Raw genomic sequence first — 144,179 nt, forward strand, 5'->3', positions numbered from 1 at the left:
ACCCCCCCCCCCCCCTTCTTGGTGCGTGTCCGTGAAGCTCTCCACATCAAATCAATCACGCCAATCTATCTTTTACAATTACCCCCCTCCGTGTGGGGGGTACCTAATGGTTTAGTCTTTTGGCCACTACCATATAAGAGGAAGGTTATACTGTTTCTTGTACTCACCCGAATCATGCGTGCCATTGCGACAAGAAGCATAATAGTTAAAACTCAATACCAAGGTGATGTTGCCCTGCTACACATATAACAGAATTAGGAAATGTTGGCTTTTTGTAGTCTTTGATGAGTAGCCTCGTCGTTTCCAAAATGCACTAAAACGAAAGACTCTAATGTATTGAGCTGAAACTAAGGATATATAAAGGCTCCCAAAATGCATCCTAACCCTAGCATGTTGTAGGTGTACAATATGCTCTCTATGGAAGAAACTACTCCTCTCTTGAGAATATCCTAGGGTTAAGGATGAAATACATGCTCAGTAGAGCTGAGAAAGGGGTTTGGCAACACCACTCCTCTCATTGTGATGTGTATATGTTATGAATCTATGCTATCCGTGAGAGAGTCCAATGTCGACACCATGGGACAAGCAAGCATAGTCTCCATCATGCCCGAGCCTCCATTGCTCCTCTCAAGGTGAAACCTCGGGTAGGCCTCAGTTTCAATGGTCGTGGCTCCTCTGTCTAACGCAACAGCTCCTCCGTGGTAGCAAAAAGGTTATTATGGCATCGAATACAAGTCAATGAAACTAGCCTATGAGTCAAAAACATCAACAAATGTCTATCATTTCTCTCAATAATGGCATGGATGCAACAAGGGAAATATATCAATGGCATGTTCAATAAGGGGGACGAGGGCATCAAGATCTCCTAATCTTTGTAGCTCTATGCAAGAGAGTCCCATAAACCATGGTCCTACGAACAGCTTTTGTTCAAGAAGAAAACTGCCACTTGCCTCTAAATGGGTCCTTTGACAGAGCGTGTCAAACTTTATAACAAAGCCTATATTTGCATGTGTAACTTTGATCAATGTAATCTATATACCTCAATAGAGGCACAAAGCCCTCTCTGAAAAGAATATAAAATAGTCAACGTATCTCATAATTATTGGACACCGATATATTCGAGCAGTAATAAAGGTAGAAATATGTTCCTAGCAAAGCCATGCAACTATAACCGTGTGGACATTTGTGATTTTAAACATCTAGAAGCCCCCCCAATTGGGCCAACCTAGCATAAACAACCATAGCTTATTGCAAAGCTGGTGAAATTGTACAAACGAGCACATCCACTGCAACCTTTCGAGGGTTGCATATCCTCGGGTAAGTTACGAAGATGTTGCCTAGAAAGAGGGCCCCTTTGGTAACTTGTCGGTAATGAGAACATTGTCATCCACATAAAGCGAGAGAGAGAGAGAGAGAGAGAGAGAGAGAGAGAGAGAGAGAGAGAAAATGAAATGATATATTAACATCTTCAAAAGGCCAAAATGACCTATGAGACCATCAGATACAAAGTGGTGAATCTAATACAATGTCTGAAGTACAAGTACAAAAAGTACTGAAAGTAAAAATGAAAACTGAAATGAAGTGTGAAATGTGAAATGTGAAAATGTAGAATAGGCCCTCAATGACAATCTGGGTGTCGTGCTAGAATGCCTCTGATCCTCTGCTGGAGTCTCCGTCGATGTAGTGTGCTCCTGTGTCTCGGTCGTGGTCGTCTCGATCTCCCGAGCTCAATCGCCCTATCCATGAGGGTGCCTCTTCTGAAGAGAGAGAGAGAGAGAGAGAGAGAGAGAGAGAGAGAGAGAGAGAGAGAGAGAGAAAATGAAATGAAATGAAATGTTATATTAACGTCTTCAAAAGGCCAGAATGACCTATGAGACCAAACTGATACAAAGTGGTGAATCTGTTACAATGTCTGGGTACCTTAGTACTAAAGTACTAGGTGTGAACAGTGTGAAAGTGAATGTGAAAAACTAAATACAAAGTATTAAATAAACTTCTTAGGAGCATTCTGGGTGTCTGGCTAGAATGCTTTTAATCCTTTGTTGTAGTCTCCTCCGATGAAGTGTGCTTCTGCCTCGTGGTCTTGGTCGTCTCGATTTCCTAAGCTCAATCGCTCTGTCAATTAGGGTGCCTTTGGTATGAATGTGGGTACTCCTTTGTGTTGATTGCTGGCCTCCTGCTTCCCCTTCCACTCATACTTCACTCGATCTGAAGAAATCTGTGATCTGCCTCTGAGGCTGTAGTGCTCTTTGTCTTCTCATTAGATTATCCCTGTGCCGATGTAGTTCCAATAGGTACAAGCCTAAGCATCTTTGATCTTGGTATTGCATGATTCTATCTAGAGGTCCAAAGCCTTCTTTAAAGAGGCAGTGAAAACATCCACGTATCTTTTAGTATACTGTGCAGTGGCATATGTAGTGTAATTCTGTCTCCGGCTCCATTCCGCATAACTTGCAAATTCTACTTTCAGGTGGGATTCCCCTAAATCTGCCAAATTCAATTTCCAACTGGTGTGAGGATGTACGAATCTGACCAATAGCACATCTCAAACCATGAGACAGGTGGGTATCCATGTAACTCGGGCGAATCACAAATCCATCTTCAGATAGTTGTAGGAAGTTTTTTTTGTAGTCGGTCATCTTCGTCCCCAGTTCTTGTGTAGGGTCTACCCATGTCCTCTTAGTATCCAACAGTATAAGATCCTGTCGGATGATTTTATTAATCTCCGTTCGTGTAATTGCCAGTGATGGAGCCTCAAGTGAGTATTGGAAGGGGGGTAATCTTTCCATACTGAACCCATGTCTCTGAAACCACGATGACAGTTGCGCATACCAGCATGATGTATCCCCTTTCATTGCCAATTGTCGAGAGGATTCGAGGGCCAATCTAGTATATCGGCAGTTATTTGTATCCCACAAACCATGCATAAAGGACACTGATCTGATAAGAGCTTCAATTTCTATCGGAGGGGCCGCTAGTTCCGCTCGGGTAATCGCGTGTGGTACGGAGGGAGATGAAATGAAATGTTATATTAACATCTTCTGAAGCCCCAAAATGACCGAAGAGTTACATCATGGTAAATCTGATACAAGATCTGAATAAAAAAAGAGAGGGTGAGGGAAGGGGGGGGAGGGGGATTTTGGGGCGGCCTCATCAACATCATCTTTTCTAAGCACAGAGGAAAAGGACACACTTAAGACTCACAGTTTTGAGGTCAAAATTTCAGAAAGCGCCTGTTTTTACACTAAAAACATGTAGCTTTCGTCAAGGCAAGCTCGGAATCTAGCTGGAATATTGTAATTTTAGCCTCTGAAAAATACACAAAGGCAGGTGTGTTTGTATTCAATAAGAATATGATTTATTTCTCTAACACTACAAAAAAATGCAACTGAGGTACACTATACAAAAACTGTCATGTGGGTAAGCGTTGACATGTGCGTTAGCTGGAAGCTACTATGGAGGCAGATTGTTGAAACTTGAGTATTCTCCAAGCTTCTACTGGAATTTGTGTGTTGACAGTATGTATACAAGTGGCTATTTATCAATATGTATCACTAGCTATATTAAGTGTTGACACACTGCAGAGTGACAATGGTCAGTGCCATTAATAGCCTCCAGAAAGCCATTCCATCCAAGCTCTCCCACCATAGGGCAGAAAGTAATCTTGCAGTGTTCTTGAGATGGTCCAGACAGGAATTTTAGTGGGTTCATCAATGGCTTTGAATTTCTGTAGTTCCTCGATTACCGCATCTGCAAGGTCATTTATAAAAGAGTTTTCACATCCTAGTGCAGGCACACGGCCCCATTCTTCGATTCCAGACGCATATGCAAGCTCCCGATACTCCATATCAATCTCCTCCAATGTCTCAATGTGCTCGCTAACAAAGCTGCAAAAGCCAAAAAAGCAAGAGTTTGTGTAACAGCTATCATTCTGCAATGTACTTAATTCAGTAGTTTTAAAGCTGCGTCTTTTGGTGATATTATTCAAGTCATACCAAGTCCCTGCTCAAAATCTCTCCCTATGAAACTGTTTGAAAGTTTCTTTACTTTTGGCCACCTTAAAACAAGGTCATTGTAATTAACCAAAAAAGGCTTCATTTTTTGCAAGAAACCAACCTGATGGGAACTGTCAAAAGTCTCTTGACCCCCATTTTGCCCAACTCCTTGATGGTGTCATCTGTGTAAGGCTTAAGCCACTCTACAGGTCCAACCCTGCTCTGAAAAACAGAGAACGAAGAAAATACGTTAAAACTTGCCCAATCCACAAATATGGGCCTTACAGATATAGATTGTGCCCACAATTACTACTTTTGGTGACACAGAAAATGTCCCAGATACTTATGTAATAGGAGACAACCCTAGATTGGTTTTAAAGTATTATGGGCTTCGAGGCACACACACACAAATATGACCCAATGAATCATCAGTCCTTACAGAGCAACACGAAGGAGGGACTCGATTCCTGCATCTTGAGCAGCAACCTGTTTTTAAATAGGGAATACCTTGGTGCCACTCAGAATTCAACCCAAGTATTCACACATTGCTAAGCTATGACTCCACTGACAGCAGTCTTGTCGAAAACAGTTAACAATTCAACGATGATGAGTAGTTCGTCTACGTCAAGCCAGCCAAATCCTAACCCTGTCCGTCCAAGCACCATATTTAAAGCATAAACTATCTTAACTCTTTGAAGCGGCAAGTTAAGTAGAAAACAGTGCTGCACCTCTCAGCTACAGCAGGCAGTTGACCCAGCTGGACAGGTGGACCAATGTGATAGAAGGTTGGCACCAGAAGAACTTGACATCGTGTACAGCTTGGGAAAGTTGAAAGGTGAATAAGGCATAAACTCAAACTTTGACAAAGATCCCAAATGTGTGTACGTGCCGTGCCCTATTACACATAATTACACTTACCAAGAAAACTATATGGCTGAAGCATCATCTCCTTAGGGGAAAAAAACGACACGTAACAGAAATGAAAATGTACTCTGAGCATAAACTGATCAGTTTGCAATCAAGGGGTGCTGAAACACAAGTTCTGATAACTAGACAACCTACGAGTCCTTATCAATATAGATGAATTATTGATTAACTAAGCATAGATCGCTCTCAAAATGAAGCTATCAATAAGTTTTGATACCCAACAATAAAATCTTTAGAAAGTGATTAGTGAAGATAAACTTTAACTTCAACCCATGAAAACATCTGCTACAACTTTTTGTTTAGCATGAAACTGGTTAAACACAAAGTTTTATACCTGGTACGCAAGCGCATAGTTATTGCTAATTCCTCTTTTTTTCAGCTCAGCCATCACCAGCCTTACACACTCCTCCATCTCCTCTTTATAAGGATCACCAGCCTCCTCAACATATGTGCGAGGAACCCCATGTGCACTAAAGAAAATAACAACCTGCAAAAATTAAGCAACAGCAATTATCCTTTCAAGTTTTTCACTTTGCATAACGCTAGGAATCTAAATACCTTGCTTCAAGTTTCAACAGCACTATAGATATGCAGAATGTAGTCTATGTAACACCACCCAAAAAAATGTAGATGACAACGAAAAACACCTATTTTGCATCATCCATCATAAATTCTAGTCTGCCACAAACTTGCATCTTTACTCTAGCATCATCTCCATCATTGACTTCATCATGGAATTTGGTGCAATCCGTGGTGTAGATGGGGATGGAGGAGGATCCGGAAACAGTCTGGTGTGTGTGTGTGTGTGTGTGTGTGTGTGTGTGTGTGTGTGTGTGTGTGTGTGGAAGAGAGAAGAAGAGGAGACCTGTGTTTGCAGGGGCAACAACTTGTAGCAGGGCTACAATGTCACTGGCACAGGACAGGCAATTAGATGCACGGGCAGCAACTTGTAGCAGGGCTACAGTGTCACTCGCACAGGACAGGCAGTTAGTTGCAATCGGGCTTGAGTTCACACTAGACGGACTCTCGTCTCGGCAGTGACATGTGGCAAGTGTTACGGAAAGTGGTCTAGTGGACACCGTGGCAGATCACCACCACCTCAGGTTGGAGATAGGCTTAGCTCGATTGAGATATCTACTAACTGTTGGTGGCTCTTGGAGATACAAATGTGTGGTTGGTTCCAATGGTAGGGATACGACTATCTACTTTGTATGGTTTAGCGTTTAGTCTCGAGTCCCGAGTTTAGAATTTTGCACGCCACTGGCACTCTCCCTGCACATTGGAGCCTCGAGACCCCCATTGTACCTTGAGACTTGAGCTTGGAGCTATGTGCGTTGCCAGCCAGAGTTGTACGGTGCTTTGAGCTTGTCAAGTTCCATTGAGTTGAGTCTGCAGTTGTGTTTTGAGTCGTATTGTCACGAGGACGTGGCAGCTATTAACTATGTCACGAGGATGTGGCAACTGCTAACCTTAGTTGTTGGTTTCTTTCCAATGAATTTTGTTTTATTTTTGAGACCCTCTTTTTGAAGTAGCAAACGGTCGGACATTGTATGGCCAATGTGAACGGTAGTTTCACCCGCAGACGGGAAGTGGTCGGCACTGGAATTCGTATAGTAAGAGGATGTCTAGGCTCAGAGCAAGATCATGTAGGTCCCCCCGTCGCACTTAGCAAGTTGGTGGATACTAGGAAGTGAACTCAATAAAGGCATAAAGTCAAGGTGGGACTACCAACAGAAAGTATATGACAGTTGGGCCACATTGCACTTTTGGATGCGGTCCCGACTCCCAATGAGGATAGATGGTCAGATGACCAGTGAGAGCCCAACGGAAGCATTTTCTAAAAATTAGGGAACTGCTATTTTGGGCCATGAAATGTGTTCGCGTCATTACCTTCGGTATGAGACAAGGGAACATTTAACAACTCTGCCGCGAAGTCAACCAAGCAACCATGCGGGAGATTTTTAGGCGGCAACCCCGAAACGGGCAAAAGCTTGTAATTGTGCCAAGTGGCAGATTTTCATGCACTTGCCCCATTCAGAAAAATGGGCGCTGAATTTTAAGCTGGGAAGAGGCCTCATTTGGTTTTTGGTCACAGGTTAAGAGCTATGGAGTGCTTTCTTTCCCTCTCATGTACAGTGTGGTGCTAGGAGTGATGCCCTGCACGCTACACACTGCTCTCTCTCTCCCCTACGTGCAGTTATGTGATGCCCCACAAGAGGGCTCTTCATTTGACTGATGTACAGCTGTGTGGTTTCATGCTTTTGTGCTGAGGCAAGAGCCTCCTTGAGCAGGAACAGGGATAGCTAGCTGCTACTCCAAAGCAGGCATTGGTGAAGGTCATAACCTCACCGTACAGGTGTGAATTCAGCGCTGTCTATGTGCTGTAAATTGACTGTTTTTCAGCCATATGGACGCCAAAACCCTTGGGAATCGTGCCCCACTGGTAGAGGACAGCTAGGGGACTGTTTGGGACTGAAAACAGGGCAAAAACCAGTGAATACAGCGTGCTGAATTTACTGTTTTTGGGCAGGGGAATCAAAGGGTATACGCCAATGGAAGTGAGTTCTAGCACGGGAATTGGTTTCGCGCAAGTTTTGGGGCTGTTATGCTGCCGAAATTTGGCCAAATCAGGTAGTATCTAGCGGGATACAGGTAAAGGATTCCCAGGACTCTACTTTGTAATTTACCCTCTCAAAGAATAAAGAAATACCGAAAGGGACACCAATTTCGGGGCCTATAGGTTGTCGTCGTCTGCTCGGGGCATTCTAGATTCCGAGCCGTGTGTGTACTTAAGTGTTAATTCCCGTCGTCACAGGTTTCCTTTCCACGTTCTCTATGTGTGTGTCTAAAGTAAAGACAAAGCCTACCGCCCCACGGGCCGATTTCAAGGTTCTGTTGCCGGGACATCAATCACTTTTTCCTCAAGAAGTGAGCCTCGGTTGTTTTGGGTGAAGACAGAGTATACGAACGCAGGATTACACTATGGCTGACAAAGGGAAGGGCATTATGGTAGAGGGTTCCTCTTCAAAGGACAAACAGGAAATCCCTATATTGGCGAGAGCTCACAGCCACGTCAGTCTGTACCTCCTGTTAATGTGAATGTCCCTCCAGTAGTACAGGGCTTTATGACTGGGCAACTTGAGGATGATGCGTTCAGGACTCGGTTAGTTGCCGCGGTGAATGTCTTTTCGCAACTAGTGCAGAATCCAAGGTTTATGGAGTTCTTGCAAGCGCCACAAGTGCAACAGCAAAATAGGCAACCGACACCGCGTACGGAGCTTGTTGAGGCTCAAGCCCAAGTACTTAATGCGACTCAACAGGATAGGGAACACTCGCATGTTGCAGAGTCAGGGGCTCAAAAACAGGTTCCTCCCATGCTTGAACAGGCGGCTAGAACGCCTATTCCACAGCTTATGCCAGTTCAGCCCGCCACCTTTCAGAGCCGCATGCTGTCTTGAATGGACAGGGAACTGGATACTAGGCTATGCACCCAGTTTTTCCACCACCCACGGTACATCCTGGGTATTTCGGGGGTGGATCAGTGTTGCAAAGTATGGCTGGTTATGTACCTGGAAGCCAATCGTACATGCCAGGAACAGTGTTTGGGGGTATGCAAGGCATGATGCCAAACCTCATGTATGGTAGTACCGGCATGCAGCAAGGTTTCCAATGCAACCAGGGCCAGTTTGGGGTGCCACAGGGTCATTTTGGCATGGCTGGTTTTTCTGGACAACAGCCAGATATGGCACCTCTGACACAAAATGTTAATAGCCAAAATGTGCCGATCATGCCTACTACAGTGCCCATGTTGCAGACCATTCCTTATAACAACTTGGGGACACTGGAGAAGCCGAAAGCTTACAAAGAAGGTGGTGCAGCTGTAAAGTTCAACACTTTCAGTGGCTTCGAGGATAAAGCAAAGGCTCTCACTTTCCTCCAGCAGTTTGATACAGCTTATGCAGGAGGGAATTTTACCGAGGCCTCTAAGGTCAGGAAAGCTGCCACTTTCTTAAAGAACAATGCGCTTACATGGTGGACGACATTAAGCCGACGTCATGATAGATTGGCACCAACTTACTTCAGCTTCATGCAAGAGCTTGCTGGAGTATAATCGGAGGTTTTGTAAAGCGTTACTCTCGGTGACCTCCTACAGATTTGTGCCATTGACAGAGCAGATAGAGAAGTATTGTTGTGGATTGCCTAAAGGGCTTCGTGATTATTGTACCAAGAAAAGAGTGGCTACCCTCACTCAGCTTATGGAAGTTGCTAACACTGGTCTTGCCTTGTTGAAAGGAGAGGGCATTGGGTTTCCAAGCAATGAGAAACGAGGACAACATAAGAAAAATTCAGCGAAGAAGCCCTTTGTGAAAACGGCTCCTGAAGCGTCACAAGGGTCAGAAAAGGCCACCAAAGACGAGGATTTAGCCGGTCCTAATGGTTGAAAACAAATGCTTTATATGCGAGCAGCCTGGTCACTTTGCTACCCATTGTCCACAAAGAAAAAGACCAGCTGACTTAGATGATAAACAAGACCAGAAAGGCAAGAAGCATAAACCCATGGCAGGTTTGGTGCCAGACATGGTGGGTGATAGGCCCAGTACAGATGCCAATGAGTTATGCAGGGCATGGGGTAAAGTTAGAGATCAAACTGCACTCATCTTCTTTGATCTAGGTACCAAAGCCAACTTTATCTCACCAAAGTTAGCTATGAAGCTGGGCATCAGAGCTGAAGAGATGGGGTACACAACAGAGGCAAGGTTGGCATGTCCTGTCCACTCAAAGTGTGTTACTCCCATTATTGGAAAGCTACGTCTGCATATTCAGTCATACGTGGACACAAAAGAATTTCATATCATGCCATTGGAAGGGTGCAATGCGCTACTTGGAATTCCCTGGATGTTCATAGTACATGGCGTGCTGGATGTCTTCGGCAAGACGATCACCCTTCAGCATAGGGGAAAAACTCATGTTTTGGATGTAAAGCTAAAAGGAGAGTCAGTCCCTATTATATCTGCCTTTGCTATCACTTCTGTAATAAAGAATCATCTTTCTGTGTACTTGATTTTTGCACGTGATGTCTCAGATAATGATCAGTCAAATTTATCTATGTTAGATAAAGAAAGGTTAGCATTTTTGCAAAAGTTTAGTGACTGTTTTTCTTATTCATTGCCGTCGGAATTGCCGCCAGACAGACCTGAGGACCATTAGATAGATTTGGTGCCAAGGTGTAGCCCACCAAAAAGACCTCCCTACAGGGTTAGCGCGGCGCAACAAAAAGAGATTATGGGCCAGGTTGAGGAGTTATTAGAGAAGGGGCTGATTCAGCCCAGTTCTTCACCCTTTTGCTCCCCAGTGCTCCTAGTGCAGAAGAAGGATGGCTCATGACACATGTGTATTGATTACCGTGTGTTGAATAAGAATACCATCAAGGATAGGTTTCCTATTCCTCGACTTGATGATATTCTCGATCGTTTAGAGGGTGCTGCAATTTTCAACAGGATAGACCTTAAGAGTGGGTAACATCAGATTCGTATAAGGCCAAGGGATGTGCACAAGCCTGCGTTTAGAACGACATTTGGTCTTTATGAGTTTCTAGTGACGCCGTTTGGGCTAACAAATGCTCCTGCCACGTTCAACAGAATGATTGACCGGATTTTCCGCTCGCATCACAGTTTGTAGGGACGTTCTTCGATGACATGATAGTCTATTCGAAGAATGAAGAGGAGCATAGGAGTCACTTGACCATTGTGTTCGAAGAGCTGCGCAGTCACAGGTTACTTGTCAATCCTAAGAAAAGTGAATTCTTCCTCGAAGAGATCCACTTTCTTGGCCACATAGTCTCAAAGGATGGTGTTAGAATGGATCCCGCAAAGGTCGAATCTATCAAGACATGGCCAGACTTGAAGACTGTCCACGATGTCAGAAGCTTCTTGGGATTGTGTTCCTACTATAAAAGGTTTATCAGAAATTTTGCAGAGATAGCATCGCCTCTTCACGCTTTGCAAAAGAAAGAGGTCACTTTCAGATGGACCCAAAAAGAGATTTCAGCCTTTAGTCTCTTAAAGGAAAAGTTGACTTCAAATCCAGTTATTGTTTTGCTAGATCTCAGGAAGTCCTTTGTGGTCCAGTTGGACGCGTGTGGCAGTAGCATCGGACCAGTGCTAATGCAAGATGGACGGGTAGTAGCTTATGAAAGCCAAATTTTGCAAGGGCCAGAGAGGACTATGCAAGTCTATGAGAAAGAGCTCTTGGCCGTGATTCATGCGCTTTCTAGCTGGAAGCACTACCTCTTAGGTGCTGATTTTGTTGTCCAAACAAATCATCAGACCTTGCGATACTTCTTGACACAGTCAAAGTTATCCGAAAAGCATATGCGATGGGCAATCATTCTTTCCATGTTCCACTTCCAGATTATGCATGTGGAAGGCAAGAAGAATGTTGTGGCTGATGCGTTATCAAGAAAGCCACAAATTTCAGCTGTTAATTCCTTATCAGCATCAGCTAGATGACATGATACTGCTGATCAAGATTTTGCAAGGATCTTTGAACTGTTGCAAGAGGAGCAACATCATGAGCACTAACTCCTCAGAGATGGTTTTATGATGATGCATGGCAGACTTTGTGTCACTAGGCCATTGCGACATAAGGTCATGAAAGAGAGTCATGTCCCACCATATGCAGGGCATCGTGGTATTGATGCGACAGATAAAGCGGTAGACATTCTTCTATTGGCCTACCTTGAGGAGAGATGTGGATGCCTTTGTGAGAGCATGCATGATTTGCCAAAAGGTCAAGTTTGACAGGCAAAAGGCACCAGGGTTGTTACAACCACTGCCAATTCTGAATAAGCCATGGGAAAGCATAGATATGGACTTTATCTTTGATCTTCCAAGAACGCCAACAGGGAATGATGGTATATGGACCATTATCTGCAGGTTCAGCAAGCAGGCCCATTTTATCCCTGTCAGGAAGAAGATAAAATCTGATCAGATGGCACGCTTGTTCATGTACAATGTGTTTAAGTACCATGGTATGCCACAATCGATTATCAGTGATCGTGATCCTCGCATGACCAATTTGTTTTGCAGAGGATTGTTTGAGAACATGGGCACTACGCTCAAGTTCTCAGTCTTCGTTTCATCCACAAACTGATGGACAGTCAGAAGAGGCTAATTCTACTGTCATAGATCTACTGAAATGCTATGTGTCAGATAATAAGGGCAAGTGGGAACAATATTTGCCTATGCTTGAGTATGCGTACAATAATACGGTGCTTTCATCTACTGGCAAAGCACCTTTTGAGATTGTTGAAGGCGGCAAAAAGGTTCCTCCCATTCTGCATACAAAGAACAAGATCTTTGAGGCAGATCGATATGTTGAGAACATGGATGAGATGTATAAGAAGATTAAAGTTGCCTTGGAGAAGACTCCGGCAAAGATGAAAAAGGCTACTGATCGTCACCGTCGTGAATTGTTGTTATCACCTTGTGATTGGATTCTGTTAAGGTTCGAAAAGGCAAGGTTAGAGAAGATGAAGGGCAAGGAACGGCTGTTTCCTAAGCTCAGCATGTGTTACTATGGGCCTTTTCAAGTGCTTGACAAGATCAACGATGTGGCTTACAGGCTGAAATTGCCTGATGCGTGGAAGATTCATAAGGCGTTTCACGTGAGTCTTCTAAGACCCTTCGTGGGTGATGTGCAAGAAGATATGCCAGATGAGGATCAGCCAGAAGCTGAGGAACTTGATGAGATCCTGGTACCTGAGCAAGTTTTGGCACATAAGGACAAAAAAGTTAAAGGACAAGTTGCAAGACGTTATTTGGTGAAGTTCAAGAAATATCCGCCTATGGATGCAAAGTGGATGGAAAAGCATGAATTGTCAGAGTCACCAAATGTATTGCAACTTTACCTTGAAGCCTTTGGGTTACAACCTACTTATGCCCCAACCCAACATGTGCAAAGGAGGGGTAATGATAGAGCTAGCACATCAAATGTACATATGAATTTAATGTAATGGATGGAAATGACAAAAGTATGAAGGTCTCATTAAGTCATTTGTATCTATGTGTTACGACCTTTCTTGCGGATACATGCAATGATAAAAGAGTGCTAACAACAGAAAATCATCATTGGCGTGTATTTATGGTATGCAATCGAGGACGTTTGGGATTTCAAGAGGGGGTATGGCACGAGGACGTGGCAGCTATTAACTATGTCACGAGGACGTGGCAACTGCTAACCTTAGTTGTTGGTTTCTTTCCAATGATTTTTGTTTTATTTTTGAGACCCTCTTTTTGAAGTAGCAAACGGTCGAACATTGTATGGCCAATGTGAACGATAGTTTCACCCGTAGACGAGAAGTGGTCAGCATTGGAATTCGTATAGTAAGAGGATGTCTAGGCTCAGAGCAAGATCATGTAGGTCCCCCCGTCGCACTTAGCAAGTTGGTGGATACCAGGAAGTGAACTCAATAAAGGCATAAAGTCAAGCTGGGACTACCAACAGAAAGTATCTGACAGTTGGGCCACATTGCACTTTTGGATGCGGTCCCAATGAGGATAGATGGTCAGATGACCAGTGGGAGCCCAACGGAAGCATTTCCTAAAATTTAGGAAACTGCTATTTTGGGCCATGAAATGTGTAAGGTGCAGTGGAATGAATGTTGAACTTTGCTCAAGATGAGTGCTCCAAACTGTGCTCAAGGGTTCCTTTTACTTACGGAAGGGAGAGCCTTCCGTTCTTTAATGAGAGAGTGCAATGGACACAAACAAAGTGAACAGACACTGTGCGTGAAGGTGCTGAGACTGAGAGATAGAGACAGAAGAATACAACACTAGAATGTTGTCAAAACCCTCCTCCAAAGGCCCCATTCTCTATGGCGAGAGCGGTATACTTATGATTGCACAAATCTCTACAATGCTTGGACTTGCCGACGATGTCGACGACGATGAGGACGACGACAAGACGGGCTGAAATCTGAAAACGCTAATGGCTGAAATCTGCAAATCTTTATCTACTGAATTTTGACTCTATGTCAGTGACGATGTCGATGGCGACGATGTGACGACGACGCGCTGAAAACGCAGATGCTGAAATCTGCGTTTTCCAAACTGAAACTGCAAACTTTGCGGGATCTGACAGTGCGGCATAGGAACTGCTGCGGGAAGGTGAGATCTGCGAGGTTCGGGGGTTCTACTGTGGAGTCTGATTGCTGAAAACTGAAAACGCTGATGCTTGTGGGGATTCCGTCGCGAAGATCTGCAAAAACGCAGAAGTGCCTTGCAGATGCAAAAACGCTAGGGCTGAAAATGGTCTTGCTGTGGAGAATCTGCTAACGCTGGGGAGTCTGCTTGGTCTGCTATCGCCAGAAATCCGCAAGAGCAAAAACGTTGGCTAATCTAGTCCAAAAACGCCAGCCTTCTGCAGTGATGCAAAAACGCTAGGCCTCTAGGGGTCCTGCTGAGAAGTTGCCTGTTGAGCGAGTGCTCCTGCTGCCTCTAAAGTGCTAACTCTAGGTTTTCTTATATACAAACTTAGCAAAATTGCCCTACCTACTTTCCAACAAAAGTCACTTAAAAATAATAAGTGAAATATGTCAAAAATAGGAAAAATAGGTCTATGCACTGTAAAAATGCTCCTGATGGGTTCTGATAGAAATCTGATGATCATGTTGTGTGCAACCAGAGGATATGCATCTACTCTAGCCCTACCCGCCCTACTCCCTTCACAGTTACATTAGCCGACCAGAGGACAGTCTACCCAGTGGGCATAGTGGACAAGGTGCCTCTACAGATACAAGACTTCACCTTTAACTTGGATTTTGTTGTGGTTCATCTTCCCCAGGTTGAGGGCGGATTTCCTTTGCTCATCGGTAGACCATGGCTGCGCCAAACTAAAGTGCTTCATGATTGGGGAAACGATGCCATGTGGATACATACTCCTGGCTCCTCAATGCAACCCATTCGCCTAGGAGGAGGCATGGATCCCATAGTGTAGCAAAGTTCTTTGTCAATGGAAACCAACCCTGAACAAGAACAGCCTACTCCACTTGACGGGTCAGATGAAGATCTGCTAGAGTGGTTGGATGCTACCAAGTCTATGCCTTGTTATGGGGTCTCTATTCAATCTATGCCTAAAGATACATTCTCCTCCAATGTTTCTACTGTCATTGAACCCAAAAAGCCCCCTGAGCCAGTAGCATGTGTGCCAACCGAGCTAGTAGCCTGTGTGGCAGTCATCGAGGCAATGCAAGCCTTCACCTCAGCCTCCTCGGTGTTTGACTCTCCCACCAAACCAAAGCTCTCCTGTGCATATGATGAGCTTCCCTTCAAAAAAGCTTCCAAAAGGACGGTTACATGAAGAATATGTTGCCCTTATCTCTACTGCCACTCTAATAATTCTCTTTAGCCTACTACGCTTTAACTGTGAGAAGGCAGCGTTCTTCTTTTCCCTTGTATCCTTGTCTGATTTTTCTTTATTGGTGGCATTGGCATTATCAACATCTTCAAGCATGATGATAGCATCCTTCGAGCATTCAATCCCTATTGGATAGTCAGATATTTTCAAAGAAAAGGGCAGCAAGGATGGATCTCACTAGCATATATTGGTCAAGGGGCTTATCTTCTACTTCTACAATGTCCAGCTAGCGAGCCTTTCTACAAGCCCATTCTAGGACTTATATTCTGGCCAATGTTGGTTGTAGTTGTCGGGTCTACCATTACGACAAATCAAGCCGTGGTATCTGCTATGATCTCCATTGTTGTTGCTCTTGCTCTTGCTCTTACTGTTTGCTAACCACCCTAGCTCATCCTTGCCTCCCCTCACTCTCACTCACCTCACCTACTCACCCCACCACCTACCCTCCCATTCACCCCTACCCAACCCCTCCTTGCCCCTACCCACCCCCCCTCACCCACTCGCCCCTACCCTCCCCCTCACCCTCACTCGCCCCTACCCACCCCCTCTCGCCCCTACCCTCCCCCTACTCGCCCCTACCCAAACCACCTCGCTCCTACCCTCCCCCTCACTCTCACGCGTCCCTACCCACCCCCTCTCGCCCCTACCCACCCCCTCTCCTCTCACCCCTCACCACCCTCCCTCACCCACTCGCCCTTACCCTACCCCTCCTCACCCCTACCCTCCCCCTCACTCTCACTCGCCCCTACCCAACCCACCTCGCCCCTACCCACCTCCTACCTCTCTTCTCGCCCCTACCCACACCCCCTACCCAATCCCTACCCACCAATGTTCCCAAGCATTTGCTTTACTGAAGTTTATCACGAAAAAAAGAAACTGGTAATTCCACGCAAGTTGGAGGGTCGCCACAACGAAATCCAGCTAAATTTGGAAGATTTTTTCAACGCCAGTTTTCAACTGAAACGACTTTCTAGCTTTTGGTGACATTTCAAATACCCTCTCCGTTTGGGCTTTTGCTGCAGACTCTGGCCTTCTTAAGTTTCTACTTTCTATGTAGCCTATCTCACTATGGCAGGTTGCCGTACTTCTTCATCATATTCTGCAAATACGGACATTTCATCATGTCTTCTCCACAGTCGTCAGTCGGGTTGACTGCAGATTTCCTGCCACTTTCAATATTTTATGTTAGTTTCAATACTCTCTACCAGTTTCAGTTTTCTCTCTCACCAAGACGATGAGTGGTCTTGTGGCGGGCAACCTGTAGCAAGGCTACGGTGTCACTGGCACATGACAGGCAATTAGTTGCAATTGGGCTTGAGTTCACACAAGACAGACTCTCGCCTGGGCAGTGACACGTGGCAAGTGTTACAGATAGTGGTCTGGTGGACACCGTGGCAGATCACCACCACCTCACGTTGGAGATAGACTTAGCTAGATTGGGATATCTGCTAGCCATTGGTCTTTTGGAGATACAAATGTGTGGTTGGTTCTAGTCGTTGGGATACGATTATTCACTTTGTATGGTTTCGCGTTTAGTCTCGAGTCTCGAGTTTAGAGTTCTGCACGCCATTGGCACTCTCCCTGCACATTGGAGCCTCAACACCACCATTGTACCTTGAGTCTTCAGCTTGAAGCTGTGAGTGCTGCCAGCCAGAGTTGTACGATTCTTTGAGCTTTCGAGTTCCATTGAGTTGAGTCTGCAGTTGTGTTTTGAGTCGTATCGTGTCCCGAGTCATAATCCACTTTTGTGTTTAAGTCATGTTCATGTGTGATATTTTTTTTGTTGGAGTGCGGTTTCATGCATATTGCATTGAGGAGCAACCACTCTAGAGAGCACAACACCTTTTCCTCGCTACACAACTCAGTATGAATATGTGAGCCCTCTTGCTCTATTATGTACATAAAAAGTGTAGTGGGCGGGCACCTAACCTAACCGACCACATGGGGCTTTACCCCAACAACCTCCCTCGTAAAGGCCAATGTGGCCGTGAGGGAGAAAACAAAAGGAAACCATACAAAACCTGGACAAGGTCATCATCAAGTATGACCTCAGCCAACACCCACTCCCATTGGCGCACTTTATTTGTGTGCATCCGGCTCAAACTAAAGAGGAAGTATAGAGGGATCAACATCATACACATCCTGCAGGTATCTCACCATATGCTGCAAAGTGCCCCTATGCTCAAAGCCAGTATCAACCATTGCACGGATGACTACTCCCACTACAAATGCACCTACCGCAAATGCGATCTCGGGTCTCGAGATCAATATCTCATACATGAGACTCCCGAATGGTGATGCAATCCTAGCAATCTTTGCCAATCTGACCATCTTAGTCAAATCTTGCTCAGAACTCCACTCATGGCAATCATCCCGACACCCAAACTCCGATCCCCAAAATCCATCCTTGTGTCCATCGCATATCACATGCATACCAAAAGCATTTGTTTGTCCTGAACCCTGTGTCTCAAGAGCAAGTCCACCTCCAACTCACACACATCAACCGCTAGCCTAAGTATATCCACAAATGACTGAATCATGACTAAATCCTTAGTACTCAAGCCATTCATATCCGTCATCGTATCCATGAATGACAGGCCCTGCTGCACAACTGTCTGCACAACTGGCTCAACATGCTCACCAATTGGAGCATCATGCAAACAATCCGCAAAGGACACGTGCCTTGTCTCTCTGCATGGCTGTGTACTCATGAAGACTGTGCCGTCTCGAACGTGAAATACTTGCATCGCTTGAATCGTGCCAACACTAGCACCTCTTGCTATGACTAGATGTCCGCGATGCAATCTGAAGCTGTGCTTGTCCAGCACTATCTGGCATCCAGTGTCGTAACTGACTCACAGAGATCAAGCTCTGTGTCAAACTTGGCACATGGCATACATCTCGCAACACGTATGATGTACCACTCGGCAATGATAGTCTGACATCTCCTGCACCAACTATATCATGCATTGAACCATCAGCTAGACGCACATGTCCAAGCATACCACTAGCATATGTGTTGAACCACTCACGACGCGACGTGACGTGAAATCTAGCACTCGCATCTAGTATCCAATGCGAAGGTAATGTGTCATCAAAAACCGACATAAGAAAGTTAGGAGTAAACATGGAAGCAAAATCGACATCTCCGTCATGTGTAGCCTCATACGCTACATCTGCTCCCACATTAGTCAAAGTGATAGCATCTCTCCTTTGATGTCTCCTGAGCTGTCTCATCCGCCGAAAACAACACCTACGTACATGCCTTGTATGACCACAATGGCAACACACAACATCTCTGTGTCTACAAGATTGCCCTCTGACTGCAGGCATCTCTACAGATTCATCTGTGTCAAAAGCATTGCACAATCTCTGCCATAAATCTTTAGTTGTAAATGCATCCAAACCGATGCGATAGACAAACTCACCAAGGTGTAACATGATCGTCGAATGTGCAAGCTCGTCCAAGTCCTCCTACCCATCGTCAGTCATAGACTCTTGCCTAGCATCCATACCCTGTAGTGGCAACACCTGGCCCAACTGAGTCAATGCATCATTCATACCTACTTTCCAATGCTCGAAGTTTGAACCATCAAACGTCGTATGGAAAAGCATGAACTTTGATGTACTTGCATACACCAAGCACTGTCAAAATACAGCATTCATTTATGCATAAGCTGTCCAAGAGAACCGTCACAAAATATGGCGATCAATGTAATGAGACAAGTGAGAAAAGCCACTCAAATGATGCCAAAAACCCACTCTAATCCAAGAGCACTATGCGGTAACCGATGGATGTACTTGCCAAATCCATGGCGAACCTGTGAACAAGATCAAGCACAAATCGATCAACGAACAATAGCCAAATCCTGGCTAACTCATATACCTCAAAACACAGCATACATTTATACATAAGCTGTCCAAGAGAACCGTCACAAAATATGGCGATCAATGTAATGAGACAATTGAGCAAAGCCGCTCAAATGATGCCAAAAAACCGCTCTAATCCAAGAGCACTATGCGGTAACCGATGAACTATCATCAACAATCTCCCTCCTGAAGAGATTACCGCATATCAAATGACATAATCTGGCGAGCAAACACTCACAATGCACAACCACTAAGTGCCAAAATGCAATCAAACGCGACTGCAAACCATGTGCATAAACACACAAAATTGCGAAAAAATCCAGCAAAGTTTCCGTAGTATTCTGGCTATCTAACCATAATAACCATACATCCCATAAACATGCTCAAAACCATGAGCAAATCATGCGCAAAATCTACACTCGGGCATACATGAGCTACCCCAAAGTCTCAACTCTCTGAACCTGGAAAACAATCCTATAATCCGAAACACAAAGTGCATCAACCACACTCTGCAAGCGAGGCAATTACCAACAAGAACCTGGATGCAAACAAGCCAAAGTATGGCACAAATTGATACTCAAAAATAGCTGAAAATCAGCCACATATGCCCAAAACAGAGAATATTGTTGTCAAAAATCACACATCATGTGCATCCACATGCAATACAAACGAGCATCAAAGCATGCACCAAACGTGCAACATCCGAATCAGCTAAAAAATCAGCTCACAATCATGCCAAAAATGCATGCAAAACTCTCTGCAAATCCATGCATCACTCTCTCCAAAATCGGCTCATCACATGAGTCAACACGCATAACCTGTGATGAATCCACTCTCAAATCCTAAGAGTTCACAAGAGTGCATACATCCACCAAACATTCTCAACTTATGCACATAAATTTGCTGAAATTTTCAGCCCACACTCTTTACTGAGAGCAAACCATATATGCACAAAACAAGAGAACGACCAAGCTCAATCCGAGCTCTCCGGATGTAGAAAATCAGCTACAAAAGCACTGTAAATCACCACAATGTGCACACATGCTCTGCATATCAATCTGCAAGTGTATGTCTCTGTATGCATGCGAAAAAGCTCCTGCAATGCAAAGGACCGGTATGCAGAAGAGCCTGCAAAAGTAGACCACCCTACTGTCTGAAGTAGATAACTCCCAAACCGTGCGGAATTTGCAAAAAGTTCATTCTGCAAAGTTGTAGAGCACGCGACAACGAACGAGATAATCGGGAATTGACATGAAATGTTGATTCTAACCAGGAGAATCTGATCTGCAAAACTCTGTAGCCTGTCCTACATGACCTGCATGCAGTTTGAGTGAAGTAACTCAAAATCGGTGAGGATTCCAAGAAAACTTTCTTCTGCAAAATTGAAGAGCACAAAAAATCGGTCAGGAGGGAAGGGACTCGGCCTAAACGGACACCATTTGACAGATAGAAACACATATGCAAAAACGTATTGAAGTTCTTATTATATTTTCTATTTCCCGCCTGCTTCTCTACCAAGCTCCAATGGTGCACTTCAATCCTCGAGCTCTGATACCAGTTGAAGTGCACGAGCTACAACGTGTGGGTGTGTGCAGCAATGGAGAAGAGAGAAGAAGAGGAAACCTGTGTTTAATCAAAAACTCACTATGAATATCTGAGCCCTCTTATTCTATTATGTGCATAAAAGAATAAGTGTAGTGAGCGGACGCCTAGCCTAACCGGACACATGGGGCTTTACCCCAACACAATCCTCCTGGTGTAGGGAATTCTTCTCCACCTTCAGTCTCATCACCTTCACGCAAAGTATCCATTCCGCTTCTGGTGATGACCATGCATTGAGTACGAGGGCACCAGGGGTATGCCCTAACCCTAAAATCGAAAACCCTAATTTTGCCCTAACCCTAACCCTGATTTGCTGACGTGGCGGGCTGACACGTGCCAGAGCTGTACGGATCCCCGCATTTCACGGAAAAAAGCAGCTAGGCTTTTTGCTTTATTCTACGCTGGGAAAAGCACAGAGAGAGAGAGAGAGAGAGAGAGAGAGAGAGAGAGAGAGAGAGAGAGAGAGAGAGAGAGAGAGAGAGAGAGAGAGAGAGCTTTATTTTAATATAGAAAGCCTCTTTGCTTTATTGGATTAAACAAGAGAGCTTTTCTGCTTTATGTGAAAAAGGGATAGCTTTTTGGGACTTGCTTTATTTTTACAAGCAAGAGAGAGAAAGAGCCTTTGCTTTATTTTTAGGCTTTTGATTTTCAGCTTTTGGGCTCAGCTTTTAGCACCCCTTGTAATCTATAAATAAGTGGGGAGGCCTCTTACAACTCAGAGCATCTAGACGCAGAGTTTGAGTGTGAGCGCCAACCCGCACTGTTGTACTTTGAACTCAGATTAATACAAAAAGAAATACCGAAAACGCCTGTCTTTGGGGCCAATAACTCTAGGCACGGAACTCCACCGGGCCTGTGTCAAATAAAATTGTGAGTTGTGAACTGTTTTGAAGTGGTTATGTGGTGTTATCGTGGTAGATTCTTGACTTGGAGTGTCCAAGTCTGTTACAATGGTATCAGAGCACGGCGAATTTCTCTTCTACGGGAAATCCGATCCCAATTTTTTTTTCCACGGCACCTATGGCTTCACGCAAGGATCAGTCGACTCCCTCTGCATCCAGAGATGCGGGAAGGGATCACAACGAAGATTCCGGCAAGAAGTATGGCCCGTATCGGCCTACTCAGGCGGAGCGTCGAGAGATGGAGCGTCGTCAAATGATCGGCGATGCAACAAAGATGATGCTCAATTTTGCGAAGGACCCAAAATTTGCAAAATATATGAGCGAGACTTCTTTTCAGGAAGTGCATGCGCAGTGGCAGAAAACCACAACACCACCCCCAAAACCCGCTCTCAAGAAACCTTCTGGTCACAAGAAATATTCAAAGAAGGAATTAGAAGAGGTGGTTGATGCACGGATTGCTCAGCTTTGTGACACGCAAAACAAAGCTAAAAAGCATGGCAAAAAGCAGAAGAAAGGCGCTGACTTCCCGGGCTATTTGGGCCGTCACACGACTTTTGAAAAAGCAAAGAAACAGAAGAAGTGTGTTCGATTTGAAGGAGTACCCAATTCTTATTCTTCTTCTTCTGACAGTTCTTCTAGCTCATCTGACTCGAGCAAAGAAGACCGAAAAGGCAAAAAGCGAAGCAAGAAACAACACTTCAAAAAGGGAAAGAAAAAGCCAAAGAAGTCTAAATTCGCACAGTGAGTGACAGTTCTACAAAGGACTCGTCTACAAACAGTCTAGACTCTGATGAGAGCAACTTTTATGCAAAGAAGAAGAATTTTTACAAAGCCAACCAGTATGACTTTCTAGAAGACAAGCAAGAAAGTCCGAGAATTAAATTTGACACTTTTTCTGGTTATAGAGATGCTTCGAAGGCTTTGTCTTTTGTACAGCAGTTTGACATCGCTTTCGCGGGAGGGCGTTACTCAGAGCACTCTAAGATTCGGAGAGCTGCCTCTTACTTTAAGGGCAATGCTCAATCTTGGTGGTCCACGCTTCTATTAAGCAAGACTGCGCCAGTTAAATGGCTGAAATTCAAGAGGCTTTTTATTTCTTCTTGGTTGACTCGAGAGTATGAACATGATATTCGAACTACTTGGAACCATCTTCGGATGACCAAGAAGGACACAGTGGACGCTTATTGCGAGAGATTCTAGAGCTCTTTTCTACCCGGCTCTTCATTTAAAAAGATCTCGTTCAAGGAACAGATCGAGCGGTTTAACTTGGGTCTACCTATAGAGATCCGAGATCATTGCTTGGAACAGAAGTCAGCTTCTATTCAGGAGTTGACGAGTCATGCGAAACGGGGTTTTGCCATTCACTCTGGCAGTCTGACTTACCCAACCGATGAGATCGTGACACAAGGAGCTAAACAGACTTCGACAGATGAAAGTAGAAAAAGAAAGAGCAACCCAGAACAGAAAGTAAAGGATGCACGATGTAACAGACTTGGACACTTCAAGTGAAGAATCAATCACAACACCACTGAATAACCACTTCAAAACAGTTCACAGTTCACAACAAATTTGCACTAGCCCGGCGGAGTTCCGTGCCTAGAGATATTGGCCCCAAAGACTGGCGCCCCTTTCGATATTTCTTTAGGTATTAAATCATCGTCAAAGTACAAAGAGCGGTTAGGGTTTCACTCCCAGACTCTGCGTCCAGATGCTCTGCACAGTGAGCCCCTCACCGCGTATTTAAAGATTACAAGGGATGCCCAAAAGCAGAGCCCCAAAAGCTTCCAGTTCAAAAGCAAAACTTCTCCCTCTCTCTCAAGTGAGTAAAAATAAAGCAAGTATTTCTTTGCTCTCTCTCTATCTCCAAAGCGTAGCCCAAAAAGCCTTCAAAATTGCGTCGCTAGGGAGAAGAGCAACCTCCGTGATTTCCGAAAATCCGTACACTACTGCCACGTGGCCTTTACCGCCTGCTTTTAGGGTTTCCAGCCACTTTAGGGTTACAGCCAGCATTTAGGGTTAGGGTTTCCAAAAATTAGGGTTTCTGCAAATTAGGGTTTCTGGCAGAAACTAGGGTTTGCAGGAATTTTAGGGTTTCTGGCAGAAATTAGGGTTTCTGTTGTCAGTAGCCACGTCATCACTTTGTGATATACCCCCCTCTTGAAAGCATTGTAATCAACCGCGATTACGCTTGCAAAACCGACAAAAGCCATAAACCGTCTTAGCAGACACTGACTGTTAGTACCTGAGTACTAGGAACACACATCTAGCACATCACACGACATCACAGAACATTCAACATTCATTCGGATCTTAGACCATGATTTATCGGCAATGTAGCTAGCAATCGCATCTAGATCCAATCGGGACCTCATTGATGTCCGATTGACTAACCCCTATTGCAACCATGTCTATTCGAGATCAATCAGACCAAAATGTTGCAGTCATTTCGTCTATCAGTTCCTACACATAACAGAAGTCAAGAACAAATCAGTATCATAATCAGGAATTCCATTTCATAAAGTCATCCAGCAGAATACTGTCAGTTCTCATTATCTATGAAGCTCAAAGAGACATCAGTGACTTTAGTATCTAAATCAAGGCATCTGTTGACAAAGGAGCGGAGTGACTCCCCTCTTGTGCATCCCATTGCACCAGATCTCCGGCCAAGCTGAATTCTGGGTTCCGTTTGGAGTAGACTATGCTAAATCAAAAGCATCGAGATAAAGTTTCACAATCTGAGAAGTATCTGCTAGGTCCTCCTCCTCCATCCACTTCGCATCCAATGCAGGATAGTTCTTGCACTTAACCAAGAACCGCCTTCCGACTTTACCTTTATTCTTCGTATCCTTATGTGCCAAAATCTGTTCAGGAACAAGGATCTCCTCCTTTTCTTCCACTTCAGGTTGCTCATCAAGCTCCCCATCATCAGGCGCATCACCCTTACAAGGTTTCAAGAGACTCACATGGAAGGCATTGTGAATCCTCCAAGTATCTGGCAGTTTCAATCGGAAGGAGACATCATTTATCTTTTCAGTGATCTGGAAAGATCCGTAGTATCCCATACTAAGCTTTGGAAAAAGCCTCTCCTTTTCCTTTTTCTTTCTCAAGCGTGCCTTCTCAAAACGTAACAGCACCCAATCATCCTCCTTCGATTCAAGTCGCGATGATGGCGATCGGCCGCCTTTTTCTATCGTTCTTGAGACTTCTGCAAGGTCTCGCGAACCTTGGCAAAATCCGTATCCAAATCTCGCGAATATTCGTCCGCTTCAAAAATCTTATCTTTCGTACTTAGGAAGGGTGGAACCTTCGCAGCACCTTCAACAATCTCAAATGGCGCCTTCCTGGTCGAAGAGTGTATCGTGTTATTATAGGCAAATTCCACCAAAGGTAAGTACTTTTCCCATTGAGTCCTCTAATCCGAGATACAAGACTTCAATAAATCTAAAACCACTGAATCGGCAACCTCAGATTGCCCGTCAATCTGCAAGTGGAACGATGACGAGAACTGCAACCGTGTGCCCATGTTCTCCCAAATTGCCTTTCAAAACAAACTCATAAATATGGGGTCTCTGTCGGAGACAATTGTTTCAGACATGCCATGTAATCGGAAAATCATCGTGATCATTCAGTGTTCTCGAGAGATCAAAAATGAAATCCATTGCAATACTTTCCCAAGGGCAGGTGGGTATGGGTAAAGGCTGAAACAATCCATTGCAATACTTTCCCAGGGGCGGGTGGGTATGGGTAAAGGCTGAAACAATCCATGTACCTTATGCCTGTCAAACTTGACCTTCTGGCATACTAAGCAACTGCGCACAAACTCTTCCACATCCTTTTTGAGTCTCGGCCAATAGAAGTATCTCTCTACCCCCTTCATGGTGGTAGCAATGCCGCGGTGACCCGTAAAAGGTGGACAATGGCATTCAGTCATATAACCTTTTTCCTCAACGGCTGTGTAACGCACCACATGGTTTTTCTCATCAAGTAGCCTTCCCGAATGGAGTATCCTGCTACTGTCTCCCCATCCCGTATCCGTGTGAAAATATCCGCAAAATCTGTATCTGTGGCATACTGGTCCACCATATCCTCGAAGCTCCTATGATGTATCGCGGAAATAGCTAGAACCAACGGCTTCAGAGACAAAGCATCTACCACCACATTCTTCTGTCCCTGCACATGGACAATCTGGAAGTGAAACTGTGACAAGATGTTCGCCCACCGCATCTGCTTTTCCGAAAGTTGCCTCTATGACAAGAAGTAGCGCAAACTCTGATGGTTTGTAAAGACAATAAAATCCGCTCCGAGTAGGTCATGCCGCCACTGAGTAAGAGCATGGATAACCGCCAAAAGCTCTTTCTCATAAATTTGTCCTGTCATCTCCAGCCTAGAGAACAATCGGCTCTCGTAAGCAATGATATGGCCTTCTTGCATCAAGACCGCACCCAGACTACAACCACAAGCATCACAATATACTTCAAATGACTTTTGCAAGTCCGGCAAAGTCTAAACTGGTCCCGTAGTCAATTTCTGAAAGGCAGTCACCTCTGCAGGTCCCCACGAGAAAGGGACTCTTTTCTGTGTCAAGATATGCAAAGGGGAAGCAACCTTGCAAACTTTCGAATGAACCGCCTGTAGTACGAACACACTCCCAAGAAGCTTCCAACTTCATGGACATTCTTCAAATCGGGCCAATCACGGATAATGTCTATCTTGGCCGGATCCATTTGCACTCCTGCTGTTGAGACAATGTTCCCAAAAAATATATCTCTGAAGTAGATGATCTCTGTGTTCTGCCTCATTCTTGGAGAAAACAATGATATCATCAAAGAAAGTGCCAACAAAAAGCCTGTACTCTCGAAAAATCCTGTCGGTTAAATGTCGCAGGAGCATTGGTTAAGCCAAAAGGCATCACCAAAAAAACTCAAATAACCCAAAAGTAGTCAGAAAGGCTGTCTTGTAGATGTCTCACGGCGCGATCCGGATCTGATGATATCCACTCTTCAAATCAATCCTGCTAAAGCACGACGATCCCTGTAACCTGTCGAGTATATCATCGATCCTAGGAATCGGAAATCTGTTCTTGATGGTGATTTTGTTGAGAGCTCTATAATCGATGCACATTCTCCAAGATCCGTCTTTCTTCAAAACGAACAACATTGGAGAACAATACGGTGAAGTACTAGGCTGGACAAGACCCTTTTCCAAGAGGTCTTCCACTTGGTTCATACTTTTTTCATTCTATACTCGGCTCACACGGTAAGGTGGCCGGTTCGGTGACGTGCTTCCAGGTATCAGATCACTAGTCTGATCTTCAGGTCCTCTAAAAAGCAATCGGCATGAGTGTGGAGAAAAATCTTGGCGTTCTTTTGTTCAGGTGAAAACATATTCAACCATTATCCATCGTTCAGTTCTCTCTCAAAAGAATGAGTAGAGAAACTGAAGTTCATCAAGTACAATCTCTGAGCCCTTCATTTGTCAAAGTCGCTTTCTCGGCCCGGTAGTCAACCACGGCGTAGTTCTTGTGGTACCAAGGGATTCCGAGTAGAACGTCACTCGCGTGCCCTGAACACCCCTGTCATTGCAAACGAAGATTGCCAATCCTCCATGTAATGACAACATCCCGTCCGGGTGCCACTCAAACTACCTCCGCCTGTGGCCTCAGCCTGTCGAGCGTAGTTCCAAATTGAGCCGCCAATTCTTAGTGAAAAGAAGTCGGCCTTGGCTCCTTCAAAAGAGCTTCCTGATCCTTCACTTTGCACCAAAAGCGGTAAAGTTTGTACTTTCATTCATTTGATTCGGTTCAGGTCCCACGCCATGTGGTACCAATTATGCTTTCTATTTGCCTTTTCTGCCACGTTCATCAGCAGCTCTTGAACTCTCAGGCCTGTAGTCGTCCTTATCATTTTGTTCTTTCGGTGCCTTGTCAGGGCACTTCGCGGAGATATGTCCATGTTCTCCGCATCCGAAGCACTTCCCCTCTCTGATGAAGCGAGCTCTCTCCTCAGGAGTAAGCTTGGGTCGTGCATCCTTTTTCTCTGGGTTTCTCTTTTTCTTTCTACTTTCATTCCCAGAAGTCTGTTCGGCTCGTTGTGTCATGGCCTCATCTGTGGGGTAGGTTAGACTGCCAGAGTGAATGGCAAAGCCCCGCTTCGCATGACTCATCAACTCCTAAATAGAAGCTGACTTCTGTTCCAAGCAGTGATCTCGGACTCTGTAGGTAGACCCAAGGTAAACCGCTCAATCTGTTCTCTGAACGAGATCTTCTTGAATGAAGAGGCGGGTAGAAAAGAGCTCCAGAATCTCTCATAGTAAGCATTGATTGTATCTTTCTTGGTCATCTGAAGAGCAGCTCGTATATCTCGGTCATACTCTTGTGTCAACCAAGAAGAAATAAAAAGCTTCTTAAATTTCAGCCATTTAACTGGCGCAGTCTTGTTTAGAAGAAGCGTGGACCACCAAGTGCAAGCATTCCCCTTAAAGTAAGATGCAGCTCTCCGAATCTTGGAGTGCTCTGAGTACCGTCCTCCCGCGAAAGCGATGTCAAACTGTTGTATAAACGACAAAGCCTTCGACGCATCTGAGTATCCTGAAAAAGTGTCAAATTTGATCAAGTGGCCACCTTCCTTAAACTCTCAGACTTTCTTGCTTTTATCTTCGAGAAAGTCATGCAGGTTGGCTTTATAAAAATTCTTCTTGTTCGCATAAAAGTTTCCGTCATCGGAATCTGAGCTGTCTGTAGACGAGTCCTCAGTAGAATTGTCAGTCTCTGGGCGAGATTTAGCCTTCTTTGCCTTTTTCTTGCCCTTTCCGAAGCGTTGTTTCTTGCTTCGCTTTCTGCTTTTTCTGTCTTCTTCCCTCGAATCTGAAGAGCTAAAAGAACTGTCAGAAGAAGAAGAAGAAGAAGAAGGATTGGGTACTCCTTCAAAGTGAACACGCTTCTTCTGTTTCTTTGCTTTGTCAAATGTCGATTGACGACCCAAATAACCCAGGAAGTCAGTGCCTTTCTTCAGCTTTTTGCCGTGCTTTTTAGCTTTGTTCTGCGTGTCAAAAAGCTGAGCAATCCGTGCATCAACCACCTCTTCTAGTTCCTTCTCTGAATATTTCTTGTGAGCAAAAGGTTTCTTGAGAGCGGGTTTCAGGAGTGGTGTAGTGGTTTTCTGCCACTGCTCATGCACTTCCTGAAAAGAAGTCTCGCTCATATACTTTGCAAATTTTGGGTCCTTCGCAAAATTGAGCATCATCTTCGTTGCATCACCGATCAACTGACGACGCTCCATCTCTCGTCACTCCGCCTGAGTAGGCCGAGGCGGGCCATACTCTCTGTTGGAATCTTTGTTGTGATCCCTGTCCGCATCTCCAGATGCAGAGGGAGTCGATTGATCCTTGCGTGAAGCCATAAGCGCCGCGGAAAAAATTTTGGGGATCGGATTTCCCGTAGAAGAGAAATCGGTCGTGCTCTGATACCACTGTAACAGACTTGGACACTCCAAGTCAAGAATCAAGCACAACAGCACCGAATAACCACTTCAAAACAATTCACAGTTCACAACAGATTTGCATTGGCCCGGCGGAGTTCCGTGCCTAGAGATATTGACCCCAAAGACTCGCGTCCCTTTCGATATTTCTTTAGGTATTAAATCAATGTCAAAGTACAAAGAGCGGTTAGGGTTTCACTCTCAGACTCTGCGTCCAGATGCTCTGCACAGTGAGCCCCTCACCGCATGTTTAAAGATTACAAGGGATGCCCAAAAGCAGAGCCCCAAAAGCTTCCAGCTCAAAAGCAAAACTTCTCCTTCTCTCTCAAGAGAGAAAAAATAAAGCAGGTATTCCCTTGCTCTCTCTCTATCTCCAAAGCGTAGCCCAAAAAGCCTTCAAAATTGCGTTGCTAGGGAGAAAAGCAACCTCCGTGATTTTCGATAATCCGTACACTGCTGCCACGTGGCCTTTGCCACCTACTTTTAGGGTCTCCAACCACTTTAGGGTTACAGCCAGCAGTTAGGGTTAGGGTTTCCAAAAATTAGGGTTTCTGCAAATTAGGGTTTCTGGCAGAAATTAGGGTTTGCAGGAATTATAGGGTTTCTGGCAGAAATTAGGGTTTTTGCTATCGGTAGCCACGTCATCACTTGTGACACACGACCCAAGCTTACTCCTCAAGAGAGGGCTCTCTACATAAAGGATGGGAAGTGTTTTGGATGCGAGGAAACTAGACATATCTTCGCGAAGTGCCCTAAAAAGGCACCGAATGAACAGGATGAAGAAAGGCCAAAAAGTTCTAAAGCAACTGAGGGACGTGGCAGAAAAGGCAGATAAAAAGCAAAACTGGTACCACATTGCGTGGGGCCTGAACCGAATCAAATGAATGAAAGTACAAACTTTGCCGGGAAAAGGGAAAGATCGGGAAGCTCTTTTGAAGGAGCCAAGGCCAACTTCTTGAATTGGCGGCTCGATTTGGAATTACACCCAACAGGCTAAGACCAGAGGCGGAGGTAGTTCGAGTGGCACCCGGATGGGATGTTGCCATTACACCGTACATTGGCAAACTTCGTTTGCAATGACAGGGGTGTTTAGGGCACGCGGAGTTTTACGTAATTGCCTTGGAAGGTTGTGACGTTCTACTCAAAATCCCTTGGTACCACAAGAACAACGGCGTGGTTGACTACCAGGCCAAGAATGCGACTTTGACAAATGAAGGGCTCAGAGATTGTACTTGATGAAACTTCAGTTTCTTTACTCACTTTTTTTTGGGAAAGAACTGAACCATGGATGAAGGTCGAATATGTTTTGACCTGAACAAAAGAACACCAAGATTTTCTCCACACTCATGCCGACTGCTTTTTAGAGGGCCTGTCAAGCGAGTTACCACCCACTCGTCCTGGGGATCATACCATTGATCTGATACCTGGAAGCACGCCACCGAACCGGCCACCTTACCGTGTGAGCCGAGCCCAGAACGAAGAGATTATGAACCAAGTGAAAGACCTCTTGGAAAATGGTCTTGTCCAGCCTAGTACTTTACCGTATTGCTCTCCAGTGTTGTTGGTTTTGAAAAAACAAAAAAAAAAAGATGGATCTTCGAGAATGTGCATCGATTATAGAGCTCTCAACAAAATCACCACCAACTACAAATTTCCGATTCCTAGGATCGATGATATACTCGACAGATTATCCTTGTGTTTTAGCACGATTGATTTGAAAAGTGGATATCATCAGGCTGCCTTTCAGACTTTGAAAGAGAAATTGACTATGGGACCAGTTTTGACTTTGCCGGACTTGCAAAAGTCGTTTGGGGACCCACAGAGGTGACTGCCTTTCAGACTTTGAAAGAGAAATTGACTATGGGACTAGTTTTGACTTTGCCGGACTTGCAAAAGTCGTTTGAAGTATATTGTGATACTTCTGGTCATAGTCTGGATGAGGTCTTAATGCAACAAGGCCAATGTCATGCCTATGAGAGCCGATTGTTTTCAAGGCCGGAATTGACAATACAGATATGTGAGAAAGAGCTTTTGGCCGCTATCCATGCTCTTATTCAGTGGCAACATTACCTACTCGGAGCCGATTTTACGGTTTTTCACAGATGATGGGAGTTTGTGCTACTTCTTGTCATGGAAGCAGCTATTGGAAAAGCAGATGCGATGGGCAAACATCTTGTCACACTTTACTTCTGGATTGTCCATGTGCACGGACAGAAGAAATTGGTGGCAAATACTTTGTCCCGAAAGCCGTTGGTTCTGGCTATTTCCGCGATACATCATAGGAACTTCGAGGATATGATCGGTCAATGCGCCACAGAACAGATTTTGCAGATGTATTCAGTTGAATACAAAAGGGGGAGATAGTAGCGGACTATTCCATTCAGGATGGCTACTAGATGAGGAAAACCATGTTGTGCGTTACGCAACCATTGAGGGAAAAGGTTCTACCCGAATGCCATTGTCCGCCTTTTACGGGTCACCGCGGCATTGCTACCACCTTGAAAGAGGTAGAGAGATACGTCTTTTGACCGAGACTCGAGAAGAATGTGGACGCGTTTGTGCGCAGTTGCTTGGTATGCTAGAAGGTCAAGTTTGACAGGCATAAAGCACAGGGATTGTTACAACCTTTTTACCCATACCCACCCGCCCTGGGAAAGTATTGAAATGGATTTCATCTCCCGAGAACACAGTGTGGGCACGACTGTTTATTGCCCAGGTCTTTAGATTACATGGCATGTCTGAGACGATTGTCTCAGACAGGGACCCCAGGTTCACGAGTTTGTTTTTGGACGGCTATTTGGGGAGAACATAGGCACGCGGTTGCAATTCTCGTCATCGTTCCACCCGCAGACTGACGGGCAATCAGAGATTGCTAATTCAATGGTACTGGCTCTATTGAAGTCTTCTTGGTTGGATCAAAAGACTGTCACGTGACACATCCAACCCTATGTGTCCGTGGACAAGTTACAGCACGACAAGGGTTCAGTTAGTACCGTCAGTCTAGATTTAGAAGTGTTTTGGCACTTTTGTGAGTCTGTTTGCAGACCGTGCATGCCCAGGTACTTAGTGTAGATGCATATCCTCTGGTTGCACACGACATGATCATAAGAATTCCCATCAGAATCCTTCAGGGGAATTTTCCAGTGCATTTAGCCTATTTTCCCTATTTTTGACATTTTTCACTTATTATTTTTAAGTGACTTTTGTTGGAAAGTAGGTAGGGAAAATTGAGTAAGTTTGTATATAAGCAAACCTAGACTAGGACTAATTGGCAGAAGAGGCAGCAGGAGCACACGCTCAACAGGCAACTTCTCAGTAGAACCCCAAGCCCTAGCGTTTTTCCTCCACAGCAACCACCTAGCGTTTTTGGACCAGATCAGCCAGCGTTTTTGCTCTTGCAGATCGCTCGCAACAGAAGACTCAACAAGAGACCTAGCGTTTTGCAATTGCAGGCCATTCGGCGACAGCAAAACCATTTTCAGCCCTAGCGTTTTTTATTTGCAAATCAGCCCCAGCGTTTTGCAAATTCACCACGACGGAACATCAAGAACCGTCAGCGTTTTCAGTTTTCAGCCTTTAGACACCGCAGATCAAGTCCCGAACCTCGCAGATCTCACTTTCCCACAGCAAATCCTCGCCGCACGGTCAGCCAACGAAGTTTACACTCTCAACGCGTCGTCGTCGCATCGTCGTCGTCGACATCATCACCGACATAGAGTTAGAATTCAGCAGATAAAGATTTGCAGATTTCAGCCCCCTAGCTTTTTCAGATTCAGCCCGTCTCGATGTCGTTTTTATCGTCGTCGACATCGTCGGCAAGTCCAAGCATTGTAGAAATTGTGCACTCATAAGTAAACCGCTCTCGCCATAGAGAGTGGGGCCTTCAAAGGGGGGTTTTACAACATCTCTAGTGTCGTATTCTCTTCTCTCTCTATCTCTCAATCTCATACACTTTCACGCACAGTGTCTATTCACTTTGTTTGTGTCCATTGCACTCTCTCACTAAAGGAACCTTGAGCACAGTTCGGAGCATTCATCTTGAGCAAAGTTCAAACATTCATTCCACTGCACCTAACAAGACTTACTTGAGAAAGGTTTTTACCTTTGGTGGAATATGCCTACAGAAACACGTTTGACTCTTTGATGGGAAAGATGCCATTGGAGATTTTTGAATTTGCTACAAAGGTTTTACCCTTCCTTAGCGCGAAAGATAAGATTTTTCTTTGAAGCCGACCAGTTCATGAGGGACTTGGTCCGGAAGGCTTTGCAGAAATTTCAAGAAAGACAAAAAAAGGCAGCAGATCGCCATTGTCGCGATTTGAAATTGAAGGAGAAGGATTAAGTGCTCTTACAATATGGGAAGGCACGCCCGAGAAAGAAAAAAAAAAGAAAGGAGCGGCTTCTTTGAAAGCTTAACATGAAATGGTATGGACCTTTCCAGATTTTCTGAAAAGATGAACGATTATCTCCTTTGGACTGAAGCTGCCAGAATACTTGGAGGATTCACAATGTTTTTCAGGTGAGTCTCTTGAAGCCTTTTGAAGGCGATGTGCCTCATGATGAACAACTCGAATTGGACGAAAACGAGCAGATACTCCTTCCAAAACAAAAATTGCCACAAAAAGAAAGAAAGAAGGTAAAGCGAACTTACGGTTCTTGGTTAAATTCAAGACCTACTTCGCATTGGATGCGAAGCGAATGGAGGAGGAAGACCTAGCAGATATTCCTCGGAATGTGAATCTTTACCTTGAAGCTTTTGGTTTAGCATAGTCTACTCCAAATGGAACCCAGAATTCAACTTGGCCGAAGAACTGGTGCAGTAGGTTTGCACAAGAGGGGAGTTACTCCGCTCCTTTGTCAACAGATGCCTCGATTTCTGAATACTAGAGTCACTGATGTCTCTTTGAGCTTCAGGGATACTGAGAGCTAACAGTTTTCTGTTGGATGACTGTATGAAATGGAATTCCTGAATATGAAACTGATTTGTTCTTGACTTGTTTTAAGTGCAGGAATTGATAGACGAAATGACTGCAGCATTTTGGTCTAATTGATCTCGAATAGACATGGTTGCAATAGGGGTTAGTCAATCGGGCATCGATGAGGTCCCGACTGGATCTAGATGCGATTGCTAGCTACGACTGGATCTAGATGCGATTGCTAGCTACATTGCCGATAAATCATGGTCTAAGATCCGAATGAATGTTGAATGTCATGTGATGTCCTGTGATGTCGAGTGATGTCGTGTGATGTGACTATCAATTGGTACATGTGCTAGATGGGTGTTCCTAGTATGTAGGTACTAACAGTCAGTGTCTGCTAAGACGGTTTATGGCCTCTGTCTGTTTTGCAGGCGTAATCGAGGGCAACTACAATGCTTTCAAGAGGGGGGTATGTCACAAAGTGATGACGTGGCTGCCCGCTCTGCAGGAAACCCTAACCCTAAAATCCGAAACCATTCTGTTGAAACCACCCTATTTCTACTGAAACCCTAACCCTAATATCAAAAACCCTAATTCTGCTGAAACCCTAACCCTAATATCAAAAACCCTAATTTTGCCCTAACCCTGATTTGCTGACGTGACGCACTGAAACGTGGCAGAGCTATACGGATCGCCGCGTTTCACGAAAAAAAGCAACTAGGCTTTTTACCTCCTCACATGCTTTAAGATTCCTGACAGGTAGACATAAGGGTATAACAAGAGATGATTGCATTTGTGATATATGTCATCAGGAGGTGAAATCAGAGGAGTACTAAGGATGCTGCTATAATGTTTATTATAAGATCCTTGGAGGCACCACTGACTTTTTCGTGAAGGCTTTGGACCACTATGTCAAATCATGTGCTTTAAAGATCAGCCATGTCTTAGGCTCTTTGCATAGGCGCTTAGGCATCACAAAAGTGATTCTCTTCAAGTGGTGGATCCGATGATGCATACACAGAGAGCCATCACACATTTTTTCAGTGACAATATTGCAGTTCCAGGCACCTCTACTCCCTCATCCACATACCCTGTTAGGGTTGCCTCTCTAGAGGAGTATCATTGGACAGAGCCATTACCATCTGTAGAGTGAGATGTCCGCAACCATAAAGACCTTCCTCACAGCTTCTCACCATCAGCAAAATCGACTTGCCGGTTGTAGCATACAGAGTTTTTTCATTTCTAGTCTAGATAGGGATTTAGTTAGGATTAGATTTCATTGCTTGTTACATTTTACAGGGATTTGGTGAGCAAAGATCGCTCCTATAACTTGCCGGTTGTACAGAGCTTTTTCATTTCAAGTCTAGCTAGGGATTTAGTTAGGATCAGGCTTGTTACATTTTACAGTGAGAGTCTAGAGATATCATCATCAGTTGCACTTGTTCTAACCTTGCGGGCCATTTTGGCCTTTAAGAGACGTTTCATTCGAGAAAAAACGACATTTTAATAAATAGAAAATCCGATTAAGGACACGAGTAAATGTAAGCAAACTTTAAGTACCTCATTTGTCTCCTTGAAAGTCTCAAGTTCCTTGCCTACTAGATCTGCCATTGCTTGCACATATCCTTGCCTTTGATACCACGAGGGAATCACCATATGCTGCAAATTTGCAAGGTATTGATCTTTCCTGCAAGTTAATGGGAGTTATTATCTCCTTTATGTGTGTACTACAATTAAAAGTTTTGGGAAAAGAAAAACCTGAAAATTTCTTCCAAAAGACGAAGGCTTGAACCACTTGTTGAGATAGAAAACTGAGGATAAAGAGGTAATATGACAAGCCTTGTGATTTGATCTCTTTTTAACTGCAAAAGAAAATCTTACTTTAGGTCAAAAAAACAGCACCAATACAGTTTAAACAAAGCACATCTCCCATATGGCTTTAGGGGGGGAGTGATGAAGTGTAATTGTGGAACTAAAATTCCATGGCATAACAGCGCAAAACTGCTAGCAAAGTCCAGGAACTAGAAAATGATGAAAAGGCATACCTGCTCAAGTGCCTCTTCTGTAAAAGGATGCCAGTACCTCATTCCAATGTATACTTTTGCCGAAACGTTCTTTTCTAGTAAAGCCTCCATCAGAGCATTTGCCTACATCTTAAAATAACAAGATTTATTGAGTGCATCCAAAGTACAAAGTACAAATGACTTCTGAACAGAATCCAAACTCCCAACAATTCTTTGTAAGCCCATTTGAAACGTAGAGCTGCAAAAACATATATTAGCATAAAAATCCATAGATAACACATTTTCTCTTGAAACATGAACTGTTATATTTATTTGTCCCGTAGACCTTTGAAAATCAGGCCACTGATTATTTAAACACATTATAAAGCTCACTATCTGCACCAGATAAAAAATATGCACTCATGTTTTCCCAACTAAAGTAGCCCTAATTACAGAAACAACAGGTTTAAGAGGCATTTATGCCCTGTGTACAATAAAAGGGCTGCCCTATGAGTCCTTGAATTATCATGGAATGCAATTTTCCTCATCACAGAAGTCATGTTGGTGGTCACCCACACAAAAGTCACATGTGTGATAACCTTGAATTTTCTAACTTGTGTCTATCACAAATACATGCAATGGCGAGAGAAGGGATATCTGAATCGACTATTTAGAAGAAGCAATAGAGGAAGAAAAATTACTTTAACTCGAAGATTTTAAAAAAACAAACATGAAGCAAATTTTCAAACAATATTGAAAAAATACAAATGCATAAACAAATTTCCTTGACTAGTGAAAGTACGACTAAAATTGTGCATGCAGCGTGCATGTGCACGCACAAGCACATATAATGCATGCATGCGTCCATGAATGGAAAAAAAAACATCCTCACATGCATACATACATACATCTGCATTATTCATATAACCCATCATGTGATATTGACAAAGAAAACTCTTCAATCAACACTAAAGGAACAAGCAAAGTCACACTACCTCAAAACTTAAACTCCTTGCTAACAAGCATTAGCTGAACATAGCCAAAGAAAAAGCTTGAAAACATATGGCACGTTACGCTTTCCAACTTCACCTATAAAAGATGAGACGGTAAGCTGCCAAAGCTAAAAGATGACACGTTCAATTTAACAAATAGAACCATTAGAAGACTTAGAAAGCTCCAAGTAACAATTGCTAAAGGTGTTGCATCATCCACACTTAAGAAGTTGAGATCAACAAGTCACAGCAAGTATTTGTACCTGATCCTCAGTTATTCTTCGCAAAGGTGATCCTCCACCAATGGCAGCATATCCCTCTTTGCTTTTAGGCGCTCGTACAAGTGATATGAATCTTGCAAGAGGTTGTTGAAAAACTTTTAACAGCCTTGGAAGCCGAATGATGTCCTAATACAGAGCAATAGAACATTCATAAAAGCTGCACTGAAAAACTAACAAAATGTAATCTGACTGCTCACACAGAGAATAGGCTGGAATTATTCACTCAGGATACAGCCGCACAGTAAGATTGGGAGCCCATGTTTGCACGTATATATTCATACCTTCTTACGATACATGGTTGCACCATGATATATGTGCCAAACATCCCACTTCTGAATGTGCATATAAATAACCCATGAAAGCTCTCTGAACTATATCAATCTAGGGTACCAGACAAAAACAGTCACAAATGAAGAATGGCTTGAAGCTTACTGGATCTGCAAAAAGATTGTATAAAAATGGCTGCACGTCATCTAGGGTTTCTGGGCCACCCAGATTCAAAAGTAAAACTCCCACACGTTCCGTGCCTTCTAGGTTAAGCCCATTTGAATGTTTCCCTTGTACATTTGCCTTGGGCGACAAAAACTGAGAGCTATCTTTCTCTTTCGATGCATCGTCTAAGGAAAGTGAGGCAGTTAAACAAGTTTCGCTTCTCCCTTCTTTCCCTTTGCAAGACATAGTCCTCCTTCCTCTACTTGTATCATGTGATCTGTGCGTCAAATTCAAATGATCAAGCACTGTTAAATTTCTGAAAACAGTTAGAAAACAATAAAGCACCCCATGAGAGAATTACCGACTGAGAAAAAGAACTTGAGAAGAATCACTTTTTCGATAACAAGCCAAGGTTTTCAAATCTGCATATCTTATTCCAGCCTTTAGCTGGAGCTTGCAAACTGTTACATAAACCAGTGTGGTTATGAAGATTAATCTTACCAAAAAGATCAAATACTTCAACAGCACAATAATGCCTAGGGACTAGTAATCAGACTAAACATCCATTGCTACTAAGATCTGTGGCTTGCGAGAGAGTACATCTGTCACTACATTCTTCTTTCCCTTCAGATATACATTTGGAAGTGAAATTGCGACAGAATGCTTGTCACGAAGTGATGACGTGGCATGCCCAAACTTAAAGAAGTTGGGCCTAGAGGACACTTGGGGGTTAGGGATTAAAAAACCTAACCCAAACAACTTGCAGATTCTGGCGAGGACCCTCAGCCATTGTACTCTCGCAAAATAATAATAAAGAAATAAAAGAAAGGGCCCCAATCTTTGGGGCCAGTACATCTTGACTCCAAACTCCGCCGTGCCATATCAACTCTCTTCTTCTCTTTCTCCCTCTATTCAAGTTTATTCAGTTGTTTGCAGTTTTCTCACATGTGTTGTTGTAGATCTTTGGCTTGCAGTGTCCAAATCTATTACAGTGGTATCAAAGCCCAGACGATTCTTTTTCTACGAAGGATCCGATCCCTTTTTCCACACTACACATGGATTCAAATAGTGAAACCATGTGTACTAAAAATCTTTGGCTTGGAGTATCCAAGTCTATTACAACGGTATCAAAGCCCAGACAATTCTTCTTCTATGAAGGATCTGATCCCTTTGTCCACAGCACACATGGACTCAGGTAAAGAATCCGGCAAGGAGGAAACTATTCCACTTACTCGCATGAGTGAAGAAACCAGCTGAGGTTCTACCTGAAATCCGCCTCTTTCCAACGAATCGTGCTAATCAAATGCTCGAGTACTATAAGAATCCACAATATGCAAAGTTTTTGAAGAATCACCCACTTGATGAGATCCATTCACGATGGCAGGCTGCCATCCACTCACCTCTCAAGTCGGCCATGAAATGGCAATGTTGTTGAGGAGCAGCTCAATTAGTTGATGAAGACTACGGAGAGCTCTCGGAAGACGAGTCGATCAGCAAACTATCCCAGCTATTTGGGTCCGCGATCTACTTTCGCGGCAGCTAGCAAAGCCAAGAAGCCCGTTCGCTTAAAAATGATCCCAGTTCATCATCACCTTCTCAAAGCTCGGAGAGTTCCTCTTCCTCCGACTCCAATGAGGAGGACGAGAAGCCACAAAAGCGGAGAAAGACTCAGAAGAACGAGAAAATTGAGAAGAGCAGATCCCACAAGAAATCTCAGAAGCATCAGAAACATTCTGACAGTTCCGAGGAGGACACCTCGTCCTCTGATAGTTCTAACTCAGATGAGTCAATGTTTGGAAAGAAGAGAAGGCACAGTACGCTTTGAACCATTATGACCATCTCGAGAAGGGCAGGAAGACCAAGGAATTTAAGGAGGGTGGGCAAGCACTCAAGCTTGATACTTCAGGCTATAAGGATACCCATCGAGCTCTTGCATTCATACAGTAGTTCGACATCGTCTTTTCAGCATGTTTTTCAAAACACTCCAAAGTAGAGCATCCTCTTATTTGAAAGGGAATGCCCAAACATGGTGGTCTACCCTACTGTTGCGCAGGGAAGCACCAACAAAGTGGTTTGAATTCAAACGCGTCTTCACTTCTGTCACAAAGTGATGAAGTGGCATGACCACCAGACAGAAGGAGAGCCAACTCCTGAACAAAAGGCAGATAAAGATAACCATTTTAAAGAAGCCTATACGAAAGGCCTATTTTTTAAGATTTTCAAGATTGCAAGTTGTACCAACTTATGGTACCCTTGCCGAGGGGGCCCAAGAGGACACAAAGATGATTAATGGGCTGATGACGTGGCATTGTACGGACGGTTGCGAATCGCGCTGACAGCTATACGGACGGCCATAAAACGTTGATGACATGGCATTGTACGGACAGTCGCGAATCCCGCTAACAGCTATACGGATGGCCATAAAACGCACTGACATGCTAACGCGGCAGGCTGTACGGATTTTCGCAATTTGTGATGGCTGCTTTTGGCAGTTTCTAGCGCTAGCTTTTGAGGGCATGTGCTTTTGGGGTTAATGCTTTTGAGTTTACCTGCTTTGGAGCTCTGCTTTTGGCATCCCTTGTAAGTTTATAAGGAGCCCTTGGGGCCTCACTTCTCAGAGCATCTGGATGCAGAGTCTGAAAGTTGAGGACCAGCGTGAGTTGTACTTTGCTCAAAAATTAATACAAAAAGAAATACTGAAAGGGGCGCCAGTCTTTGGCGGCAATCTCTCTTGGCATGGAACTACGTCGGGCCATGTCGACTCAATATTTTGTGAAGTGTTTTATGTGAATCTCTCTTGTGTCGCGAGGGAACCTAGACTTGGGGTGTCCAAGTTTGTTACAGTGGTATCAGAGCACGGTAGATTTCTCTTCTACCGGGAAATCCGATCCTTCTTCTCGCGGCACCTATGAATTCCAAAGAGAATTGGTCGACAAGCAAATTAGTAGAGAATGAGTACGGGCCACCTCGACCCTCACAGTATGAACTCATGGAGATGCAACGCCAACAGCGAGTTGACGAGTGTGCAAAGCATATGCTTCAGTTTGCCAAGGATCCCCAGTATGCAAAATTTTTGACCCAGTACTTGATCGATAGTGTGCATACCTAGTAGCAGAAAGCCATTGAGACACCAATCAAACCGACAATCAAGAAACCTCCTACTCCAAGGATGTTCACTAAAGAAGAACTTCATGATGTTGTTGAGACCCGAATCAATCAGCTTCTAGGCACGAAGAAGCCATCGAGAAGCAATTGAAGAAGCGCAACACGGGGACTGACTACCCCGGTTACTTGGGCCGTCAATCTTCTTTTGCAACTGCACGAAATCAGAAGAAGTATGTGTGTTTCGAAGGACTACCCAGTTCTTCTTCCGACAATTCTTCTAGCTCTTCCTCTTTCGACTCGAGCGAGGAGGACCGAAAGGGCAAGAAGAGAAGCAAGAAACAAAGTTTTGGAAAGAACAAGAAAAAGACAAAGAAGATCAGATTTCGACTAGTTTCTTACAGTTCTACGGAGGAGTCATCCTCTGACAGTTCAGACTCCGACAATTACATGTTTTATGCAAAGAAGAAACACTTTTACAGAGCCAACCAGTATGATTTCCTCCAAGACAAGAACAAAAGGACAAAGGAATTTAAAGAGGGTGGACAGTCGGTGAAATTTGAATCCTTTTCCGGATTCCGAGATGCTCCGAAGGCTTTCACTCAACAGCTTGACATGGCCTTCTCTGGAGGACATTACTCAGAGCACTCCAAGATCAGGAGGGCAGCATCCTTTTTGAAGGGAAATGTACGAACATGGTGGTCCACTCTTCTTTTGAGAAAGAAACCCCAACCAAGTGGTTGAAGTTCAAACAGCTCTTTATTTCTTCTTGGTTGACCCAAGAAAACGAACGAGATGTGAGAACCACTTGGAACCATCTTCGAATGACCAAGGGTGACACTTTGGATGCATATTGTGAAAGGTTTTGGGATTCTTTTCTACCGACCCCTTCGTTTAAGACGGTCACTTTCAGAGAACAGATTCAACGGTTTTGCTACGGACTCTCTATAGAGATCCGAGATTACTGACTTGAACAAAAGTCTGAGTCCATACAACAACTGATGGGACATGCTAAGGTGGAGATTCTCGATACATTCGGGTAGCTTGACCTATCCCACTGATGAAGTTTTGACTCAAAGGACCAAACAAACCTCGACTTCAGAGTCCATCCCTTTTGTATAGACTTTGGCCATTCAAAATTAATGAAATCCAATCTTTTTGTTTACTCGATGTATTTGAAAGAATTGAATGATGAACAACGAACGAACATGTCTGAATTCACAAAGAACGACAAGAATTTCTGCACACACATGCTGACTGTTTCTCAGAAGGCCTACCATGCGAGTTACCTCCATCTCGTCCTGAGGACCACACTATTGATATAATCCTTGGAACCACACAACAGAACCGGCCACCTTACCGTCTTCTCCGGTTTTACTAGTACTAAAGAAAGACGGATGTTGGAGAATGTGCATTGACTATAGAGCTCTCAATAAAATCACCATCAAGAACAGATTCCGATTCCAAGGATCGATGATATTCTTGAGAGACTTCAGGGATCCTCTTGTTTCGGCAGGATTGATTTGAAAGCGGATATCATCATATCAGAATCGCTCCGGGAGATGTCTACAAGACAGCCTTTCAGACAAGCTTTCGTTTATACGAATTTTTGGTGATGCCTTTTGGACTTACAAATGCTCCAACAACTTTCAACCGAATGATGGATAGGATTTTCCGAGAGTATCGATCTTTTGTGGGCACTTTCTTTGATGATATTATAGTTTTTTCCAAGAATGATGAAGCAGAGCACCGACACGATCTGCTACACGTCTTTCAGGTATTGCACGATCATAGATTGGTTATTAATGCCAAAAAGAGCGAGTTTGTCTTGCAGGAGATATATTTTTTGGGACAGATCGTCCGCAACAGGAGTATATGTCACAAAGGCGGGCACCACGTGCCAATAGAAAAGAACAGACTAAACAACTTTAAGCACTTCAAATAACAACTGAACTGAAATGGAGAGAGAGACGACACGCGACACGGAGTGGCGGAATTCCATCCCAGAGAGTATTGGCCCCAAACCTTGGCGCCCCTTTCGGTATTTCTTTATATTGCATCAACACAGTACAAGCCGGTACTCCAAACTCTGCACCTTCTCCAGGAAGCATGCCAGAGAATGAGCCCTAGCCTCATATTTAAAGGCCCTTGGCCTAAAAAGCAGTTTACATGAAAAGCTTTGAAACTCAAAAGCTTCTCGTCCAAAAAGCACTTTACATGAAAAACTTTCAAACTCAAAAGCTTATGGTCCAAAAAGCAATGCCAAAAGCTACCAACGTAAATCACGGAAATCCGTACAGCCTGCCACGTCATCATGTCAACGCAATTTTCGGAATTTGTTTGCTGCCTTAGGGTTAGGGCTTTTGGCAGAAATTAGGGTTTGCAGGTTTTAGGGTTAGGGTTTCCAGAATTGAGGTTTCAGCAGTTAGGGTTTTCAGAATTAGGGTTTCTGGCAGAAATTAGGGTTTGCAGGAATTAGGGTTTCAGCAATTAGGGTTTCTGGCAGAAATTAGGGTTAGGGTTTTCTGCACTCGAGCAACCACGTCATCATTCAGTGACGTTTAGGCCCCTCGGCCTAAACGTTTAGGGTTTAGGCCCCTCGGCCGGCGTCTGTAAGTTGGCTCCATTCTTTAGGCTGACACGTCAGCAGTTTGTTACATCTCCCCTTCTGGAAAGAGAGTAATCGTCCGCGATTACAGCATATCTGCAAAACAACTCAAGTTAGTTCAAAAATTTCCGAGGGTCATTCCGAGGGACAATCAATTTGCTCTTTTTATTAAGGAGTTAGCTTCTCCTTTCTGCTCTTTTGATCAAGGAGTTAGCTGCTCCTATCGGCTGTTTTGATCAAGGAGTTAGCTTCTCCTTTCGTCCAGATCGGAACTCTTGATATTCCGGCGTAGTAAAATTAGCCATCGCACCCAGACCGTACTGATCTTCCTCGAGTGTCTTGATGCACTAAAATTACATACCCAAGCAATCTCATCCAATTAGGAATATTCAGTGGTTGGCACATCACAATGCAACACAAATGCTCACATATGCATGTTACAGGACATAAAAACATAAAGCCGCCGATGAACACTCCTCCCGCATAACCTAACAAGGTCCGGGCCGGGAGATATTCAACGACTCCCTCATCACTCCTCCCGCATAACCTAGAAAGGTCCGGGCCGGGAGATATAGAGGCCTTTTACAACCAAACGCCCCCCAGACCGCAGCTTGCGTCGTTTGGAGGTGCTGAGAGTAACCACTGCTCAGACTTCTTAATACTCCTCCTGCATAACCATCCAGGTCCAGGCCGGGAGTCACAACAACAATTATTTTACAAGCATACAACCAAACGCTCCCCAGGCATCGGCCTGCGTCGTTCGGAAGTTTTCAAACATACAACGAAACGCTCCCCAGGCATCGGCCTGCGTCGTTCCGAGGTTCAAACAATACCAAAACAGTATTTCTCACTTCTCCACCTGGGAGTAAAATCACCAATCATTGAAACCAGTATCAAACCTGAGTCAAACAATTCAAATCGGCACCAAAACAGGTTCAAAACAGATATCATCCATTTCAAACAAATTCCAAACAGGATCACCAAACAAGATCAAACAGAACTTAAACTTAAAAAGCAATCTCGACATCAATCGAGCTCGAAAAGTCGACTGACTTTCCATCTTGAAACCTGCACAAAAAATTAGGGTTAGGTTCCTTCCATGAGGTCATAGCCAAGCACAACATGGTCCATCAGCTCTTGGACAGACAGTGTTTCTTTGGCGGCGATGGTAGTCCCAAGAGATAGCAATCACACTGAACCTCCAAGGTCATCTGCTTGTGAAGAGACATCTACTGAGAGATGTCGAGAAATTTCAATTTATAATCTGCTAGGATTTCCATGGCAAGCATTTCAGGATACCCCACTCTGCTAGAAGTTGCACTCCGAAGGAAGATGTCAGAAACCATACAACTTCGGGCAAAAAATTTCTTGAAAGCTTGCCAAGTACTTGGAGTATGCTGCTTGGTAGCTGTAGACGTCAACATCTGCATGGCACTACTTCTAAAAAAAACAGTGACTTGAAACAAATCTGGATCCTTCTCTTGCAAGTGATCTTAATTGGCTTATGCCCTGTAAGACACTGCGGTGAAGACGGGAGCGCGCCCGATGCGCGATGAAGTAAGGGTGGGAGTGGCTAATACGTCCGGGTTGGAGGGCGAAGATACCTCGAATCAAATTCCAATAGCTCTGTCTGCTCTTTTGTAGGAGCGGTATGCTTTTAGAAAAGCACACGCCTGATGCTCTGATACCACTGTCACAAAGGCGGGCACCACGTGCCAATAGAAAAGAACAGACTGAACAACTTTCAGCACTTCAAATAACAACTGAACTGAAATGGAGAGAGAGACGACATGCGACACGGAGTGGCGGAATTCCACCCCAAAGAGTATTGGCCCCAAACCTTGGCGCCCCTTTCAGTATTTCTTTATATTGCATCAACACAGTACAAGCCGGTACTCCAAACTCTGCACCTTCTCCAGGAAGCATGCCAGAGAATGAGCCCTAGCCTCATATTTAAAGGCCCTTGGCCTAAAAAGCAGTTTACATGAAAAGCTTTGAAACTCAAAAGCTTCTCGTCCAAAAAGCAGTTTACATGAAAAACTTTCAAACTCAAAAGCTTATGGTCCAAAAAGCAATGCCAAAAGCTGCCAACGTAATCACGGAAATCCGTACAGCCTGCCACGTCATCATGTCAGCGCAATTTTCCGAATTTCTCTGCAGCCTTAGGGTTAGGGCTTTTGGCAGAAATTAGGGTTTGCAGGTTTTAGGGTTAGGGTTTCCAGAATGGTTTCAGCAGTTAGGGTTTTCAGAATTAGGGTTTTTGGCAGAAATTAGGGTTTGCAGGAATTAGGGTTTCAGCAATTAAGGTTTCTGGTAAAAATTAGGGTTAGGGTTTTCTGCACTCGGGCAACCACGTCATCACTCTGTGACACTTCCTCTGTTGCTTGTTCTTCTTAGGGTTTAGGCCCCTCGGCCGGCATCTGTAAGTTGGCTCCATTCTTTAGGCTTTGACACGTCAGCAGTTTGTTACAGTATAGATGGACTCGGCCAAAATTGAGACTATTCGCGATTGGCCTGACTTGAAGAATGTTCATGAAGTTCGAAGCTTTTTGGGCTTGCGCTCTTACTACCGGTGGTTCATTCGAATGTTTACAGAGATAGCTTCGCCTTTTTTTTTCCGAGAAAAGGATTAGTTAATGAATCTGCCCATAGAGCTACAACCACCTCTACTAGAGAGGACTACAACAATCATAAGGGGAGACTGTCCCAATGAAAAACAGCATATGTACAAAGAGGCTAAATTAGGAAATAAGAGGAGGGAAAAACAACACAGGTGGACGGTAATGCCATCTGAGCATACCCTAGACCATGGTGAAGAAGGGCCCAGGGCACCAGAGTCAAAGGAACGCCTCTCTGCGCTTCCGCATGCGGTCGGAGTTGCCTTGAAGTCTCTCAAACTGTCCCCTGAGAGTATGGACCAGCTCCAGCCAAAAATCTCGAGCAATTTCCACTGGTGGCACTAGGCGAGCCTCAAAGACGTGCCCGCCAAATGAACCAGAGTGTCAAGCCACAGAGTGTCAGGCCACAGAAGAGCTCCCAAGACACCTCTCTCACTGCACCACTCCTGTGGAGTAAGCTCTATAGAAGGCTGGAGTGTAGGTCGACCACCTTGTATCACAATCATCCTGTTGGTGTAGGATAGCTCAAGCTGTAATCCAGGGCCCGAGAGAGTGGACCAAGCAGCTACCTTCCAAGTGTACTACCGTGCTGTGGAAAGAGCTGGCATCAGCCGAAGGACCCAAAGCCAAACCTGTTGTGCCATAGGGCACTCCCAAAGATAGTGACGCTGACTCTCCAAAGAATGGTCACAAGCTACACATGCTGTCGAGAGGCCACTATGTACAAGCGAGCTCCCCATTGATGTAGCTCTATGTGCAACCAACCACCGGAACAACGTTACTCACCGCGGTTGTCAGGCGTCCCACAACCTTGCCCAAAAAGCAGACAAGAACTTACCTGCGACACCCTCCTCTTGCCAATGAGGTGCTGTAGCAAGAGGAGCCTCTCTCCGTGTTGCCAATATGTGACGTCCCAACTGAACAGTGTACTGAAAGAAAAGGACACCTGTCACGTGACACATCCAACCCTATCTGTCCATGGACAAGCTACAGCATGATCAAGGTTCAGTCAGTCCAGTCAGTCTAGATTAGAAGTGATCTGGCACTTTTGTGAGTCTATTCGTAGACCGTGCATGCCCAGTCACTTAATGTAGATGCATATCCTCTGGTTGCACCCAGCATGATCATAATCATTCCCATCAGAATCCTTCTGGGGAATTTTCCAGTGCATTTAGCCTATTTTACCTATTTTTGGCATTTTCCACTTATTAATTTAAGTGACTTTCCAACAAAAGTAGGTAGGGCAATTTGGGTAAAAAAATATATAAGCAAACCAAAGTTATCACTAAATGGCAGAAGAGACAACAGGAGCTAAGCTCAACAGGCAACTTCTCAACAAGAACTTGGTGGTCTCCCCTCCAAGCAAGGACCTTCCCCTAGCGTTTTCTTCAACAGCATTCACTAGCGTTTTCAGCATCTGCAACATCGCCATCACCTTCCACAGCCTGGCGTTTTTGCATCAGGGCACCATCGCCAAGGAACCCTTGTAGCTAGCGTTTTTGCATCCCTAGCATTTTTGAAACACAACAGTCCAGCCTTTTTGGTCCCATCTTCAGCCCTTGCAGATCCAGCATATGCAACGATTTGCAGCCCTAAAAGACCATCAAGATCAGCCCTAAAAGGAGTACCAGATTCAGCCCGGAAATACCATCCGTTTTCAGCCTAAAGACACCTCAGTTTTCAGCCCTAAACCTGCAGAATTTCAGCGACAAAGACCACCAGAAAAAGCCCCAAAAATCAGCGTTTTTGGACCCGTAGCAGATTTCAGCCCATAGCGTTTTTGGACAGCGGATCAAAGATTGCAGATTTCAGCCCTTAGGTCGACTTCGTCATCCCCGTCGTCGTCGTCGTCGACATAGCCTAGACTTGCATCAGTCCCTTGCATTCAGTTTGTACCAGATTGTGCAATCATAAGTAGACCACTCTCGCCGACGAGAGTGGGACCTTCAGAGGAGGGTTTTACAACATCTCTGGTGTCGTATCTCTCTTCTCTCTCTATCTCTTAGTCTCATACACTTGCACGCACAGTGTCCATTCACTTTGTTTGTGATCATAGCATTCTCTCATTACGAACGGAAGGCTCTCCCTTCCATAAGAACAAAAGGAACCTTGAGCACAGTTCGGAGCACTCATCTTGAGCAAAGCGCAAACATTCATTCCGCTGCACCTAACAACACCTGGGTGGTCGGCTGAGGAGAAAGGGTCTCTCTAAAACCACTCTCCAGGATCCCATTGCACTCATGCCAGTGGACAGCTTAGGATCTATGACACAAGTTCTCCCACAGATGCCCACAACTCGAATCCTTTGAAAACAACACTCTGCAACCTACGGGGCCTCTACTGAAACTCTGTGTAATCGACCCTCGCCCTGTAGCTCGAAAAGCATGGAGGGTACAGTTCTGAGCAAGCTCGAACTGCGATGAGGCCCTCCAGTCGCGTGAAGACCCCCATCCATCTGGGCGCTGCTAACTCGAGAGGTGTAAGCCACTCAGTTGGCACTACCTCTATGATGTCCTGACACATACTCTGCACCCCTCTCATGCCCTCTAGCTTGATGCTCTGAAGCTCCTCTGACAAACCTGAGAACTGTAACCAGTCACCTAAAGTCCATGTTGGACCCTCTGCCATGGGACCCCAAGAAACATGAGCCCTACTACCAACCAAGTGGCCTCTCTGAGTGCTGACCATGGAGATTCCAAACAAGGGGTTGTCTCAAGCACTCCTCCATGCAAGTAGGCTAGTGCTGCCCCAAACCTTTCCGCAACTGCTCCCAAGAGCGAAGCGGGCTCACAGTAAAACTGTCCTTCAGTCTCCTGCTTAGTCCAACTCTACGCATCTCTGTGAAAATCCATCTAATGGAAGGGCTCCAAGGGCGTCTAGCCTGAGGCACTCTAGCTCTAAGTCGTTGAAGCAAAAACTCCTTCTAGGGCTCCTCTCCTGGAAGCAGTCCTCTGACAACAAACTTCCTAAGAAGGGCTCTTCTCTACTATGATGGGTCTATGATCCCCAGCCCCCCCTGAGAAAAATATAAGAGTGATGACCTGCCACAGGCCACTTTGTCCTAGTCTATCTAACTGTCGCGCCCTAACCAAAGGAAGTTCCTCATCAGCCTCTCTATCTGGCTGATGCACGAGCTCGAAAAGATCGAGCAAGATGTAATGTACCACATAGTAGCCAACAACATCTTGTTAGCCACTACAACTCTGCCTGCCAACGAAAGGCGTGTCGAGCTCCAATGTAACAGCCTCCTCTTGATGGACAGGAGGAGGGGAGCAGCTCATCTACTGCTCAAGAGACCAATCCAAGCAAACCTGACAGCCCAAATATCGAACTGCAGTCCCTGGGGGGATCCATCTGAAACCCTCACCTCAGCCAATCAGGCGTAGGAGCACTGCCAACACAGAAAGCCATTGTCTTCCTCCAGTTGATCAATGCGCCTGATGCACAACAAAAAGTCTCAAGAGCCTGCTCACACGTGTGTAGGTTGGTTTCCTGGCCCTCCAAGTACAAAGGTGAGTCGTCTGCAAACTCAGCATCCAGTAGCTCATCGCCCAGAATAGGGAGCGCTAAGCCACATAGACCAACCTGCTGTGAAACCAAAATTTTGCTCATTGCCTCAGTATCGAACAGAAAAAGGAAGGGGGCAAGAGGGCAGCCCGTCTGACCGAACGTGTGAGAATGAAGAGGTATCCTCTACCTCCTGCCAAAAGCACCTGACTGTGTGCACGTTTGTAGAGAGCTGACACACCTCTGATCCAAGCATCTGAGAAGCCCATCCTGCGTAGCGTGCCCTCCAAAAAGTCCCAGTCAACTCTATCGTAGGCCTTCTCAAAATCGAGAAGAAGAATCATCAAATCCTCACCACAGAGGCCCGCGAGGGCAGATGCCTCCCAAAAAGTAAAGATGATGTTGAGGATATTGCGCTCTTGACAAAACTTGTCTGAGTCCCACGTATAATGCTCTCTAGAAGTGGCTGAATCCTCAAACTCAAAGCCTTGGCAAGAATTTTGTAGGCTGAGTTGAGGATGGTGATGGGCCGCCACTGCCGAATCTCATCCAAGGAGCCACCCCTTTTTGGGAATGAGGTAGATCAAGCCCTCACTCATGCTGTCAAGAATCTCTCTTGTGTGCAAGATGTACTGAAAAGCGTTGCAGAGGTCTGAGCCAAGCAAGTCCCAAGAAAAAACTGGGAGTCAAACCATCCTCACCGGGACAACTGCCACGGGGAAGTGCTCTGAGGGCCTTGTGGAGCTCCTCAAGCTGAAGAGGTAGCTGAAGCCTCTGGCGCATCTCCTCAGTCACAAGACAAGGCATCTGTGGCCAAACCTGCTCTCTGCATGCATCCTGACGCTATGATTGAGGCACTGCAAACAACGTCACGACGCCCAGTACGACTATTTACAGAGGCAAACATTGACCAAGCTCTTCAACAACGGATGCAATACTTTCTCGGACAACGCCAAATGCCGGGCATCCTCGGCATAGTTACCAGGAACGGGAAACCGGAACGGGAATGGGGAACGGGAACGCGGAACAAAATGCCATTCCCTGATACGGGTACTCATGTTTGAAACACGGAACGGGGATTCGGAACGGGGATTCGGAATGGGAACGGGGAACGGAGACCTGAAAACGGCCATTCCCTGTTACTATGATCCTCGGGCATGGATGATGATGATGATGATGATGATGATGATGATTTTCAGCGTGATGATTTTAGTCTTTAGTTTTAGTCTTTCACTTTACTTCATTTTATTTTTGTACCCAGACATTGGATTAGATCCACAAGGATTGTATCAGTTTGGTCTCATAGGTCATTTTGGCCTTTTAAAGACGTTTAATATAACATTTCATTTTATTTTTGACCAAACCCCTTCAATCTGAGCTCAAAACAGCAAATTTCAGACTGCTGTTTTGACGTGTTTTCCGACCTGTAATCAGTGCAAATCGATTCCTGTCATGTTCCCTATGTCTTGAACTATGTCCCCCTTGATTTTGGCACTTTTCCAAGTGCAAAACAGTCCAAAAACAGCACTGAATTGGGGCTGAAATCAGCACCTGTTTAGAGAGGTTATCACCCTCTCTTGTTCCTGCTTTGGAGTAGCAATTAGCTACTCCTGTTCCTAGACAAAGAGGCTCTTGCCTCGGCGTTTAGCATATAACCCACACAATTGTACATGATTTCATAAGATCAGCCCACTAGAGGGGCATTACCACTACTCAATAGAGGGTAGGGTGACCTTGAGGGAGCAAGCTCAACCTCCAGTGCATAGAAGACAGGGCAAGGCAAGCAACAATAGCTTTGGTACTTGTTGCAATCCACCATGTCACCAGCGTGTGACTACTATCTATCCTTTTTGTTGATTTCTTTCTTATTATCTATTTACTTTCACTTTTTGGAAACACCCCTCGGGAAATCTAACTGCCCTGCATTGCATAGCTAGTGTGGAACTGTCCAGAGGGAGTCCAGGCCTGAGGGCAAGAGAGCACTAAGGTTAGACAAGGACTATGGTTAGCCAAAGTGGGGTCATTGACTAGCCAAAGCGAATCCTTTGCTACAGAGGCTACATTTCAGTTCTGGATGTGGCCACAGTGTACAAAGAGGGTCGGATGACCTAGAAAGATACAATGGCAGCATCTCCTAAAATTTAGGGAACTGCTATTTTGGGACCTGAAAATGTGTTTGTATCATTACCTCCGGAATGACAAGGAGAACATTTTCTTACTCTGCCGTGAAGTCAACTGGGCAACCGGTTGGGAGATTGTTAGGCGGCAACCCCGAAACGGGAAAATGCTTATAAATGTGCCAAGTGGCACCTTCTGGTGCACTTTCCTCATGCAAGAGAAGGGGGCGCTGATTTTAGAGGGGAGAAAGGCTCATTTGCAGATTTTTGTCACCGGTTAAGAGCTATGGAGTGCTTGCTTTCCCTCTTATGCACAGCGCGGTGCCAAGAGTGATGCCCTGCATGCTACGCACTGCCCTCTCTCTCCTCTATGGCAGTATGTTATGCCCCACTAGTGGGCTCTTCATTTGACCAATGTACAGTTGTGTGGGTTCATGCACGATTGCCGAGGCAAGAGCCTCTTGCACAGGTACTGGATTAGCTAGCGGCTAATCCCCCGCAGGTACAGGTGAGTTCGGAGAGGTTTCACGCCAGAAATCTCGTCCGATTCAAAGGGCAAGTAGCCCTACAGGTGCGGGAGCTCGAGGACTTGCTACGGATGCGACCGGCACGCGAAACGGAGCCCGAAACAGTAAATTACAGCCTGCTGTGTATTTTTGCAGGTTTAGGGTTTTGGCCCTAAACGGACCCTAATACCCCCAGGAGGTTCGGGGACGCAAGGGGACCGCTGTACAGGCGATCTGGCGCATTTTCAGGGCTGAAAACAGAGAATTCAGCGTGCTGCAGATTCTCGCCAGGTTTTGCAAAGTGCCCGTATGCGTCGGGAAAGTCATTTAATGCGTGGGAATACTGACCGTGAAGGGTTCTAGTATAGTTATGCTGCCGAAATCAAGCCAGAACAGTCAAAATTCAGCCAAGGTTGTGCGGGGCAGCTTGGAAAGAACCGCAGCATTTATTCCCTCTTTTAAACAATAAAGAAATACCGAAAGGGGCGCCTAAGTTAGGGGCCAATCTGGTGTCAGACTTCTCATACAGATGCATTCTAGCATCTGTATCCCATTCCCCTCTCTTGTGTCATTATAGCACAGGTAGAATAGACGACTAATAATGGGTGAAAGCTAAATCAAGGTTTGAAGTAAAGTCTACCGCCCTTTTTGGATTGAACAGGCCGGTTTCATGGTTCCATCGACGGGATTAAATCACTTTTTCCCATAGAAGTGAGCCTTGGTCAATTTGGGCTTGAAGACACAGGGGATCATAGACCAGACACGGGAAATAGCAATTATGGCTGACAGACCAGACGATGACTTAAGAGGTTTCCTCTTCATAGGGTCAACAGACACATGAAGTGGGTGAGTCCTCAAGACCACCACAGACAGATGATGATATATTCAGGACCCAGTTGGCTACTGTTGTAGCTATGTTCACACAAGTAATGCAGAATCCGAGGTTTTTAGCCTTTCTGCAACCTCCTGTTCCGTCTCAGCAAGTTGGGTCACTGGATCATATTCAAAAGCCTGTTAAGATTCATACTGCACAGTCAATGGAAACACCTGTACACTTGACGGAGAACATGCAGTCTTCACAACCTGTGCCTAAGGTGCAAGAATGGGTGGCTGAGATGCCAGTCTTTCAAGCTGTACCAGTTCAGCCCGCCACCTTTCAACAGCCTATAGCTGGTTCTAATGGGCAGGGAAGCAACCTACAGGCTAGGTAACAGGTCTTCCCACCACCTTCAGTACACCCTGGCTATTTTGGAGGTGGATCGGTATTCCAGAGCATGGCTGGTCATGCACCTGGAAATCAGTTTTACACGCCAGGAATAGTGTTCGGGAGTGCTCAAACGATGATGCCTAACCCCATGTATGGTGTCACGGGCATGCTACCAAGGTTTCAAAGCACTCAGGGCCAATTTGGGATGCCACAAGCAAATTTTGGTATGGCTGGAATTACAAATCAGCAGCCAAATATGGCATTTCCAGGTCAACTTAATTGCGGTTAGGGAACACAAATGAACCCTAACAGTGTTCCCATGTTTCAGTCACTTCCATATGACAATTTAACGCCGCTGGAGAGGCCAACTCCGTACAAAGAAGGTGGCAAAGGTGTGACTTTCACGACCTTTACAGGGTTTGATGACAGGAAGAAGGCTCTCTCATTCCTCCGGCAGTTTGATAAGGCCTACGTAGGGGGAAACTTTACAGAGGCTTCAAAGGTCCGCAAGACAGCCACTTTCTTGACAGGGAATGCGGGACAATGGTGGACAACTTTATTGCTTCAAGGGTGAGCTCCGTCCACATGGATTTACTTCAAGCAGATTTTTGCAGCAGCATGGTTATCTGATGATTTCGAAGCAGATGTCATGACAGAATGGCACCAGCTTAATGCTGCTACTTGCAAGAATCTGGATGACTACAATCGGAAGTTTTGGAAAGCTCTACTTCCAGTAACTTCCTATAGGTTTGTGCCATTGACAAAACAGATTGAAAAATATTGTTGTGGCCTACCCAAAGGATTGAGAAAATACTCCACGAAGACCAAAGTCACTACTTTGACGCAGCTCATCGAGGTAGCAAACACTGGCAATGGTTTGCTCAAGGGAGAAGATTGTGAATTCAATACTGGCGTCAAGGAAGGATCAGCCAAGAAAAATTCAGCGAAGAAGTATGTTCCCAAAGAGGCTCCGAAAGTGACTCAGGAGCCAGCCAACGCAGGAAAAGACAAAGCTTCAGCTGAATCAGAAAAGGGACCAGCAAAGAAATGGAAAAGACGTTTTCCTCGCAAGTCTGAAGAGCAAAAGAAGGTCCTGAGGTCAGAGAACAAATGCTTTATTTGTGAGCAGCCTGGGCACATTGCTTACAACTGTCCTACAAAGAAAAGGCCAGCTGATTCTGAAGACAAGGAGGACAGGAAAGGAAAGAAGCCCATGGCTGGTCTAGTGCCAGATATGGTGGACGACAAGCCAAATTCAGATGCAAGTGAGCTTTGCAGAGCATGGGAAAAGGTTAGGGATCAAACAGTGCTTATCTTCTTTGATCCAGGTGCCAAAGCCAACTTCATTTCCCCAGAATTGGCTTCAAAGTTGGGAATCATATCTGAAGAGATGGGGTATACAGCAGAGGCAGGTTGGGCATGTCCTGGCCATACAGAGGCTGTGACGCCCATCATTGGAAAATTGCGCCTACATATCCAGTCCTATGTAGATGCTGAAGAATTTTACATCATGCCACTGGACGGATGTGATGTGTTGTTAGGTATTCCTTGGTTGTTTCGTGTACAGGGAATCATGGATGCCTACAACAAAAAGATCACTGTACAAGGCAGGGGAAAGACTCACATTCTGGATGTAAAGCTTAAAGGGGAGTCTATTCCTACTGTATCAGCTTCTGCTATTACTTCTGTAATGAAAAAGCATCTTTCTGCGTACTTGGTTTTTGCACGTGAAGTGTCAGATTGTGATGAATCAAATTTATCTGTGCTAGATAAAGAAAGGTCAATGTTTTTACAACAATATAGTGAGTGCTTTTCCGATTCATTACCGTCTCAATTACCGCCAGAGAGACCCGAGGACCATGCGATAGATTTGGTGCCAGGCAGTAGCCCACCAAATAAGCCTCCGTACAGGGTTAGTGCGGCTCAGCAGAAAGAGATAATGGGCCAAGTACAGGAGTTGTTAGAAAAGGGGCTGATTCAGCCCAGTTCATCTCCATTCTGTTCTCCAGTGTTGTTGGTGCAGAAAAAGGATGGCTCATGGCGTATGTGCATAGACTTACCATGCACTGAACAAGAATACCATCAAGAATAGGTTCCCTATACCTAGAATTGATGATATTATGGACAAATTAGAAGGAGCAGCTATGTTTAGCAGGATAGATCTAAAGAGTGGGTACCATCAGATCCGCATTAGATCAGAGGATGCGCACAAGACTGCTTTTAGAACGACCTTTGGCCTTTACGAATTTTTAGTGATGCCCTTTGGTCTCACAAATGCTCCTGCTACGTTCAATAGGATGATGGACAGAATTTTCCGTCCACACCAGCGTGACGCCTGCGGTAGTAGCATTGGTGCAGTGCTAATGCAAGATGGCAGGGTAGTAGCCTATGAGAGCAGAATTTTGCAAGGGCCAGAGATGACCATGCAGGTCTATGAGAAAGAGCTACTGGCTGTGATTCATGCGCTCTTAAGTTGGAAACACTACCTGCTAGGTGCAGATTTCGTTGTCCAAACGGACCATCAGACCTTGCGATACTTCTTGACACAAACAAAGTTATCTGAGAAGCATATGCGATGGGCAAATATCTTGTCCATGTTCCATTTTCAGATTGTGCATGTGGAAGGCAAGAAGAACGTTGTGGCTGATGCCTTGTCAAGGAAGCCACAAATTTCAGCTCTGTAAATTCCTTATCATCGTGAACTTGATGATATGAGAGAACAGTATGCAAGTGATGAAGATTTTGCAAGGGTCTTCGAGCAGCTAATGGATGGACAACGTCATGAACACTATCTTCTCAAAGATGGGTTCATGATGATGCATGGAAGATTGTGTGTCACAAAGCCATTGCGACGCAAAGTTATGGAAGAGAGTCATGTCCCACCGTATGCAGGGGATCGTGGTATTGATGCTACAATTAAAGCGGTTGAGACATTCTTCTACTGGCCTACATTGAGAAGAGATGTGGATGCCTTTCTGCGAGAATGCCTAATTTGCCAGAAGGTCAAGTTTGACACGCAAAAGGCACCAGGGTTATTGCAACCACTACCTATTCCAGATAAACCATGGGAAAGTATTGCTATGGATTTTATCTTTGATCTTCCGAGAACGCAGACAGGAAACGATGGTATTTGGACCATTATTTGCAGATTCAGCAAACAGGCTCATTTTATTCCTGTCAGGAAGAAGATAAAGCCAGATCAGATGGCACGCTTGTTTATGAGCAATATTTTCAAGTATCATGGCATGCCACAGTCGATTGTTAGCGACCGTGATCCACGCATGACAAGTTTGTTCTGGAGAGGCTTGTTTGAGAATATGGGCACCACGCTCAAATTCTCTTCGTCATTTCATCCTCAAACAGATGGGCAGTCAGAAGAGGCCAATTCTACTGTCCTAGATCTATTGAAGTGTTATGTGTCAGAGCATAAAGGAAAGTGGGAGCAGTATTTGCCATTGGTGGAGTATGCATACAATAATACAGTGCATTCATCAACTGACAAGGCACCTTTTGAGATAGTTGAAGATGGCAAGAAAGTTCCTCCCATACTGCACACAAAGGACAAGATATTTGAAGCAGATAAGTATGTTCAGGACATGGATGAAATGTACAAGAAGGTCAAAGTGGCCTTAGAGAAGACTCAGGCAAAGCAAAAGAAAGCAGCCGATCGTCACCGTCGTGAAGTGGTATATTCAATTGGTGATTGGGTGCTTTTGCGCTTTGAAAAAGGCAAGGTTAAAGAAGATGAAGGGCAAGGAAAGACTGTTTCCAAAGCTCAGCATGCGTTACTATGGGCCTTTTCAAGTATGCGACATAATCAGTTATGTTGCATATAGGCTGAAATTGCCTGACAGTTGGAAGATTCACAATGCGTTTCATGTGAGTCTTCTCAGACCCTATGTGGGTGATGTGCCAGAAGATATGCCAGTTGAAGATCAGCCGGAAGTCGAGGAACTTGACAAGATCTTGGTCCCTGAACAGATTTTGACACACAAAGAAAGGAAAGTGAAAGGCAAGGTTGCTAGGCGTTACTTGGTAAAGTTCAGAAACTATCCACCAATGGATGCTAAGTGGATGGAAGAAGGTGAACTTGCAGAGTCACCAACTGTGTTATCACTTTACCTTGAAGCCTTCGATTTGCAACCTACCTTGACCCCTTGAGTTTCAAAGCTACATGGATTGTCAGTGTGACAATGGCTTCTGAAACAAATGATGTACATGGTATTTAAAGTGAGCTCAAATGAAATATTTGTTACATGAATGTTAGAGCTGTTCAGATTGTCAATTTGGCAATTGCTCTTATGGGATGTCCAAAAGTTTGGTTAGTGCTATAGAAGTGAGTATTTCTTGTCAGTTTGTCAAGGATACAGTAATTGCTTCTATTAAAGAGTACATGTGTAACTGCATTCTTAAACTGTCGGTTTGGGTATGCTTGAAAGTGTTACGGGATCCAACGTGTACTATAAGACAGTGGCAAAATGTGCAGCTACCATTTTGTCATTGGAAAGTTAGTGACTCAAAGCAATGGCAAAGTGCGAAGCTACCACTATGTCATTGGGACCGGGTTCACACGCAGGCAATACATGAGTCGACGAGGTGTTGAATACACCAGGGTTGACAATGAGCATGTATGTGTCGTACATGTGTCGACAGGTGTTGAATACATCAGTGTTGACTAGGAGCATGAACGACATAGATGCAAACGAGGACATTTGAGATTTCAAGAGGGGGGTATGTCACCAGCGTGTGACTACTATCTATCCTTTTTGTTGATTTCTTTCTTATTATCTATTTACTTTCACTTTTTGGAAACACCCCTCGGGAAATCTAACTGCCCTACATTGCATAGCTAGTGTGGAACTGTCCAGAGGGAGTCCAGGCCTGAGGGCAAGAGAGCACTATGAGGGCAAGAGAGCACTAAGGTTGGACAAGGACTATGGTTAGCCAAAGTGGGGTCATTGACTAGCCAAAGCGAATCCTTTGCTACAGAGGCTACATTTCAGTTCTGGATGTGGCCACAGTTATTGGGGTATAAAGCCCAATGTGGTCGCCCAGGTAAGTGGGCGGGCCGCCAAGTATGTACACATATTCTTTTGTAAAAACCTAATAAGAACTCACTATGCTCTACACATTACAGTAGAGCGAGTTCACCATATCGTCGTGCTCTTCTTCTCGCACTCTCTCTCGCGTCGCACTTCCGCTCGTACTCCTTCAACTTGTATCAGAGCTCAGATCGAGGCTCGGGGCAGCACTGCAGGAGGCTAGAGTCACCAGCTCAGATTGGAGTGAAATTCGACAGGCAAAGACACGGCCCCAAATCCTGTGGGTGAGCCCGAAGGGCATGGTGTTCTCAGAATTTCATTCTGAGGTCATCTCGGCCACCGTTCGGCTTCGACAAAGGTCTACGCAGGCCATTTTCGACTACGTGGTCTTGGCGGGTGCAGATCCGACTCTACAAATTTGGGGTTTTCGGCCTACGACTGCAGGTGCTGAGGATATCGACACTCCCAGAGTGTTGATTTGTGACTGTCTACACATCAAAGGACGGCTCACAGTTCTTGGAGGCGTGTCACATACGACACGGCCGCATCTACACACAGACTGTAGGCGACATCCACTAGTTCATCAGGTAGCTTGTGTTTGCTGCTTGATATTCCAGATTTCATCCTGACATTGCAGGTACTTCCACATGGGATGTATTGTCAAAGATGATGTATGTCTGTTGAGGGTTTGCTGGCTGTGAGTCACGCAGCAAACAACCGCCGTAGCGGTTACAGCATACAGTGGGAAATTTGTGGATGTATGACTTTGTGGAAGTCTATGTACTGTCAGATTTACTGCAGCCTTTGTTGAGGGTCGAGTGAGGTTTTATTGAGCTGGGGGATTCTCGAATGTTGAGATCCTTTCGGTGATACAGGTCTTGGAGCGATCCCTCGAGCACCCTTAGATAGGCAGCTAGGATGTATTGACTGTGAGTTAGACAGTTGGGATTGCATCTTTGCTTTACTGCCGTTGAGGCATTGTCACAGTCTATGCTTACAAGACACTGACAGGACAGTGAGAGACAGTACAGGTGCAGGACAGGTTTACCCGCAGCTTACAGTGTCAGAGAGACAATGTTTTTTGAGCTATTTTTGGTCTGTTTTTTGAGTACACCAGAGCCATTTTACAAAGGAGACTCTGCTGAAATTTATGCAGAATCTAAAGCTTTCTTGGTTCATTTGACAGGTTGATATTGGTTCAGAGGTCAGTTTACAAGGGAAACTCTGCCGAATTTTTCCCAGGAAAGTAAACCACTGTGAAGCGTAGCTATGGCTGGATCACAGGACACTGCTCTTTACAGTATCAAGAAGCTGGATGGAACCAATTTCCCATTGTGGAAGAAGCAGATTTGGCACATGTTGGTACAAAAGAAGCAGATAAAACCTATAAAGCTCAAGGGGATAAAACCAGAAGATGTAGACGAAGATGAATGGAGCAAAATGGATGAATTAGCACTTTCTACCATTATGCTGACTTTGGCAGAAAGCGTTTACTTCAATGTAGCAGACGAGATGTCGGCTTATCAAGCATGGTTAAAGCTGAGTGATCTTTATGAGAAGCAGAGTGCAGCTTCACAGGTATACTGGCTTAAGAAGCTTGTTGACTTGAAGATGAAAGAAGGGACACCTATGTCCAATCATCTGAATGAATTCAACACAATCTATAGTCAATTGTCAGCTCAAGGTGTCAAGTTTGATGAACCTGTTAGAGCTATGTTCCTGTTGATCACATTGCCGGAAAGTTGGGACACTTTTAACACAGCTTTGAGTAATTCTGCACCTCCAGATGGTTTGAACATAGCAGGTGTAGAAGGAAGTCTGCTTACTGAAGAAACCAATAGAAAGACAATGGACAAAGGCAAAGGAACGGCCTTAGTTGTCAGAGGAAGGACCAAAGAAAAGTACAAAGGTGGAAAGAGGAATCAGTCTCGTAGCAAGTCCCGCAGTGCTAAAGGCAAAAGTGACATAGAATGCTACCATTGTGGCAAGAAGGGTCACATGAAAGAGACTACAGAGAATGGAAAGTAGAAAAAGGCAAAGAGAAAGCTGAAGACCATGGTGAGAAGAACAAGTCCTCAGTGAAGATTCAAGAAATAAATGTGACAAACACTGTTGCAGAGGATGACAGTCTAGTGTCAGGAGACATCTACTTCTTGAAGAATACAATGGACTCAGCTCTTCTTACAGCATCTCATGGAAATGCACTGAGTGACTGGATTATAGACTCAGGGGCATCACTTCATGTGTCTCCAAACAAGGAGTGGTTTACCTCTTATATGACCACTAAAGATCATGTTCGGCTAGGCAATGGGCAGACATGTGAGATCTTAGGTGTTGGAAATGTTCAATTGAAGTTTCAGAATGGCTCTTCTTTCACGCTGAAGAATGTGAGACATGTTCCCGCAATTACAAAGAGCTTGATCAGCACAAGTTTACTTGATGATGCTGGCTACGTCACCACTTTTGGACAGAACATGTGGAAGATATCCAAGGGTTCTATGACAGTAGCACATGGAGTAAAGTCTGGAGGACTTTACATGATTTATGTATCAAATGTCTCTAAAAATGTAATCAATGTAACCGAGCAGCCGAACGTTTCTTTGTGGCATAGCCGGTTAGGACATATGTCCAAGAAGGGAATGGAAATCTTGTCTCGTTCTGGTTATTTGCCTGGCTTTTCATTTAATGATTTTGAATTCTGTGAACATTGTGTGTATGGTAAGCAAACACAGCAGCCACATAAGCATAGAAGCAGTAGAAGAGATGCACAGTTGGCACTTGTTCATAGTGATTTGTGTGGACCTATGCCTAACCTATCTCTAGGGGGAGCTTCTTACTTTATGACATTTATAGATGATTACTCGAGGAAAGTATGGGTTTACTTTCTCAAGCACAAGGATGAAGCGTTTAGTGCTTTCAAAACGTTTGTGACACTTGTGGAGAATCAGAGTGGCAAGAAGCTTAAATGCTTACGCACTGACAATGGTGGAGAGTATGTTTCAAAGGCCTTTCAGGACTTTTGTGAGTCAAAAGGTATAAAACGTGAACTTACTGCTCCTTACAATCCTCCTCAAAATGGTGTTGCTGAGAGGATGAATAGGACCATACAAGAGAAGGTCAGAAGTATGTTGTCTAATGCACAGCTGCCTAATGGGTTTTGGGTTGAAGCTGTATCAACAGCTGTTCATCTTGTAAATAGATCTCCTAGCAAGGTTTTGCGGAAGGATTCAGTGCCAGAGATGGTATGGTCAGGCAAAATGCCCTCATACAAGCATCTCAGAGTCTTTGGCTGTGAGGCATATACTCACGTTCCATAGGAATTTAGGAACAAACTTGAGCCAAAGAGTAGAAAGTGCATCTTTCTAGGCTATGGTAATTTTGGTGAGATGGGGTACAAACTTTGGGATCCCGAATCTAGAAAGGTTGTCCGCAGCAATGATGTTCACTTTAATGAATCCAAATATCATTCTAAACCAGAGAGGGTTGAGGAGATTACAAGAGTTGTCTTCCAAGAAGATGGACCTGCACGTGCAAGACAAAATGTCAGAGCTCAAGAGGAGCAAGGACAGGATAGAGTGGAACCACAGGTTGTGGCTGAGCCTGAGCCACCTATTGTGCGTAGATCTGGACGTGTCACGCGACCTCCTGATAGGTTTGTTCCATCTATGAATTATGTCATGTTGACTGATTGCAATGAGCCTTCATGTTACAAGGAAGCAGTGCAAATGAAGGACTCCGGGAATTGGCAATTGGCCATGCAGTCAGAGATGACAGCTCTGCATAAAAACCAGACATGGAAGCTAGTTAAATTACCACGGGGCAAAAAGGCTCTACCCTGTAAATGGGTTTACAGGTATAAGATCACCGCTCATGATAGTCAGCCAAAGTACAAAGCAAGGCTTGTTGCCAAGGGCTTTAAGCAAGAACAAGGCATTGACTTTGATGAAGTCTTCTCTCAGGTGGTCAAGATGACTACATTGAGATGCTTTCTTGCATTGGTTGCCATATTAGATTTGGTGTTGCACCAAATGGATGTCAAGACAGCGTTCTTGCATGGTGATTTAGATGTGGAAATTTACATGCAGCAGCCAGAAGGGTTTGTTGAGAAAGGCAAGGAAGATTGGGTATGCCAATTGTTAAAGAGTCTTTATGGCTTAAAACAATCACCGAGGGCATGGTACCATAAATTCCACAAGTTTATGCTTTCTCAAGGCTACAAACGTACTGAGTTCGATCACTGTCTATATACAAAGAAGGCTAAGGATGGTAGTTGGCTGATCCTTATTTTGTATGTGGATGACATGTTGATTGCTGGCAAGCACTTGGAAGAAATTTCAGCTTTGAAGTCAAAGATGGCAAAATCGTTTGACATGAAAGACATGGGTGAGGCAAGTCATATACTTGGTATGCGCATTGAGAGAGACAGATCAAAGAAGTTGATTTGGTTATCTCAAACAGAGTATATTGACAAGGTTTTGCGACGTTTCAATATGGAGAAGGGAAAGGCACTGAGTGTTCCATTGCCACCATATGTGAAACTTAGCAAACAAGATTGTCCTGTGTCTGAGGAAGAAGAGGCTGAAATGGATAAGATTCCATATGCGTCTGCAGTGGGTAGTTTGATGTATGCAATGATTGCTACTCGCCCAGACATTGCATTTGCAGTGGGAGTAGTAAGTCGATACATGTCAAACCCAGGCAAGAAACATTGGGAGGCAGTGAAAGGAATATTGAGATACCTGAAAGCTACAAAGAGTATGCGTATATGCTATGGGAGTCAGGAGCTAAGCGTAAAGGGTTTTACAGACTCAGATTATGCAGGTGACTTAGACAACCGAAGGTCTACGTCAGGGTATGTCTTTACATTGGCTGGTGGAGCAGTATCATGGCGTTCTAGATTACAAGATTGTGTTACTCAGTCTACTACAGAGGCTGAATATGTTGCAGCATCAGAGGCATGCAAAGAATCAATTTGGCTTAATCGACTAGTAACAGATTTGGGAATCAAACAAGAGATGCCTGTGTTATATTGTGATAGTCAAAGTGCTATACAATTGGCTCGCAATCCAGTTTATCACTCAAAGACAAAGCATGTGGATGTGAAGTATCATTTCATCAGGGAAATGCTCGAGGATAAGCAACTTCAGCTTGTCAAAGTTCACACCACAGAAAATCCTGCTGATCTACTTACAAAAGCACTTCCCTCAGAGAGCTTTGCGCATTTTCGCAAGCAGTTAGGTGTAGGGTAGTACATCACTTCTCTACATCTCTTGTATATTAGCTTGTATAGTAACTTCTCTCACACTTAAAGTACAACATTGGACTTTAAGTGGGAGGTTGTTGGGGTATAAAGCCCAATGTGGTCGCCCAGGTAAGTGGGCGGGCCGCCAGGTATGTACACATATTCTTTTGTAAAAACCTAATAAGAACTCACAATGCTCTACACATTACAGTAGAGCGAGTTCACCATATCGTCGTGCTCTTCTTCTCGCACTCTCTCTCACGTCACACTTCCGCTCGTACTCCTTCAACAGTGTACAAAGAGGGTCGGATGACCTAGAAAGATACAATGGCAACATCTCCTAAAATTTAGGGAACTGCTATTTTGTGACCTGAAAATGTGTTTGCGTCATTACCTCCGGAATGACAAGGAGAACATTTTCTTACTCTGCCGTGAAGTCAACTGGGCAACCGGTTGGGAGATTTTTAGGCGGCAACCCCGAAACGGGAAAATGCTTATAAATGTGCCAAGTGGCACCTTCTGGTGCACTTTCCTCATGCAAGAGAAGGGGGAGCTGATTTTAGAGAGGAGAAAGGCTCATTTGCAGATTTTTGTCACAGGTTAAGAGCTATGGAGTGCTTGCTTTCCCTCTTATGCACAGGGCGGTGCCAGGAGTGATGCCCTGCACGCTACGCACTGCCCTCTCTCTCCTCTATGGCAGTATGTTATGCCCCACTAGTGGGCTCTTCATTTGACCAATGTACAGTTGTGTGGGTTCATGCGCGATTGCCGAGGCAAGAGCCTCTTGCACAGGTACTGGATTAGCTAACGGCTAATCCCCCGCAGGTACAGGTGAATTCGGAGAGGTTTCACGCCAGAAATCTCGTCCGATTCAAAGGGCAAGTAGCCCTACAGGTGCGGGAGCTCGAGGACTTGCTACGGATGCGACCGGCACGCGAAACGGAGCCCGAAACAGTAAATTACAGCCTGCTGTGTATTTTTGCAGGTTTAGGGTTTTGGCCCTAAACGGACCCTAATACCCCCAGGAGGTTCGGGGACGCAAGGGGACCGCTGTACAGGCGATCTGGCGCATTTTCAGGGCTGAAAACAGAGAATTCAGCGTGCTGCAGATTCTCGCCAGGTTTTGCAAAGTGCCCGTATGCGTCAGGAAAGTCATTTAATGCGTGGGAATACTGACCGTGAAGGGTTCTAGTATAGTTATGCTGCCGAAATCAAGCCAAAACAATCAAAATTCAGCCAAGGTTGTGCGGGGCAGCTTGGAAAGAACCGCAGCGTTTATTCCCTCTTTTAAACAATAAAGAAATACCGAAAGGGGCGCCTAAGTTAGGGGCCAATCTGGTGTCGGACATCTCATACAGGTGCATTCTAGGATCTGTATCCCATTCCCCTCTCTTGTGTCATTATAGCACAAGTAGAATAGACGACTAATAATGGGTGAAAGCTAAATCAAGGTTTGAAGTAAAGTCTACCGCCCTTTTTGGATTGAACAGGCCGGTTTCACACCACGCATCGCAAAAAGAGACCTCAGCTAGATTTCAACGCCCTCCCTCTCTCTCAAGCTGGAAAGTTGCCAGAAATGTGCCAAGTGGCACTCATGCATGGTTTTCCCGCTTTGTACCTACCGGTCTAAAATTATCTCAACCGATTGTTCAGTTGACTTAGCGACAGAGTAATAAAATATTCCCCTTGGCTAACTAATGACGCAAACAAATTTCAAGGTCCAAAAATAGTAACTCCCTAGATTTTAGGGATCACTTCCATTGCATTTCCTCGGGTCTTCTGACCATCTTTCAACACTGTGACCCCATCTAAAAATGCAATGTGGCACATATACAATGACTTCAAGACGGATCCACTCATAGGAGTGCACTTTCATGTCCGGTCAAGCATTCTATCCTGCACCTTTTCCAGTGGCAAAGCATACGGTCCTCATCCACTGTCAATCTACTTCTTCAGTGTCAATTCTCATTAGTCCAATGTCCCAATGGCCTTCTTCTCTGGTCATGAAATGGCCCAGGCTTATTCCAAGAGAATTCTGGGGGAAAGCAATAGCAGCAAGAAAAAAAAGGGAAGATATCCATACATATGGATTAGTAGAGAAAGCAAGTGCAGAAAAGATCACCACCTGATGACACAATGACTGTCCAAATACCATCGTGCCCACTTTGAGTCGTGGGGAGCTCAAAGATGAAATCCATAGCAATGCTTTCCCCGGGGCAGGTGGGAATGGGTAAAGGCTATAGAAGTCCTAGTGCCTTATGCCTGTCAAACTTGACCTTTTGGCATACTAAACAACTGCGAACAAAGTCATCCACATCCTTTTTGAGCCTCGGCCAATAGAAGTAACGCTCCACACCTTTCAAGGTGGTATCTATGCCGCGCTGGCCCGTAAAAGGTGGGCAATGGTACTCTGTCATTTACCTTTTCCCTCAAAGACTGTGTAACACACATCGTTTTCCGCATCAAATAGCCGTCCCGTATGGAATAGCCTACAACTGTCTCCCCATTCTGTATCCAGGTAAAAATGTCAGCAAAGTCAGGATCTGTGACATATTGGTCAACCATATCCTCGAAGATTTGGTGGTGAATCGCGGAAATAGCCATAACTAAGGGCTTCTGAGACAATGCATCTGCCACTAAATTCTTATGTCCCTGAACATGGATAATCTCGAAGTGAAACTGTGACAGGATGCTAGCCCATCGCATATGTTTTTCCGAAAGTTGCTTTTGTGACAAGAAGTAGTGTAAACTCTGATGATCCATAAAGACTGTAAAATCAGCTCCGAGTAAATAGTGTCGCAACTGTGTAAGAGCATGGATCACTTCCAATAGCTCTTTCTCATATATCTGTGCTACCAACTCTGGCCGTGAGAACATCCTACTCTCGTAAGCAATGACATGGCCCTCTTGCATTAAAACTGCTTCCAGACTACGACCACAAGCATCACAATAAACTTCGAATGGCTTTTGCAAGTTTGGCAAAGCCAACACTGGTCCCGTAGTTAGTTTCTCTTTGAGCGTCTAAAAAGCGGTCACCTCTGTCGGTCCCCACGTGAAAGGGACTCCTTTTTGAGTTAGTAAATGCAAAGGTGAAGCTATCTTTGCAAACTTGCGAATGAACCCCTGATAATAAGAGCACAAGCCCAAAAACCTTCGAACTTTATAAACATTCTTTAGGTCAGGCCAATCGCAGATAGTCTCAATTTTGGCCAGGTCCATCTGCACTCCTTCTATTGAGACGATGTGCCCCAAGAAATGTATCTCCGGTAAGAAAAAATCACTCTTTTTGGCATTGATAACCAATCTATGCTTCTGCAATGCCCGAAAGATTTGTAGCAGATGATGTCTATGCTCTGCTTCATTCTTGGAGAAAACTATAACGTCATCAAAGAAAGTGCCCACAAAAGATCGATACTCTCAAAAAATCATATCCATCGATAAAATGTTGTTGGAACATTCGTGAGTCCAAAAGGCATCACCAAATATTCATATAAACCAAAAGTTGTCCGAAAAGTTGTCTTGTAGACATCTCCCGGAGCAATTTGGATCTAATGATATCCAATTTTCAAATCAATTCTGCTCAAGCAAGAGGATCCCTATAGTCTGTCGAGATTTGTCAAGAATATCATTGATCCTTGGGATAGGGAATCAGTTCTTGATGGTCATTTTATTGAGAGCTCTATAAAAAATGCACATTCTCCAAGATCCATCTTTCTTTAGTACTAGCAAAACCGGAGAACAGAAAGGTGGCGTGCTAGGTTGTTGGATGAGACCCTTTTCTAGAAGTTCTTTTACTTGGTTCATTATTTCTTCATTCTGGGCTCGACTAACTCGATAAGGTGGCCGGTTCGGTGGTGTACTTCCAGGAATAAAATCAGTCGTATGGTCCTCACAACGAGGTGGAGGTAACTCGTATGGTAGGCCTTCAGAGAAGCAATCAGCCTGTGTGTGGAAAAATTCTTGTCGTTTCTTATCCAATTCAGACATATTGGTTCATTGTTCATCATTCAATTCTTTCAAGTAAATCGAGTAAACAAAAAGACCGGACTTCATAAATTTGGAAATGGCCGAAGACGATATAATAAGGACGGACTCGCCCTTCAATTTTTCATCAAGCACAATTTTCGTGCCCTTCTCATTCATCAAAGTAGCTTTCTTAGCCCCATAATCAACCACGGCCTTGTTCTTGTGGTACCAAGGGATTCCTAGGAGGACGTCACACCCTTCCAAAGTCATGATGTAAAGCCCTTGTGCCCTAAATACCCCTGACAATGCAAACGAAGTTTGCCAATGACAAGTGTAATGGCAACATCCCGTCTGCATGCCGCTAGATGTAACAAACTTGGACACTCCAAGTCAAGAATCAACCGCGACAGCACCAAATAACCACTTCAAGACAATTCACAAATCACAATAGATTTGCACTGGCCCGGCGGAGTTCCGTGCCTAGAGATATTGGCCCCAAAGACTGGCGCCCCTTTCGGTATTTCTTTTTGTATTAATCAATCATCAAAGTACAAGAGAGCGGTTAGGGTTTCACTCTCAGACTCTGCGTCCAGATGCTCTGAGAAGTGAGGCCCTCACCACTAATTTAAAGGTTACAAGGGATGCCCAAAAGCAGAGCCCCAAAAGCTTTTAAAATCAAAAGCATCAGTTCTCTCTCTCTCTTGAGAGTCTTTTCTCTTTTTTTTTTTTTAAAAAGCAAAAGCAAAATTCGCGTCGCTCATCATTTTCCACAAAAAAAAAAAAAAAATTTAATAAACTGCCTCCGCGATTTCCGGAATTTAGGGTTTTTAGCAAAAATTAGGGTTTGCAGGAATTTTAGGATTTCTGGCAGAAATTAGGGTTTCTGATGTCCGCCACGTCATCACTTTGTGACATACCCCCCTCTTGAAAGCATTGTAATCGACCGCGATTACGCCTGCAAAACCGACAAAAGCCATAAACCGTCTTAGCAGACACTGACTGTTAGTACCTACGTACTAGGAACGCACATCTAGCACATGTACAAAATCGACAGTCACATCACACGACATCACAGGACATCAGCAGACATCACAGGACATTCAACATTCATTCGGATCTTAGACCATGATTTATCGGCAATGTAGCTAGCAATCACATCTAGGTCCAATCGGGACCTCAACGATGTCCGATTGACTAACCCCTATTGCAACCATGTCTATTCGAGATCAATCAGACCAAAATGTTGCAGTCATTTCGTCTATCAGTTCCTGCACTCACAAGAAGTCAAGAACAAATCAGTATCATAACCAGGAATTCCATTTCAATATTTTCCCAGGGGCGGGTGGGTATGGGTAAAGGCTGTAACAATCCCTGTGCTTTATGCCTGTCAAACTTGACCTTCTGGCATACCAAGCAACTGCGCACAAACTCTTCCACATCTTTCTTGAGTCTCGGCCAAAAGAAATCTCTCTCTACCCCTTTCATGGTGGTAGCAATGCCGCGGTGACCCGTAAAAGGTGGACAGTGGCATTCAGTCATAACCTTTTCCCTCAACGGCTGTGTAACGCACAACATAGTCTTTTTCATCAAGTAGCCTTCCCGAAGGGAGTATCCCGCTACTGTCTCCCCATCCCGTATCCGTGTAAAAATATCTGCAAAATCTGTATCTGTGGCATACTGATCGACCATATCCTCGAAGCTCCTATGATGTATCGCGGAAATAGCCAGAACCAACGGTTTCCGAGACAAAGCATCTGCCACCACATTCTTCTATCCCTGCACATGGACAATCTGGAAGTGAAACTGTGACAAGATGTTCGCCCACCGCATCTGCTTTTCCGAAAGCTGCTTCTGTGACAAGAAGTAGCGCAAACTCTGATGGTCTGTAAAGACAGTAAAATCCGCTCCGAGTAGGTAATGCCGCCACTGAGTAAGAGCATGGATAACCGCCAAAAGCTCTCTCATAAATCTGTGCTCTCATCTCCGGCCTAGAGAACAAACGACTCTCGTAAGCTATGACATGGCCTTCTTGCATCAAGACCGCACCCAGACTACGACCACAAGCATCACAAAATACTTCAAATGACTTCTGCAAGTCCGGCAAAGTCAAATCTGGTCCCGTAGTCAATTTCTCTTTCAATGTCCGAAAGGCAGTCACCTCTGTGGGTCCCCACGAAAAAGGTACTCCTTTCTGTGTCAAGGTATACAAAAGGGGAAGCAACCTCTGCAAACTTTCGTATGAACCGCCTGTAGTACGAACACAGTCCCAAGAAGCTTCTAACTTCATGGACATTCCTCAAATCGGGCCAATCACGGATAGTCTCTATCTTAGCCAGGTCCATTTGCACTCCTGCTGCTGACACAATGTGTCCCAAAAAGTGTATCTCTGGTAGGAAAAATTCACTTTTCTTTGCATTAATCACTAACGTGTGATCTCGTAATGCCTGAAAGACTTGAAGCAGATGATCGCTGTGTTCTGCCTCATTCTTGGAGAAAACAATGATGTCGTCAAAGAAAGTGCCAACAAATAGCCTGTACTCTCGAAAAATCCTGTTCATCATCCGGTTAAATGTCGCAGGAGCATTGGTTAAGCCAAAAGGCATCACCAAAAACTCAAATAACCCAAAAGTCGCCCGAAAAGCTGTCTTGTAGACATCTCCTGGTGCTATCCTGATCTGATGATATCCACTCTTCAAGTCAATCCTGCTAAAGCACGAGGATCCCTGTAACCTGTCGAGTATATCATCGATCCTAGGAATCGGAAATCTGTTCTTGATGGTGATTTCGTTGAGAGTGCTATAATCGATGCACATTCTCCAAGATCCGTCTTTCTTCAAAACCAACAATACTGGAGAGCAATACGGTGAAGTACTAGGCTGGACAAGACCCTTTTCCAAGAGGTCTTTCACTTGGTTCATAATCTCTTCATTCTGTACTCGGCTCACACGATAAGGTGGCCGATTCGGTGGCGTGCTTCCAGATATCAGATCAATCGTATGATCTTCAGGCCCTCTCAAAAGCAATCGGCATGAGCGTGGAGAAAAAAATCTTGGTGTTCTTTTCTTCAGGTCAAAACATATTCAACCTTTATCCATCGTTCAGTTCTCCCAAAAGAATGAGTAAGAAAATTGAAGTTCATCAAGTACAATCTCTAAGCCCTTCATTTATCAAAGTCGCTTTCTCGGCCCGGTAGTCAACCACGGCGTAGTTCTTGTGGTACCAAGGGATCCCGAGTAGAACGTCACTCACGTGCCCTGAACACCCCTGTCATTGCAAACGAAGTTTGCCAATGCTCGGTGTAATGGCAACATCCCATCCGGGTGCCAGTCGAACTACCTCCGCCTGTGGCGTCAGTCTGTCGGGAAAGTCATACTGGTTGGCTTTGTAAAAATTCTTCTTGTTCGCATAAAACTTTCCGTCATCGGAATCTGAGCTGTCTGTAGACGAGTCCTCAGTAGAACTGTCAGTCTCTGGGCGAGATGTAGCCTTCTTTGCCTTTTTCTTGCCCGTTCCGAAGCTTTGTGTCTTGCTTCGCTTTTTGCTTTTTTCTGTCTTCTTCGCTCTAATCCGAGGAGCTAGAAGAACTGTCAGAAGAAGAAGAAGAAGAACTGGGTACTCCTTCAAATCGAACACGCTTCTTCCGTTTCTTTGCTTTGTCGAATGTCGACCGACGACCCAAATATCCCGGGAAGTCAGTGCCTTTCTTCTGCTTTTTGCCGTGCTTTTTGGCTTTCTTTTGCGTGTCAAAAAGCTGAGCAATCCGTGCATCAACCACGTTCTCGAGATCCTTCTCCGTATATTTCTTGGAGGCAGAAGGTTTCTTGAGAGCGGGTTTCGGGAGTGGTGTTGTGGTTCTCTGCCACTCCATCTATAGCTCTTTCAAAGAGGTCTGGTTCATATATTTTGCCATCTTCGGGTCCTTGGCAAAATTGAGCATCATCATTGTTGCATCGCTGATCAATTGACGACGCTCCATCTCTCTTTGCTCCGCCTGAGTAGGCCGAGGCGGGCCATACTCTCTGTCTGAATCTTCGTTGTGATCCCAGCCCGCATCTCTAGATGCAGAGGGAGTCGACTGATCATTGCCTGAAGCCATAGGTGCCGCGGAAAAAAAAATTCGGGGATCGGATTTCCCGTAAAAGAGAAATCGGCCGTGCTCTGATACCACTGTAACAAACTTGGACACTCCAAGTCAAGAATCAACCGCGACAGCACCAAATAACCACTTCAAGACAATTCACAGATCACAATAGATTTGCACTGGCCCGGCGGAGTTCCGTGCCTAGAGATATTGGCCCCAAAGACTGGCGCCCCTTTCGGTATTTCTTTTTGTATTAATCAATCATCAAAGTACAAGAGAGCGGTTAGGGTTTCACTCTCAGACTCTGCGTCCAGATGCTCTGAGAAGTGAGGCCCTCACCACTAATTTAAAGGTTACAAGGGATGCCCAAAAGCAGAGCCCCAAAAGCTTTTAAAATCAAAAGCATCAGTTCTCTCTCTCTCTTGAGAGTCTTTTCTCTTTTTTTTTTTTTAAAAAGCAAAAGCAAAATTCGCGTCGCTCATCATTTTCCAAAAATATATATATATATTTTATTTTATTTTTTTAATAATCCGCCTCCGCGATTTCCGGAATTTAGGGGTTTTGGCAAAAATTAGGGTTTGCAGGAATTTTAGGGTTTCTGGCAGAAATTAGGGTTTCTGATGTCCGCCACGTCATCACTTTGTGACACTAGAACTGCCTCCGCCTGTGGCCCCATTCTGTCGGGCGTAATTCCAAGTTGAGCTGCCAATTCGGGTGAAATGAAGTAACCGCGAAACGTTTCAGACCCGAAACGTTTCATCCCGAAACGTTTCACCCTAGGCTAAGGCCTCACTGAAACATCAGACCAAAACGCCAATTTTTTGTGTATATAGTGTTATGTATAGACAAAATAGGTGTTCACAGTGCAGTGAGTAAAGACACATGCTATATTAACCTTGAAATAGCATATACAAAATAAATAAATAATTATTTAATGCCCAAATTCTCAAAAGGGATTTTTTTTAAAAAAGGAGTTTCACTCCAGGCGTTTCACCCTTCAGGTGAAACGTTTTGGCCGTTTCACCCGTTTCGCGTTTCAAGCCTGCTGAAACGCGTTTCGCGGTTTCGCTGGCTCCTCCATCAAAGAAGATGAGCGCTTCCTGATCTCGTACTTTGCCCCATGCGCGGCAAAGTTCTGTGCTTTCATCCATCTGATCCGGGTCAGTCCCCATACAATCTGGTACCAATCCTGTTTTCATCTTTCCTTTTCTGCCACGTTCTTCAGCTACTCTGAAACTCTCTGGCTTGTCTTTTGATTGTCCTCGCTATGCCTTTTTGGGGCACCTTGTAGAGATGTGTCCTTGTTCTCCGCAGTCAAAACATCCCCTCCTTGAGGTAGTCTAATCTCTGTTCCTCGATCAATCGGGGTCGTGCATGCTTCTTTTTCTGAAACTTTCTTCTTCTTATGTTATCGTTTGTCGAATTCTGTCCGATCCTTGGTGTCGAAACTTGATCAGTGGGGTAAGTCAGGTTACACAACTGTATAGCAAATCCTTGCTTAGCATGTCCCATCAATTGTTGTATGGACTTGGACTTCTGCTCAAGGGAGTAATCTCGGATCTTTTTAGGAAGTCCCCAGCAAAACCGCTCAATTTGCTGCTTGAAAGTGACCTTGTATGGACTCGGACTTCTGCTCAAGGGAGTAATCTCGGATCTTTTTAGGAAGTCCCCAGCAAAACCGCTCGATTTGCTGCTTGAAAGTGACCTTCTTAAAAGAAAAGGCAGGTAGAAAAGCATCCCAAAATCTCTCACAATAATGTAAGCCTTGGTCATCCAAAGATGGTTCCAAGCGCTAATCACATCTCGTTCGTACTCTTAAGTCAGCCAAGAGGAAATAAAGAGCCGTTTGAACTTTAACCATTTGGAAGGGGCTTCTTTCCTTAAGAGAAGAATTCTTCGCAGAAAGGAGCATCTGCTTTGCGCAATCATCAACCTGTTGTTGACGTTGCATCTCCATTAGTTGATACTCCGCAGGCCGAGGTGGCCCGTATTCTTGATCTGCTCATCCATTCGAATTTCCCGTGCTGCCTTCCGTTCCCGAAGTGGCAAGAGTCGTCATGTGCTTGGACACCCCAAGTCGAGAATCTGGTGCGACACACGAGAGAGATCACTTTAAAGTACTTCACACTTAATTTACAATTCAATTGAGTCAACACGACCCGGTGTAGTTCCGTGCCCAGAGAGATTGGCCCCAAAGACGGGCCCCCCTTTCGATATTTCCTTTTTTTGTATAAATGCTTGAGCAAAGTACAGTTGCACGCGGGTCTCCTTTGCTCACCGGCTCGTCAGTACTTGTGAGCCGAAGAGAGCCCAGGAGACTTATTTAAAGGCCCTTGGCCATGGAAAAGCAGTACATGAAAAGCTTCTAAACTCATAAGCAATTGGCTCCAAAAGCTAGCACCAAAACAGCCAGCACTTTTTGAGGAATTTCGTATGGCCTGCCACGTCAGCACAGCCAACGCATTTTGCGAAAATCCATACGGCCAGCCACGTCAGCATTCCAGCGCAATTTGCGAGATTTCATACAGCCAGCCGCCAGCCTTTTTTTTATCATGCTAGTGTCCCCATGGCCTTGTCAGTAGGTGCCCATAAGTTGGGACAACTTATCAATGGTCTTCTCTGTTAGGCATACCACGACATCAGTTTGTTACAAACGACGATGATGATGTCGACGACGATGACGAGGACGAAGCTATAGCTGAATGCTGAAAGGGCTAATAATGTCGATGGCTAGAATCTGCAACCATGACAAGGTGTCACAGGGACGTGGAAACTATCAACTATGTCACGAGGACGTGGCAACTGCTAACTTTAGTTCTTGGTTTCTTTCCAAGGGGTTTTGTTTTATTTTTGAGACCCTCTTCTTGAAGTAGCAAACGGTCGGACATTGTATGGCCAATGTGAACGGTAGTTTCACCCGCAGATGGGTAGTGGTCGGCACTGGAATTCGTATGGTAAGAGGATGTCTAGGCTCAGAGCAAGATCATATAGGTCCCCCGTCGCACTTAGCAAGTTGGTGGATACTAGGAAGTGGACTCAATAAAGACCTAAAGTCAAGGTGTGACTACCAACAGAAAGTATCCGACAGTTAGGCCACATTGCACTTTTGGATGCGGTCCCAATGAGGATTGACGATCAGATGACCAAAGGGAGCCCAACGGAATCATTTCCTAAAATTTAGGGAACTGCTATTTTGGGCCACGAAATGTGTTCGCGTCATTACCTCCGGTACGACTAGGGGAACACTTTACAACTCTGCCGCGAAGTCAACTGAGCGACCAATCGGGAGATTTTTAAGCGACAGACCCGAAACGGGAAATGGTCTGTAAATGCGCCAAGTGGCACACTCTTGTGCACTTTCCTCATGCAAGAAGAATTGGCGCTGAATTTCATGCTGGGAGAGGCCTCATTTGCAAACTGTCACAGGTTAAGAGCTATGGAGTGCTTCCTTTCCCTCTTATGTACAGTACGGTGCCAAGAGTGATGCCCTGCACGCTACGCACTGCTCTCTCTCTCTCCCCTATGAGCAGTATGTTATGCCCCTGTGGGCTTTTCATTTGACTAATGTACAGTTATGTGGGTTCATGCACGATTGCCGAGGCAAGAGCCTCTTGCACAGGTACTGGATTAGCTAGAGGCTAATCCCCCGCAGGTACAAGTGAATTCGGAGAGGTTTCACGTGAGAAATCTCGTCCGAATCAAAGGGCAAGTAGCCCTAACGTGCGGGAGCTCGAGGTCTTGCTACAGATGCGATCGGCACGCGAAACGGAGCCCAAAACAGGGAATTACAACCTGCTGTGTATTTTTGCAAGTTTAGGGTTTCGGCCCTAAACGGACCGTAATACCCCCAGGAGGTTCGAAGACGCGAGGGGGCCGCTATACAGGTGATTTGGCGCATTTTCGGGGGAGAAAACAGAGAATTCAGCGTGCTGCAGATTCTCGCCAGGTTTTGCGAAGTGTCTGTATGCGTCGGGAAAGTCATCTATTGCGTGGGGATACTGACTGTGAAGCGTCCTAGTACAGTTATGCTGCCAAAATCGGGCCAGAACAGGTGTTTCTTAGCCTTGATTGTGCGGAGCAGCTCGTAGGAGATCACAGGTTTTATTCCCTTTGTTAAAGAATAAAGAAATACCGAAAGGGGCGCCAAATTTGGGGCCTACAGGTTGTCAGCGTCTGCTGGGAGCATTCTAGCTCCCGAGCCGTGTGTGTACTTAGGTGTTAATCTCCGTTACAGGTTACCTTTGCAAAGTACTCTGTGTGTGTCTAAAGTAAAGAATTTCGAGTGAAAGCCAACGCCTACCCCCCCACGGGCCGGTTTCATGGTTCCGTTGCCGGGACATCAATCACTTTTTCCTTAAAGAGTGAGCCTGGATTGTTTTGTGTAAAGACAGAGAGTGCAGGAACGCGGGATTACACTATGGCCGACAAAGGGAAGGGCATTATGGAAGAGGGTTCCTCTTCAAAGGACAGGCAGGAGATCCCTATGGTTTTCGAGATTGGCGAGAGCTCACGGCAACGTCAGTCTGTACCTCCTGTCAATGTGAATGTCCCTCCAGTAGTACAGGGCTTTATGACTGGGCAACTTGAGGATGATGCGTTCAAGACTCAGTTAGTTGCCGCGGTGAATGTCTTTTCGCAGCTGGTGCAGAATCCAAGGTTTATGGAGTTCTTGCAAGCGCCACCCGTGCAACAGCAAAATAGGCAACCTACGCCACGTACGGAGCTTGTTGATGCTCAAGCCCAGGTACTTCATGCGGCTTAGGAGGAAAGGAAACACTCGCATGTTGCGGAGTCAAGGGCTCCAAAACAGGTTCCTCCTGTGCTTGAACAGGTGGCTAGAACGCTTGTTCCACAGGTTATGCAAGTTCAGCCCGCCACCTTTCAAAGCCAGCATGCTGCGTTGAATGGACAGGGAACTGGATAGCAGGCTATGCACTCAGTTTTTCCACCACCCACGGTACATCCTAGGTGTTTCGGGGGTGGATCAATGTTCCAAAGTATGGCTGGTTATGCGCCTGGAAGTCAGCCGTACATCCCAGGAACAAGGAACAGTGTTCGGGGGTATGCAAGGCATCATGCCAAACCCCATGTATGGTAGTATCGGCATGCAGCAAAGTTTTCACTGCAACCGGGCCAGTTTGGGGTGCCACAGGGTCATTTTGGCATGGCTGGTTTTTCTGGACAGCAGCCAGATATAGCACCTCTGACGCAAAATGTGAATGGCCAAGATGTGCCGATCATGCCTACTACAGTGCCCGTGTTGCAGACCATCCCTTATGACAACTTGGGGGCACTAGAGAAGCCGAAAGCTTACAAAGAAGGTGGGGCAGTTGTAAAGTTCAGTACCTTCAGTGGTTTCGAGGATAAGACGAAGGCTCTTACCTTCCTCCAGCAGTTTGATACAGCTTATGCAGGAGGGAATTTTACAGAGGCCTCGAAGGTCAGGAAAGCTGCCACTTTCTTAAAGGACAATGCGCTTACATGGTGGACGACATTGTTAATGCAAGGACAGGCACCCGCCAGGTTTACTTCAAGCAAACGTTTGCATCTGCTTGGCTGTCAAATGAATTTGAAGCCGACGTCATGACAGATTGGCACCAGCTTACTTCAGCTTCATGTAAGAGCTTGCTGGAGTACAATAGGAGGTTTTGTAAAGCGTTACTCTTAGTGACCTACAGATTTGTGCCATTGACAGAGCAAATAGAGAAATACTGTTGTGGGTTGCCTAAAGGGCTTCGCGATTACTATACAAAGAACACAGTGGCTACCCTCACTCAGATTATGGAAGTTGCAAACACTGGTCTTGCCTTGTTGAAAGGAAAGGACAATGGATTTCCGAGCAGCGACAAAGGAGGGCAGCAAAAGAAAAATTCAGCGAAGAAGCCCTTTGTGAAAAAGGCTCCTGATGCGTCACAGGGGTCAGAAAAGGCCACCAAAGACAAGGATTCAGCCAGGACTAATGGAGCGCAGGCAAAGAAACAAAAAAGGAAGCCTTTTGTGCGCAAGTCACTCGAGGAAAAGAAGGTCCTAATGGTTGAGAACAAATATGCGAGCAGCCTGGTCATTTTTCTATCAATTGTCCACAATGGAAAAGACCAGCTGACTCAGAGGATGAAGAAGACCAGAAAGGCAAGAAGCCTAAACCCACGGCAAGTTTAGTGCCAGACATGGTGGGTGACAGGCCCAGCACAGATGCCAGTGAGTTATGCAAGGCAAGGGGTAAAGTTAGGGATCAAACGGCACTCATCTTCCTTGATCCAGGTGCCAAAGCTAACTTTATCTCACCAGAGTTAGCTATGAAGCTGGGTATCATAGCTGAAGAGATGGGGTACACAGCAGAGGCAGGGTTGGCATGTCCTGGCCACTCAGAGTGTGTTACTCCCATCGTTGGAAAATTGCATCTGCATATTCAGTCGTATGTGGACACAGAAGAGTTTTACATCATGCCGCTGGAAGGTTCTGACGCCTTGTTGGGGATCCCGTGGATGTTCCGAGTGCATGGAGTCTTGGATGCCTACAACAAAAAGATCATTATACAGCATAGGGGCAAAACTCACATCTTGGATGTAAAGCTTAGAGGAGAGTCAGTCCCTCTTGTATTTGCTTCTGCTATCACTTCTGTAATAAAGAATCATCTTTCTGTGTTCTTGATTTTTGCACGTGATGTCTCAGATAGTAATCAGTCAAATTTATCTGTGTTAGATAAAGAAAGGTCAGCATTTTTGCAAAAGTTTAGTGACTATTTTTCTGATTCATTACCGCCGCAATTGCCGCCAGAGAGACCTGAGGACCATCGGATAGATTTCGTGCCAAGGTGTAGCCCACCAAATAGACCTCCCTACATGGTTAGCGCGGCACAGCAGAAAGAGATTATGGGCCGGGTTGAGGAGTTATTAGAGAAGGGGCTGATTCAGCCTAGTTCTTCACCCTTTTGCTCCCCAGTGCTCCTAGTGCACAAGAAGGATGGCTCATGGCGCATGTGTATTGATTACCGTGCGTTGAATAAGAATACCATCAAGAATAGGTTTCCTATTCCTAGAATTGATGATATTCTCGATTGTTTAGAGGGTGCTGCAATTTTCAGCAAGATAGACCTTAAGAGTGGGTAACATCAGATTCGTATAAGGCCAGAGGAAGTGCACAAGACTGCATTTAGAACGACATTTGGTCTTTATGAGTTTCTAGTGATGCCGTTTGGGCTAACAAATGCTCCTTCCACGTTCAACAGAATGATGGACCGGATTTTCCGCTCACATCAACCATTTGTTGGGACGTTCTTCGATGACATGATAGTGTATTCGAAGAATGAAGAGGAGCATAGGCGTCACTTGACCATTGTGTTCGAAGAGCTGCGCAGTCACAGGTTACTTGTCAATCCTAAGAAAAGTGAATTCTTCCTCGAAGAGATCCACTTTCTTGGCCACATAGTCTCAAAGGATGGTGTTAGAATGGATCCCGCAAAGGTCGAATCTATCAAGACATGGCCAGACTTGAAGACTGTCCACGATGTCAGAAGCTTCTTGGGATTGTGTTCCTACTATAGAAGGTTTATCAGAAATTTTGCAGAGATAGCATCGCCTCTTCACGCTTTGCAAAAGAAAGAGGTCACTTTCAGATGGACCCAAAAAGAGATTTCAGCCTTTAGTCTCTTAAAGGAAAAGTTGACTTCAGATCCAGTTATTGTTTTGCCAGATCTCAGGAAGTCCTTTGTGGTCCAGTTGGACGCGTGTGGCAGTAGCATCGGACCAGTGCTAATGCAAGATGGACGGGTAGTAGCTTATGAAAGCCAAATTTTGCAAGGGCCAGAGAGGACTATGCAAGTCTATGAGAAAGAGCTCTTGGCCGTGATTCATGCGCTTTCTAGCTGGAAGCACTACCTCTTAGGTGCTGATTTTGTTGTTCAAACAAATCATCAGACCTTGCGATACTTCTTGACACAGTCAAAGTTATCCGAAAAGCATATGTGATGGGCAATCATTCTTTCCATGTTCCACTTCCAGATTATGCATGTGGAAGGCAAGAAGAATGTTGTGGCTGATGCGTTATCAAGAAAGCCACAAATTTCAGCTGTGTCAATTCCTTATCATCATGAGTTAGATGACATGAAGGAACGGTATACTGCTGATGAAGATTTTGCAATGATCTTTGAACAGTTACAAGAGGGGCAACATCACGAGCACTACCTCCTCAGAGATGGTTTCATGATGATGCATGGCAGACTTTGTGTCACTAGGCCACTGCAACATAAGGTCATGGAAGAGAGTCATGTCCCACCGTATGCAAGGCATCGTGGCATTGATGCAACAGTTAAAGCGGTAGAGACATTCTTCTATTGGCCTACCTTGAGGAGAGATGTGGATCCCTTTGTGCGAGTATGCATAGTTTGCCAAAAGGTCAAGTTTGATAGGCAAAAGGCACAAGGGTTGTTACAACCACTGTCGATTCCGGATAAGCCATGGGAAAGCATTGCTATGGACTTTATCTTTGATCTTCCAAGAACGCCAACAAGGAATGATGGTATATGGACCATTATCTGCAGGTTCAACAAGCAGGCCCATTTTATCCCTGTCAGGAAGAAGATAAAATCTGATCAGATGGCACGCTTGTTCATGTACAATGTGTTTAAGTACCATGGTATGCCACAATCGATTATCAGTGATCGTGATCCTCGCATGACCAATTTGTTCTGGAGAGGACTGTTTGAGAACATGGGCACCACGCTCAAGTTCTCGTCTTCGTTTCATCCACAAACTGATGGACAGTCAGAAGAGGCTAATTCTACTGTCTTGGATCTGCTGAAATGCTATGTGTCAGATAATAAGGGCAAGTAGGAATAGTATTTGCCTATGCTTGAGTATGCGTACAATAATACGGTGCATTCCTCTACTGGCAAAGCACCTTTTGAGATTGTTGAAGGCGGTAAAAAGGTTCCTCCCATTCTGCATACAAAGAACAAGATCTTTGAGGTAGATCGATATGTTGAGAACATAGATGAGATGTATAAGAAGATTAAAGTTGCCTTGGAGAAGACTCAGGCAAAGCAGAAAAAGGCTACTGATCGTCACCGTCGTGAATTGCTGCTATCACCTGGTGATTGGATTCGGTTAAGGTTCGAAAAGGCAAGGTTAAAGAAGATGAAGGGCAAGGAACGGCTGTTTCCTAAGCTTAGCATGCGTTACTATGGGCCTTTCCAAGTGCTTGACAAGATCAGTGATGTGGCTTACAGGCTGAAATTGCCTGACGTGTGGAAGATTCATAATGCGTTTCACGTGAGTCTTCTAAGACCCTTCGTGGGTGATGTGCCAGATGAGGATCAGCCAGAAGTTGAGGAACTTGATGCGATCCTAGTACCTGAGCAAGTTTTGGCACATAAGGACAGAAAAGTTAAAGGACAAGTTGCAAGACGCTATTTGGTGAAGTTCAAGAACTATATGCCTATGAATGCAAAGTGGATAGAAGAGCATGAACTGTCAGAGTCACCAAATGTATTGTAGCTTTACCTTGAAGCCTTTGGGTTGCAGCCTACTTATGCCCGAACCCAACGTGTGCAAAGGAGGGGTGATGATAGAGCTAGTACATCAAATGTACATATGAATTCAGTGTAATAGATGGAAATGACAAAAGTATGAAGGCCTCATTAAGTCATTTGTATCTATGTGTTATGACCTTTCTTGCGGATACATGCGATGATAAAAGAGTGTTGATAGCACAAGATCATCAGTGGCATGTATTTATGGTATGCAATCAAAGACGTTTGCGATTTCAAGAGGGGGGTATGTCACGGGGACGTGGCAACTGTTAACTATGTCACGAGGACATGGCAACTACTAACTTTAGTTGTTGATTTCTTTCCAAGGAGTTTTGTTTTATTTTTGAGACCCTCTTCTTGAAGTAGCAAACGGTCGGACATTGTATAGCCAATGTGAACGGTAGTTTCACCCGCAGATGGGTAGTGGTCGGCACTGAAATTCGTATGGTAAGAGGATGTCTAGGCTTAGAGCAAGATCATATAGGGCCCCCCGTCGCACTTAGCAAGTTGGTGGATAGTAGGAAGTGAACTCAATAAAGGCCTAAAGTCAAGGTGTGACTACCAACAGAAAGTATCCGACAGTTAGGCCACATTGCACTTTTGGATGCGGTCCCAATGAGGATTGATGGTCAGATGACCACAAGGAGCCCAACGGAATCATTTCCTAAAATTTAGGGAACTGCTATTTTGGGCCACAAAATGTGTTCGCGTCATTACCTCCGGTATGACTAGGGGAACACTTTACAACTCTGCCGCGAAGTCAACTGAGCGACCAATCGGAAGATTTTTAAGCGGCAGACTCGAAACGGGAAATGGTCTGTAAATGCGCCAAGTGGCACACTCTTGTGCACTTTCCTCATGCAAGAAGAATTGGCGCTGAATTTCATGCTGGGAGAGGCCTCATTTGCAAACTGTCATCACAAGTTAAGAGCGATGGAGTGCTTCCTTTCCCTCTTATGTAGAGTGCGGTGCCAGGAGTGATGCCCTGCACACTACGCACTGCTGTCTCTCTCTCCCCTATGAGCAGTATGTTATGCCCCTCTAGTGGGCTTTTCATTTGACTAATGTACAATTATGTGGGTTCATGCGCGATTGCCGAGGCAAGAGCCTCTTGCACAGGTACTGGATTAGCTAGCGGCTAATCCCCCGCAGGTACAGGTGAATTCGGAGAGGTTTCACGTGAGAAATCTCGTCCGATTCAAAGGGCAAGTAGCCCTACAGGTGCGGGAGCTCGAGGTCTTGCTATAGATGCGGCCGGCACGAGAAACGGAGCCCAAAACAGGGAACTACAGCCTGCTGTGTATTTTTGCAGGTTTAGGGTTTCGGCCCTAAACGGACCCTAATACCCCCACAAGGTTCGAGGACAGGAGGGGACCGCTGTACAAGTGATCTGGTGCATTTTTGGGGCAGAAAACAGAGAATTCAGCGTGGTGCAGTTCTCACCAGGTTTTGCGAAGTGTCCGTATGCGTCGGGAAAGTCATCTATTGCGTGGGGATACTGACTGTGAAGCGTCCTAGTACAGTTATGCTGCCGAAATCGGGCCAGAACAAGTGTTTCTTAGCCTTGATTGTGCGGGGCAGCTCATAGGAGATCACACGTTTTATTCCCTTTGTTAAAGAATAAAGAAATACCAAAAGGGGCACCAAATTTGGGGCCTACAAGTTGTCGGCGTCTGCTTGGAGCATTCTAGCTCCCGAGCCGTGTGTGTACTTAGGTGTTGATCCCCGTTACAGGTTACCTTTGCAAAGTACTCTGTGTGTGTCTAAAGTAAAGAATTTCGAGTGAAAGCCAACGCCTACCGCCCCACGGGCCGGTTTCACAAGGCTAATGCTGAATGCTATCGCCGACGACGACGAGAGGCTGAAATCTACTGGCGATTAGAGGCTTAATCGCTGGCTGTTTCGGGCTGAAAACGCTGATGAGGACAGGCTGAAAACGCTAGCTGTTATGGCCCTGCGAGCTCCGAGGCTACAGGCCCTTCTTCTTCTTCTGTTGCCTCTCTTGGTCTCTAGCGCTGCCCATAGGCTGCCTATATAGGTGCATAAGAGTGGGTCGAGCAATCAGTCCCCCACGATCAGGGAAAATGAAGAGTCACTTAATAGATAAATGCAAGCTAAGGGGAAGTTCACACGCGGTAAAATGTCTACATGCTGAAATGCAGTACTGTGCAAGAGAGGGTATGCAACTATGACCGGCCTGGACATGCACGTCCTACTAGAGGCTCACAAAGGTGCCAGGCTCGGTCCTAAGCCTCGACTGACGCTAGACTGTAGCAAAAGCATGTCCACGTAGCGCAAGTGAAGTGCGCACGTGACATCCCCCCTGTTAAAGGTGAGACACAACTGCCGAACTTCTATCTTTGGATTCTTTCTCGACTTCTAATGATGACTACTTCTGATGCTTGTGGATGCATAACCAATGAAAACTCCTCCAAACCTTTGGATACTGCCGATGTAGGTATTGTTGCGGTGTAAACACCGACCAACCGAGTCATTAGGTAGCCTTACTATTGTCGTAGAATACCAGCCTTGGTGCTGACTCTACCTTGCGAGCAAGTGCTACCACTCGAATACTCCTGTCGTGAAAACATTGTGGGTGAAGATGAAAGGTAAGGGTGCTCGAAGGTATTTCCAAGGGTTGCTTGTCGACGGAAGTGGATGCACGCTACATGCAAATGCGAATGCAGAAGAAGGTTCGGGGATCTTTTCTCCAACTCCTTCCATATCCGCATAGGAGGCAAGTAGATCTTGTTACTTAAGATCTGGGTTCTCGTGTATCCGATGTCGATCTTCCTTCAAACTTTCAAAGACATGGCAATGAAGGTGGGAATTGGTACTGGATACTTGATCTTGAGGGTGCTGAGAGGCTAATAATTCTGGGGTAGGGATGTGAAGCTTCTACAACGAAAAAAAAATGGGAGAGGTTCTTTGGGTTCTCGGTTCCGCTTGGGTTCTTGGTTGTTCTTCCCTTGTGTTCGCAAAGCCGAAGCACACACAGAGCTCTGATACCAATGTCAAGTGCTACGAACACAGAGCTCTGATACCAATGTCAAGTGTGGCGGAAGTGAATGATGGTGTATGCTCAAGATGAGTGATCAGTGAGTGCTCAAGGTTCCTTTTACTTAGAGAAAGGGAGAGCCTTCCTTAGCTTAATAAGAGAATGCGCAATGACCAAAACAAAAGTGAGTGGAGACTATGAGAGAATAGTGCTGAGAGTGCTAGAGAGAGCGAGAGAGAGAGAGAGAGAGAGACGACACCAGATGGGGTCCCAAACCCCCCTCCAAGGGGCCTCCCCCCTCTATTGCTAGAGAGGTATTTGATTTAGATTGCACAAAGTCTGGTACAAAGGTTCTAGATGTTGTGGTGCTTGACAATGATGATGTCGACAACGATGATGATGACGACGACGAAGCTATGGCTGAATGCTGAAAGCGCTAGCAATGTTAATGGCTAGAATCTGCAACCATGACAAGGCTACGGCTAAATGCTATCGCCAAGGACAACGATGGGCTGAAATCTGCTAGCGATCAGAGGCTGAATCGCTGGCTGTTCTGGGCTAAAAAGGCTGATGAGGACAGGCTGAAAACGCTGGCTGTTCTGGCCCTATGAGCTCCAAGGCTGCAGGCCCTTCTTTTGCTGCCTCTCTTGGTCTCTAGCACTGCCATAGGCTACCTATATAGATGCATAAGGCTGGGTCGAGCAGTCCCAAATCAGCCCCCACGACCAAAGGAAAATGAAGAGTAAGCTAAGAGGCGGTTCACACGCGGCAAAATGCCTACATGCTGAAATGCGGTACTGTGCAAGAGAGGGTATGCAACTATGGCCGGCTTGGACATGCACGTCCTGCTGGAGGCTTAAAAGGTGCCAGGCTAGGTCCTAAGCTAAGACTGATGCTAGATTGTAGCAGAAGCATGTCCACATAGTGCAAGTGAAGTGCGCACGTGACAAGGCATACCATGTAATCTGAAAATCTATGACATAAATAGCTTAGCCAAATGGTCAGCTTTTACTATCTTCTTTACCGGAATAAAGTGGGCCTATTTATTGAACCTGTTAATGACTGTCCAGATGCCATCATGCCCATTCGAAGTCTTTGGAAGATAAAAAATAAAGTCCATTGCTACACTCTCCCAAAGTCGGTTAGGAATGGGTAGAGGTTGTACTAGACCAAATGCCTTGTGTATGTCAAACTTGACCTTCCGACACACTAAACAACTGCGAACAAACTCATCCACATCTTTTTTGAGCCTTGTTCAATAGAAATATTTTTCAACACCTTTCAAGATGCTTTCAATGCCTCTATGCCCAGCAAAAGGTGGATTATGGCACTTTGTCAAGACCTTGTTCCTCAACCCTTGAGCAACACAGAGCATTGTCTTCCGCATTAAATAACCTTCATTTAAAGTATAGCCTGCAGAGTCTCCCCACTCTGCAATCGATCAAAGATGTCTACGAAATCTGGATCTGTGGCATACTAATCAATCATATCCTCAATTTCCCCTAACGTTGACTATTTGAAAATGAAACTATGACAAAATGTTTGCCCATCTCATTTGCTTATCCCAAAGTTGTTTCTGGGACAAGAAGTATTTCAATGTTTGTCCATCTTATCTGCCTATCCCAAAGTTGTTTCTGGGACAAGAAGTATTTCAAACTATGGTGTTCGTAAACACTCTAAAGTCTACTCCGAGTAGATAATGGCGCCACTGAGTAAGAGCATGTATGACTGCCAATAGCTCCTTCTCATAGATCTGTGAAGTCCGCTCTGATCGCGAGAACATTCTACTCTCATAAGCTACAACATGGCCCTCCTGCATTAAGACTGCCCCCAGACTATGTCCACACGCATTACAATAAACCTTAAATTGTTTCTGCAAATCAACACAACCGAGGTACCAAGCAAACAAAACTATGCCTATTGGACTTCTATGTGTCGCATGAAGTATGAACAAGTGATGGTTTTTGCAAGACGGTAAACTACTCAACCTTAAATACAATGACGGCAATACTCGATCAGCGATACCTCTAGGCATTTATGCTTTGTATATATTGAGGAGACAAAGACTACAACATTCTTGCCCTCCACTGGTCCATTGTAGACATCTCGAGGAGTCTGATGTGACATGTGTTTTCTACGTGTATCTCTTCCACCTGAGATATCTGGATGAGTTTGCTTTGAAAGGTCAGACCAACATCATGCAATGAGTAGTTTGTGTGCATAATTGCAGATTTATTTTTTTTTGCTTCTCCATCGACTCATGTAGACCTGTTATGGTGAAAGGGATGGGTAGTGGTATGCATCTGTCCATCCTGTGGTTTTCGCCTAATCTAATTTCATACCAGGTGTAGTCAGGGACAAATACTCTCCAATAATATGACAAGCCAATCATGTGGCAATGACGGCAAGGCAGTGAGTGGCAAAATATGGGAAGAATACGAGGAGCTTGGGTTTCCGAAAAGCTAGATACCGCACTTGGTGTGACCATAATCTGAGATCACTCTTTCATCCTTACTTTTCCATAAAAAGCACAAGATTGGATTTATTTATTTTTTTGGCCAAGCTTTTTCAGTGTCTGCTCTTGATTTTCAGCCCATTACCGCCTATAAGAGGAAGGCCTGCAAAGTGGACCTGCAAGCCACTTTGTAACACAAGACTTGTATATCAATCTCTCCACAAAAAGAAATCAATTGCTCATGCTCTGATTACCTTGTAGCTAGCACGTTTGTGCTTCTTCGAACAATATGTCAGAAGATTCTTCCTGCCTACCTTACGGGCGAGACCTCTCCAAGGGGAACTCAAACTCTCATGTAAAAGTGATTATGTCTTTGCATATTGTTATCACAATTCCATTTTGCATATTGTTATCACAATTCCATTGTTATCAAGTTCTCTATGATTCAAGTCTTCTGAGTACTCTCACAGCCTGGCAAGAGTTGCCATCCAATTTCAGCATTTATGTGGGTTAATCTCCTTCCAAACCATTTCAAACCAGCCCATGAGCGCCTCAAACAGGCAACTAGCAATCTGACATGTGGATGTCCATGTGGACCTCTATAAGCAGAGCAAATACCAATTTGCCTTGTGGACGTTCACCACCTTCAGAAGCAAGGTGCAAAGACGTTATGTGGTTTTATTCGCTCCTACTATAATGTTATTTCCCCAAAGCTCTTGAAAACAGGCAAGTCAAGTCTCAACAAGACCTCAAAACTGCAAAAGCAGATCCAAGACCATCAACACGCGCAGCTGTGAAAACAGACCACGCAAGGGGTAATTTTAAGAGAAACGAAAACGACCCCAAACAGATAACCAGGCTGGAGCATCAACGAGCTTAGAGTGTATCATATGATGGACAAGAAACGTTGAACATTCCCGCATTGGGAAGCAGACCTTGAGGAACATTGATATCATGTTATTTCCGCTGCCTGAACAAACAAATTGAACAGAATGCAGGAAGAAGAAGAAGAGAAACAAGAAGGAAGAACCTGTAGAGAAAGCTGTCATGATCGAAGCTGATAGAGATCAGACGTGCGAATCGTGAAGGCCTCGCTTCTTGCTTCCTTTACAAGCACCATTCAACCGGTTGGCGCGGCAAGTATGTTTTATCTTCCAACTTCCAAGTTCAAAGTTTCTCCAGAAACTTCCCACGTTCAAAGTGTGCGGAATTCCGGTTGTTCTCTCAAGTTAGGCAGCGTTCACACTGCCCGGCTCATGACTTCGTGCAGGGTTGCATCCTCCATGGCTTGACGCAGTTGGAGAAAACAGGAAAATCCGGGCCTACCAGGCAGCGGGCGGGCTCATGTCCCTGGAACAAAATATTGTCCGCTCATTTTTTAGTGCGATGTGCGGAGAGGCCTTTAAACTCGTGACCCCACAAAAACACGATGAATGGTCTAGCCACGGGGCCATCTAATATTTGGTGCTGAGAAAGTTGCAATTTTTACAGTTTATATTGTCCATATTTAGTGTGAACGAGACTGGCATGGAAATTGGCAAAGGCCGCACACTCTTGTGCGTAGTCTGGACTTGCGCTTGGGTGTCTTTGTACTGGCCCCTCTACCCTAGTGACATGGAGGCTGGTTAACCAGTTGCAAACTTTTCACATTCCTAGGAGAGGTTTCCATATAAAAGCTCACACCTCGTTGGCAACTAGAGTGCTTCGTTAGCACGTTCCATCGAATTGAGATCGAACAAAATATTGGAAACTAAGAGAGAGAGAGAGAGAAGAGAGAGAGATTTCATGAAAGAGTGTTATATTTTTTTACATGAGAGTGTTTGGGATACCGATCGTCGTGGTTCAGTGGTGTACCTCCAGAAAAATTGGTTACTGATCGTAATGCTTCAGAGGGGTACCTCGCCAAAAACCACAAGGGGTGCAGAATAGCTAGTGAAGACCTAGCCCACCTTTTCATGGGATGCCAGGCAATCAGTGGCATGGCTCGAAAAATATGCAAGTGGATTGGTTCCATTTTTATGTTTCAAAAAAAAAAACATGTAAATCTCTAGTTTGTGGTTCCATTTTTTATGTTTCAAAAAAAAAAACATGTAAATCTCTTATTCTTTGTCTCTAAGTATGCTTGATGGTCTAGAGACAAAGAGAAAGAGAGATTCAAACCAAGTATCTAGCTTCTCTCGTGTAGTGTGAGATATATAGGAGAAAGTGCAAGATAGAAACAATCAAACAATTCGAGAACGCTACATGGACAGCAGGTTAACCTTGAGTCATCGTAAATTTATTGAGTGAGCATCACACAAACCCATCCACTTGAAAACACAGCCACTATTACTCAATTTAATGATTATTATAGACAACCACTTACACTAGAACATTACATTGAGATGCTTTCATTTTGATATGTCTACTTGCAACATGAGCAAATTGATTGATATATATTGATTGGATTTCAAGAAGCCTCCATCTCATCTTGGCACAACTCTTTCTAAATCCCTACATGCTTGAAGAGCTCTTTGCTTAGAGAGATGTGCACACTCCCATATAAGAGTTTGTCCACATTGCTCTTCTTTTGAGGTGGTTGTCATGAATATCTCCATCATGTTGTCAGCAACAAGTTCTGCTCCCACCATCATGTCCATAGTGTCATTTGCAATGATTGTATCCTCCTTGGATTTATACTTGTTTGGTGCCACCATCAAGATGCTTTAGTCCTCATATACCCATGCACTTTGGAAGAGTGACCTCAAGGACATACCACTAACGCAGCTTTGATGGCTTGGAATAGCAAATCATGTGCAGACAAGCTGTCATCAGTTTCCAAGAACGCTTGTAGTTTGTTGAAGTGTACTTTAAACAAGAATCTTACCTATTTTCAATGCTCAATAAGGACAAAAGATTCTTCAAGGTTGGTATATGTTTCTTGGGTTCCTCCTCAAGAAAGCTAGACTCTCCTTTACGTATTGTCGTGCATGAACCCCCATATTCACCTTGAACCATTGCACATCAAATATATCCATGTGAAACCCTCTATAATCCACTTTGATTGTTTCTTGTAGCATTCAAAAATACACAAATTCCACTATAATCGGCTCCACATCATATGAGCAACGTCCAATAGCCTTCTTTTAGCCATGACTTCACAAAAAAATGTGCACTCTTCACCTTGAAGTGTCAACTTCAAGAACAAGCAATTGTGTATGACTTGTATTGTGTTAAAAGACCCTCAATTTAGCTCATTAAACCAAAACAATTAAGAACTTGGTGAAAGAGTTGAGATTAGGGAACTACATTGGGGCTCAACTTCAAGAGAACTCCCACTCCTTTTTGGTTACTTGTATTCAAGGCCATCTCTACATGCTCCATGTTAATGCTAATATCCAAGAGTGTCAACACAAGATCCGACATGAATCATACCATCAAAACACCATCCCATTTGAAAAGAAGCTCCTTGGATGAAATACATGGATTGTTTGTCCCCATATGACATTCTATATCTTTATATTCCTTCCCATATTTGTCACTATCTCTATCGAGTTTTGCATCTCTACCTTCCTCCTTCAAATGTCTATCACTATATCTAATTTCACATTTTCTCATTGATCTTTATCTCTATATTTATATTGCTCTATATCTCTATCTATAGTAATTTTAATTACTTCAAATTAGCATAGCTAGTTGCTATTTTTAGACTTCTATAGTTGTTGAGGTAATTCCCTTTGTTTTGTACCTTTGATCAAGGCTACTTGGAATAGATTTATCCTTCCTTAAACTATACCTTTGACCGAAATAACTAAAGAACAATTATTCTTGCTCTTTTAAAGACTTCTCTCCTTCGGTCCTAAGCTTTTGATCGAGGTGGTCTATAAGCACTTTACTCAACTTCACTTGTTCTCTTTTTCTTTCTTAGAATTAAATGGCCATATTAAGATACTTGTAGAAATTTAAAAGCTAATTTTCATGACATTACCTCTCCCTTGAAATCATAGTCGTCCTCGACTATGGAGTATGAAAAATAAAGTCATAGCTAGTCATGTTACTTTGGGTAGAGGATCCCTTTCTACCAATCGACATTCTTCCACATTGGTGACTAATTCCACTTGGTGCTTGGAAGACTTAGTTGTCACAAGCATGTCCTTACTTAGCCCTTATCATCTTCTGTAGTGGATTGGCAAGGTCTACTAGGTGCTTGAGAGACTATGTTGCCACAAGCATGATTCATTGTATGCATAAACTTAAATAACTTATGAACATTTAAAAGAAATCTTGGAGTCAAAAAATACAAAATTCTGTATAACATGCCTATTCATACCCAGTTCTTAACTTTGACATGAGTCATTACAAGGTATTTATAGTATCCTTTAGCTGGATGTCTTGCATCTTCAAAAGGACAGTTCTTAAATTTGATAAGATATTGTCAAATAGTCTTACCACTTCTTAAAACCTTGTCTTCATGTCATAGAATTCTCTCAGATTGCAAGATCTCTTCTTGACCTTCAAACTCGGGTGGTTCTTAAGTTACTGGTTCTTTGGGTGGCTTGCTCTTATAAGGTTTCAAAACGCTCACATGAAAGGCATTATGAATGAGCCAAGTGCTTAGTAGCCTTCACTTGTAAGCTGATTCATTAATGGACTTAAGGATTTGAAATGGGTCATAATGTCTTTTTGCTAGCTTAGCATAATATTTTTGATGACCCATTGGGTGTTCTTGTGTCCCTTTGCATGGTGTATGGTTGAGGTGTGCCTTGGGAAACTTAAGCAATACCTAATCATTTTCCTTGAAGTTCAAGGCTCTTTTATGCTTATTAGCACAACAACCTTTTGCTTCTATTGTGTTATGGTATAGCTTCCTTGATCTATTTGAAAGACACTTTAAGATCTCTATTATACTCATCAAAATATCTTCCCAAGTTCTTGACTACCACTAGGTGCTTGGGTCTTCCTTCTATAAATTCGAAGGGTGCTTTTCTTGTAGAAGTATGGATAGTGTTATTGTATGCATACTCTACTGAAGATTACGTACTTTTTCCATTGATCTCTTTGATCTACCTCCGTAGCATAGGCTTTGAGTAGATTAATAATGGCCAAATTTTCCTTCACTTAACCATCTATTTTTGTGGGTGATAGACTGAAGAGAATTTTAGCTTAGTATTTAAGTTCTTCAAAAGACCTTTCCAAAATTACTAGTCATTCTTGGGATACTATGGATGCTAGTAAGCCATGATTCTTAAAGACCTGTGATAGCAGGAGCTAACACAGGCTACACCAATTATGCACCAAGCTGTGGATGTGCTATAGTGCACAATATTTTCTATTCACGTTGTATAAGGTCTTGGGCTCATTTGGGAGTTCCAAAGTTGTATATGCTAGCCAGAAAGCTCAACTTAATCCCATAGTAGGAGGGTTTGTGGTGCATGCCTTTATAAGGAACCCTTTTATGCAAAGAGGTCATTCTGGAGTGGTCCTTTTGAGAACTCTCTCCCTAGAGTAGGTCTTGATGGCCTAGCCTTTGAGCTTAATGCCCATGCTTAGAAGGCTAGTGCTAATCACATGTAATTAGTGTAATCCTCTCTTAATTAATCTAGTTTTCATTATGTTGTCAATCATGTTTCTCTACTTTGCATCATTGTTTTGAAGTGTTGATCTTTTCTAATCTAACTCTTACTTATGCTAAGCTACTCCGATTAGTGGAGTCATTATCTAACTCTCTCGATTAAGTGGAGTGAACGTAATCGTGATTGAGGTTGATGGATTAGAGTTGTCCTATAATGGTGTGCTTGTGTGTGTGTAGGTTTAAGAAGCCTTGAGCTTAATTTGATTATGTGTGACTTGATTTGGACACCATGATTGGCATTGTTGGGGTGGCCGACTTGAATGCGATTTTGTGTGCTTAATTATCAATGCATGTAATTAGAGTTGTGGTTGAGAGACTCCAAGATTAGTGTGTTTCACTTCGTTGCTTGATGTGTGTAGATGATTGCTTGTATTGATGCTTGATGTGCGATTAGCATTAATTGATTTGGGATGATTTCTATTTGCATTGCCTCGAGGATGCACGCTCTTGAATCCTCTCAATCTTTGCATCCGATGACGCTCTCGCACATTCTTTGTGTGATGCCTCCAAGCCCTAGCCGGGTCATGCTCTCTCTCTCCGGATTGATAGATGTTGGAGGCTCGCCATAGCATAGGCAATCTCCCACAAAATCTATCAATCCGGAGAGAGAGAGCATGACTCGGCTAGGGCTTGGAGGCATCACACAAAGAATGTGCGAGAGCGTCATCGGATGCAAAGATTGAGAGGATTCAAGAGCGTGCATCCTCCAATTCAAATAGAAATCATCCCAAATCAACTAATGCTAATCGCACGTCAAGCATCAATACAAGCAATCATCTCGCATTCAAGTCGGTCACCCCAACCATGCCAATCATGGTGTCCAAATCAAGTCACACATAATCAAATTAAGCTCAAGGCTTCTTAAACCTACACACACACAAGCACACCATTAGAGGACAAATCTAATCCCTCAACCTCAATCACGATTACGTCCACTCCACTTAATCGAGAGAGTTAGATAATGACTCCACTAATCGGAGTAGCTTAGCATAAGTAAGAGTTAGATTAGAAAAGATCAACACTTCAAAACAATGACGCAAAGTAGAGAAACATGATTGACAACATAATGAAAACTAGATTAATTAAGAGAGGATTACACTAATTACATGTGATTAGCACTAGCCTTCTAAGCATGGGCATTAAGATCAAAGGCTAGGGCATCAAGACCTACTCTAGGGAGAGAGTTCTCAAAAGGACCACTCCAGAATGACTTCTTTGCATAAAAGGATTCCTTATAAAAGCATGCACCACAAACCCTCCTTCTATGGGATTAAGTTGAGCTTTCTGGCTAGCATATACAACTTTGGAACTCCCAAATGAGCCCAAGACCTTATACAATGTGAATAGAAAATATTGTGCACTATAGCACATCCACAGCTTGGTGCATAATTGGTGTAGCCTGTGTTAGCCACTGCTAACATTCCCCCCTTCCAAATTTGGCGCACGTCCTCGTGTGCCAGTGAAGCAAGACACAGTGACATGGTAGAAAGCAAGTCCTTGGAAGAAATGTTAAGCTGCAAAACATAAAAACAAGTAATGAGAACAAAGGCCACCAAGGATACAAAACATGAAGTACAATGAGAAATCATGCAAAGTGAATTTTTGCCTCAAAAAAATGGGTGAATCATGGTAAGAAACTAGACAACATAAAGCAAACAAACACTTATACTATTGTGAAGATTAAACCACTTGAAATTTCAGTTTTATGCATGAAACACAAGCAATCAATTATGACCCTAGGCTAATGCAAGTTCAGAAACCTACTAGCCTAAAAACTATGTGAACAATCTTAATAAATCATTCAAGTTTATCATGTCTATGGGCTATAAAAAAGCTCCTAATCTATTAGTACATTGTCAAAGTTTTTTGAAGCTCATGGAAGTTTTGATTTAGTCATTCATTGAAAAATTAAAGCACAATCACAAGGCTACCACCCCAAGGCAAGTCTAGGTGCGACTCTCAGTTCCTTGAACCCTCAAGAAGGTGTTCCAAAAGCCTACTAGCTTACCAAGGCGACGGCTAACCCCTATCAACCCAGGGCATCGGTTTAGGGCCTTGACCAAGCGAGCCAAAGTGATTCCCCTCACCTGCCAAGTGCCAATAAGGCGCTAGGCCTCTCATAGACACAACATAACATAGAATTTTTATTTTCATGTGCCTTAGTAGCATTTTTGCTACTTTTTTGGACACTTATTCGCTTCATGGTTCATTTTTTAGCACATTTTTATTGCTTCCTTTATGAGATACTAATGGCAATTGGACTAAAAAAGACTAAAGCCTAATCATAGCCCTAGGTTATGACAAAAATGAGTGGAGTATTAAGACTATCACTAAGAATCTAGGACTAGCAAGAAATGAATCTACATTAACCTAAGGTCAAGGCCAATTACCTATGATTAGCACACATAAAACCTAAATTTTTTGATGAGTTTAATTTTCACAAAGCAAAGTGTTGAAACTTTAAAATGCCTAGCTTTCTAACATGAAAAAACCATAGCTTAGAAGCAAAATTTCACTTAAACCAAGCAAGAGAATGAAGAGATAAACGAAGAGCAAAATCATGGAAGGATTACACATATTCATGCTCTTTTGAGCATCCTTGAGCAAGCATCCCCTTTGTGTAGAGAAGTCTCTTGATCTTTTATTAAAATCCAAGCTTTTTGAAGCTAAGTGTAAACACAAGCTACAAAATCCAATTATTGAAAACCAAAAGCACATAAAAAACATTAATGAATACCTAATGCTAGGGTCTTGCATACCCAAATTTGCCAAAGGGAAAAAAACCCAAGGGAAAAAAATGCCTTTGGTTATGCACATGATGCTCTTTGCTAGCAAATTTATGCATACATATCAACCATGAGAGAGGTAAAATGCTTCTACATAAGCAAATTTTGCAATGTTTACAATCTCTCATGCATGGTTCAAAGTTGATTAGTTTCTAGCTCTGTTGAAATATGGAGTTAAAAACAAGCCAAGAGCTGAAAATAATGAAACTTTTCAATGAAATGAAGTGGCTCTCGATAGCCAAATTTTACAATTTAAAGCTTTTCAAAAAGTTGGCTAACAACTAGCTCAATAAATTTTACAATTTTAGAGCACGCTATGAACTAGAGATGACTGCAACTCTTAAAGGAATGAAAGTGAATGGCTCTCAATAGCCAAATTATGTACTTGAAAGCTCAAAAAAGTTGGTTAAACACTAGCTCAATTGAAAAAATTTAACTTTGGACCAAGCTTATGAGCTAGCATATATACAACTTTTAATCCAAACATTTGGAATGGCTTTAAGTAGCCAAATTTTGCAATATATTGCAATGATAACCCATTCTTGGATCATTTGAAATCACATACTTGCCACACCCCTTCAAAATGAAGTTCAATTGGTAGTGTATGAAAGCATTTGTCATTCAAAGTAAGCACTAAAAAATCAACCACAAGCCCAAAATTTTCATGCTCTCTCTTGGCCATTACAACAAACTCAATTCTAATGCTTTCCAATGATTGTTCATTCAAGTCGAGCATTAAAATGTACAAGCAATGTCAAGTTTAAGCACAAAGTCCCGACCAAGCAATCACCACTCATCATCTAGTGTAACTCTCACATGAAGCTCCTATGCTTTTCAAAAAGAGTTTGCCATTTAGTGTAATGAGAATTTCAATCAAACAAAGCACTAGAAGAATGCTCATACAATTTTATGCATTAAAGATCATTCATGCATGGAATTCCATATACAATCATCACAAACAGTAGCCATGTCCACATCCTAACTCTCATACAACAATTATGGCATACAAAGCATAAGAGAGAGAGTGAATTTTGAACTCATTTCATCTCAATAAAAAACCCGATGTTGGACTTTTGTTCAACAAAAACGTCATCATTAGTGCAAGGATAAAAATTCTTCGTCAATCCAAGCACTATAATTGCATAAGTTCCAAGGTTTTAATGCAATCCATTCAAAAGAATTCATTTTGATGCACAAAGTTAATGATCCCATGCTCTCATGCTAGTTCTTTCATACAAAGCAATACATGGTCAATGAATGTATAAAAATGGTAGGTTTGACTCTTACACAACCAATCTAGCACCCATAATAGAGGCATCATGTGAAGAAATCCTCAAGTTTTAACCCCTTCATGAGTGGTAAAAAAAAATCCCGATTTTTATGTCGTAAGCCAATCCCCTCTCAAAAAATATGCTCAATATTAGTGCTACTTGAACATTTTTCATTTCTAGCAAGCACTAGAATAAAAAATCATGTTTCGCAACAACCCCAAAAGTTTTAATGCAGTCCATGCTCTCCATGAATGATCGAAATTACACATGTTGGATGATGCTCAATGGATACTACATGCCATGATTTCAATGAAGATTATATTTTTGGATTTCACTTCTGTTTTCAAAAAGTATGGATGTGGTCCTCGGCTGCAGCGACGAGCCTAGCAGCTAAGGGACCAGCGAGGAAGAAGCTTCGGAAGGTTTAGTGGGAACTCCTCTTTAAATAATTTTGTTAAAAAGGATTTTTGGGGAGTTCATTTTATTTTCATTTGTGTGTTCTTTTTTTTTTTAATGATTGGGACGTCGATGAGGCGGATCTGCAAGGGTGAGGCACGACACGAGTCACGACAGAGAGATCCTGAGATCAAATGAAGCGGGAGAAGCGAGAGTAAGAATCGATGTTGGCTCGGTAGCACAGGCTCGGAGGTGCAGCCAGCAGGTATGACCAAGGGTGATATTGCAGGAGTTGCAAGTTGCAACTATAAGCCTAAGAAAGCATGTGTGTGGACTCACGAGTCAGGCTATACAGGGCACACACTGAGTGTGTATGTGAGTTCTCAGCTGCAATGCTTCAGGGCAAGTAAGGTTGCGAGGATGGGACTGTGCCACTGTAGTAGTGCAGGTGTATTTGCTCGCCAAGCTTGGTAGGTAGGGCAAGCTAGGTAATGAGCCAATCAACGTGAATGTGTGTGAGAGAGAATGGGGTCAACACAGCAGGTCCGTAACAGCGCAGGTTGTAGCAAGCAGAGAACTGCTTGAACTGTCAGCCGCTCCTTGACATCTCTCTTCAACATTTTCCTCACAAGGTCCTTAGCGCCAGAAGAGATAGATGGCCAGGGGTCACTTGCAAGATCTACATTGCCCTCCAAGATTTCTTTGAAGATATCCTGCTCTGACTACCACTACCCAGAATGGGGGAACACCACTGAGAAGAATGTATAGTAAGACACTAGCACTCCATAAGTCTACCTCTGGACCATAATTTCTACGAAGAACCTCTAGAGCAACATAATATGCGCTACCCACAATTTCTCTAAATGTCTTGCCTAGCTTGAAAAACACAGATAGCCCAAAATCTGTGGTCTTCAAAGGAGATCCTTCATCCTTGCTTAAGAAGAGAAAATTTTTAGGTTTCAGATCACAATGCATTACACCGAGGGAATGATATGTTTGAATAACTTGCACTATTGTCCTAAATAATGAAGCTGCAGCTCTTTCTGTGTACTTTCCATTGGAGATAATACGGTCAAATAATTCACCACCAGCACAGAGCTCCATCACCGAATGCACAGAGTATGCCATAAGCACCTTTGAGCTCAACGATATTAGGTTGGCCAATCAGATGATGCATGATCTGGGCTTCTCGACGCACATCCTCAATGTCCTCTTTGTTGATCAACTTGCGCTTGGAAATGGATTTGTGTGCGGGGTTCAGTCTCACCGATGGAGTGTACCTGGTTAGGCACGTGTGGTTGGGCCCGCCATTTTTGTCGTTATACACTAAAAGCAGGGATTGAGAATGAGGATCGTGTGCCACCAACGATGGGATCTTAAATGAGAGCAACCGATGGAGTGTACCTGGTTAGGCACGTGTGGTTGGGCCCGCCATTTTTGTTGTTATGCACTAAAAGCAGGGATCGAGAATGAGGATCGTGTGCCACCAACGATGGGATATTAATTGAGAGCAGCCAAAGAGAGGTTGTTACAGCCTGGCGAACCGTCATGGGACCAAGTGTGTGTGTGTGTGGTGCAGCGTGGTCATAGCCAGGCTCGAGCGTGAAGTTGTGGGTGTGTGTGTGAGTAGCGCCAAGCCAAATCAGGCCAAGCCAGTACCCGTACTGTGTGCGCGTGTGTGTGTGAGTTGTGCTACAAGCCAACCAACTGCCATAAGTGGGTGGGGCTAGCTCCGGGTCAGCAGCGCTTGAGAAAGTGTGTGTGTGTGTGAGAGAGAGAGAGAATAAAGCCAAGCAAAATCGGCATGTGTGTGCGTCGTTTTCTGCGTGCCATATTCGGCAATTCGGTGGGGTTGAGACAGACAAAATGCAAGGTGGGTGGTGCAAATTTTTTTTTCCCTTTTGATTTACCTCTTAAGAGAAGGTTCCTATGGAAAATTAGAGGGTGTGTGAGTTTGTGTTTGGATTGGCGAGGAGCATAAAATCAAAATTCATACATGAGCTCCACATTATTGCTCATTTTATCTTCGAAAATTCCCAAATTCAATACCACATTGCCATGTTCATACAAATTTTCAATCATAACAATGGCATCCAAACAATTTGTCCACAATTTTGCATCGATTGAGCAATCAGCTTCAACCGTTTTGTCGAATTTGTGGTGCATCTACTAACCTTTAGCCAATTTAATCATCATAATTGGTAAAATACCAATTAATCATTCACAATTTAGGCATAATTGGCCATTAATTAAGCACACACACCTAAATTTAGGCCGTCGATTTGTGCAAAAATTTCATTGAATACTCATTGCATTTCATAAATTGCACACTTAATCACACATACATGAGTATATACATGCTAAATTAACTCAATTTTAATCAAAAATTGATCAAATTTTAACTCAATTTAGCATTGCACACACACAAAAATTAGGTGCACAAATCCAATTTTTTGCTCAATTAGCAACGAAATTAGGCCAATTCCTAATGTTTGCACACACATTTCTTGCAAAATCATCAATCTACAAGCATTTAAGTGTTCAATTTGACCATAAATCTTCTCATCAAAGTTATTTAAAATGGGCACACACATTCAAATCTTGCCCTAATTTTGGCAATTAGGCCTACTCCATGACCGGAATAGCCTCACATACACATCAATTTAGTGATTTGCACGCACAATTTATGCAAAACTACCATTCCACAAGCATCTAGGCATCCTATTTGATTACAATTTCATTCCAATTTCATCAAATTAGGCATAAATTCTATCAATTAGGCGCACACACCTAATTTTAGCAATGATTTAGAAACTCAATGGGATCAACTTAATCAATCAAAAATTGAACGGAGTAGGTCAATCCACTTACAATTGATTGCTTGCTCGCTTAGTGCTTGCTCCTCGCGTAGACACTCCATTGCACACACATATGTGCAACTCCGATTTGTTCCAAAATTGATCAAAAAATTGACCAAAATCAACACTCAATCACACGATTAGGCATAGATTAGAGCAATTAAGAGTGATGATCCTCCTCAATTAAGGGGATTTAGCATACATTCCAAATCAAAATTAGTGGTTAGATTAGCACAATTAGCATGAAATTAGCATGGAATTAGGACAATTAGCACGAAATTAGCATGAATGGGATGCAAAATTAGTGAAGGTTAGCGAAAAATTAACAAAAACAAAAGAGAATTTAGGGGTTTTTGGGGTGAAATGACTCTATACACATCTAATTAAACCTAATTACACTACAGACAAATCAAATCCTACCTAATTACAAGAAATCGGTAATCAAATTACTCTTATCTTTTGCAACCTCAACTCCACTAGCGTAGGCAACCCGATCCCCGGCAACGACGCCAATGTTGGAGGCTCGCCATAGCATAGGCAATCTCCCACAAAATCTATCAATCCGGAGAGAGAGAGAGAGCATGACCCGGCTAGGGCTTGGAGGCATCACACAAAGAATGTGCGAGAGCGTCATCGGATGCAAAGATTGAGAGGGTTCAAGAGCGTGCATCCTCCAATGCAAATAGAAATCATCCCAAATCAACTAATGCTAATCGCACATCAAGCATCAATACAAGCAATCATCTACACACATCAAGAAACGAAGTGAAACACACTACTCTTGGAGTCTCTCAAGCACAACTCTAATTACATGCATTGACGATTAAGCACACAAGATCGCATTCAAGTCGGCCACCCCAACCATGCCAATCATGGTGTCCAAATCAAGTCACACATAATCAAATTAAGCTCAAGGCTTCTTAAACCTACACACACACAAGCACACCATTAGAGGACAACTTTAATCTCTCAATCACGAGTACGCCCACTCCACTTAATCGAGAGAGTTAGATAATGACTCCACTAATCGGAGTAGCTTAGCATAAGTAAGAGTTAGATTAAAAAAGATCAACACTTCAAAACAATGACGGAAAGTAGAGAAACATGATTGACAACATAATGAAAACTAGATTAATTAAGAGAAGATTACACTAATTACATGTGATTAGCACTAGCCTTCTAAGCATGGGCATTAAGCTCAAAGGCTAGGCCATCAAGACCTACACTAATTACATGTGATTAGCACTAGCCTTTTAAGAATGGGCATTAAGCTCAAAGGCTAGGCCATCAAGACCTACTCTAGAGAGAGAGTTCTCAAAAGGACCACTCCAGAATGACCTCTTTGCATAAAAGGGTTCCTTATAAAGGCATGCACCACAAACCCTTCTACTATGGGATTAAGTTGAGCTTTCTGGCTAGCATATACAACTTTGGAACTCCCAAATGAGCCCAAGACCTTATACAATGTGAATAGAAAATATTGTGCACTATAGTACATCCACAACTTGGTGCATAATTGGTGTCGCCTGTGTTAGCCGCTGCTAACAACCTGTGAGATAAAGAGGGCTGCCATATGGTGTGCTTTTTTCATGCAGGCTATCGCCATAGAGAAGATAACCATCTTGCACATTATATGGTTTCTCTTTCTTCCATAGTATACAAGCTAGCATTACATCTTTGAAGTCTAGATATGTTGTATACTCATCTGTAATGGAAATGGCCAATGAACTTTGAGAGTAGCGGAATTAGGAAATTTAGATGAAGCAGCCATGAGCCAAATCTAAGTGGTCAATATTAGTTACATTCTCTTTATTATGTTGGGACCTAATTGAGTTTCCTTGTATGTGTATGCTAGATCTTTCTTTGGCACTTCCAAAACTTTGGCTACTACTCCTCTTATTCCTTGAAATTTAGCACTCGAGTAAATACACCTGTAACTTAGAATATTGCTAATTATAAGGAGTAGTGTAGTGGGCTTAATAGTTCGAGGATGTCACCACTTCCTATCGGGTGACTATCAAATCAATAATGGTTAAGTTGTCTGCAAGTCCCAAAAGACTGCATTATTAAGACCATAGATCAAGATGGTGTCCCCCGTACCCTGTGAATAGGCATATAAACCAAGATAATAAATCCCGATCCCACTTACCCTATTGAGGCCCTATTGTAATGAGAAACTCCAACCTTTCATAGATTGCTCAAGGAACTCTCTTCTTACGCAAGAAAAGAGAAACCTCAACTCCAATACCAATGTCAGAGAATCTAGTTCTTACTTTTAGGTTCAACAGAATTTAGCTATGAAAGGAGAAAGTTTTTGTTCAGAGAAAGATAGAGAGAGGACTATAGGTTGTACCGTGCTAATTTCTTTACATAATTACACATAAAAACACTATAATCATGTACATAATTCAAAGGGAATATGCAAATAAGATTGAAAACTCAATGAAGACTTTATTTTCTTGGAGCGAGTCCCCCCTCCAAAAGGACTTGTACTATAGTTCTCTCAAAAGAGAGCTTTGTTACAATATATGATTGTGATCTTGTGGAGTCTTTCTTGAATCAAGAAGATGTTGTTCTTCAAGATTCCATGGTATTACCCTCTTTCCCAATTGCTAAACACCTCAATGGGGAGAAAGGAATTGTGGGGAAAGAGGAAGATGAGGGTGAAAAGAAGTATTTTTCAAGAAAGAGAATTGATACTCCGTGTATGCTTGCTCATGGGAAACCTCTTGGCATATCTTAGTATAATAGAATAATAGACATGGATAAGAAGAAACTTTTATTGACTTGGATTTGCATCCATAGCCAAGAGCTTGAGCACGGAGTCCGTCTCTAAAGCTCCCATGAGAGAGAGAGAGAGAGAGAGAGAGAGAGAGAGAGAGAGAGTACTTTGCCATTTTATTATTAGGGTCAAAAACGGCTAGAAAAGGGCTGTTTGTTAATTCAAAGCTCGAGGAATAATTCAATCGTCTTTTGATATGTGTACAAAAGTATGGCACTCTTGTCTCCTCTATCTGGTTTTATGGTCCTATTTTGATGGAAAACAGCTAAATGTCTGCTAAAATGGCTATATCTAGGTGTTTTCGGCAGTTAACATTAAAGTTTGGACCAAAAGTACCGACCTTATATTCCATTTTATATTTTACAAAATCAAATTAGAAGATACAAAATCTCTCTTTTCAGGCTTTGAAAACAACACTATTAATGACGATTCACTTAAGTTTTTCAAACATCTACTTTTTTCATATTCCCTCCATTTTCTGAGATCTTTGCCTCATTTTTTTTTGCGTTTTCACTCTTCCTCTCTGATTTCTAAGCTTTTGTGGAATCCTCTTCCCACTGTCCTTCTCATACCATAACTTGTGATTTTCATAACATCAGACAGGATGGTATTTGGAAACCCATGTCTTTTCATGTGAATGACTGGGTAACAATGCTTCCTTCATGCAAAGGTACACACAGAGTGAAGAGAACCAAGCGAGATAAAGTAAAAAACCATTGGAAAGGTCGTGTTCTTGCATTCAAAGGGACCAACAGTGGGCTGGCTAGGCAAAGGTTCAACATGTCTACATGGCCAAATATATGGTGCTTAACTTGGATGAACATCCCATTTTCCATTCTTATTGTAAGGAACACATGTTTATCTATTGGATACAATGAAGTTAACATGTTGCAATTGTTATCTCTCATTCCATTTATTTTTTGATTCAATTTGAGTTATATTTCCATCAACAATTGTGGAGTGGCAGCCGGTGGAGAGCCTAAGTGGTAGATTCAAAGCAATTCATAAGGGGATTGCAAATGTTATGTGTGCTAACAAACCACCTTCATTTTACAAAACAATGGGTTTGTTTGTGTATTTTGCAAAAGACAAGGTTCCACCAAGAGAAGGTGCACATGGAGAACTACATGAGTTGTCTATTCCCACCATAAAATCACGAGAATAGGAAGCCCCTAATCCAAGTTTCGTACTTCCAATCCAAAATCAAAGAAGATATCCTTAAAGCTATGTCTCTGGGTAGGATTTCAAGGAGGATTTAGATTCAATGATTCTTGCCAATACATGTCTTTGTGGCATGTTTCAAAACAATGGATTTACAAAGGACCAGAACCATGTGGTTTAATAGATGACTATCTACAACTGAACTGGACACTATACTAGGAGAAAGCTGGGGTATCAAGGAAACTTTCCATATTGGTGACAATATCAATTGTAGAGTAAGCCCAAACTCTATGTCTATCTCATATCAACTATGTCGTTAATCATTAGTTTTGGGCTATGACTATAGGAGATGGAGAAGCAAGCTACTTAGTTGGGTTCCTCTAGACTTCGAGGAGAACTGTCTAGAGTTTGAATTAACAATTTCCATCTATCCATTCACTGAGCCTAGAAACCTTATAGTACATCAAATTGGATGCTTTAGGATATTAGAGATTCTTCTGAGTATCTGAATGAAACATCCCCACAATATAGGTTCAAAGTTGATGGCATTGTTGTGAGCACAAGGATGAAAAATGCAACATCATGCATCACATGTTTTCCCCCAAAAAGTGTTGCTTTTGAGCCACTTGCAAGGACTTGAAGACTTAAGGTAAAGTGGATTTCTCCTCAAGCTGTAATAGCTACATTTTGCAAATATTTACGTCTTTTCTATTTTGTATTGTGACCAATATTTTATGTGGGTTAAATTTGAATGATCTCATGAAACATTTTAGAATCAATTGGATGATATTAAACATTGGACTACAAAAATATGAACCCGATAAGGGTGTCTGTTCATATGGATAAAATGAACAAAATTGTATACAACCCTTGTGGCATAATGTAATTAGTCAGCAAAATCCACTTTTCCTATTGCATGTGAGGAATCGGGATCCTTAGGGACCCTTCTCCTTTTTTGATTGCTATGATTAAATGTTTCTGAAAGAGGTTCAGGAGGGGGTGGTGGTGAGTTGGGTTCCTCAGGGGTTGGTGACTTTGGCTCCTAAGGAGTTGGCACGGGAGACTTGACAGTGTGTTCCTTGGGCGTCTGAGGGGTTGGCTTAGGAGACTTAGCAGCCTTCTTGGAAGACATGAATGGGAGATAGAAAGGGGAGCCAAGATATAGCTCGCTACTTTTCTTAGATGAACGATTCTTCTGAGTTGTGAATTTGAGTGGTGAGTGGAATGGAGGGCGTTTTGCAAGAGCTTCTCCCTTGGCAGGTCTCTTCTCTTTGGTATATTTTTTTGCATGGCTCTTCTTTCATTGCTCGTCTTCTTTGCAGGGATTTTCTTTGCATTGCCCTTCTTTGCATGGCTCTTCTTTGTATTGCCCTTCTTCCTTGTAGTGCTTTTCTTCTTGTCCTCCCTTTTCCTTTTGCTTGTAGTTGGACTCTTGGTGGCTTTATCTTTCTTTGGTGGCAAAGAGAGTCTAGATCATTTGGGTTTGTTGATATTTCCAAGACCATAGAAACAACCTTCTCCCTCACCCAACTGACCGATGATTGTGTATATTCATACAACTATAGAAAATAGAAGAAAATTGCTGAGCATGAGTACAAAACTTAAGAATCAAACCCAATGGCTCATGTGATGCACACTTACAGCGAGGGTTTTCATTTTGAACCTTGACTCAAGAAATCTCCATGCATTAGCAATAACCATCCATTCACAAGACGTTGAGTCTGTTTGTAGAGGAACTTTTTGATTGTAGTACTTGAATGTTTCTAGGTTGTAATCACTCTTAATGGTACTCACATGATCGAGGAGAAGTTTGGTAGCACTGCAAGCGAAATAAGAAAAGTCAAACAAAGCGCTAAAAATAATAGGAAGGGGTCACTAGATAGACCACATGCTTCATGCTTACATTTTACTTCTCCCATGAATGCTTGGTAGTGAATTCATGAATATAACATCTTTATTCAATAGACTAAAGAGAATTAGATTCCAGTGGCCTCTACAACAAAAGAGAGACTAATCAAGAAATAACACCACAATATACCAAAAATTTTCCGGGAGTAAAACTTACACTTCAACATAAGGGTATATTATGTAATTGCATGTTAGCATGTCAAACCTGAAAGCTCACGCATCTTGTTGAATAGACACTGTGTCACTAAAGGATCAAGTATGGATACTTGCATAGCCATAGGATCATGGAGATCCCTCATAAGAAACTTGGAAACAAAACAGTTACATCACCTAATGCAGCCATGCATCAACAAATAGCCAAGGGAGAAACACATACCTGAGACAGATAAACAACAAAGTGTCACCAATCTCAATGATGTGGTTCACAAGGAGGGATTTAATATTTATGTAATTACCACAAATTTGTGTGATCACAAGGTCTTATTGACACATTTATATAATCAACCTTAACATGATCACAAAGAAATCGATTTAGGATAACCTGGAAACCCACAAAAAGCCCGCCGGGAATTTTAGTTTTCCTTGGGGGCCCCCAGGTTTTTAAGTTTTCCCTTCGGGCCTGTTGGGAAAACCAAAAAGCCCGATGGGGCTGCAAAATAATATATATAGGGCCCCAATTTCGCCTGTTGGGTGTTATTCCTTGAGCCATCTTTTGAGAGAGAGAGAGAGAGAGAGAGAGAGAGAGAGAGAGAGAGAGAGAGAGAGAGAGAGAGAGAGAGAGACGACCGACTTTGCAGGTATGTCAAGAGGAGAGAGGGGGTCGTGGGGGAGCGTGCTCTGCGTGTAGTGCACAGCAGTAGCGGAGTACCTGACCACATGACCGGGGTATGTGTTGTGTGTCTATATGCGTTGTGTGGTAGCATGCCTTTTGTCATATTGCGTGACAATCGTAAGGTACCTTACCACACAATGGGAGTGTGTGCATAAGTTGTCCTATGGAACAATGCTTACCATGGGGGCATCAACTTGGTGACGTGGGGAAGATGATGTCCTTGTGGTAAGTATTGGCTTACTGTCTGGGTACTACATCGGTAACGTGGCGAATCTAGTATCCTTATGGTGAGTGAACTTTACTTCCCCTTTCCAAAAAAACTTATGGGAATTAGTCGGTAACGCGGCTATATGATGCTCATATGCAAGCAATTATTCCTCCTTAGATTCGGGCGGCACTCGATCGGTAACGCGGCTAATTGAGTGCCATTTGTTAGAAGCATCTAGTTTTGCATAAATGTGGCGCTCATGTCGTTAATCTGGCCGTACGAACATCATATAATTTGTATGTGCATGTGAAATTCATTTTTTAAAGTATTAAGTATATGAAATACTTGGTCGGTAATGCGGCCGTGAAGAGTATATCATACACAAATGTTTGAATTGTTTGATATTGTTGTTTTTAAGTGTTCTTATGAAAATATATACTAGCTAATCATATTCAAAAGAATGCTTTATTCATCAATCATCATCGCTATTTTAAATGCTACATTTACATAAATTCTATGTAAAAAAGTATATGCACAAAATTTACAGTTAGACGTTCTTTGCAATTTCCTAGTCCGATTTATATACTTTCAATGTTTTAATGAGCTAAAATAAAATTGATAATATGTACATCACGATGCATGTATCTTCCAAGTGGCTTTATTCTTGAAGTGAATCGTGATAACGCGCAAAATAAAAACTCAAGTATTTTGTTCTATCAAAAAAATTTGAATTGTTTTGGGTTTTTAACATGTTTTTTTAGATCTGGACAACTTTATTAGGAGTGACTTATTTTTATTGCATTTTACACGAGTAAACATACCATTTTAAAGTCAAAATGATTATCAACCTGAATAAATTTTATCTTGCACAGTTTTTTGAAGTCTTTAAGTGAGTGTATGCTTTGTTTGAACTAGTGTGAGAGTGCACGGTGAAGAATATAAGTGAGAAATTCACAATATGCTGAAATGTTCCAAATTTTAAACATGTATTGAATGATCTGGATGAAGTTCTTATAAACTATTTGTTTGCTCTGCATTTTACACGTGTAAACATTGCATTTTAGAGTGAAAATTGTTTCCAATGTTTATCAATATATTCGTGCACATTGCTTAAAGTCTTTAAGTCATGGTTATGGTTTGGCAGAACTAGTGTGAGAGTTTAGTGCAGTGTGCAGCCATGAATTTGTATCTGATATGTTGTTTTTTATTGTCAAGTGCTAAAATGACGCCAGATCAAAAGAAAATTATTATGCGTGCCATTCAAAAAGAATGTATTTTGACAATATCATTATGTGCAGATGGTCGCGTACAACAGATTATTGAAAGCGACGTCTTCATCAAAGACCTCACTAGCGCTATATTGGAGAACAGAGAGCGTAGGCTGCAAGGTGAAGGCCATTATGAGTTGCTAATTCTAGCCGGGATTTGAGAATTTGATCCCCACCACAAAGTTAGTACAGTGGTGGGTAATATGAAAGTCTGTTGCAGAGACTTAAAGGAAGATATCCCTCCTGCCTATGATATGGCAAAATTAGAGCTCTAGGAAAAATTATGGGAGGAACAGAAGGTCAAGATGAAGTGTGTGAAAGCTCAGGACCAAGCCTCCTTACCCAAGAGATTGAAGATGGCCCAAGATGTGCAAGCAGCTATGGGTGGCCGATCAAATGCGAGCGGCACCTACACAATCATGCGCAAGACTTTGAATGCCAAGTGTGCTAATTTGAGAAGATTCTATTAACAATTCTGGCATTATCACTCTTCCTACATCCCCTGGATGGATTGACTCATAATTGAGACCACCCATCCTTGACTGGCAACCTGAGCTAGTCCCCACTTTCCATCCCCACACTCACACTTTGTCTTTGCTTCTTTTCTAATTACTACAACACGATTGTTCATACACAAAGTTCCATTTTATGATTTCCATCACAACTTCCTTAAGACAACCCTTTAACCATTATCAAATCAATATTTTCCTAGTAGAAATACTTGACAACATAGACTCATTGACTATTGCAATACTTTGGACTCATAGAAACTTCCTCCAATGGATGTTCACTCCATCCGTTCCCCAATAGGCCTTGGTAGAAGGTACAAGGGTTGGAGCAGGCTTTTTTTGGTGTGTGCACATTGTACACCATTAAAGGCATCTCTTTCTTTCCGGACCACATTACATATGTGGGAAAATGCTACAAGGGAGGGAGTGAGGCAAAATTTGACAGCTTCCAGACAGGGCAAGGAATGCAAACGCTTCACCCCTCCATTGTAAGATGCATTGGCTTCACCATCAAATCTCCCTATCGAAGCTCCCTCGATCACAATATTTCCATACTACAATGGGGGCACTTTGGGGGACATGATGTGCTGCTTGCCGTTCACCCACGGAGCATTCATACACCACATGCACAGGCTACAACACAACTGGAGGTCATTGATACCAACAAATCAATGCTTACGAGAGATAGAGACAATGCAGATCAAAGCAATGATTGAGCAGATTCTTGCAATCTGTCATGCCTTGATTGATGGCGTTGCAGAGCTGCTCACTCGGTTGGTGTAATGCACAACGACCTACACCCGTTCAACGTAATGTTGGACTTTCCTCGTGCAAATAAACCCTCTGTTGGAATCATTGATTGGGGAGTGATGCTTAAAACGCCAGCTAAGTGCGTGTCAATCAATTATCTGCATCCAAGCGGACAATTGGACCCTGTAGTTTTGGAGGCACCAAAATCAGGGAAAGTAGAGATTGCAAAGCAACCGTGGATTGCTCCAGAACTATACGATCCACGGTGCACATATGCATACACAAAATTGAGCAACATTTATGCATTGGGTTATCTATTCGACATGCTGATAGATTTTTGGAATGAAGCAAAGAAAGTTTATTTTCTAGAAGAAGTATTTTACCACCCCGACCAAGATGTTATGAGGGCCTTTCAGATTAAAGTAGACTGTTGGATGAAGTTAAGTAAGAGGAAAAATAGAAGAAATGCATTTGATATTTTGATATTTTTCAAAGAACATTTAAAGACATACCCTAATCGTGTCCAACGACCGCTTGTTGAACTTGCACCATCCTTCTACCCGACCTAAACATTTTTGTGATATGCATTTGTCTTGTCCGGAGTATTTCATTTGTATTGAGGTGTATTATCTGGTTTGGGGTGGTTCACCTCATTGAGTCATGTCTTATATTTCAATCGAATCAATTGTCTTGTATTTTAATCAGACCAATTATCTTCAATCATTTCAAATTTGTCGTATTATCCGAGGTATTTCAAATTTGTCTTGTGGTTCAATTGGGTCCGTCATTTGTGATTTTGTTTAGTTGCATCAATTGTGATTTGTTTTTTAGTTGGCCGAGAAGTCTTATGTAGTGGACGAGACGGATCTACTTTGTGTATTTGAGAGACTGCTAAATCGTGAGAATATATTGAATTTTGTCAATGATATTGAATATTTTTCTATTTGTCCCAATCAATGCCTAATGATCAACAACAAGTGGCTGTTAATGCATTTCAATGCATGAAGTCTCTAGCACACGGTATGTCGGCACAACAACCAAGGTGCACTACTCGACGACTTTCAAAATGGGCAAATCCAAACCACATGCAATAGAAAGATACAATAAACAAGTGACCAATGACATGATGAAAACAATATGGCCATATGAGGACGTGGAGATAAAGAAAGGAAGGTGGAAGGTATCAAAGTGCCTCCACGAAGCGATCAAAGAAAACGCTGAGAGGATCTACTTGGAATTTTATGGCCATCCACTGCACAATGCAGATTGTGCATTATATTTTACAAAAATGGTATATGTTCATTTTGTGCAACAATGACCAATAGACTTTTTGTCAAAGGAGACAATTCTTGCCACCCATGATATCAGGGGAGTTGTTTTACTTTCACCCGAGATGATCTGGCATTGATAGTTGAAGGTGCTGACCTACAATTAAAGAGAGAGAAACATATTTACACGACGCAGCTGACAGAGAAAGAAAAATATTTCCAAGTATAATTTTTTCAACACGCTCTTTGATTCGATGTAACATTTGTCCAAGAGAAAATTTTGTGCTGTGTGATAAGAGGGAGCTGAAAACCTAGGACAAACTCACGGATTTTCTTCCAAGCAGCCTTCCAATGACTTCTGTCTACCATGACAGAGCACTTCCAGTGAAGAATATTTCTTTGGCAAGTGCAATTTGTGCTTCTTCTAGAGACTGCATCCGAGAGCTTTGATGCAATGATTTTTGATGCATTTGACCAAGTCCACCATCATTATGACGTTGAAAAGGAATATTGCTTACTCTCCATGTGTAGGCTATTCTCCAAGGTTAGTTGGCGTCACTACAGGATCATTAGAGTTAATATTTGGCTCTGACTGCTCTTGACTTGCATCCATAATAGAGCTATAAATCAGTTGTCTCTTGCAACCTTTTTTGGCGAGCTCTTCTCTCAAACGCTTTGCAATTGTAGGTGCCTGAGGATGTTCACATTTCTTACAACTCTTTTTAACGCTACCCAAAAAATGGTCCCTAATATGTGATGCACTACCGGATTTTATTGAGAAGCAAAATTTACATTGCCACTCCATATATCGATATCTTATATTGTGAGCATAATCCCACTCTTTGTGAGGAGCTTTTTTATTCTTTGGATTCTTCGTACCACTTGTGCAGAAATTTTTCTCCATTGCTTTTAAACTAAAATTGAAGACAAAAGAACTAGATGTTCAATTTTTAAAACATTTTGTTTCTTTTCAATATATATTAAAAAACCATTCACTAGGAAAGTAATCAAATCTGCACGATATGAGATTTGCAATGCACACTAGTCAATCCACATATCGATCACATATGTTGTGAACAAACATACACATTGCAATGCACTCTTTGCACGGCATAAGAAATACAACAATGCTATGAATTTCTCAATGCAATTATTATTATGATGATTATTTATACGTCCTCTTTGATTTGCAAACAATAAGAAACATCTAATTTCAAATGCTACAAAAGATAATCAACTTCTGGTCTGAAGAATGTCAGTTGTTTGCAAAAAACACACGAAAGCAATAAAATCTATAATTGGTCAAGTCATACACTAATAATCTTTCATAATACATAATGCACTCTTTATATAAACCAATGCATGAAATAATGCAAACAAATCTTCAATATAATCATACAATTGAGGACTACTTGTACCCAGTCAAAAATTGTAGCCCCCTTATGCAACCAATTCAATATATAAAAGCTATTTTCACCCAATTAAGGATTATAGCTCTTATATTGTGCAGTGACAATGTATATCAACTCAAATCTATGATGGTGAAAAATGCAAGACTTCAAGGATCTTTATGTGCCCAGTACACTAGTACAGGACAACCAACCCTTGACTATCGACTTGTCATTTGCATATGCTCATCTTTTAAAACCAATTACATCCCTCATTTGGACCAATGGCTTCATCCCAATGAGCATGACTCTCCCAATTTTCAATTGTTTTGGTTTCGTACCTTTATGTTTGGTAAAGGAAGTAAATATTATTAGAAATGGTTACCAAACTAAGAATCACGTTCATCCCAAATAAAGGACCTATGACTCTGTAACCTTAGGTCAATTCACAAGGAGATGACAATACCCGGCACTCGGATACACTCCACAGGGATTTGCCTAGTCAAAGCACCACGATAAGCACACTGTTTACTTTATATAATTACGTATGTCGGGTTTTTTTATTTTCTTGCTGACGGGCCTGACGGGCATTGGCTTTTACCTGGTGGGCTCGCGAGAAAATAAAAAAACCTAGCGAGCCTCACAGGGAATATTCTTTTACCCGGTGGGCTAACCGGCTCTATAGGTTTTTGCAGGTCATCATCTAAGTCACGTTAACAATTAACATGATCACGTGTTTTTCTTGTGTAATTACTAGAGTTATTAACGTTATCACACGATCGTGATCACGTCAATGAAATCCCTGTTCACAAGCATACATGTGTCTGTAGGGGCTATGTCACAATACACCTCATCCTTGCCATGCATGGAGACATCCACAACCATTTTGCCTATCACATTTAAAAAAAGGAGGGTGTTGGATGCCCTTATAAGTTCTTCTTGCTCTGTCAGGAAAGCATCTTGTGATATATGCTCTTGCTCTCTCTCCTTCTCCTTGCCTTCTTTTTCATCATGAGACTTTCTTATGTTATAAAAGTGTGTTACATCTTCAATGACAACATATGGATTTTGAATAGACGCCTTCTGTTGTCTTGCAAGAGGAATATTCAGAATTTGATATGCTTTCAAGTCTTCACTATGTATCTAAGCCTTGACATAAGCACAACATCTTTGCTCATAAGTGTCACCCTATGAGAAAATGTAGCAGCAATATAGCCATCATTCATAAATTCTATGAAAAAATCTTCAATAGCCTCTTGTAGGCACATTAGATTGCCACCTTGCTTTGACTAGGTAGTTACTATTCATCATACTGATCAACTTGTCCGAGGTTTCTTTCATAACTCTCATAAACGACAACCTAGTAATAAGCAAACATGTTGACTTTTGTGCTGATCTTATCTCTCTTAGAGACTTTACCTAAAATTTCAACCTTTTCCTAGCTGTGGGTTTGGTGCGAGGCTTTGGTGATGGCTTGTCTTGAAATTTTGCATCTATCTCCTTCTGGTTATCCTCTTGATTCTCTGAGTCATTTGGCTTTTTACAAACCTTTGTTTTGTACTAGCCATCTTAAACGAAAGAAGGCAAAAAGAGTTGTCACCACCAAGAATTGCTTGAACAACACGATATGGGCCATTTATAATTTTGGCAAGCTATGTATCATGTTGTGAGGGATGACAAAAGGAATCTGTAAATAAAGCCATGCGTGGTAGGTTTGACCAAAGAACTCAAGGCTGAACAGCACGATAGGGGTCGTTTAGGAATTTCGAAAGCTCCATATCGCGTCATGTAAGAAAGAGGGTAGCTAGTTGAACATTTGGAACATTAGGCCTGAATGACGTGATAGTGCCGTTTTTGGAATTTCAGAAGCTCCTTTCAAATCAAGGGATAAAACTAATAGCATGGTGTGGGACCAGGGTGGACATTGGTTGTTTATGACCTGCTATTGCATAGTGTAGGACCAATGCTCAAGATTTAAGTGAAGTGAAAAGAGGATTTTTTCCACATTTTATACAAAATTGATCCGTATAGATGATTGTTGTGCCACATGCCATCCTCCTATTGGTTCCATGTGGCACCAACAATCAACTTTTTGTTGTCTATATAATGATAGTCGCCCTTACGTGCATATCATTACATTGTCCCTAATTAGTGAATTCTCCACCATGTGATAGCATTATTTTGGACTTTCTCCTCCGCCTCCTATCACTTAATTTGGTCTTTAGATAGATTTTTTTCTCCACCTGCACCACGTGATACAATGTATTTTGTACTTTCTCCACCGCCTCCTATCACGTCATTCACAATCTTTTTCAAATAATTTCTTCACCTTTGCCGTGTTTCTATTTAGAAGGACGAGTCTTCTTCCTCAAGGTCGAGAGGAGATCATGGAAGAGTGCCCAAGTGAAAAGCTTTTGGATGTTGTTTTGAAAGATGGTGGTGACAAGGAAGTCTACACTAATGCAATGGAAATTTTCAATCCCAAATTTGATCTTGCAACAATGCTTAGTAAATTGCAAGATATTTTGGCAGAGGAAGTGTAAGGATTTGAAGCGGCCATTTCTTTTTATTAGACACCATGTACTATAGTCATATCGCTAAGTTTACTGAAAATCCAATTGAAAAGAGCAAAGTCACAAGGAGGCTTGTAAGATTTTCTAGAAAGTCTTCTTTCATTTGCCCACTAGCCATTTCTTGTCTAGTCCATTTGAAGCCTTGTAGCCTTGTTCCAAAAGAAATTGTATTTCATTTCTTTCTTTTTCTCAAAACTAAAATGCAAGATAAAGAACAGGATGCAAGCAAAGATGCAGACAGAGAGGGAACAAATGCTAATGCTATCGCAGTTTCACAGCTTGAGAAAAGTGAAGATTTAGAGGAGGAAGAAATTGACTTTGTGGCTAAGGATAAGGAAAGTGCACTACTCAATGTTACTCAATTTAGAGCTAATACTGTTATTGATGAGCCCACGGAAGAGATAGAGGTATATGAGGCCTCTCTTACTAATCCTAGCCTGCCTTTCTTTTATATACAATGCTTGAGAAAAGTGAAGATTTAGAGGAGGAAGAAATTGACTTTGTGGCTAAGGATAAGGAAAGTGCACTACTCAATGTTACTCAATTTAGAGCTTATACCTGGTTATTGAATTTATTAGGGAGGACTACTATACAACAATCATTTATGAAGCTTATGAGGTGGCCAAGTATTTTATTAATACAAAAGAAGAGTCAAAGGAGGAGTTTTTGGCACTGGATCTGCAGACATATGACCAATTATTTCTTTGTGCTCCCGATGCACTTGCTCTTTGCACTAAAGAGTGGAAGAGGAGAAACCTACTCTTAATGATGAGGATTTTGAGAACAATCTTGTTGAACTTGGTGTAGAGTCTTTTGGCAAAGATATCAAGTTAAAGGAGATAGAAAAGGATGTTGACAAAGGAGAAAGGGTTGGCTCATGTAACCTCTTATTGAATAAAGTCATTGTTGAGGATGAGTTGCAGAAGGTACTATCACTCTAATCTTTCCTCCCACAATAATTTTTAATTTAAAAGTTTGTAAATAATGGGGTCTTCTTTTGCAGATTGAACGTTTTGACAAGGATAATTTTCTTGGGAGAGCTAAAGGCTCAAGAATGAAAGCAACGGGCACCATTCTAGAAGGGATGCCTCGTCACTCATGCACTACTTTCTTGCATTGAACAAAGCCACCTTCCATGCCTTCCACATGTAGTATTCTAAAGATCCCGAGTTGCCAATATTTTACCTGAAGGTGTTGTCACGGTTCATGGGGTACACTTCCCTTTAAATCAATGCTAACAACGTCTTGCTTCTTGAGGGAGCTGCTGCACTTAGAATACTTGGGTATGCTGAAGGCACAATGCCTCAAGGACAAGATAATTTCTCTGCTACTCAAGTTATGTAGCTACAACTAAGGAAACAGATGTCAACCTCCTTGGAGGTTATAGAAGGAGAAAATTTCTAAGATACATGGATGACATGCCAAGTGATGTTAAAAGAATAAAAATGGATGTAAAACTGACAATATTGTGAAAAGACGTATTTGATAAGTTTCGATATGTTTAAAAAGAGGTACAAAGGATTTTGTAAATCATAAGTCTCCATCTTGAAGTGTTTGTGTGGTTGTTTCATTGCATACTTTGTTTGCCTCTTGTTGAACTAGTTGAATGATTCTTTTAGTGCATTGATTCTTCTTTGTTCACCTTCTTTTCACATACATCTAAAAAATGAATTCCTTGCTCGATACTGGGACTTTTTCATTCCTTGCGTGTTCCATGTTGCAAGAGGTCCTTCTTTTTCAAAATATGGTCCATGCAGGCATAGAATATGTTAAAAACACAAATTTTTGTTAGTAAAATCAACGAGATACAATGTACAATGTTAAAATTCTTTTTGATCACTCAGAAGTATTTGAACACTCACCAAGTAATATGTGATGTCTTTTTCTCCCCAAGCATTAGTGATAGCGCTTATTAAAAATTTTATTGCCCTTTTGAAATCAGCTCCATAAGTATTTGAGCCAACTTGCTGTCTTAAAATCTTCAAGAGATTGTCAAGATTATGCCATACTTCCATGTGTTTTTTGGCTACATATGGCCTCCTTTTGACGTTTGTAGTTATGACATAGAGATCCTTCCATCAATTGCACATAGCGTTGACTTGCTTACTGTCATGATTGCTCAGGAATCTTCTTGCTTTTTCCCCTTCCATTGAAACATCTTGCAAAACATCACATTCCCTTTAAAAAGAGTAGGATCCTCTTTTAGATGCATTTGACCACCATGAAATCCCATTTGAGAGAGTAAAGCTTTGTATTTTTCTTTGCACTCATCTGTAAATTTAGTTGGCTTAATAGAATATGCATAACCAAGATGCAATTGAAGCAATTGTCCAAGATTCTAGTCTTTACATGTAGTGTACATATAGGTACATCTTTTAAGTCTATTGGTAGAATTAGATCCCAAATCATAGGAGAAGATGGGTATTTGACAACATTTGCATTATTTCTAGATGGTGGTTTTCCAACCTCATGCTTTGCCAACCATCCTCTGGTTCTAGTGCTTCCCATACAATAGAAAAATGGATACTTGGCATTGGCACCCCTGCATACACCAAATATGCACTTTAATGCCTTCAGATCGGCACTCAAGTACCATTCTACAATGAAGTCACCCATGCCCTCTACATGGAGACATTCACCTACATTTTCGCTCCGTATACCATAGGGAATTTTGGTCTTTAAAAATAGCCACTTTAACTTATCATGGCTCTCTAGTGGCACTTGAGCTAATCCAATCCACCATAGCTCCATTTCTGATTGAGTTTTGTGACATGGGGCATTTAGCTTTCCGTGGCTATAGTCTAGTGCTTTATTCATTAAGGATATATATATTTTTTCCATTTTTTGACATTTTGGAATTTGAGCCTCGTCTTATTTCATAACAAATACAAGTTTTCCATCACAATCTATTTCTTGTATTTTATAGTATCGCACCATAGCAGATTGGACTTTTTTTATATTCATCCAAATATTATTATAAACATTGTATTCAAAAAGGATTTCTTTTTCTGTTTTTGGTATGGCATTGTTCCTTTAATATGGTAATATTATCCAAAATGTTTGGGTATTTCTTCATTTAACAGAGCTCACTTTTCCAACATTGTGAAGCCTAGGCAACCCAAAAGCTTTGATCTTGTAGTAATGAAGTACCCAAAACCAGGTTTTGAAAATGGCTTTATACCCCCTTGTGCTCACTCCCACTGTGTCACAAACCTCTTCCATTTGGGAAGGCTAAACCAATAAATCCATATCTTTTAGTAGATGTTGAAAGATCAAATTTTTTTTGGGTTTGAATTTTAGGAAGTTTTAGAAGTGTCAAGATATGTGACCTATTCATTATCATGTCATTATCTCATTCAAGAATCTTACCCTTTCCTGAGCATTAGACATGTCAAATTCTAGAGGCTAGTCACACGATCTCTAACAAATTTAACCTTTTTCTTCTTTGTCCAGATCCTTCTGTCAAGTTTACCACATCCCTCATTCATTTTACTCGTGCTCTTAATTCTATTGAGGTTTCTTTTAGAGTCTGAAACTGTTCATTCACTTGTTTTAAAGAGGCTATTTTGTTTTCAAGTTGCAAATTTTTTATTGCATTCAAAGATAAGGTACTTTGGAGATAATGAATGTCTTGTGCATGGTTAATGTGTGATTGAGATAGACTAGAACTATATCCTAGTAAGCCATCAACCCCATCTCCAACAAATCTCATCAAATCATGGGGTGTATAAAAGATGGATACCTTCCAATTTTGGGATACTGTGGATATAAACTTCCATGTGTCCATAGGTCAACGTGTTTCTTTCTATCATTGCAAAGTTGTTGAGCTTTATTTGCATTTGTAAGTGGTCTTTGATAGACATTATACGTAGTTGCATACCCTTGGTTGAGCCTAATATTGAAGTGAAACTTGCAATTACTCATTGATTAAGAAGTGAAGAGCATACAATAAAAGGTTTTATGGATCGCAAACTAGCAGAGCTATAAGCATTAGAAGAGAAGAGAGAAAGCTCATGGAGGTGAGAAGAGAAAAACAAAAGAGCGGAGGGAAAGCTCGTGCAGGTGAGAAGAGCAAAAAAAAAGGTCATGGATATAAACAATAGAGAGGAGGGAATGAAGTCATTCAAAGTGAAGGAAACAACTATTTGCCTCCAAGTCACTTTAATGAGGACAAACTTTGAGGTGAACTACAAAACTGTAGACATGTAGTAGTGTTAGTGTGTATACACGCTTCACCAGGGGCACTTTTCTCCCACTGGGTTTTTCCCCCTGGACATCTGGTGTGAAAGGACACCTTATCTCTTAGGGTCTCATATAAGCTTTGTAGCTCTGAGTTTGTTAATACTCTATTATTCTAATATAGAGAGATAGACTACAGAGATCTCGTACGCAAGCTCTGTGTCTTCTCCTTCTCCATCTTCTTCCACATATGAGTTGCTATCTTCCTTCTATTTCCTGTTTCATCATCTTCAACAATTGGTATCAGAGCAAGGTGATTTCCAGAGCCTTTACTTGCGTTTTCGCGTCCGCACGCGCAATCGCAGTTTTCAGGCAGTTTTCAGAAAATTTCCTCGTGGGAGCATCCTCGACATTCCGGGAGTATGCCGTTCGAGCCCTCAGAATTTTGTTCTGAGCAGCGTAGCACAAGTTACTTTTTGGAGGCGTTTAGATCAAGAGGGTGTGCTTTTTGACAAATTTTCTTCAGGTAAACAGTTCTTTTAGGAAGCAGCTTGTCTTAGCTTTGTGCTGAGATTTTGTGTAGAGTTTTGCTTGCATTGGAGAGGAGATTTGTGAATCTCTTGGAGGTTCTTTTGCTCTCTTGTGTGCATCCACATTATGGCTCAATCTACGGAGAAAGAGATTTTTGGTGCGTTTACATCCGAAGACAAATTGGATGGTACCAACTATTCTCTTTGGTCTTTTATGGCCAAAAATATTTTGGTTGGTAAAGGATTGTGGGATTATGTATCTGGAGATGAAGTTCGTCCAGGTAGCATTGCACCTGCCACGCTTGGTCGTGGTGCAGCTGTTGGTGCAGGACCCTCACAAGTCACTCCAGAGCAAAAGTAATGGGATACTAAAGATGCACAAGCTATGGCTGTGATTACCTTAACCATAAAGAGGACAATCACACCACATATCAGATCTTGCAGAAATTCTTAGGATGCTTGGAACACTCTGCAAGATATGTTTGGAGGAAGAAACGCTGCCAGAATAGAGTTTTTGAAGAAACAACTTGACAAAATACAGATGGACGAAGGTGACGATATCGTCGAGCATCTTACAAAAATCAGGGATCTTAAAGAGTAATTGCTTAGCATTGATGAAGTGATTTCAGAGAAGGACTTGGTTTCCAAAACACTCAATTCACTACCACCATCTTATTTGACTTTCAGACTTCTTTGACTTTGTCTTTGCGAGCTAATCCCGAGCCTCTTCGTTTTGAAGAGTTAGTGGCTTTGCTATTGCAGGAGGATCAATCACGTAAGAACAAGTCTTTACAGGTGGATGGTATGGATCATGCTCTTGTTGTACAGAACAAAAACAAGGGTAAAGAGAGTGCTCATCACTCCAAGTCTGGTGTAGGACAGCAGTCTTTAAAGAAGTCTAAAGGTGATTCCGACAAGTCCAAGAAGAAAGGTAAATGTCACTACTGCAAGAAACTTGGTCACTACATTAGTGAGTGTAAAAAGCGAATTGCTAAAGAAAAGAAGAAAGAGTCAAGTTTGGTTGTTTCAGCTTCTGGTGATTCTTCTACAGCTAAAGAAGAGTCTGCAAACTTTGTGTAGGATTCTTATGCTTTCTTAGTATGTTCAGATTTTTCTGCTTACAGTGTTGACGAGACACAAATGATTTGGTACTTTGATAGTGGTGCATTCAGGCATATTACTTCAAGGAAGGATTTGTTTTGTTCATTGGATGCAGCTCCAGCAGGAAAGAAGGTGACATGTGCAAATAATGCTTCTTATCCAATCAAAGGCGTTGGTAAGATTTTGATTACCATTTCAGATGGTTCAGATTTATGCTTGCCTGATGTCTTATATGTTCCAGGGATCAAGAAGAATTTGTTGTCTGTATCCTCTCTTGCAAAAAATGGTCTTCGGGTCATTTTTGAGGATGACAGATGTGTTGTACGAGATCGAGAGAATGGTTATTCTCTTATCACTACAGGTACGCTGAAAAATGGATTATTTGTGCTAGATCATTATGAAAAGTAGATTCAGGTATGTATTGCAGAAACAAAGACTCAGGCCATGCAGGATGCTGAGTTGTGGCATGCTAGATTTGGACATGTTGGTTATGGCAGTTTGATGACTTTACAACGTCATAATATGGTGCATGATTTGTCTTTATTGGAGATGCCACCAAGACATGTATGTGAAGGTTGCGTTCTTGGAAAGATGCACAGATTTGCATTTTCGCAGGATGGTTCAGTTAGAGGGACACGAAAGTTGCAGCTTGTACACAGTGATGTATGTGGTCCTATGAGGACGCCATCTATGGGAAACAGCCTTTATTTTGTGACCTTCATTGATGAATTTTCCATGTTTTGTTGGGTGTATCCACTCAAAGCAAAGTCAGATGTGTTTGCAATTTTTCAACATTATGTCGCCATGGTTGAAAATGAAACAGGTTGCAAAGTACAGACTCTTGGTACCGATCGAGGAGGTGAATACATGTCAGGTGCATTTAAGGATTTTTTGGGAAAGAAAGGCATTAAACACCAATGCATTATGTCATACACACCACAACAGAATGGTGTTGTAGAAAGGAAGAACAAGTCTTTAATGGAGACGGCTAGATGTATGCTCAAGGCTAAGAGTTTGCCTCATAAGCTATGGATGGAGGCAGTTGCTTGTGCAGCACATGTTTTGAACAGGTGTCCTACTCGTGCCTTGAAGACCATTACTCCATATGAAGCTTGGTATGACAGAAAACCTTCAGTCAGTTATCTTTGTGTTTTTGGTTGTCTTGCTTATGCTCACATCCCTCAGCAGTTACGTGGGAAGCTTGATGATAAGGCAATCAAATGTATATTTGTGGGGTACAGTAGTGGAAGTAAAGGTTATAGACTTTACAATCCTGCTACAAACAAGATTTTTGAAAGTCGTGATGTAATTTTTGCAGAAACTATTGCTCAACCTATGGTTGCTTTTGATGTACCTCATATGCAAACACATGATGTATTTGAAGGTTTGCTTCCTTCTTTTGTGGAGAATCAAGAATCACAACAGGTTGATAATCTTGATCAATCTTTTGATTAACATGTGACACCTCATGATGTAGAGAAAATTGTGCGTGAAGAGCAAGAAGTTCTCAGGGAAGAAAGAACCTTGTCTAAATGGGTTCAAAAAACTTTGCAGGATAGCAAGTTGGATGCACCGTTGCCACGAAAAACACGTGCTGGTACTACTTTTGGCAGAGAGCAAGTAGATTTGGCTTGCTTTAGCACTCTTTGTGATGCAGATGAGCCTGATTCATTTGAACAAGCTTTAGAGTTTGTTCAGTGGAAAGATGCTATGCAGCAAGAAATTGATTCTATTCATAAGAATCATACATGGGATCTAGTGGACTTGCCTACAGGTAAAAAGCCTATTGGTACAAAGTGGGTTTTTAAGGTAAAAAGGAAACAAGATGGTACTGTTGACAGGTAAAAAGCAAGGCTTGTGGCAAAAGGCTATGCGCAATAGAAAGGCATAGATTATGATGAAACCTTTGCTCCTACTTCTCGTGCGTCCACAGTTAGATCACTAGTTGCAATTGCTGCTCATCATGGTTGGAAAGTGCATTAGTTGGATATCAAAACTTCTTTTTTGAATGGTGATTTGTAGGAAGAAGTTTATGTAAGTCAACCAAGTGGTTTTGTTGTAAAAGGTCAAGAGCAAAAGGTATGTAGTTTGCGTAAAGCTTTGTATGGTCTCAAACAGGCTCCAAGAGCATGGTATGAGAAGATACATACTTATTTGATTGGCCAGGGATTTTAGAATAGTCCAACACAAAGTACTTTGTATGTCAAAAAGAGAGATAGAGTTCTCATTATGCTAACACTTTATATGGCTGATATGCTTCTTATAGGCAATACTGCAGATGAAATTGAAGCGTTTAAAGATGCTTTGAGAAAAACCTTTGAGATGTCTGATCCCCGGGGCAGTCACTTATCAAAAGACCCCTATATCACGTGCGTTCAAGAGGTAATTTATAATACCCCAATATACATACTATACTTACATTGTGAGCCTATTTTAACCCCCCCCCCCCTCTGTATGTATACATTTTTATACATTTTGGTCTTTTAATAATCCTCTCCGGTTAACTCACGTGATATCATACACATTCTAAAAAGTGACTGCACCAGGGTCTGATCTTGGTTTGCTACATTATTACTTGGGTATTCAGTTTGTACAATCAGAGGATGGCATATACATGTTGCAGGCAAAATATGTGCATAAAATTTTGGACAAGATTGGTATGCAAAATTGTAAACCAATCTCTACACCCGTAGAAACTAGATCAAAGTTGAGCATGCACGATGCTGGAGAACCTTTTGATGTACATACTTATGCAGCAACGGTTGGTTGCTTGATATATTTGGCAGGCAACACTCGTCCAGACATTCAATTTGGGGTTTCACAAGTAAGCAGATTTATGCACAGCCTAGGTATGCATCATTGGCAGGCTGTGAAGCGCATACTTCGTTACCTTTCAGGTACCCCTAATCTTTCAGGTATGTGAAGCGCATACTTTGTTACCTTTCAGGTACCCCTAATCTTTCCATGTTCTTTCCAAGGGGGGATATGTATGGAAAGCACAGTTCTATGCAGCTTCTTGGTTACAGCGATTCAGATTGGGCTGGTGATTTTGACACACGACATTCCACAAGTGGGAATTGTTTTTTCTTGGGAAATGCATGTATATCTTGGCTAGGCAAGAAGCAACCCACAGTGGCTACATCAACTTGTGAAGCTGAGTACAGGGCAGCTTTCACGGCAACAGTTGATTGTGTATGGATACGCAGGTTATTGGCAGATCTTTGTGAGTGTCAACAGGCACCCACTACCATTTTCACTGACAGTCAGAGTGCTATGGCAGTTGCAAGGAATCCAGTATTTCATGCAAGAACAAAGCACATAGAGGTTCACTACCACTATGTCATGGAAAGGCTACATGCAAGGGAGATCACACTAACTTACTGTCCTACACATGATAACATTGCAGATCTATTTACGAAGGCGTTATCATGAGAAAATTTTGAAGCTTTCCGAAAAGCTTTGGGCTTACTCTCATACACATGATGATCTGCTACCTTGTACGGATTCACACTATCACTACAGGGGGGATTTGTAGACATGTAGTAGTGTTAGTGTGTATACGCGCTTCACCAGGGGCACTTTTCTCCCACTGGGATTTTCCCCCTGGACATCTGGTGTGAAAGGACACCTTATCTCTTAGGGTCTCATATAAGCTTTGTAGCTCTGAGTTTGTTAATACTCTATTATTCTAATATAGAGAGATAGAATATAGAGATCTCGTACACAAGCTCTGTGTCTTCTCCTTCTCCATCTTCTTCCTACTCTGAGTTTCTATCTTCCTTCTGTTTCCTGTTTCATCATCTTCAACAAAAACAAGAGTGTGAAAACAATATCTTTTTGGATACTTAAAGATATGTGCTTAGATATGTTTTAAACCACATAGATATTCTTTAAAATACCTAAAACGGCCAAATTTTTGGAACCATTTTGACCATCAATGGCTCCACTAATTAAAAACTTAACCATTTCCTTACACAACCCTTTTTGAGTCATTTTTGGCACTAATGGGAACTTGTGAGAGTGTGTGAGAGGAGCAAGAGAGCCAAAAATCCAACAAGCCCTCCCTTTTATGCTTGTGCAAGTGTGCAACTTATCCTTGATTAGAATGCTTACAGGTGTGAACACTCCATAATGAAACTCAAGCATGATCTTACACTTTTCCCCTCTTGGCATGCATGAGAAAACTCGCCCCCCGACTAGAGCATCTGGATCATCACATAGATATCCATCCACGAAGCTCTTGAAGTCAGGCACCTGCCTTAGCAAAAATGGTGCTGGTGATGACTTCTCACATTGATGAAATATCTCCATCAAATGAGGGAAAGTGAAGGCACTGTTATTCCTCAAGATTTTTGCGAACTTGCTGAACGTGGAATCTATGTCTTCATGCGTGTGTCCCACCACAAAGAAACCCAATTGCATAGTCTTGAAGACACCATGAGCTAGAAGTAGAGAGAGATATGCAAACATATATCCGTTCTTATTTTCAATTGCACAATTATCTAACCACAATAGCAAGTTCTCAGGTAGTGTTTTGAAAGCTCTCTGGCTTTGTACATGACCTTAACACTGGGTTGGTTTTATACCTTGATTAGGGTTGTTTGACATCTCTACATGGGGCATTTTTTGAATCTTCTCATTGACTAAATCTCTCGAAGCACTGAGACCATTCCTTTGAAGCAAAAAATCAAACATACTATTCCCACTAGCTTGTCCAAAATTTTGCTCTCCTAGTCACCCAAGTCACCCAAGTCATGTTTACCTCTCCTTTATAGGTTGTGCAAGCAAAGACAAAGAGATCCAATTGTTGCATTTGGATCAGAGGGCCACAAATCTTTCAATGCAAAGTGACCATATCTGTCATGATCATGCCCATGAGTTATCATACCAGTCAAGGACACTTGTAGCTACCATGAGTTTTCCACATCCTTTGGCTTAGTGTTCAATTGAGGAGTTGTTGTTTTTTGTTGGTCCATTTTGTCATGGATGATGCATACATACTGATTGGGAGACATCTCTGGGTACTTACACCACCCATAGTACAAGTATATGCAACTCTAATGTTGTTTCATGTGTTTTCTTCGCTCCTCCATGATCTTGTCACGCTCTTCCTGAGACTTTGTAGCACTCAACCGCAATTTAAATCCACTATACAAGCTACACTTGGAGAATCATTTGACTTTGACAATGCCACATGTTTGAACTCATTGCTCCACATCCTATTGAATGTAGACGAGATAAGCTATTATACCTGTGGCTACAAGATTGGCATTGACCTCTCCAAGGATGTCAACCTGTATGTACATCTCTGGTATTACGAATAAGGTCTCCCTAGTACCATCTGTTATTGTTCTACTCTTGTGAGGCATCTGTTCTGAATTGTTTTTGACAAAATCTTGCATAACAACTTTTCCCATTCCAACATAATCCCTTGAGCTTCCCACATGGCCAGTGCTCCCATACAAGAATACTCATCCTCCTGCCTCAAACTATTTCTTGTACCTATAAAATGATGTCTTTGGAATACCATGCATCTCATACCATCCCTTGCAAATAGATTTCATTTCCATTCAATGAGAAAGTGTATTCATATTCCCATGTGGATCAAGACATTGAGCTATCCCAAGGATGTCATACACATAGTTATTGCAAGCTTGTTGACATTGGCCCCATAATTCCCTTCTTAGAGACATTAACATCCCGTGGTTTTCCAAATGGCAACATTTCTTTCCACAACAATCAATAGTTGACACTTGCTACATAGACTCAATAGACATATTTCTGGATGTCGTTGGTTCTCTAATCACATGTTTTGGTTTCCGTGTTTCTCATACTATGTTTTTGCTCATTGGATAAAGTTGTGACAAGTTTTGGGTCATCATCCATAGCACCCCAATTGTCCCCATCTGACTCATGCTGCATAGCATCATCATTACACAATGGTGTGCCATCCAGAAAAATGACATGTGTAATTGGCCACGCAACAAGGCTAATACTCTCAAAATTAACTAAGGTACTTGTTGTAGAATACACATCCTCTGTACCACCACACCAACATTTTTTTCCCCAAGGAATTCAAAGTTAACTGCATCAAATGGCATGACACAAAGGACAATCCCTTGACCCATACACTTGGTCCTACCTTCATTCCAAAGTTGAATCCGCTTATCTGTTTATGATCCTCTGACAGACATGGTATCTTGCATAGATGATTGGAGGTCTGGTTCACTTTTGCATTCAACAATATCAATGGTACTCATGGGATTTCTTATTGGCTCAATGTCCATATCAATGACATGTACACACTCTCAACTCCACTTCACTACACTATCAATTGCGTCACCTATGGTAGATGCATCCACGGTTGGAAAGCGCAGTGTGATTTCATGACAAACACAATCCTCTATACCAACGGTGACATTTCCTTGACCAATGGTAACTCCATTGCGTAATCCATTGGGGACAATAGCAAGCACAAACCCTCATCCAACCACTTTCTCAGAAAGAATGAGCTCCACCCTTGCACCTATAGAAAGGGACATTTTTGGACCATACAATACAAGAGAGAATATGTCAAAAAGAGACAACATAGCAATTTCATAAGTATAAATTAAAGAGGAACTAGTCACAAGAGATTTGGCTAGTTGTCCAAATCTTGTACATGTACTTTACTCCCTAATGATAACCCTCACATTGTTTAAGTTTGTCAACATAGATAAATTGTTAAATAGAGACACGTCCATTGGGTGTAATAAGATAAATACATAAGACCTCCCTTGAGCCCTAAGATTGTTGTGATTTGGATGGCTAGACAAATATCTTGTAATCAATTATTGACAGAAGAAACACACTATAATAGATTCTAGCAACAAGAACTCATATTTATTATAGTCCAATGAGATTTTGCTAGCCTTCCAATTCTCATACCCTAAACGATGAGTTCACATAGATTCTAGTGCATGCACTTTTAATACGTTGGGAGCCACATGATACCATCTTGAACCAAGGCAAAGCAGCCTAGATATCACCAATTCTCCAGAAGATTTGGCCATTTGTCCAAATCTCACATAATCATTATCAAGGGCCATTAAGATTCATCGTTTGTGATGAGTGTCAAGGTAGTATGATCAACATGCATAATTGTGCTCAAGATAACCATCCTTCTTTGAGCATCAAGACAATTTAGATTTGGCCAGTCGTCCAATTCTCAAAGAAATATTTTTTTGATAGAATAAGTTGCTTAACAAGGTAATTCAACATGACCTCATGTGTAATGAAAGATTGTCATTAAATGTAAGGTCTCTACTTTCAAATTTCACACAAGTTCTATGTTGCATTTGAATTTTTCAACCATCACTCATTATTTTAAATATTCAAGTTTAAACTATGAACTGTAGGCTGAGAAAACCTAGAATTTAAAATTTATGCTACAAAATTCTGACATGTTAGCTATACGAACTACTAACTAACTTGTTGCAATATTTATTTATCAATTGTAGAATTTTCTCTTACTATTGTAAAGTTTATTCAAAGACTATAAAGTTTAACTTAAGAATGTAAAGTAACTTATCATTAAGGAAATAAATAGAATCATTATAAAGTCAAAAGATTCATAGGGAGGGCACATGAAGGCACATGGAATCATCTAGAGTCACATAGGAGAGAACAAAGTGGGACACATAATCACATGGAAAAGAGAGGCTAGTCTTGACTAATCTTAATGAGGGGGACTATGTGGCTTTATCTCTGTATGATGAGGACAAATTGGTCAAGCTCATAGGTACCACAAGGGGACCAAAAACGTGGGTATAAATTTTAGAGATTTTTTTTTTTGGAAAAAAAAAGTTGGACGTTTTTATTTTAGAAGGCTTCCACAAACCACTAAGAGAGAAAAACTTTAGTGGATTAGTAAGGTACGTATTAATTAAGCATTTTGTTAGCACTAGAAAGGATGCTTGTGTGTTCTCTTTTACTCTAGTCTCTCTAGTGCATTAGTAAGATTCAATTAGCTTTAGAAAGGATGCGTGTATGTTCTCTCGTACTCTAATCTCTCTAGTGCATTAGTAAGATACAATTAGTTTTATAAAGGATGTGTGTATGTCCTCTCGTATTCTAATCTCTCTAGTGGATTAGTAAAGCTAAATTAGCTTTAGAAAAGGATGTGTGTGTGTTCTCTTTTACTCTAATTTCTCTAATGGATTAGTAAGATTCAATTCGCTTTAGAAAGGATGTGTGTGCTATCTTTTACTCTAATTTCTCAATGGATTAGTAAGATTCAATTAGATTTGGAAAGAATGTGTGTGTTCTCTTTTACTCTAATTTCTATAGTGGATTAGTAAGATTCAATTAATTTTGGAAAGGATGTGTGTGTGTGTGTGTGTGTTCTCGTTTACTCTAATTTCTCTAGTGGATTAGTAAGATTGAATTAGCTTTAGAAAGGATGTGTGTGTTCTCTCTTACTCCAATCTCTCTAATTATACCTACTCTATCTAATTAATATAACTTAACTATTAACCTATGTATAATTAATGAAAATTTAATGCATAAGAGTACTCATCACACTCTTATTATGCATAATGAAATTCTCATTCACCAATTGTATCATCAATTAGATTAATTAGTATTTTGAATAATACTAAAAATTGATTTAGTTGAAGTATAAAAATTAAAGTTAGAATCGAATTAGAAATGTCATGTATAAGAGTAATGTATTTCTAAACTTTCATTTTCTTAGTTTACATACTTAATTTTTTATTTATTAAGATTAAGAAAATTTTGATATATAAGAATTAGGTGTAGCGTAGCAACACTAAGTGAAAATCCAAATTGGCGAGGGTTCAAATTACAGTCTCTCTTTGAAATTTTTTAGTAAAATAATATTTAAGAAAAATAACAAGGCTACTTATATGTAAAAAATGACCTGAGTTTTCAAGGAAATTACTAGGAAAATTGACCAATTTAAAGTTTTAAATGTATAACCTAAGTGTAGTACAAAAATAATGGCTCTAAAGTGTGCTCGAACCTAAGGTGCTGATGATCATGAATCCAGTACAAGTAATGTGGAAACTCCTGTGGAACATGCTATGTTTCCACCAATCGAACCAATTGGAACTATAGTACATATTAGTAATGTAATTTCAAGTTATGCATCATTGCATATGCAAGACCATAGATATATATTAATCACCTTAGGAAATGAAAACACGGATTGAAATCAAAGGGCTTAACCCCAAGAAACTCGTATATGTATGACAAGTAGGAAAAAAAGTTTGGTTAACCTGTTTTCCATAGGAAAGAATGTATGTCCAATACTTTCAGTATGGTTTCCCTCAAGACTCTCTACTTATTAGCACTGGCATTAGGTGACAGTGTCTAAGGCATGAGATGACACCCATGGTGACACAACTGATGCTGCAGTTGGAGTACACGTAGGATGGCCTAGTTGGATACTGTAGCTATGTTTTGCCATGGCGTGAGGATGACGCCCAGATCGGCATCGTTGTTGCTATGGTGGGAGTATGCTCAAGTTGGCACAACGAGTAGTTGTTGAGCGGTATGGGAGGCTCAGGATGATAAGGGTTTTTATGAATAATGTATATATCGATTAGACCTGATGGCACAAATACATATTTTTAAGTGAACCTAACCCAAAAGTTGTTGGTTAAGAATGGACTACTTCTTGCTTGATTACTATTTGTAATACTATTTGAAGGGCTATTTTAATGAACAAATATCATAAATAAGGTAAAGGAACATGTATGTTTAAACAGTGTGGTAGTAATTAGGTAACAAAAGAAGGGTAAGTGCAATGTGGGAATTGAGAGAGTGATACCCTGATGGTATCATTCTATGGACAGGTGGACCCGATGAGTTGGGTAACTTTCCAACTCTAGGACTTTTCTTTTTTCTTTTAGTCATAAATCTTAAAAGAGACGAAAATTGGCGGCTATTCTTCTGAAACATGGAAACAAAAGCGCACAGATTGGTCACTCTGAGGCTTATACTCTTAGGTATAATTGTTTATAGATAGTGTTTAGATAGGGTTATGCCAGGTCATGCTCCACCATAGCGAGATAGGACCAATCCTTCACTATAATGGTTCATGGCTACGTAGTAGCTAAGGCAACGTTCGTTGGTTTTTCTTTCTCAGGATTGGAGACCTATGAAAGGTACTCCGCTCCAAAAAAAGGGGGAAGGGACCTCACATTGGTATCAAAGCTTAAGTTATAGCTCGAAGAGATTTTTAGATTGTGTATTTGGATGTTGAAGGATGAGAATGTTTGAAATAATAGAAAAACCTAGGAAAATTGTTTTGAATATTTATATGGTATTGAGGATTGAACTTTTCTAGTACACAAAAATTTCATTCGGCCTACCAAAAATTCAAGGTGTTCAACATCATTTTTAAAAATGCATGCTAATCACCAAATTATGAGTTTCAAAAATTGGTGATGAAGAGTTTGGATGAGGTGTTTGTACCACCTATCCCAAGGGTGCATAGAGGATGGGGCATCGACTGGAGTTCATCTAAGGAAATCTATACCACTGATGTTAACAAGATATGATGCATGGCTACCAACCTCAAGAAACTTTGACAGAGGAATTAAAGTTATCAAAGGTTACCTTTTCATTGTGGTACTAAGAATCCAGATGGTACCTTTACCTTAGGAGGAGGAGAAAAGATGTCTCAGACACAATGGGTCTATAACCAAGTTACCAAAGGTATCCATGCTGGTAGGATTCGACCCATGTGTGTATCTCCTAGCTTTTGAGGGTCAAAGGGAACTTTTTTTTTTAATCCTTTAGCCTATCCTTTGTAATCACTACACTCAAAATATAGGAATATTTCAAAGCCTTGTACTCAAAGACTACCAAACTTGGTAGCAAATAATGTGTATATGAATAAATTTTGGATCAATATTGACTTTTGCCTTTACTTTTGTCTGATCAAGTCTTGTCTTGAAGTAGATTAAACCTATTGTATCAAATAAAGTTTCACTTAATCTATATGGTAAAGAGTGCGGTGTACACATCTCTTCAAGAGAAGAAGCTACTTCTTAAGCAAGCTAAACTTGTCTCTTTCAAGGGGAAGGAACTCAAGATGAGTGCGATGCGGAAGTGTGGCTTGAAGAGATGGAGGATTATTTTGTTTCTGATGGTACTACTCTCGATCACCAAGCAATGTTGGCTATGTTTCTTCTCATGGGGGATTCTAAGCTTTGGTGGAAACAACATTGCAAAGATAACCGAGTAGCTCAAAACACTCAAACTTGGGAAGACATTAAGTCTGCTATCAAAGGATGTTATCTTCCACCTACATACGAATTCCTTAAAATGAATGAGCTCTTTAACTTATGTGAGTTTCATCTTACAATAAGAGAACACTACTCCAAATTTGTAACTCTTAGGCGCTATGCTCCACCAATGACCGTAGATCAACAAGTAGACTGTTTCTGCCAAGGACTAAATGCTCCTTTAAATACTCTTCTAGAAGCCGTGAGACCTGTAAATTTAACAAGATGCTCTTTTAAGAGCTAAACCCTCAGCTAAAGATATGTCAAACTATCAAAGGGGACAAAATACTGCAAGGAGAGGATGACCTATGATGTGGAACCAAAGGACAGTTCACCCAGTTCACCAAACTCATCCCGCTTTAGCAACTGGAGCTCAAAATGCAGATCTTATATGCTTTGAATGCAATGAGTCGGGACATTTCAAGAATGTATGTACTAGGTGAGTCTCTGCAACAAATATACCTAATCAAGCCAGAGGGCGAGGTCAAATAATAAATCATGGAGGAAGAAATGGAGGATGAGGTCGAGGGCACGGAATGGTTGCCAGAGTCAATGTTATCATAGGAGAACCAACATTGGGAGAAGAACAAGAGGAAAGAGCAACTCTACATGCTACAATTGATAACCCAAGAGCAAGACAACAATATGCTGTCCTTCAAACACCTGCAAATCACCAAGGTGAGAAATTTGAGCTTCTTATTGATTGTGGCAGTAGTCATTCTTTCTTGTCACCTAAATTCTTAAGGAGGTTAGGACTTAATCAACACTCTGCAAGAAAGACGAGAGTTGAATTAGCCGATGTAAAGGAGGTCTTATCTCAGTACACTATGGGGAAAATAGACTTCAATTTGGGAGAATACTCTACTTCTGCTACTTTTGAACCCTACCCATAGGAATCTACGATGGAATTCTTGGATGGATTGGCTAGCCAATTATAATGACGATATCCATTGTGCCCAAGGAAGTGTTTCCTTTGTGGACAACCAAGCTCAAGAAGTCACTATTCAAGGCAAAAATGGACGACCAAAAGCTTACTTGGTTAAAGCTAATCGTCTTTTGAAAGGGTTACGCAAGGGACAAAAAAATTTTGTAGTCAGACTAAACAAAGTAGGAAAATCTTCTTCCAATCCTTAATCAATGTGGCTAGAAGAATTTTTAGATATTTTCCCTGCAAAATTTTTTGAACTACCACCACCTAGGGAGGTAGACTATGAAATCAAAATTGTTCTAGGTAGTGGACCAGTCTCAAGGGTGCCGTACAAGATGTCACTTCCAGAGGCTATAGAGCTCAAGGAGCAGCTCAAGCAGCTAATTGAGCAAGGGTTTATCTGACCTAGTACATCTCCATGGGGTGCACCCGTTCTTTTCCAAAAGAAAAAGGATGGATCTCTTTGACTTTTCATAGATCATAGGGGCTTAAATCAGGCTACCATCAAGATTAAAAATCCAATTTCTTGTATTGACAAGATGCTGGACAAAGTAAATGGAGCCAAAATGTTCACAAAGATCGATCTTCAATTTGGATATCATCAAATCCAAATCCATGAGGTTGATATCTCCAAGACATATTTCAACACTCGCTATGGTCATTACGAATTTATAGTGATGGCTTTCTGACTTACAAATGCTCCTGCAACTTTCAATCGTTTGATGCAAGATATCTTTAGAGAATTCTTGGATGAATTTGTCCTAGTATTCTTTGATGATATCTTAATTTGTTCCAGATTAGAGGAAGAGCATGAAGAACATGTTAGGAAAGTGTTAGAGGTTTTACGCCAAAATAAGCTGTATGAAAAAGAAAAGCAAATGTACCCTCTTCACCCCTAAGGTCTGCTGCTTAGGGTGTATCATTTCACCTGAAGGAGTCTCTGTTGACCCTGACAAGTCAAGGATATTGTCGAATGGCCTCAAACCACTTCACAAACCAAAGTCATAGGGCTCACAGGTATCACAGGGTGGTACATGATCTTTGTAAAAGATTATGCTCTTAAAGCTGCACCACTAACCGACTTGCTAAAGAAAGGATCTACGATACTTTGGGAAGAACGAAATGAAGCTTGCTTCACACAACTTAAGGAGTATCTTGCTTCAGAACCTCTTCTAACACTTCCAAACTTCACCCAAGAATCTGAAGTGATAACAGATGCTAGTAACCTTGCATTAGGAGGAGTTCTTACTCAAGAAGGAAGGTTTGTAGCTTACACTTCTCAAAAGCTTAGGATTGATGAAGTGAATTATGCTACACATGATTTAGGATTGCTAGCAATTATTCATGCTCTCAAGATATGGAGACATTACCTATTGGGACACAAATTCCAATTGGTAACAACTCACAAGATCCTTAAGTGGATTTTTACCCAGTCTAACCTTAACATGAGAAAGAGGAGATGGATAGAGCTCATGCATAAACATGATTTTGATATCAAATTTAGACAAGGTAAGGATGATGTTGTGGTAGATGCCCTAAGCTATAAAGCTTTTTTACAGGCAATTTCCATGGCTAACAACCCAATTTTAGACAAGATCTTGAATGATGTTGTCAAAGATGTAGATTACCAGGTGCTTGCTAGTATACTATGTGAAGAGAGGGTATCATTGAATCAGCGTAAAACTCTACATTATTTCTTAGAAGATGGGAAGATTTACTATAGGAATTGACTATGCATACCTAAGGATTCTACCCTAAGGAATGCTATCCTATATGAAGCACATCATGGCTCAGCTTGAGAACATCCAGGTTATGCCAAAACCCTCAATGCAAATTTCAAAAGTTACTATTGACAAGGTATGAAGGGCGATGTCCTTTGCTATGTCAAGTAGTGTTTGTCTTGTCAAAGGACTAAGGTGGAGAGACTAAAGATGACAGGTAAACTACATCCTTTAGATATCCCCCAAATGAAATGGGAATGTATTAGCATGGACTTTATCACCGGGTTTCCTTCTGTTCAAGCTGGCTATGATTCAATCATGGTCATAGTCAACTTGCTTACTAAAGTAGCTCACTTAATCCCAATCAAGACAACCTTTACAACTTCAAATATTGCTTGTCTCTTTGTGAAGGAGATTTTTAGAATCCATGGTTTACTCAAGAATATTGTCAGCGATCGTGATGTCAAGTTTACTTCAAAGTTTTGGGTATCATTGTTTCAAGCTATTTGAACTCAGTTATGTTTTAGTAGTGCTTATCATCCTCAAACTGATGGCCAAATTGAAAGAGCTAATCAAGTAATTGAAGACATCCTCATAGCCTACTGCAATAGAGAACCTCACAAGTGGATTCAATAGCTACCCTTAGTAGAGTATGCATACAATTCCTCTACTCATAAAAGTATTGGAATGACACCTTTTAATGATCTTTACGGTCAAGAATGTTTATCACCTCTTAATTTTTTTGACCCCACTATAAGGGTAGAAGCCTCAAAGAAAATGCTTGAAGGAATGGAAGCTGAAACCAAAGATATTCAAAGGGATATTCAAGCGACTCAAGATCAAAAAATTAAACGCAGACTTGACAAGATCTAATCGGATTTTCAAGGAAGGTGACAGAGTTTTCTTACGAGTAAAGCCCAAAAAGAGCAATCTATCTCTCGGAAGGTATAAGAAGCTTAGCTACTGATATTGTGGACCTTACAAAATAATCAAGGCTGTAAGTGATCAAGATTATAAACTAAAACCTCCTTCCCATATCAAAGTGCGTGATGTATTTCATGTAAGTCTATTAAAACCTTATGTACATAACCCTAACCATGTCCTTGATGATGAGAAAATCATTTTACCTGCTCAAGATGTTCTACGGCTTCAACCTGATACTATCCTAGAAACTCAAGAAAGAAGCTTAGGAATAGATCTATCAGAGAACATCTTATCTTATGAAAGGATTTCCCTGTAGAAGATGCTACTTGAGAAGATGAGACAACCCTTTTCAAGGATTACCCTTCACTTTTCTTGAGATGAGGGCATCTCAAATTCTAAATTGGGAAGATTGTAAGGTCTCTACTTTTGGATTTCACACAAGTCATATTACGTATTTGAAATTTTCAACCATCGCTCATTATTTAAAATATTCGAGTTCAAATTATGAACCGTAGGCTAAGAAAACCTAAAATTTAAAATTTACGCTACAAAATCATGACATGTTTAGCTATACAAAACATTAAGTAACTTATTGCAAGATTTATTTACCGATTGTAGAATTTTCTTTTACTATTGTAAAGTTTATTCCAAGACTGTAAAGTTTAACTTAAGAATGTAAAGTAACTTATCATTAAGGAAATAAATAGAATAATTATAAAGTCAAAAGATTCACATGAAGGCACATGGACTCACCTGGAGTCACGTAGGAGGGGACAAAGTGGGACACACAGTCACATGGAAAGGAGAGGTTAGTCTTGACTAATCTTAATGAGGGGGACTGTGTGGCCTTATCTCTTTATGACGGGGAAAAATTAGTCAAGCTCGTGGGTACCACAAAGGAACCAAAAACGTGGGTATGAATTTTAGAGAAATTTTTTAATAAAATATATTTAATTTTTTTGTATAGAAAAAACAATTGGACATTTTTCTTTTCTTCTATAAATAGAGCAGCCATACTCACACTTTGGGTATAGAGATTGCCTCTATAATGCTCACAAAGTGCTACCACTTCTCTTAGAGAGAAAGCTTCCACAAACCACTAAGAGAGTAAAAACTCTAGTGGATTAGTAAGGTACGTATTAATTAAGCATTTCATTAACATTAGAAAGGATGTATGTGTGTCCTCTCTTACTCTAATCTCTTTAGTGCATTGGTAAGATTCAATTATCTTTAGTGTATTAGTAAGATTCAATTATCTTTAATGCATTAGTAAAATTCAATTAGTTTTATAAAGGATGTGTGTATGTCCTCTCATACTCTAATCTCTCTAGTGGATTAGTAGAGTTTAATTAGCTTTAGAAAAGGATGTGTGTGCATATGTTCTCTTTTGCTCTAATTTCCCTAATGGATTAGTAATATTCAATTAGCTTTGGAAAGGATGTGTGTGTGTTCTCTTTTACTCTAATTTCTCTAATGGATTAGTAAGATTCAATTAGATTTAGAAAGAATGTGTGTGTTTTCTCTTTTACTCTAATTTCTCTAGTGGACTAGCAAGATTCAATTAGTTTTGGAAAGAATGTGTGTTTATTCTCTTTTACTCTAATTTCTCTAGTGGATTACTAAGATGTAATTAGATTTAGAAAGGATGTATGTGTGTTCTCACTTACTCTAATCTCTATAATTATACCTACTCTCTCTAGTTAATATAGCTTAACTATTAACTTATGCATAGTTAATGGAAAGTTAATGCATAAGAGTACTCATTACACTCTTATTATGCATAATGAAATTCTCATTCACCAATTTTATCATCAATTAGATTAATTAGTATTTTGAATAATATTAAATATCGATTAAGTTAAAATATAAAAATTAAAGTTAGAACTGAATTAGAAATGTCATGCATAAGAGTAATGCATTTCTAAACTTTTAACTTTCTAGTTTACACACTTAATTTTTTAATTATTAAGATTAAGAAAATTTTGATATATAGGAATTAGGTGTATCGTAGCAACACTAAGTGCAAATCCAAATTAGTGAGGGTTCAAATTACAGTCTCTCTTTGATTTTTTTTAGTAAAGTATTCAAGAAAAATAACAAGGTTACTTATATGTAAAAAGTGACCTTAGTTTTCAAGAAAATTACTAGGAAAATTGATCAATATAAAATTCTAAGTGTAGTACAAAAGAAATGGCTCCAAAGCGTGCTCGAACCCAAGGTGCTAATGATGATTCATGGCCGATACAAGTAACGGGAGAGCTCGTGCAGAACATGCTAATGTCTCCACCAATCGAACCAGTCGGAACTATGGTACATGTTAGTAATATAAATTCAAGTTATGCATCATTGCATATGCGAGATCATAGAGATCTATTAATCATCTTAAGAAATGAAAATAGGGACCAAAACCAAGGGGCTTAAACCCAAAGAAACTCCACATATGTATGACAAGTAGGAAAGAATGTTTGGTTAAGTTGTTTTCCATAGGACAGAATGTCTGTCCAATACTTTTGGTATGGTTTCCCTCAAGACTCTCTACTTATTAGCATTGGCAATAGGTGGCAGTGACCAGGGTGGCACAACTGATGCTGCAGTGGGAGTACACGCAGGGTGGCCCAGGTGGATACTGTGGCTATGTTTTGCCATGGCGTAAGGATGGCGCCTAGACCGGCATCATTGTTGCTGTGGTGGGAGTACGCTCAGGTTGGCACAACGATTACTTGTCACATGGTATGGGACGCTCAGGATGACAAGGGTTTTTATGAATAATATATATATCGATCGAACCTGATGGTGCAAGTAGATATTCTTTAGTGAATCTAATGCAAATTTTGCTGGTTAAAAATGGACTACTTCTTGCTTGATTATTGTTTGTAATAATGTTTGAAGGGTTGTTTTAATGAACAAGTATCATAAATAAGATAAATGAACATGTATGTTTAAACAATGTGGTAGTAATTAGTAGGTAACAAAAGAAGGATGAGTGCAGTGTAGAAAGTGGAAGAATGATACCTTGATGGTATCATTCTATGGACGGGTGAACCGGGTAAGTTGGGTAACTTTTCAACGCTAGGAGTTTCCTTTTAAAAGAGACGAACCTTGGCGGCTGTGCTTCTGAAACATGGAAAAAAAAGCGCACCGGTTGGTCACTCAAAGGTTTATACTCTTTGATTATAGATAGTGTTTAGATAGGGTTATGGCAGTCATGCTCCGCCATAGCGAGATATGATCAATCCTTCACATGCCGGTGGCTATGTAGTAGCTAAGGCAATGTCTGTTGGTTTTTCTTTCTCAGGATTGGAGATCTATCAAAGGTACTCCACTCCTTAAAAAGGGGGCAAGGACCTCACATCAACGTACCCAATCTTTGCAAGTAAACTCTACCAACCATCAAGCTTCATAAGATTTGGCATGTTGTCCAACATTCATGTATAATTATCACATTGTGCAATCAATGGAGTGAATGCATTCAAACTACTAGACGTTGGCAAGGAGTTATATGAAGATCTCTTTAAGTTACCAAAGTCTCCTTGAGCATATATAGAGTTTCAACCATTGTGGATTAAACTACTTCCAGCACACATATTTATTATGTGTATTGGACCCATATGGTGGCATCATGAACCATTGCGTGCCAATTTAGATATAGGTCGATTCCTTTGAGATTTGGCCAGTTGTCCAAATCTCACACAAATACACCACCAGGTGCAATAGAAGCTTCGCACTAGCATATTTAGTCTTTCTAAGAAAGATCAAACAATTCTCAAGATCCATGAGATTTGGCTAGTTGTCCAAATCTCATGCATAGTTATCACCTCATGTTGTCAATCCTAACCCCTTGCCAGAAGCTATTTTATTAGACTACCCAACCTTGCAAGGTGCTATGTAAACTTAGCTTGAATCAACCATAGATTCTATAAGCATATTGATGTCTTCAACACATAGGTTCCCATTAGTTCTAGTGCACATATTTGTGACGTGATTTGAAAGTACGTGGCAACACTTGGACGTTTGCAAGTGGGCATAGGTGTTGGTCAATTCCCCTGAGATTTGGCCAGTCGTCCAAAACTCATGCAAATATATTACAATGTGCTATTGACTTAATTTTAAATCCCAAGTTTGGAACCTAGGGCTGAGGATTTACGATGTAGGCCTTTCAATTTAGAATTTATATGCTTATGTCTTATGATACTAGGATTTAGGGTAGAGGGTATATGATTTAATATTTAGGGTTTGGTGCTTGGAGGCAAGCACTTAGTGGTAAGAGTATTTAGGGTTTAGCATTATAGGCTTCAAGGTTTAGGATGGAGGTTTGGGCTTGAAAAATAGATACCTAGAGGTACCTATGTGGGCCCTTCGTTGTAAGACACACAATAACGGTTTCATGTGGTGATGTTATACTGCATGATCTCAGGGGCTACAGTCACTTTGCCTTGGATAGAGTACGACTCAAGCCCTTATCCTGTGATTTAATTTGTGAGGCAGAGAAGAAAAGATTCCTATCCTTATTAAGAACAAACAAGCCACAAGAGAAGAATAGAAAGGTAAGCTAGGTCCACCGGATCATTTAGTCAAGGGTACTTTCTAGCATTGCTAATTCTCTTCATGGGGATGGTCATGGACATGGTTTGTTTGATTGACATGTGAAAAGAAGGGATAGCAATAGTATTTAGTAGATCAAGGCAATTGTAAAGTGATTGGCACAGTCTAGACATTATTAATAAATACTAGTTACAATGATCATGATTTGTACATGAGACCATCAACAAAAAAGTGATTGATCGTTGAGTCATATGCATAGATTGCATTAGAGGTATTTCTACAAACCTTAAAAATAATTAATTCAAACGCGCATTAGAGCAGAAGGTTCCATCAAGAACTCTTGATGCACCTAGATCATTGTGTAGCCATCTCATCCTTCCCAAAGTCTTGATGCACTCACAACAGGATGCGGTCAACTAATCCAGATAGACATCTTGATGCTCTAGAATTTCATTCACTTAGGCATCACATCCACATCTCACTAATCTCTAATAGATGTCTAGATGCCGAAAAGTGATGATGTGGTAGGCCTTGCAGACTTGATGAACTTATGGAGCACCGGTCAAGGGGCCTAAGACCCAAATGCCAAAATCTTGAACTCTAATTAAGGCTATGGAGTTTTGCATGGAGATTTTGGAGTATATAATTTTGCCATGTTGGCATTACATTTATTAGCACTAGACTTTGATGTTCCAATGCATCAAAACTCCACCATGTCATGTAAACTCTCCTTCTCTCTCACCATGCCACAAATAGAAAGTCCTAGAAGAAACTGCTTTAGTCTACCGCAAAATCAAATCATCACTTATTTCCTCCCAATTTCTTGTGTGCAGTGCGACGTGTGTTTTTCAAAAACCTCACTACACCTATTCTTGATAGGTGCAACTTGTCTCTAAGAGTTGTGTTCCACTCATTTAGGCATCACATCTAGACCTCACTGATCTCTAATAGATTTCTAGATGCCCTAAGTTTAGATCATTCATCACACAAAATGCTGCAAACATTTCATCTTTCTCTACATATCTCTAGAAATATACACATGAAGAGCTTTATGTTTTTAATTCAATTAAGGAAATTTTAAATTTAGAGTGCACAGTAATAAAGTCATACAATAGATTACTATCAACCCATCATAGTCCCTGAAATCACAAAAAAAATCAGTGACTTTGTTCCAATTTTCTAGATCTATGACAAGGGAGCGAGGTAACTCCCCTCTTGTGCAGTCTTATCCACACTAGATTCAATCCACTGATCATCGAGAACTCTTTGAGTAGTTGAAGCTAGATGAAAAGTCTCAAGGTAAAGTTCCAAAACGCAGGAGTATGTGCTAGGTCCTCCTTCGTCCACTTTACACCCAATGCCAAATAGTTCTTGACTAAGAACTTTCGTATCACTTTACCTTTCACTTTCCTTTCCTTGTGTCCTAGGACCTGTGGGAAGCCTCACTAGCCTCCCTTGTCCATTTGCAAGTCAATCCCAATCGTCGAAACCCTAAGACACACTATCATCTCATCTAAATAGACATCTTGATGCACTAAGTTCAAATCATTCACAAAAAAAATGCTACAAACATTTCATCTTTCTCTACATGTCTCTAGAAATACACACATGAAAGAGCTTGGTGTTTTTAACTCAATGAAGGAAATTTCAAATTTAGTGCGCACAATTCATAAAGTCCATCATTGTCCCCGAATTCACAAATGAAATCAGTGACTTTATTCCAATTGTCTAAAACTATGACAAAGGAGCGGTGTAACTCCCCTCTTGTGCAGTCTTCGCTACACTAGATTCAACCGGTTGATCATCGGGAAATCTTTGAATAGTTGAATCTAAACCAAAAGTTTCAAGGTAAAGTTCCAAAACTTAGGAGTATCTGCTAGGTCCTCCTCCATCCACTTTACAACCAATGTCGAATAATTCTTGACTAAGAACTGCCGTATCACTTTCCCTTTCACTCTCCTTTCCTTGTGTCCTAGGACCTGTGGGCAACCTTGCCAGCCTCCCTTTGTTAGGAAATAGGACGTAGCTAAGTAGATAATTGAGTAGATTACTTAATAGAGAGAGATATTTTTTACATACAAGAAATTATAGAGTAGAGAGAGAGAGAGAGAGCACATGATATACATGGTTCATCCAATGTGGGCTACATCCACGGGAAAGTAGCCACTCAATGGCTTTAGTACTTCAAAACAAGAAGTAGATTACAAAGGGATTATACCCTTTTGGAGCTCCCGCCTTGCTTCACTCTCACCACCTCACACCCACCTTGTTGCATCAAATTCACTCTCCACAATGTGTGTAGAAATGGCCTCCTTTTATAGGCCAAAAGGGTTGCCCTCTCTCATAAGAGGCAAGCGTGTGTAGCCGCCCTTGTGTAGACAAGTCCAAATGGACTCTCCAATCTGCCCATGTGTGGTCGTCCTTGAGAAGACAAGTCCGCCTTTGAAATTGGCCACCAGCCATTGACTTTCGACCATCGGCCATTGACTACCGGCCAACAACCAATCGACCGGTCATTTTTTGACCACTTTTCAGCCGCCGTCGGGCCATAATATTCCGACAAAAAGGAATATTCTGGAGAATCTAGTCTGAAGCTTTACTCGAGACTGGTAGTGAAAATTTTGGTTTCTGACGAGTGACTTTTCTTCATGCACGATGGCGTCTCCTCATAACGAGGGCCTTGCAAGTGTGCGTTTTTAATACAGAACATTACAAGGGGTAAATCAGGCTCCATACTTAACAATCTCCCACTTGAAGACCGATCTTCGAACCAAACCTGTGACTGCTTTCCATCCTGGCTTCTTATCCTTGAATGCCGATTGAAGATGAGTAGAAGCTCAACTTCTCCTTGTTGACCACCTTTGTAACATGTCTGCAGGATTTTCACTTGTATGCACCTTTCCTAGCTTTAGTTGTCTCTCTTCCAAAAGTGTGCATCTGAAGTGATATCTCACCTCAATGTGCTTTGTCCTTGAATGAAAGGTTGAGTTCTTTGCAAGATGGATAGCACTTTGGCTATCACTGTACAAGACACAATAACGCCTATTTAGGAATTTTGGGAAAACTGCGTAATTTTGGGACATATTTGAACATGAATCCCCTTGAAGTTCTTGCCATGTCAAACGAGAATATAACTCCAGATCATGAATTATGCTAAGGGGCCAAGCTTACATTCTACAATAGAATAAGACACATAAGGTAGTAAATTTTTTGATGCACACAATACGTACATTGTGGATGATAGACCAAACCAAACTTGAAGCTACTTCATGTAGCAACAAATGACTTGATCAAGTAGCACACTACACGACTTTTCTCTGGGATAATGGCGGTGTTTCAAATTCTAATGAAGAAACAAAGGAGAAGAGAAAACACAAAATGTCGGGGCTGATTGAAAGGAAGTGATAAGCTGGTATCCTTCTTAGAGTACTAACTAGGTGGGCTTGTTAGTGATCTAGAACCTATTTTTCAAAGGTTCCTAGAAAAAAACTTGTACCACATGATCACTATGTTCACACAAAAGGATAGCCTTGACTTGAAAGGGAGACTTGAGAAATCCATGTAGCCTTGGTCTTAGGCTAGCTAAAATTGAATATTGAGCACCCAAGCTCTTGTCTTGTAGAGTGACAGGTGCATGTTCGATCATGAGGAAGCTGGAGAAAGTTGTCGTCTTGTAGAGTGGCAAGTGCATGTTTGTTCATGAAGACACTAGAAAAAGAGACTCAATCCCTTTGCAAGAGTTTAAGCACGCCTTAACTACATTACAAGACAATGAACATTTGTATTTGGAGCAAGACATTTAAGCATTGAGTATTACTTGGGCTAGGTTGGCTCAAACTTAAGAGCGAGCTGGAGAGATGACTCAAAAAAGATGAGGACGGGAGTCCAGGGCCGGGACTCCATAAGGCCACCTAAAAGAAACACAAAAAACAATTGTTAGATTAGATAAGTCCAAAATCAGGGCAATTCACGCTATGACATCACCAACAAAGTTCAAATTTTGAATTTGGCAAAAAAATTCGAAGCTAACGGCACACCGCCGTCAACTATGCCATGTAGATAGGAGGAGGAAGCTGCAATGAGGAATGGGCCTTGGCGACCTTTCTTTGATCCTATGACCTTGTTTGGCATGACAAATACACACAGAGGTTCAAAGATTTTGCTCCAGGGAGATTTTTGAAGCCCGCAACCAGACTGCAGGAGGCTGATACTTGATACAATTTAGGCACGTGGATTTGCAGGCTCAAGACATTTTTGAAGCTCAGGATTTTGTTGGTGCAACATTATCTCAAAGAGCAATTCGACACCTTGACTCAGTTTTGAAGCTCGCAACCTAGCTGCTAGGTATGAACGGGAATGCAGATCGATATGTCCGTGGGTTTGCAGGCTGATGTCCATGGGTTCCTGCTGAGACGTTGTTGGTGTAGCTGTATCTCAAAGACCAGGTCAACACCTGTCGTCAATTCTGAAGCTCGCAACCTAGCTAGGCATGCCAATATCTCCATATTACTGGTTTGTAGGACGATATCTCCATATTGTAGATTTTCGTAGGTTTGTAAACTTGAGAGATTTTAAAGCTCTCAACCTAACCAGGTATAG

At 42.3% G+C, this 144,179-nt stretch overlaps 1 protein-coding gene and 1 pseudogene across 1 annotated transcript; both read right to left on the bottom strand.

The window, feature by feature from the left end:
* Positions 1 to 3,281: 3,281 nt before the first annotated feature.
* LOC147438622 (uncharacterized) lies at positions 3,282 to 87,977 on the bottom strand. Its single transcript, XM_086484669.1, has 10 exons — positions 87,823 to 87,977; positions 38,176 to 38,275; positions 37,815 to 38,091; positions 37,365 to 37,508; positions 36,152 to 36,253; positions 35,865 to 35,968; positions 35,667 to 35,793; positions 5,257 to 5,409; positions 4,117 to 4,217; positions 3,282 to 3,887 (listed from the first exon to the last, which is right to left on the bottom strand). Exons 1-10 carry the CDS (start codon positions 87,839 to 87,841, stop codon positions 3,605 to 3,607), a joined length of 1,410 nt encoding a protein of 469 aa, XP_086340795.1. The 5' UTR covers positions 87,842 to 87,977; the 3' UTR covers positions 3,282 to 3,604.
* A 9,379-nt stretch (positions 87,978 to 97,356) lies between these two features.
* On the bottom strand, positions 97,357 to 98,406 carry LOC147438623 (calcium-dependent protein kinase 34 pseudogene; annotated as a pseudogene).
* Positions 98,407 to 144,179: the final 45,773 nt, after the last annotated feature.

Source organism: Adiantum capillus-veneris, chromosome 16 (genome assembly GCF_014529385.1).
Source record: "Adiantum capillus-veneris isolate H3 chromosome 16, ASM1452938v2, whole genome shotgun sequence".
In the NCBI taxonomy this organism is placed as follows: domain Eukaryota; kingdom Viridiplantae; phylum Streptophyta; class Polypodiopsida; order Polypodiales; family Pteridaceae; genus Adiantum; species Adiantum capillus-veneris.

What these genes read in the sequence shown, in the direction of transcription:
- LOC147438622 (XM_086484669.1), bottom strand. An exon ending in CAAGTTCTTTTTCTCAGTCG is followed by an intron (nt 38,092 to 38,175) that starts GTAATTCTCTCA and finishes TTTGACGCACAG; the next exon opens with ATCACATGATACAAGTAGAG. An exon ending in CAGAAGAGGCACTTGAGCAG is followed by an intron (nt 35,969 to 36,151) that starts GTATGCCTTTTC and finishes TTTCTTTTGCAG; the next exon opens with TTAAAAAGAGATCAAATCAC.